Source organism: Plecotus auritus (genome assembly GCF_963455305.1).
Source record: "Plecotus auritus genome assembly, chromosome: 7".
NCBI lineage: Eukaryota > Metazoa > Chordata > Mammalia > Chiroptera > Vespertilionidae > Plecotus > Plecotus auritus.
Genome location: NC_137774.1, coordinates 56,084,150 through 56,227,329, shown reverse-complemented (window position 1 = coordinate 56,227,329; position 143,180 = coordinate 56,084,150). Strand labels below are relative to the sequence as shown.

The 143,180-nt window shown below is 47.4% G+C and overlaps 3 protein-coding genes and 1 pseudogene across 11 annotated transcripts in view; 3 read left to right on the top strand and 1 right to left on the bottom strand.

The window, feature by feature from the left end:
* Positions 1–11,005, top strand: part of NATD1 (N-acetyltransferase domain containing 1) — a 21,389-nt gene extending 10,384 nt beyond the window's left edge. Inside the window, exons 2-5 of one of the 3 annotated variants that reach the window (XR_013961196.1) lie at positions 5,089–5,207; positions 7,549–7,681; positions 9,648–9,794; positions 10,389–11,001. Coding sequence is in view for 2 of the 3 variants with exons in the window: in XM_080680017.1 (XP_080536143.1) it covers positions 5,089–5,207; positions 7,549–7,665 (236 nt within the window). In the remaining variant the exon portion in view is untranslated. Of the gene's footprint in view, positions 1–5,088; positions 5,208–7,548; positions 7,801–9,647; positions 9,795–10,388 lie in introns of those variants that run through there. The other 2 variants (XM_080680017.1, XM_080680016.1) reach the window with 2 other exon arrangements.
* Positions 11,006–41,442: 30,437 nt separating this feature from the next.
* On the top strand, positions 41,443–54,670 carry TMEM11 (transmembrane protein 11). Of its 4 annotated transcripts, XM_080682853.1 has the most exons (4): positions 41,453–41,544; positions 42,476–42,604; positions 44,542–44,833; positions 53,793–54,670. In XM_080682853.1, coding segments are annotated over exons 3-4 (519 nt in total). In that variant the 5' UTR covers positions 41,453–41,544; positions 42,476–42,604; positions 44,542–44,831; the 3' UTR covers positions 54,310–54,670. The 4 variants fall into 4 exon arrangements, with proteins under 4 accessions (XP_080538976.1, XP_080538978.1, XP_080538979.1 ...); XM_080682852.1 differs by lacking the exon at positions 42,476–42,604 and having other exon boundaries at positions 41,449–41,544; XM_080682850.1 differs by lacking the exons at positions 42,476–42,604; positions 44,542–44,833 and having other exon boundaries at positions 41,443–41,544.
* Positions 54,671–56,283: 1,613 nt separating this feature from the next.
* DHRS7B (dehydrogenase/reductase 7B) lies at positions 56,284–138,321 on the bottom strand. 3 transcript variants are annotated; one of them, XM_080682849.1, is made up of 8 exons: positions 138,248–138,300; positions 115,761–116,317; positions 97,499–97,680; positions 81,434–81,543; positions 68,069–68,285; positions 67,194–67,286; positions 60,978–61,130; positions 57,725–59,151 (listed from the first exon to the last, which is right to left on the bottom strand). In XM_080682849.1, exons 3-8 carry the CDS (start codon positions 97,653–97,655, stop codon positions 58,946–58,948), a joined length of 936 nt encoding a protein of 311 aa, XP_080538975.1. In that variant the 5' UTR covers positions 97,656–97,680; positions 115,761–116,317; positions 138,248–138,300; the 3' UTR covers positions 57,725–58,945. The 3 variants fall into 3 exon arrangements, with proteins under 3 accessions (XP_080538974.1, XP_080538975.1, XP_080538973.1); XM_080682847.1 differs by lacking the exon at positions 115,761–116,317 and adding an exon at positions 101,339–101,428; XM_080682848.1 differs by lacking the exon at positions 115,761–116,317 and having other exon boundaries at positions 56,284–59,151; positions 138,248–138,321.
* Positions 86,336–86,806, top strand: LOC308255439 (uncharacterized protein C9orf85 homolog; annotated as a pseudogene). Its single transcript has one exon. The product of its transcript is annotated as an uncharacterized protein C9orf85 homolog (transcript).
* Positions 138,322–143,180: the final 4,859 nt, after the last annotated feature.

Here is a 143,180-nt window from a genome sequence, read left to right as displayed (position 1 = left end):
GACTTGTTCCTGCGGCCTCCTTTGTTAGTCAGTGTTGATTGCTCACAGAACTCAGCCCTGCCCTGGGCTCTGCCCACGGTGCTGTCAGCAGAGAGAGTGGTGCCCTGGGCCCAGCTGCCCACACGCTGATGGCAGAGGGCGGGTACCCAGGCACACAGCCCTGTCCTGGCCTCTGCTGGGGGCAGGGGACCTCTGGGAGGGGACATTGGGCCACCTTGGGTCACAAGGAGGAGTCAGCCTTGGGAGGCGCTAGGCAGTGGTGGGAACGGCAGGCCCTGCGCCACTAAGGCCTCTGAAATCATGTGGCCTGGCCCTGCCAAGGCATTAGTGGTGAGTTAGTTAAATGTTTGACCAAATACAGCAGGCTAATTTTTTAAAATACATTTTTATTGATTTCACAGAGGGAGAGAGAGAGAAACATCAATGATGAGAGAGAATCATGGATCAGCTGCCTCGGGCATGCCCCACACTGGGGATCAAGCCTGCAACCTGGACATGTGCCCTGACCAGGAATCAAACCGTGACCTCCTGGTTCATAGGTCGTCATTCAATCACTGAGCCCTGCTGGCTGGGCTGGCAGGCTAATTTTTGGGCTGATAATTTTGTATGGCCCTCCAATGATGGTATAAATATCCCAATGGCCCTTGGCAGAAAGAAGGTTTCCCACTTCTGCTCTAGGAGGGGAGGCCAGGCAGAGGGAGCAACCTGCCAGGCTGGGCGTTGAGAGCTGGGTGTGTGTGAGGAGAGCGAGGAGGCTGGTGTGGCTGGACCAGAGCCCTGAGCAGAGGACAAATGGGATCTGACTCGGCTTCCCTGGTGGATGCAGAGGTGCCCAAGGAGATGTGAGTAGCAGTGGCCAGGTTCTAAGCATGTTTTGAAAGTTGTACCCGTGGACTTGTCTCAGGATCAGCTCAGAGTCAGAGAGGAAGACAAGGCAAGGAGGTCCCCGGGATCTTGACCTGAGCCACAGGGGTTCGCCATTTTCTGGGGCTCTCCAGGCAGGTTTGAGGGAAGAGGAGGGGCATTCTGGCCATGTTGGGTGTGGGTAGTTGGGACTCTAAGACACAGGTGCCAGGCCACAGACCAGAGGCTCTGGGACTGCCCACTAAGTGCCTGGCTCCTCCCCCAGCACGGTGTGGCCCAGCCTGTGTAGAGGGGCCTCCGTAGCACATGCTTCTCTCATGCACAGCCTGTGGCCCCTGGCGCTCCTTCTGTTTCTCTTTCAGACAGAAGAGCTTCCGCCTGTCTCCAGCCAAGTCCATGCACCGAGAGGTGTGTGACTGCCTCTCAGAGCCTTAGTGTTCCTGTCTGTAAGCAGGGCTCTGAGTCCTTCCTGCCCATTCTGCAAGGGTTTCATGAGGGTTAGTGTGTGGAAGGAGCTGAGCACGGCCTTGTCTCCTGCCAGGCCTTGCCATGTGTGCTGCAGCTATGGCACCTGCTATCTCTGAAGGCGCAGGGCCAGGCTCTGGGGAGGAGGCCACAGGTCACCCTCGAATCCCTATAGTGTGTCTGGCAGAGAGAGAACAGCAGTAGTTTATAGGACAAATCTCTCTTGAGTGTCTTCCCTGGGCTGGGCACTGGGGACACCATGGTGACCGAGCCCCTGTGACCATCAGGAGCTGATGAACCAGGGTAGGGAACAGCCCCAGCCATTTGGGGGTCTGTTCCATCCACGGCCCAGTGGCCACTTCAAGGATATTGTTGAGGGAACGGGCAGGCGAATGAACAGAGGGAAACTAGCAAGCTTCCAAGGTCTGAGGACCCGCCACCTCCCTCCGGAAATGGCCGTGTGAGAAGCCGGGATCTTCTCAGTGGCTTGCAAGGCCTTACGTGATTTGGCCCCAGAGCCTCCAGTGTGCCTCACCACCACACTCCCCCACTCATTCCAGCCACCTGCTGGTTCCCACTGCTGCTTGCACCGTGTGCCTCGGCCTTTGCACAGCTGTCCTCGGCACCTGGACTGCTCGTCCCCCACGTGTCCTTTCGTGTTCCTTGCCCCTCAGGTCTTTGCTCAGGAGAGGCCTACCCTGTGCACCCTCCCCTCCTCTGCTGCATTAATCTCTAGCTTGTCCCCTTCAGATCCGTTCTTGTTTATAATGATACCACTTCTTGTCTGCCTCCAGGAGGGAGCATCTGGTCGGTTTTCTTTACTGTTACACACCCAGTGCCTGAACCTGCCTGGCATGGAGGCCCTGATGAGATGGGGTAATTAGACGGCCAGGGTGGCACACAGGCAGCTCCCTCCGCTGGTCCCTGTGGTCCTCTTCTGGGCACGTTGAATTACCCAGCAGGTGTGGGAGCCAAGACCAGAGTCCCGCTGCATGGCCAGGGCAGGTGGCAGTGGGGCCAGAGCTGGGCCCGCCCACCAGAGCAGCCGTCAGGCCTGAGGAGGGGGTGCAGGGGCCCCTATGGCCACCCTCGGCTGGACCATTTCGGGGAAGGATATTCCAGGCAGAAGCAACTGCCTTGGGAAAGGCCTGGAGGCAGGAGGCAGAGGTCATGTCCAGGTGGAGCAAAGAGACTGGTCTGAGGCCTGGGTTCCGCTTCACCTGCCTCACTGTGGGATGTGGACCCCTGGGTCTGAGTCTCCCCATCTGCAAACAGGGAGGCCTGCAGTGTCACCCTGAGCATCGGGGAGAACCAGAAAGCCCCTAACGGGGTGGGCCATGTTCGCTTCTGTTGGTGACATCACAGGCCCCGGCCCAGGCAGCATGGAGCAAATTACACTGCTTTAAAGCGAGAACCACATGAAATACAATTTGCTTTTAATAATCACACTTGGCATTGACATGTTTTCTTTGAGGCACAGCAAATTGTGTGTTCTGGCCTCAGGGCCCTCACGCTGGCTGTGCCCTCTTTTTGTCCTTCCCTGACCACCTCCAGCGACATGGCCCTCTGTCCCCCGATCCAGCTTAGTTCCTTCATACATCACAGCTCTCTGAAGGACAGATCTTGGAGCTGTCCTCAGCTACTCATTCTCTCCCCACACTTGAGCCATCAGCACCCCGCATTGCTCACCTGGACTATTGTGGCCACCACATCCCTCTTCTCATAGCAGCCAGAGGAGGATCACGAGACACAGTCACCTCCTATCCCTCCTCTGCCAAGGACCCTTGATGGCTCCCAGCTCACGGTGGTTACGAGGTTCTGCGGGACTCCTCCCCCCATCACCCTTGCCCTCCCCTCATCTCCTCCACCCCCTCGCTTGCCACTCCTGCCTCAGGGCCTTTGCACTGGCTGCTCCCAGCCTGTGACACTGCTCCCCAGACAGCACACAGCCGCTCCTCTTTCTCCTGCCACCTCTCCGTCCACCTGCCTGCTTCTCTGCTCTGTCTCCTCATGCGTCCACCAGCACAGGACTCTTGTCTGGCCTACTTACTGCTGTGTCCTCAGCATCTGAAACTGCCTGGGGCTCAGCAGTTGTTGAACGGGCCTGGTGGATGGATGTGTGCACAGATGGGTGGATGGGGGGGGGGCTGGGTCAGTAGATGGGCAGGCAGAGGGGAGATGGATGGATGGATGGATGGATGGATGAATGGATGGATGGATGATGGATGTGGTTGGATGGATGGTTGATGGATGGATGATGGATGTGGATGGATGGATGGATGATGGATGTAGATGGATGGATGATGGATGGATGAATGATGGATGGATGGCTATATGGATGATGGATGGATGGATGGATGGATGGATGGATGGATGGATGGATGTGGTTGGATGGAAGGATGTGGTTGGATGGATGAATGATGGATGGATGGATGGATGGATGGATGGATAGATGAATGGACAGATGGATGTGGTTGGATGGATGGATGTGGTTGGATGGATGGATGAATGGATGGATGTGGTTGGATGGATGGATGTGGTTGGATGGATGGATTGATGGATGGGTGGGTGGATGTGGTTGGATGGATGGATGATGGATGGATGTGGTTGGATGGATGGATGATGGATGGATGGATAGATGGATGGACAGATGGATGTGGTTGGATGGATGGATGTGGTTGGATGGATGGATGAATGGATGGATGTGGTTGGATGGATGGATGGATGGGTGGATGTGGTTGGATGGATGGATGATGGATGGATGGATGGATGATGGATGGATGTGGTTGGATGGATGGATGTGGTTGGATGGATGGATGATGGATGAATGGATGTGGTTGGATGGATGATGGATGGATGTGGTTGGATGGATGGATGATGGATGGATGATGGATGGATGTGGTTGGATGGATGGATGATGGATGGATGGATGTGGTTGGATGGATGGATGTGGTTGGATGGATGGATGATGGATGGATGTGGTTGGATGGATGGATGATGGATGAATGGATGTGGTTGGATGGATGATGGATGGATGTGGTTGGATGGATGGATGATGGATGGATGATGGATGGATGTGGTTGGATGGATGGATGATGGATGGATGGATGTGGTTGGATGGATGGGTGGATGGATACACAGAGAGACAGATGGGAATAGACTTTGGCTGGAGGAGCCCTGTTAAATGTTTCCCAATGGGACTCTGGGGTGGGCTGGTGAGCCCAGGCTTGGCAGGACTGCGAGGGCACAAAAGCTCATTTGTTCCTGTCTTATGTGCGGGCGTCACTTCCTTGTCGATGCCAGTGCCACACCTCCTGACCTTCCCTGGGCCTGGCAAGTGGTCCTGCTGCATGTCTCGTCTGCTCTCCTGTCTCTTGGGCTCTGGGTTAGTGGGGGCTTGGCAAGTTCTGCAGTGCACCCAGCGCTGGGCCTGGGCCTGTAGACCCTCTGGAGGGAGTGCAGATGGGGACATAGATGGCTGGGCTGGGGGGCTCTGGGGGTCCTGGGATGCTGAGACTGAGAATAACAACAACGACTCATGGTGGCCTAGAGTGTTCTGGGTGCTGTCCTAAGCATTTTACAGGGATGACTCTTTTAGTCTCCAAACAACCCTATGAGGGGTGTTTTATTATGTCCCCATTCTATGGATGGGGAGCTGAGGCACAGAGAGGTTATTGAGGTTCCAGCTCCAGCAGCCTGGCTTTGACGCCTTCTCTCCACTCCAGCTGCCCTGCTTCACATGTCTACCCTCCCCTGCAGGATGTCACGATCGGGCCGTCCTGCTCTACGAGTACGTGGGCAAGCGGATTGTGGACCTGCAGCACACCGAGGTCCCCGATGCCTACCGCGGGCGTGGCATCGCCAAGCACCTCGCCAAGGTAGGGGTGGGTGGAGGGCACGCTCCCGCCCCAAGGACACCAGGGCACTGCCAGCCTCAGCCTGTTTCCTGGCCAAAGTACAGATGGGTCCCACCCTGCTGCCAACCTGTAGCTGAGGCTGGCAAGGAGTGAGGGGAGGGGGCGAGCGGGAGGGGTGGCTTAGAGGGGGGTGGCTGTGGGGTGGGGGGGCGGCTGGAGGGGGCTGTGAGGCAGGGGGGCACTGTGGGGTGGCGAGAGGGGTTGTGGGTGGCAGGGGGCGCTGTGGGGTGGCGGGGGGCACTGGGGTGGCGAGAGGGGGTGTGGGTGGCGGGGGGCGCTGTGGGTGGCGGCAGGGGGTTTGGGCGGTGGGGGGGCTATGGGGTGGGGGGGCTGTGGGGCGGGGGGGGGTGGCTGGGCGGTGGGGTGGCTGTGGGGTGGTACGGAGGGCACTGTGGAGTGGCGAGCGGGGTGTGGGTGGCGGGGGGTGGGGGGTGTGGGCGGTGGGGGGCTTTGGGGCGGGGGGTTGGCTGTGGGGCGGGGGGGCTGTGGGGCTACGGCGGGGAGCTGTGGGGCAGGGAGGCACTGTGGGGTGGTGAGAGGGGGTGTGGGTGGCAGGGGGCGCTATGGGGGGTAGGGGGTGTGGGCGGTGGGGGGCTGTGTAGCACGAAGGTGGCTGGGGGGCGGGGGGTGGCTGGGGGGCACTGGGGTGGCGAGAGGGGATGTGGGTGGGGGGGCGCTGGGGGGTGGAAGGTGTGGTTTGTGGGGGGGTGGGGTAGCAGGGAGAGTGTGGGTGGCAGGGGGGCGCTGTGGGGTGGGGGTGTGGGTGGCAGGGGGTGTGGGTGGCAGGGGGGCGCTGTTGGGTGGGGGGTGTGGGTCACGGGGGCGCTGTGGGGTGGGGGGTGTGGGTCACAGGGGGGCACTGTGGGGTAGGGGGGTGTGGGTGGCAGGGGGTGTGGGTGGTGGGGGGGTGGGGCGGGCAGCGTGTCTGCTGGCGCCCTGCTCCTTGGGGCTGGGCTGGGGGCGGTGGTCCTGGGCCCAGGCCCAGGTTCTACTCAGCTGCGCGTCCAGGCCCTGATCCTGCTGTGCATCAGTAGCTCATGGCTGTGGCCCGTGTCCAGTGTGTCCTAGGTGCTCCGTCACTCTTGTTGGAATGAATGGGTGACGAATGTTCAAGTAAATTGGCTGGTGCCCCATTCCCTGCCCCACCCCCCTCCTCCCCAAAGCACCTCAAGCTCCAGCTGCTGGGAGAGCAGCCTGGATTGCCGAGGGGACTTGGGCCTAGAATGGCCTCAGTGTCCCTGAGGGCTGCTCCTGGGCCGTCCCCCCCCCTCCCACACACCCCCAGGCTTCTGTGCCTTTCCCACCCTCCCTGTGACCAAGGAAGAAACTGAGAGCCCTGGCCATTGTGCTCAGTGGTTAGAGTGTCAGCCCACCCACTCAAGGGTCGTGGGTTCGATTCCCTGCCAAGGGCATGCACCTGGGTTGCAGGCTCTATCCCTGGCCCTGGTTGGGGTGCTTACGGGAGGCAACCAACCAATGTGTCTCTCTCTCTCACTTGGATGTTTTCTCTCTCTCCCTCCCTTCCACTCTCTCTAAAAATCAATAGAAAAAGTATCCTTGGGTGAGGATTAACAAAAATAAATAAAATAAACAGATTTACTGACCTGGGTAATGGGGAGTGGAACCCCACGCTCCCCCTAGGAGTCCTGTCTGCCAGGGGGCACTTACTGTGTTGGGCACCTTCCTGGGCTTCCGTCTTTTTTATCTGCAAAATGAGAGGATAGCTGGGTTGCTGTCACCAGAGGCTGTATCCCTGTCAGGTGTGGGTGCCTGGAGGACACCCACCGCTCAGGCGGAAGGTCAAAGGGCTTCGGCTTCATAAGTGCTGCTTCCTTTGCCTCTGAACAGCCGCCCCCCGCTGTCCTCAGCTTTGTTTCAGCAAACATTTTCCTTGTTATGAACCCTTACCTGAGGGTATGTTTTCTACTAATTTTTAGAGAGAGTGGGGGAGGGGGTTAGGCAGGCTCCAGGTTAGCCCAAGGGGCCTAAAGTGGGAGGGCAGGCTGTGGACAGGAGCCCGGGGAGCGTGCAGGAGGGACAAGGCAGGCAGCAGGCGGGTTCTCCAGGTTCAGCCCCTGCCCACATGGCCCTGGCTGTGGGCTGCTGTGTCGGGCAAGAGCTCAGCATCCAGTCCTGGCTTTCTCTCTTCCATGGCATGTGCTCCAGGCAGTTTCCCGATAGTCCCGGCTCCCTAACGAAAATGTGGGGTGGTGACAGCACCGGGGTGGTGACAGCACCAGGGTGGGGCCGCTGTGCACCTGGTGCGGGCTCTGGGCACTGACCACTCTCTCTGCCCGTGCAGGCTGCCCTGGACTTCGTGGTGGAGGAGGACCTGAAGGCCCACCTCACGTGCTGGTACATCCAGAAGTACGTCAAGGAGAACCCGCTGCCGCAGTACCTGGAGCGCCTGCAGCCGTGACCCCGGCTGGGGGCAGGTGAGCCCTGCCAGGCCTCTCCTCGCCCTGGCCCTGCCTCTGTGTGCTCTCAGGAAACATGGATCCCATGGCGGTGGGCCACTCAGCTGTTTTGTAAGGACGCTCATCCGGGTCCCAGAGGCGGCTGGCTGAGGATGGGCAGTGGTCCGGTGACTGGCAAGGGGAGGCCAGGCAGCCGCATCCCAGCAGCTCCTGCCTGCAGATCTGGTGGCTTTTTGGAAGACCATACGGCCTGTGGGCAGGACTGGGACATGGATGGGCATCTCTGTGGCCCGCTGGGCCCCCCTGTGTTCCTTGCTCTGTGATTGGCAAGTGCTATCCTGGCACCCCCTCACCACCCTTGCCACTCGGTCCTGTTTGCAGAGGGGGTGTTCCCAGCGTTGAGAAGAGCAATAAGAAACTATCTGCCAGCTCCGAGGGCACAGCACCAGCTGCGGCTGCCCTTCTTCCTCCAGCTGCCCGCCTGGCAGGGGTGGCCGGGCAGTTCTCCCTGATGTGTGTGGCCGGGAACGGTGGCCTGGGCATTTGCTCGGGTTCACCTGTGCACACAGCACACCCAGCGTGGACGTTGAGTGCCAGGCGATGCTCCGGGCAAGAGGCTAGGGGAGCACAACTGTTCTCTCCCTCCCGCCTCCCGCCCCCCCCCCCCCCCCCCCCCCCCCCCCCGTGCCTGTGCCCTAACTCCTTGCCTCCTTGTCTGTCAGCTCTGTGGGAACCAAGGTCCCGCCCCCTGTGGCTGCCCTGCCCTCTCCATCTGCCTGTTGCCAGGGCAGCTCCAGGGGCTCCGAAACCTCCCAGGGACCCGCCCCACTGGCCCGGGCCCTGGGTTAGCTTCCTCAGAGGGACCCTTGGGAGCAGAGGTGGGAGGGAGAACTGTCCTCAAAGCTGTCCTCCTCGCCAGGAAAGACACTTTTCTGCAGAGGCTTCCCTTCGCAGCCACCAGCCTCAGGGCATCTTTCGGGTGAGCAGTGGTTGGGCATGGCCCCAGGAAACCTCGGGATGGTGGAGGGCACCTCCTTCCAACAGTGCTCCCTAACTCTGCAGTGTGCTATATGAGAGCCAGGGGAGCCCCTGGTCCCCCCTGTGCTGGGAGTCATGGGCCAGCAGGGGGTGGGCATAGCTTCTGGCCCTTTCCAAGGCTGGGGTAGCCCATCCTGGCACAGTTGAAGAAGGGGGGGTAGGCCTGAGAGTGGACAGACCGGCTGGCCCAGGGTCTGGGTCTTTTCCTCCCTCCCTCCCTCCCTCCCCACTCACACAAGTTTACATACAGATTTGTCATGGAAACTGTCCAGCGGCTCAGTGAGCTGGTGCTCTTGCTCTGCAGCCTGTGGGGTGAGGTGGCTCAGTGCTAGGAGGATGCCCAAGCGGGGTCCTAGGACAAGCAGGCTGTGGGGTGGGGCCAGGAGCACTGTGTCCCAGCCTGAGCCTGTGTTCTAACAGCAGGTGACACGCCATGCTGGGCCAGCAGGCAAACAGAACTCGTTAATTGAACCAGGAGCTGCTCAGGGTGGGGGGTCGGGGAGAGTGGGTAGCCTTGGCCCAGGGACAGCTTGTCCCAGTTCCTGCAGGTGTGGCTGCCTTGCCTCTGCTGCCTTAAAGTGCCGCTGACCGCTGCAGGCCGTGCTGCGTGGCCACCGGGGCTCCTGTAGAGCCCGGGCAGCAGCGAGAGCCTCACCGCTCTCCAGGCTGGGGACATGGCAGCCCTGGCCTAGAGCCCTCGGCTGGCACGCCGGCTGGTCACCTCTGGTGCTGCCCCATGTGTCTGGCATCCAGCCCCCCTCCCCTCCGCCTCCCCAGCCAGGAGGCCGGGGAGCCCTCGCTGTGGGCTGGGGCAGCACCAGCCCCTCCCAGCAGGTCGCTCACAGGCCCGGTTCCCTCACCTCGTAACTCACGTGCCTTCCCTCCCTCAGGACCCGCTCTGGGTGACCTCTGGCCAAGGCCCTGGGCCCCTTTGTTGTTTTTCAAGCTCCTGACCAGAACGCAGGACGTGCTTGCGTGTCAGCGGAAGCCGTGCTGGCCTCAGGCTGCCTGCGGGAGCTCATGGGCAGCCCGCCACCTGGCTGCTCCGCGGCAATCTGACTGTTGGCCCAGTGAATGAGCTGCGGCATGGGAGGTGCGGGAGCCCACTGGTGTGAAGCTGGGCGGAACTCCCGTCCTCCTTCCCTGCTGCTCTGACCTCACTGGCAGCCCTGCGGTTCCCGGCCCTGGGCACAGGGTGGCTAAGGTCTCACAGCCAGATAGCAGGGCACCAGGATTTGGGGGACACCTTGGCTCCTGTGCCTTCTCCCCTTCATGGCCAGCCAGGGCCCTGCGCTTTCCCTGCCTCCACCTGGGAAGGGCCATCGGAGGCCTGGCATGCCCTCACGCAGAGCAGAGCGGCTGCCAGGGCCTCACCTGGAAGAGGCGGTGATGTCATAGGGCCTCACATCAGCTTCTCTCTCCCCCTAAAAAGCCTTCTCTTGGGGCTTCTAGTCCAGGGGAGCGAAGTGGGGTGCCCAGGCAGGCCTGTGGGGGTAACATCACAAATGGCCTCAAAACAGGATTAAGGGGGCCCTGGCCGGTGTGGCTTGGTTGAGCACCGTCCCATGCACTGGAAGGTCACCAGTTCAGTTCCCAGTCAGGGCATGTACCCAGATTGCAGGTTTGATCCCCAGTTCGGTGTGCAGGGAGGGGGGACTCCTTTCTGAATGGGATGTTTTCCTCCTAGTTCCCACCCTGGGGGTCACAGTGCTGCCCCCAAACACAGGAGGAAGAAGAGGGCGTTGCATGGCCAGGCCCTCGCCATCTCGTCTGTGAGACCAGCCCTCAGGTCTGTCTGATAGATGAGGAGAACCCTATAGTTGCGAGGAGGCTGGGAGGCAGGGGCAGGGTCGGTGCCACCCCTTTCCTATAATACCATGTGCCCTCTGTGTCCTGAGGCCTCTGTCCACACGGCGAAGGATGGCCTGGGAGAGCAATACACTGCCCTGCCGCTGTCCCTGGTCACTTGGAAGGCTGGGCAGGGCTCTGTCTGGAGCCGCAAGGTACATGGCTGATTGGGATGCCTGGCTGATGCTGAGAAGGTGGCTGCGTGCAAGGCCGCTGTGATGGGGAGATTGATGGAGCGTCCACCCATCCCTTCACTTGGTCCTCAGCACAGAAGCCTCCAATTGGCTGATGTCTACCCAGATGTCCCTCTGCTGTTCTCAGGGCCCCACTTCCTCCAATCAGCACCCTAAGTTTTATACAAGGGCGTGGAGCTGTAGCCTGCAGGCCCTGTACTGGGTTTTCAGCTGTGTTGTTCTGATGGCTACAGGATATTAAACAGATTCTGTTCTGGCTTTCAGAGATGTGCTCTGGTTCTGTCCTTCCGCCGTGAGCTGAGTCTAGATTTTTTTCCACCAACTCCAGGGTGGTCCCAGCAGCCAGCCCCCACCAGGGCTTTGTGGCTTTATTTTCCCCACCGCAGTGACGCGGGGCAGCCCGGCAGACTTCCAGCTCCACCTTCAAGAAATGCCTCACTCAGGTGAGAGGCTAACATGTCGCCACCGAGTGCTCTGACCTTCCAGAGCTCCGTTTCCCTGGGCAACCGAATTGTTACTATGGCGCAGTCGGGTTGGATAATTGACCCCCGGTTTCCGTGTGGAAGAGATCGTGTCTCAGAGGCCACTCCTGCCTCGAAGGGCAGTCTGCATAGAGTTGGAAAGTGGAAACCACTTCAGACAGGGCCTAGTGTGGGGGCTGGCTGCGGAAGCTGCTGGAGCATGGGAAGAGCACGAGGAAGAAGGTGAGGTGACCCCAATACTAGCAAATGCATGAAGCTGCTAGGACACGGAGCTGGAGGAACAGGAGCATTACCAAAGCCATGTCCCTGGGCTGCTGCTGGGCCCTTGCCCCGAGTGGTGGGCGGGCCAGAGGGTGGAGATCCCAGCGGTGAGAGAACCTGCTACACTCAGTCTGTTCCCATTGTGGACACAGAGTGCACCCACCAGCCTCTCGTAGCAGGTGAGTCCGAGTCTACATTCCAGCCGATAGAATGTGCATGGAAGTGAGGTAGACTCCTCCAAGGCGCCACCTGTCTCATTCGATGCTGGGCGCTGTGATGCCCAGGCTTCAGGGATGGTGAATCCACCGGCTACAGAATACGGGTCCCTGAGTCACTACATGGAGAAACCAACCTGTCAATAAACTCTCCTTTTGGCTTGTTAGTGAGCAGGAACTAAATACCGATTGTGTTTTCAGCATTCTCCATGCTGGGTCTGTTGGTTATACCATGTAGGGGACTAACACCTTGAAGTATGGTACTTCCATAATTTAAAACCTGAACTACATAGAATTGGCTTAGTGATTAGGCAACAGGGAACATGAACATGGATATTGCAGAGTGGAAAGTGGGAGGCTCATGCAGAGGCAAAATGTTTGTAAAAGTCATAACCTGCAATAACTCGAAGGCCAGACCAGGGACTTAGGAGCCTGTGACTCCAGGGGAAAGAGGTTGGAATGAGCTAGACATACATGTGTGTTGGTTGTTCCTTCCATTTATAGTGAGGCATAAGGAAGAAATATATGCAAGCAAGACACTGTTTGCAAACAGAAAGGGGAATGAGAGTGTTTGAGGCCTTGTAGTGTTGGAAAAGGTAACAGCTACAAGACCCCAATTAATAGGAAATAAAACTGAAAAAAGGCTTTAAGCAACAAAGGCCCATTAAAACATCCTCAGTTTTATAGACTAAGGCAGCTGTGGGCAAACTACGGCCCGCGGGCCGGATCCGGCTGTGCTCACCCCTCCGCTCCTTTACTTTGAATTTATATTAGTTCACACAAACACTCCATCCATGCTTTTGTTCCGGCCCTCCGGTCCAGTTTAAGAACCCATTGTGGCCCTTGAGTCAAAAAGTTTGCCCACCCCTGGACTAAGGCCTCAGCCCCACGGCAAAGGTCAGAAGAAGTCTGTTGACTTGGTCCATTAGCTAATCGAGGCACACTGGAGGTATCAGTAAATTGAGACAGAAACGGTTGAGGAGACAAGGAAGCAAAGAAATAGAGCCCCCTGAAGTCATGTTAGAAAAGAACCTTGGGTGCAGTGGTTAGACAGAATAAACAGCTACTAGAGTAGTAAAGGCAAGAAGGGAGAAAGCAGAGGGAATTTATCTCGCCCACTGAACACAGAAGTCAGCTGCCTTAGGACTTGCCAAACAAGATGACCAGATGTATGTACAGACATTCTGAGGTCAGCCGCAGCAATGGAGAAGGGGACTTTAAAACCTACAGGGAGCCGAAACCGGTTTGGCTCAGTGGACAGAGCGTCGGCCTGCGGACTGAAGGGTCCCGGGTTCGATTCCGGTCAAGGGCATGTACCTTGGTTGCAGGCACATCCCCAGTAGGAAGTGTGCAGGAGGCAGCTGATCGATGTTTCTCTCTCATCGATGTTTCTAGCTCTCTATCCCTCTCCCTTCCTCTCTGTAAAAATATCAATAAAATATATATTTAAAAAAAAAAAAAAAACCTACAGGGAAAAGGGTACAAAGCCCCTTGGACCACCACCGGGCAGGGCACTCAGACTAGCTGAGTTGCCTGCCTGCTTGTGCTTTACACCAGGTGCATTCTTAATAAAGTCTTGCTTTGCTTCCTCCATAAATTCACTTGTTTTGCTTCAACACCGCTTCCTGTCACTCATCTGAATTCCTTCTCAGGAGACTAACAAGCCTTGAGGAGAGGAGAGCTGCCCTCCCACCACGTCTAACTCAGTGACTGTCCTGTAACATCTTTTCTGGAGCCATGACTCAGATTAGCAACTGGGATCTGGCTCTGATCACTGCCCGGTCATCTTTGATCCCTGACAATTGATTGTAGTGAGTTCAGTCCCTCTGGGATTTCTTTTTCTCCTTTGCTCTCGGTTTTAGGGGAGTTGCAGCATAACAAAGGTTAGCAAGACAGAATGGGCCTGGGCCTGTGCCCTGAGCAGAAAACTGAAAGTAAAACCAAATGAGTGCTCAGGCTCACCAGGACTCCAAATAAAATAGGTAATATGTTCTTACATGAATAAGGTCCTTGTGGAGATGTCTGGGGATTAACCCTAAGATGTGCAGGGGCCTCATAGGGACTTCCATGTCACTTGTAATTAACTGACCGGCTCATCCGAGGATGTGCACATCAGGGTTGGCACTCAGCTCTCCGAGCCCTTCCCTTGCTTTTGGCAGCGGGAGAGGAACCGAGACACATAAGAGGGAGCGGGGTGGCTGGGAGCCCTTCCCACAGGCAGCACATTAGGACACACTACACAAAATCCCCAGGTGTTCTGTCCCTGGAGCATGGCCCAGAGAAACTGGGTTTAAATCACCAGTCAGTTGTCAGTCTGCTGCACCTCTCTGCCCCATCTGCAGGGCATATAGGAGAGGAACTTACTATATATGCAAGCCAAACAGTACAGATCTAATTGGGGGCCCCACAAGTTTACAAGATATTTTCCCTAGGTCGGGGAGGAGGGCCTTTCCCTTGCTTGTTTATATGAACACTAGAGGCCCTCAGCCCGGCCTGCCCCCTCTCACAGTCTGGGAGCCTTCAGGGGTGGGAGGCGACCTGGCGATCAGGGGAAGGCGACGCCCCATCACACCTCTGCTACTGCCACTGCCAGCAGCGCAAACATCAGCCAGCCCTGATTACCTGAGCCTCAGGCGGCCCTGGGCAGCTGGGCAGCTGCCATCTGAGATTTGTGTGCACCTCAGGCTGGCCCTGGGGGGCTGAGGGGATTGGGGGACTCTGGAGGCAGGCACGTGGAGTGGCCAGGCCCGCCTGCCACCCTGGTGGGGTTGAGGGGACAGGGCGCCACCATCTTGTGGCTGTGGGTACCGCCATCTTTGAGGGCAGGGCAGTCAATTAGCATATTCCCTCCTTATTGGCTGTGGTTGCCACCATCTTTGCAACAGCATGAGGGTCAATTAGCATATTCCCTCTTTATTAGATAAGATTGTAAGGAACGATACTGGCCAGAAGCTATTAACCAACAACAATTATCATGTGAGCAGAGGCTCAGGCGAGACACCCTGGGTGAACAAATTGAAGCTGAGATCTTACAGTTATTAGCCCGGCAGGTCAGGGCCCTTTACTCCACCCCATTAATTCAGGTAATGGTTCTGCACCAATTCTGGAATGAATGGGATAAAGGGACCTTCTTCATGTACATACTCCAAGCTGTAATACCTAACATTGAGACACAAAGATTATTTGTTAAGTATCTTGAGAAGGGTGACAGGCACAGCAGGGAATGTTGGCTTTGTCCTACTGAACCTTACAAAAATTTACAGGCTAACAATAAATTACCTGCTTGGAATGTGCATTCTTCTCAAGTGCACATGGGTCATTCACACAGATAGACCACATGTTAGGACACAAAACAAGTCTCTACACATTCAAGAAAATTGAAATCATATCAAGCATCTTCTCAGATCACAGTGGAATGAAATTAGAAATCAACTACAGTAAGAACACCCAAAAATATTCCAACACATGGAGGCTAAATAGCATATTATTAAACAAAGAATGGGTTACCAACGAGATCAAGAAAGAAAGAAAAAAAACTTCCTGGAAACAAATGAAAATAAACACACAACAACACAAAATCTCTGGGACACAGAAAAAGCAGTCCTGTGAGGGAAATTCATAACACTACCTCAAAAAAATAAAAAACAAGAAAAATCAGCAATAAACTATTTAACCCTACAATTAAAATAACTAGAAAGAGAACAACAAGAAAAGCCCACAGGGAGTAGAAGGAAGGAAATAATAAAGATTAGAGCAGAAATAAATGGCAGAGATTTTAAAAAATACAAAAAAATCACTGGAACAAGAGCAGGTTCTGTGAAAGTATAAACAAAATTGATTCATTAGCAAGACTCATCAAGAAATAGTAATAGAGGACCCAAAGAAATAATATCAGAAATGAAAGCAGAAAAGTAACCACTGACACCACAGAAATAAAAAGGACTGTAAGGAAATACTATAACCAACTATAGGCCAACAAGATGAACCATATGGATGAAATGGACAAATTCCTAGAAAAAAACAGTCTCCCAAAACTGAACCAGGAAGAATCAGAAAACCTGAATAGGCCAATAACAACTAATGAAAGAGAAGCAGTAATCAAACAACTCCCAGCAAACAAAAGCCCAGGACTGGAGGGGTTCACAGGGGAGTTTTATCAAACATTAAAAGAAGACTTAACACCTATACTTCTCAAACTATTCCAAAAACTCCAAGAGGAAGGAACACTTCCAAGCTCTTTTTATGAGGCCCAAATTATCCTAATTCCAAAACCACATGAAGACATTACAAAGTAAGAAAAATACAGGGCAATATTCATGATAAACATAGATGCTAAAATCCTCCAAAAAATATTAGCAAATTGCATCCAGCAATATATTTTTTAAAAATTATACACCATGACCAAGTGGGATTTATTCCAGGGATGCAAGGCTGGTACAATGTTCGCAAATCAATAAATGTGATACATCACAAACAAATTGAAAGACAAAAATCACATGATCATATCAATAGATGCAGAAAAAGCATTTGACAAAATCCAACACCCATTTCTGATAAAAACTCTCAGCAAAGTGGGAATAGAGAGAGCATGTCTCAACATGATAAAGGCCATATATGACAACCATACAGCGAATATCATATTCAATGGGCAAAAACCAAAACCATTTTCCCTAAGAATAGGAAAAAGACAGGGATGTCCGCTTTCACCACTCTTATTCAACATAGTACTGGAAGTCCCAGCCACAGTGACAAGACAAGAAGAAGGAATAAAAGACATCCAAATTAGAAAGGAGGAAGTAAAACTCTCATTATTCTCAGATGATGTGATATTGTACATAGAAACCCCTAAAAACTCCACACAAAAAAAACTACTGGATTTAATAAATGAATTTGGCAATGTAGCAGGATACAAAATCAACACCCTAAAATCAATGGCTCTTTTATACACCAATAATAAACTCTCAGAAAAACTAAACAATCCCATTTACCATTGCAAAAACAAAATTAAGATACATAGGAATGAACTAAACCAAGGAGGTAAAAGATTTGTACTCGGAAAACTACAGGATGTTGAAAAAAGTGATAGAGGAAGATATAAACAAGTAGAAGAATGTGCCATGTTTATGGATTCGTAGAATCAACATCATTAAAATGTCCATATTACCCAAGGCAATCTACAGATTCAATGCAATCCCTATAAAAATACCAAAAGCATACTTCACAGAGTGAGAACAAATACTCCAAAAATTCATATGGAACGAAAAAAGACCCTGACAAGTTGCAGCAATTTTGAGGAAGAAGAACAAAGTTGGAGGAATCACAATACCAGATAACTTGATATCTGGTACTGGCACAAGAACAGGCTTATAGATCAATGGAACAGAACAGAGACCCCAGAAATTGACCGAAGCCATTATGCACAATTAATATTTGACACAGGAGGCAAGAGCATAAAGTGGAGTCAAGACAGTCTTTTCAATAAATGGTGTTGGGAAAATTGAACAGATACATGCAAAAAAATGAAACTAGACCATCAACTTACATCATACACAAGAATAAATTCAAAATGGATAAAAGACTAAAATGTAAGTTGATAAACCATAAAAATCCTAGAAGGTACCATAGGCAGCAAAATCTCAGACATCTCTCTCAGCAACATGTTTACGGATATAATCTCCTAGGGCAGTGGTCGGCAAACTCATTAGTCAACAGAGCCAAATATCAACAGTACAACGATTGAAATTTCTTTTGAGAGCCAAATTTTTTAAACTTAAACTTCTTCTAATGCCACTTCTTCAAAATAGACTCACCCAGGCTGTGGTATTTTGTGGAAGAGCCACACTCAAGGGGCCAAAGAGCCGCATGTGGCTCGCAAGCCGCAGTTTGCCGACCACTGTCCTAGAGCAAAGGAAATTCAGGAGAAAATAAACAAATGGGACTACATCAAAATAAAAGTTTCTGCACAGCAAAAGAAGCTATCAATAAAATGAAAGGGAGCCCACTGTACGGAAGGATATATTTGGCAATGATACATCTGATAAAGGGTTAATATCCAAAATATATAAGGAACTCATGCAACTTAACAAAAAGAAGACAAACAATCCAATTAAAAAATGGGCAAAGGATCTAAGCAAACACTTCTGCAAAGTGGACATACAGATGGCCAAGAGACATACGAAAAAATGCTCAGTCATTGATCATCAGAGAGATACAAATTAAAACAACAATGAGGTATCACCTCACACCTGTCAGAATGGCCACCATCAACAAATCAACAAATGACAAGTGAGCCGCGCCAGCACAGCCAAGGGTTCGGTGAGCCTGAGTGAGGGTCGGTGAAGGATGAAGAAAAGACAGACAAAGAGAATAAGCTGGGTCTCAGCCGTGGGCAAACTACGGCCCGTGGGCCGGATCCGTCCTGTTCGGCTGTTCTATCTGGCCTGCGGAGCTGAAAGAGCAGAGGGTTCTCTTGCTCTCCCCTCTGCTCCTTTACTTTGAATTTATATTAGTTCACACAAACACTCCATCCATGCTTTTGTTTTGGCCCTCCGGTCCAGTTTAAGAACCCATTGTGGCCCTCGAGTCAAAAAGTTTGCCCACCCCTGGACTAGACTCTAGGTGGATCTTCTGTGCCTTGCTGAGGCCACAGAACAGATCCAGACTGCAAGCTGATGGTTTATTTTATAGTCAGAGGTAAACAAGGTAATTTACAATGTTCTTGTAAGTTTCACTTGTTTTGGCTGCACTTGCTGCCCCTCCCACAGCCCATTAGCTACCCAAGAAAGATCTAGGGAGCAGTCACAAGATCAAGCTTAATTATGCTTAGAGGACTGTGCCCTCCAAGCTGGGACTTGTTTGCGACTTTGCGAGCAGGTCAGTCTGAGGCTTAACCCTATAACCGCTCCCTACAGACAAGTGCTAGCGAGGATGTGGAGAAAAGGGAACCCTCGTGCACTGCTGGTGGGAATGCAGACTGGTGCAGCCATTATGGAAAACAGTATGGAGTTTCCTCAAAAAATTAAATATGGAACTGCCAATTCACCCAGTGATCCCACTTCTAGGAATATATCCTGAGAGACCCAAAATACCAATCAGAAAGAATGTATGCACCCCTGTGTTCATAGCAGCACAATTTACAATAACTAAGACCTGGAAATAGCCCAAGTGCCCATCAGCAGACGAGTGGATAAAACAGCTGTGGTACATTTACACCATGGGATACTGTGCAGCAGTAAAAAAGAAGGATCTTGGATCTAAGATGGTGACTGACAGGACAGCAGTGAGGGAGAGAGTGTGGGTGAATGAGGGAGCACAAGGAGAGTGCATGGACGCTTGGGGCATGTACGTATGTGTGAGTGAGGGACAATTTTCTCCTGAAGTCAGCAGGACTGTTGGGGACTGTCGGACCAGGCTCCCCTAGCCGGGAAGCCTCTACTACCACTGCAATCTCTTCTGGGGTGGCTGGCTCTGCCACAGAGACCACGCCATCTTGAAGGGGAGAGTGGCTGTGACTGGGAGCCCAGCCTCACCTTCACCTGGGGATACCTTGGACACCACCCAAGACCCTACAGCCACACTAGCCAGGAACCAGCTGCCTTGGCTGAGAACCCACAAACACCGAGATTCCAACCTCCCTGGCCATGAGCTCCTAAAAAGTTTGTCCAGGGGGAGACAAGGTGGTGGCTGAATATGTGGATGGGTCCTGTGCCTTCTCACAGAGTAGACAGAAGAAACAGATGAATCAACTAACATCCACCTGGAATTGGCAAATTAAACACAGATGGTGAGGCAATCGGTGGACAGAAAGGTCAGAGGTCAACTGGAGAGCGGTGGGATCTGGGTTCTGGCCTGGAGGGAGAAACACATGCAGCCAGGAATAGTGTCAGAGGGAGATTGAGCTGCACCAACTATGTATCCCTTGGGACATGTGTAGCGCTCGACTGTGGAATGGGGTCCACAGGGCTGCTGGCAGTGGGGGACTCTAGATCTAAGCCCACGGCCATGGGAGACTGTGCCCAGAAAGGCAGCCTGAAGCTCTGCACCGGCTGCGCAGTGCCAGGGGGAGAGAGATACGCAGTGACGTGGTCACTCTGAATTTATCTTCATATTTTCCTGGCTTTTATTCTCTAAACCCAGTGCACAGGAGTGTTTCCATTACAAACACTCACCAAGGCTGCGTTGCAGGGGAAGGTGGTTTGGGAAGCTGTGAAGCAAAATAGGGAGAGACGACCAGGAAGCCAGCTCTGGGACAGTCCGGTCCCTCCAACCCTGAACAGACATTTTTCTCCTGAAGACCAGGCCCCTCCTAGCAGCACAGCCACACCCAACCTTGAGCTCTGCAGGGAAACAGATTTGAAATACATCCAGGGAGCCCGCAGGGACTGGGTTGAGGGGCCATTTGGTCCCAGAAACTGATACAGAAACACTGCCACCTAGAGGCCATGTCAGAAATAGATGCTGGTGTAAATACAACTGAAAGCAGGCAGATAAACAAAGCTGGCAGATTGGTCCCACCTGGCTGACACCAAGGCTGTGGAGACAGACACAGAGGAGCAGTGGATTGCTGGGAACTTCAACACGGTGCTGACTAACAGGAAACTGAGACGAGGCAGGCAGAACAGTAGAGAGGGGTCTTAAACCAGCCCCATGGGACATTAAAACTCAGCTGAAGTGAACGAACTTCACTACTTCACTTGTTTATTTTTTATCTTTTACTTAAGAAACTTACATTTTTTCTCTTTTCTTTATTTTTTAATTTTTTATTATTTTTTAACCTTTCTCTTTTTGATTAGTGTTCTATATTCTATTTTTATTTTTTATTATTTTACTTTATCTCACTTTTTCCTTTATGCCAACCCTTTCGTCCTCACTTCCCCCTTTTTCATCCTGTTTCGTTTCTCTTCTGTTCCTGCTTTAGTCTTTCTCTCTCCTTTCTTTTTACTCCTTGTTAAACATTGATCTTCTTTATCTGCTTTATCGATGCATTACTATTATAGTAGTCTCTCATGGTTTACTCATATATCTAATTTTCTCCCCTGCATCAAGTCCATGCACCCTTCTCTTTTCTCTTTCTTCACTAGCCAATTTTTGTCTTGTTTGTTTGTATGTTTTTGTTTTTTATGTTATGCTTTTGTTTTTCCTCTCCTCACTTGTTCTCTTCTTCTACTAATAGCTTAGTTTCACTCACCAAATTCAGGCCTATCTGCTTTCTACTCTATTCTCCTTTTCCAAAAATAGATGAAGAGATAGATAGATAGATAGATAGATAGATAGATAGATAGATAGATAAAAGAAAGGGGAAATTTACATATATATTATTGTTAATTATTTATTATGTTTTTATTGAGTGTTTTGTTTTTTACTTTTCATCTTATACACTCATTCTCTTTTTACCTCCTCTATACTGAATCATGGCCATTCCCCCATGCATTCAATTCCTTTACTTTACCTTCTGGAAATAAGCTCTGCCTCTTCAGATTCAGCTCCCCTCCTTTTTTTCTGGGTGTTTGTTGTTTGCATTTTTTGGTTTAGTTGTTGTTTTTGTGGAGTTTTCTCCCCATATACATATATTTTTCCCCTTCTTTTTTCTTTTCTTTTTCTCTCTTACCTTTATTTCTTTTCTCAATATCATTTTTGCGCTCTCTTCTCTCCCCTAATTGTCTTTTCTCTGGTGGTCACCTTTATTTTGGGTTATTGGTATCATGAATACATTCGTGTTTTGTTCCTTCTGTGTTGTGTCTTGTCAACTTGTATTTTGTGCCTTTTGGTCAAGGTGGTAGAGCCACATAACCAGACACCCTGAGAGGAGCAATAATGGGGAGACAAAGAAACAGCCCCATACGAAAGAAAATGATGAATCATAGGAAAAGGAAGTAAACAAAATGGAGGCAAGCAATTTATCAGAAAATGAATTCAGAGCAATGGTCATAAGGATGCTGAAAAGGCTGGAAGACAAATTCAGCAACGTGTAAGAATCAAGAGGAAATGAAGAAGAAATGAAGAATGACATTGCTGTAATAAAGAACACAATAGAAAGCATCAACAGTAGACTAGAAGAAGCTGAAGACCACATCAGTGAGCTAGAAGACAAGGTAGGAAAAAACACCCAAGCAGAGCAGCAACTGGAAAAAAAAAAACTTTAAAAAACAGGAGGAGAGCCTAAGGGAACTGTGGGACAACATGAAATGAAACAACATCCACATAATAGGGGTGCTAGAAAGAGAGGAAACTGAGCAAGAACTAGAAAACCTGTTTGAAGAAATAATGACAGGAAACTTCCCTGATATTGGGAAGAAAAAACTCACAAAAGTCCAAGAACCTCCAGAATCCCATACAAGATGATCCCAAAAAGACCAACACCAAGACACATCATAATTAAATTGGCAAACACCAACAACAAAGTAAGAATCTTAAAGGCTGCCAGAGAGAGACAGAAAGTTACCTATAAGGGATCTACCATTAGACTATCAACTGAATTCTCAACACAAAAACATCAGGCAAGAAGGGAATGGGATGAAATATACAAAGTGATGGAAAGCAAGGGCCTGAATCCAAGAATACTATACTCAGCAAGGCTATCATTCAAAATTGAAGGTGAAATCAGGAGCTTCACAGAAAAAAGAGAGCTAAGGAATTTTATTACTACCAAACTAGCAATGTAAGAAATGCTAAAGAGAATGCTGTAAAGAGAAGAAATAGGAAGGAAGAAGGAACACAGGCATAAAGAATAAAAATGGTAGCAAACAAGTACCTATCAATAATAACTTTAAGTGTAAATGGATTAAATGCTCCAATCAAAACACATAGGGTAGCTGAATGGATAAGAAAACATGACCCATACATCTGCTGTCTACAAGAGACCCATCTCAGAACAAAGGACTCACATAGACTGATAGTGAAGTGATGGGGGGGGGGGAATTTTCAGGCGAATGGAAATGAAAAAAAATCTGGGGTAGCAATACTTATATCTGACAAATTAGGCCTCAAAATGAAGGCCATAACAAGAGATAAGGAAGGTCACTTCATAATACTAAAGGAAGCAATTCAACAAGAATATATAACTTTGGTAAACATATGCACCCAATGCAGGAGCACCCAAATACATAAAAAAAATTCTAAAGATACCAAGAGAGAGATCGACAGCAATACAGTTATAGTAGGGGACTTTAATATCCCATTGACACCACTGGATGAGTCCTCTAAACAAAAAAATCAGCAAAGAAACATCAATCCTAAATGACTCATTAGATCAGATGGAATTAATTGACATATTAAAGACATTTCACCCCAAAGCTACAGAATATACATTCTTCTCAAATGCACTTGGGACATTTTCAATGATAGACCACATATTGGGACACAGGCAAAGTCTCTCCAAATTCAAGAAGGTAGAAATCATATCAAGCATCTTCTCAGATCACAATCGCATAAAATTAGAAATCAAAACCAATAAAAACAATGAAAAAAATAAAATACTTGGAGGCTAAATAGCATGGTATTACACAATGATAGGGTTACCAAAGAGATCAAAGAAGAAATAAAAAGCATTCTGGTAATAAACAACAATGAAAACATAACAATCCAAAATCTATGGGACACAGTGAAAGCAGTCTTGAAAGGGACATTCATAGCATTACAGGCTTACCTCAGAAAACAAGAAAAATTGGTAATAAATTATCTACAACTAAAGAATTAGAAAGAGAGCAACAAGAAAAGCCCAGAGTAAGCAGAAGGAAAGAAATAATAAAGATCAGAGCAGAAATAAATAACATAGAGAATATAGATAGATAGATAGATAGATAGATAGATAGATAGATAGATAGATATATGATCAATGAAACCAAAAGCTGGTTCTTTGAAAGGATAAACAAGATTGATGAACCTCTAGCCAGGCTCACCAAGAAGCAAAGAGAGAGGACCCAAATAAACAAAATCGGAAATGAAAGAGGTGAAGTAACAACTGATCCCACAGAAATACAAAGGATTATGAAAAAACACTATGAACAACTCTATTCCAACAAATTGGACAACCTAGAAGAAATGGACATATTCTTAGAAAAATACAACCTTCCAAAATTCAATCAGGAAGAATAAAAAAACCTGAATAGGCTGATCGATAACTACTGAAGAAATTGAAGCAGTAATAAAAATCTTCCAGCAAACAAAAGCCCTGCTTTGGATGTCTTTACGGGGAAGTTCTATCAAGCTTTCAAAGAAGAACTAAAACCTATCCTTCTCAGACTACTCCAAAAAATTCAAGAGGAAGGCACACTTCCAAGCTCTTTCTATGAAGCCAGCATTGGCCTAATTCCAAAACCAGATAAAGACACCACAAAGAAAGAGTACTACAGGCCAATATCCCTCATGAACATAGATGTTAAAATCCTCAACAAAATTCTAGGAAATTGGATCCAGCATTACATTAGAAAGATCATACACTATGAACAAGTGGGATTTATTCTGGGGATGCAAGGATGGTACAATATCCACAAATCAATAAATGTTATACATCACATAAACAAATTGAGAGCAAAAATCACATAATCATATCAATTGACACAGAAAAAGCATTTAACAAAATCCAACACCCTATCTTGATAAAAACTCTCAGCAAAGTGGGAATAGAGGGATCATACTCAACATAATAAAAGCCTTATATGACAAACCTACAGCCAACATCATACTCAATGGACAAAAACTAAATCCATATTCCCTACAAACAGAAACAAGACAGGGATGCCCACTTTCACCACTCCTGTTCAATGTAGTACTGGAAGTGCTAGCCATAGCTATCAGACAAGAAGAAGAAATAAAAGGCATCCAAATTGGAAAAGAAATAAAACTATCATTATTCACAGATGACATGATATTGTACATAGAAAACCCCAAAGACTCCATCAAAAAAATACTAGACTTAATAAATGAATTTGGCAATGTAGCAGGATACAAAACTAACACCAGAAATCTATGGCTTTTTTTCTACACCAATAATGAACTCGCAGAAAGAGAAACTAAAAAAAAAAATCGCACCAAAAAAATTAAGATACCTTGGAATAAACTTAACTAAGGAGATGAAAGACCTGTACTCAGAAAACTACAAGAGGTTGAAAAAAGAGATAGAGGAAGACATAAACAAATGGAAGAACATACCATGTTCATGGATTGGTAGAATCAACATCATTAAAATAGTACCCAAAACAATTTATAGATTCAATGCAATCCCCATTAAAATACCAACGGCATATTTCACAGACGTAGAACGAACTCTCCAAAAATTCATCTAGAATAAAAAAGTACCCCGAATAGCCACAGCAATCTTGAGAAAGAAGAACAAAGTTGGAGGGATCACAATACCAGATATCAAGCTATACTACAAAGCCACAGTTCTCAAAACTGCCTGGTACTGGCAGAAGAACATAAATATAGACCAATGGAACAGAACAGAGACCCCAGAAATCAGCCCAAGCCATTATGCTCAATTAATATTTGACAGAGGAAGCAAGAACATACAATAAATTCAAGACAGTCTCTTTAATAAATAGTGTTGGGAAAAATTGGACAGATACATGCAAAAAAATGAAACTTGACCACCAACTTACACCATACACAAAAATAAACTCAAAATGGATATAGGACTTAAACGTAAGACGGGAATCCATAAAAATCTTAGAAGAAGCCATAGGCAGCAAAATAGCAGACATTTGTCGTAGCAATATCTTTATTGATACAGCTCCTAGGGCAATGGAAACTAAGGAGAAAATAAACAAATGGGACTACATCAAAATAAAAAGCTTCTGCACAGCAAAAGAAACCATCAACAAAACAACAAGAAAGCCCACTGCATGGGAGAACAGATTTGCCAATGTTATCTCTGATAAGGGTTTAATTCCAACATTTACAGGGAACTCATACAACTTAATAAAAGGAACAAAACAACCCAATCAAAAAATGGGCAATGGACCTAAATAGATAATTTTTGAAAGAAGACAGAAGGAAGGCCAAGAGACATATGAAAACATGCTCAAAGTTACTAATCATGCAAATCAAAATGACAATGCAGTACCATCTCACACCTGTCAGAATGGCTATCATCAACAAATCAACAAATGACAAGTGCTGGCAAGGATGCGGAGAAAAAGGAACCCTCTTGCACTGCTGGTGGGAATGTAGACTGGTGCAGCCCCTGTGGAGAACAGTATGGAGTTTCCTCAAAAAGTTAAAAATGGAATTGCCATTTGACCCAGTAATCCCACTTCTAGGAATATATCCCAGGAAAACAAAACACCAATCAGAAAGGACATATGCACCCCTATGTTCACAGCAGCACCATTTACAATAGCTAGGATTTGGAAACAGCCTAAATGCCTATCAGCAGATAAGTGGATTAGAAAACTGTGGTACATCTACACAATGGAATACTACGCTGCTGTTAAAAAGAAGGAACTTTTACCATTTGCAACAGCATGGATGGAACTGGAGAGCATTATGCTAAGTGAAATAAGCCATTTGGAGAAAGGTAAATATCACATGATCTCACTCATTTGTGAGATATAATGATCTACATAAACTGATGAACAAAAATAGATCCAGAGACAAGGTAGCACTGAACAAACCATACAACAGATGAGGGAAGGCAGGGGAGGTGGGCGGGGGATTAGAGATCAACCAAAGGACTTGTATGCATGCATATAAGCCTAACCAATGGACACAGACACTGGGGCGGTGGGGGATTGCTGTCAGGGGTGGAGTGGCCGTGGGGGGGGGGGTCAATCGGGGGAAAAGGAGACCTATGTAATACTTTAAACAATAAAAAATAAAAAGAAGAAGGATCTCGTACCCTTTGCAGCAGCATGGAGGGACCTGGAGAGTATCATGCTAAGTGAAATAAGCCAGTCAGAGAAAGACAAGTATCACATGATCTCACTTATATGTGGAATCTAAGTAACAAAGTAAACTGCTGAACAGAGTGGATCCAGTGACATGGAAGCATGGAACAGAGTGCAGAATCTTGGAGGGAAGGAGGGGGAGCGTGGGTGGGTGGGAGGTAATCAACCAAAAATCTTGTGTGTATATATATGCATGGCCCATGGACACATACAATAGGGTGGCGAAGGCCTGGGGTGGGGGCGGGATGGAGGGGGTCAATGGGGAAAGACAGGGGACATATGTAATACTTTCAATAAAGAATTATTTTAAAAAATAATAAGATGAAATAGATTCACCTAGGGGCTGCAAGGAAAGGGAGAGGCTGGAGTAGCCCCCGGATTCCCCATGTGAGCCCTCAAGCCCTCTTTACCCTCCTTGCCAGGAGCCCTTTCAGAACATGAGGCCTCTCCAAAGGCTGGGCCAGATCCAACCCAGCCACAGGCATTGACCCCCTCATGGAACAGGCGGGTGAGTACTTGGCCTCCCCATGGTCCAGGTCCCTTCTCTTTGCAAGATCTAAGGGAGATCAAGAGGGACCTGGGACATTTTCAGATGATCCCTTTAAATACCTAGAAGTCTTCCAGAGTCTTCCCAAATGTTCGAATTGCCTTACAGGGATCTCATGGTGCTCTTGGGATAGACTGTCTGCCTCTGAAAAGCAAAATGTATTGCAGAAAGCCATGGAATTGGAGATCAGGTCTACCTTACTGTGGCCCACGGGTACCCTGATCCAGAGGAGCAAAAGAAAAAATTGTTTTAACGGGAGAAGAGGCAGTGCCCCAATGGACCCCAGCTGGGAGGCTGACCGAGAAATGTGGAAAATAAGACCTTGCCAGGTTTGCATAAGCGAGGGCCTGTGCGTAGTAAAGCCAAACCCATCAATCACTCTGAGTGGCCGCGGTTCCACAGGGGCAGACAAGAGCCCCTCAGCCTCTGGAGAGACTCAGGGAGGCGCTGGTTACACACGCTAACATGGCCCGGATAGGTCGGAGGGACACTGATTTTGAAGGATAAATTTATTATTCAATCGGCCCCAGATGTCAGGAGAAACCTCTGTATTCTACGACCGGGACCAGGAAGAAGCCACTAAAATGGAAAAGGTTACGGTGGCTGCTCTCCAGGAGGCCAACAAGGGTCTCTGCTCAGGACCCGGAGGGGCGCGGTCAGTCCTGGTCACTTGTTACAACTGTGGCTAAACTGGACATCTGCGCTGGAGTTGCCCCAAGGGACAAGGGAAATGGCCCCTCAGCCCTGTCCTGTCTGTGAGGGATACCACTGGCGGTCAGACTGCCCCCAGGGACGAAGGTCCTAGGGGGACGGGGCTGATGAACCAGGTGGTCCACCAAGATGGACGGCCCGGGGCCTTCCTACCCAGCTCCCAGCAGGACTGTCATCTCCCCCGGGTCAGGAAGGTAACTTCCTCCTCAATACCGGAGCCGCTTTCTCAGTCCTCCTCTCCGAGGCTGGTGAGCTGTCAGCAGACGCTGCAGCCATTAGAGGAGTGGCATATGTCATTAGAGGAGTGTCATGTGCTGTGCCTTTCACTGATTGAGACTGAAATTAACTCCGAGGTCTGGGCCATTCAGGGCAAAATTGGGCAAGCTCTAACCTCTCCCCTGGCCCCGTACCCCTTAAAGATTCCGCACCTTATCCTCATCAGAGACCTGAAGCCCGCGAGGGACTCGGTAATTATTGATAATGTGAAGGCGTAGGATTACTTAACCCTGCCACAGCTCTTGCAATACACCTATACTAGGGGTACAGACACCTATTGGGGACTGGCGGTTAGTACAGGATCTGAGGCTAGTGAACAAGGCTGTCATCCTTTGCACCCAGTGGTTCCAAATCCTCATGCTCTGTTAGCCCAGGTCCCGGAGGATACTGAATGGCTTACAGCACTGGATTGCAAAGATGCCTTCGTCTGCGTCCCCCACACCAGCCTCTCAATGTCTGTTTGCCTTTGAAGGCCCTGGACACCAGGCTACCCAATTGGCCTGGACAGTCTCCCCAAGGCTCCCGGGACAGCCCTCATTTGTCGGGCGGGCTGTGTCCTGGGACCTCGGCCAATATGAGCATCCCCAGGTCAACATCATCCCATACGTGGATGACACCCTGTTGTGGGCCCCTTCAGAGGGCACAGCACAGGAGTGGACTTGGGCCTATTGAGCTTCCTGGCAGAAAGAAGGCACAGTCTCAAAGGCTGAGGCACAACCGTGTCACAAGGAAGCAGTGCCTGGGTCTGACTTTGTCAACGGGCAGGAGAACTCTGGGGGAGGGAAGGAGGAGGCCTGTCCTTGTGACCCTCTGCCCTGAACCCTGAGACAGCCAGGGGCTTCCTGGCATCACTGGGCCTGCAGGCTGTGGGTTCCCGATTTGGGGAGATAGCTCGCCCATCCCCTACACCATTGCTTAGGAAGCCCGGAGGGACAATCCTCTGCCCTCATCTGGGAACCTGAGCTCAAACGAGCCTTCAAACAACCAAAGGAAGCTCCCCTGAAGGCCCTGCACACAGCTTACCGCAGGACAGGTGTTCACCCTGTATGTGTAGGGAGGGAGGGATGGCACTGGGAGTGCTGACTCAGCTAAAGCGACCCTCTCCACAGCCAGCAGGACACCTTAGTAGGGAGGTTGATATTGTGGCCAAGGGCTGCCTTCCTGCCTGAGGGTGTTTGCTGCCATTGCCCTTTTGATACCTGAAGCCTCCAAGCATGCACTAGGCCAAGATCTAACTGTGTAGATGCCACATAATGCAGCCTCCCTTCTTAACCCAACAGATGTTCTTGTAGATACAAGAGAGGCCTAGAGGGTCCACGTGGAAGTGGAGACTGCGTGGCCAGAGACAGAGATGGAGCGATGCGGCCACGAGCAAGGACAGCTTCCCCTTGAGCGCTAGGACGGCTGGGGACTTCTCCCCTGAGCCTTGTCCTCAGACCCTGTATCCGTGTCTGCTGCTTTCAGCCACACAGGTGTGGCCGTCTGTTCCAGTGGCCATGGGACCTGAGGACCAGTGTGTGTCCCTGGTCCTGGTTCCAGCCCATGAGGCCCCACGAAATGAGTCTTACCCCCTAAAACCAGATCAGATGAGACACAGGCTCAATGGGGACTTCTGTCCCCATTCAGCTGCGCGTCCACGTGCCCAGTGCACAGCGGTGGGTGTGGCAGGGACTGGAGGGGGCCCTGGCGCCTCTCTGGCTCTGAGAACTGGCTTCCTGCTGCCAAGCCCCATGGCTTTGGGAGGCCCCTCTGTGTGCACCCCTGGGGGGTATGGGGCTCAGCGGGTACCCAGCACATGCTGACCCTGGAAGGCATGATCCTGCTTCTCCTTCTTCCAGCTCCTTTCCTTTCACAGGGACTGGGGGCTGCAGAGACAGGAGCGAGTGAGAGCGGGGCTCACAGGGCTCCCAGACCTCGGCCACAAACCTTTCCTCTCTGCATCCATCCGTCCCTGCCCTGCGGGTGTTTGTCCTACCTTCAGCACCCAGATAGAGACTTCCCTGCCTGTTGTCAAACACCCCAGCACCCCAGCTTTCCTGCTCCTTCACCCAGCAGGGGTGGAAGTCACCAAGCCGCTGCCTCAGCCATAGAGACAGACACAGTGACCAGGTGGCGGAATTCTCCATTTTAATCCACTTATTTAAATGCAAACGTTAAAACCAATATGCAACTAACTTATTGGAAACTTCGTGAGTATGTTTGAAACAATTTGGACCCTACTTTTCAACTGTAACTTTAACCCACAGATCAGGGTTCCTGATGAAGATGGGCTCTAGTGTGAAAGTACACACTTATGGGAGACTTAGTACAAAAAAGGAGAGTGTGAAATATCTTATTCACAGATTCTAAATGGATTACATATTGACATGTTGGATTTTGGGGATATTTTGGGATTTGGGGGATATTTAGGGATTTGGGGGTATTTTGGGATATTTTAAAGTATTGGGTTAAATAAACTATGTTATTAAAATTAATTTCACCTGTCTTTTTTTTTCTATTTTCCATTATTTATTTATTTACTTTAAAAAATATTGTTGAAAGTATTACATATGTCCCCTTTATTCCCTCATTGACTCTCTCCAGCCCGCCCCCTGCCCCTCACCCCAGGCCATCACCACCCCAATGTCTGTGTCCATGGGCCATGCATATATACACACAAGGTATTTGATTGATTATCCCCCCACCCACCCACCCTCCCTCGATTTCCCTCTGAGATTCCCCACTCTGTCCCATGCTTCCATGTCACTGGATCCATTCCGTTCATCAGTTTATTTACTTATCATCTAAGTAAAGATTCCACATATGAGTGAGTTCGTGTGATACTTGTCTTTCCCTGACTAGCTATTTCACTTAGCATGATACTCTCTAGGTCCCTCCATGCTGTCTCAAAGGGTAAGAATTCCTTCTTTTTTACTGCTGCATAGTATTCCATGGTGTAAATGTACCACAGCCTTTCTATCCACTCATCTACTGATGGGCACTTGGGCTGTGTCCAGACCTTAGCTACTGTAAATTGTGCTGCTATGAACATAGGGGTGCATACATTCTTTCTGATTGGTGTTTTGGGTCTCTTATGATATATTTCTAGAAGTGGGATCACTGGGTGAAACGGCAGTTCCATTTTTAGTTTTTTGAGGAAACTTCGTACTATTCTCCATAATGACTACACCAGTCTGCATTCCCACCAGCAGTGCACGAGGGTTCCCTTTTCTCCACATCTTCGCCAGCACATGTCGTTTGTTGATTTGTTGATGGTAGCCATTCTGACAGGTGTGATGTGGTACCTCATTGTCGTTTTAATTTGCATCTCTTTGATGATCAGTGACTTTGAGCATTTTTTTCATATGTCTCCTGGTCATTTGTACGTCCACTTTGGAGAAGTGTCTGTTTAGGTCCTTTGCCCATATTTTAATTGGATTGTTTGTCTTCCTTCTGTCAAGTTGTATAAGTTCCTTATATATTTTGGATATTAACCCTTTATTAGATGTATCATTGCCAAATATGTTCTCCCATACTGTGGGCTCCCTTTTTTTGTTGTTGATGTTTTTTTGTTTGTGTTTTTTTTTGCTTTGTAGAAGATTTTTATTTTGATGTAGTCCCATTTGTTTATTTTCTCTTAGTTTCCTTTGCCCTAGGAGAAGTATCTAAAAACATTGTTATGAGCTATGTCTGAGATGTTGCTGCCTATGGAATCTTCTAGGATTTTTATGGTTTACCGACTTATATTTAAGTCTTTCATCCACTTTGAATTTATTCCTGTGTATGGTGTAAGTTGGTGATCTAGTTTCAATTTTCCCAGCACCACTGATTGAAGAGACTGTCTTGACTCCATTGTATGCTCTTGCCTCCTTTGTCAAATATTAATTGAGCGTGATGAGTTGGGTTGATTTCTGGGGTCTCTGTTCTGTTCCTTTGATCTATATGCCTGTTCTTATGCCAGTACCAGGCTGTTTTGATTACAGTGGCTTTGCAGTATAACTTGAGATCTGGTATTATGATTCCTCCAACTTTGTTCTTTTTCTCAAGATTGCTGCAGCTATTCGGGGTCTTTTTTGGTTCCATATAAATATTTGGAGTATTTGTTCTAGGTCTGTGAAATATGATGTTGGTATTTTAATATGGATTGCATTGAATCTATAGATTGCCTTGGGTAGTATGGACATTTTAATGATGTTGATTCTACCAATCCATGAACACAGTATATTCTTCCATTTGCTTATATCTTCTTCTATCTCTTTTTCCAACATCCTGTAGTTTTCCGAGTACAGGTCTTTTGCCTTCTTGGTTAAGTTTATTCCTAAGTAGCTTAATTTTGTTTTTGCAGTGGTAAATGGGATTGTTTGTTTAGTTTTTCTTTCTGAGAGTTCATTATTGTTATATATAAAAAAGCGATCGATTTTAGGGTGTTGATTTTGTATCCTGCTACTTGCCAAATTCATTTATTAAATCTAGTAGTTTTTTTGTGGAGTCATAAGGGGTTTCTATGTACAATATTATGTCACATGCGAATAATGAGAGTTTTATTTTCTCCTTTCCAATTTGGATTCCTTTTATTCCTTCTTCTTGTCTGATTGCTGTGGCGAGGACTTCCAATACTATGTTGAATAAGAGTGGTGAAAGCGACATCCCTGTCTTGTTCCTGTTCTTAGGGGAAATGGTTTTAGTTTTTGCTCATTGAGTATGATGTTGGCTGTAGGTTTGCCATATAAGGCTTTATCATGTTGAAAAATGCTTGCTCTATTCCCACTTTCCTGTGAGTTTTTATCAAAAATAGGTACTGGAATTTATCGAATGCTTTTTCTGTGTCTACTGATATGATCATGTGATGTTTGTCTTTCAATTTGTTTATGTGATGTATCACATTTATTGATTTGCGAATATTGTACCAGCCTTGCATCCCTGGAATAAATCCACTTGGTCATGATATATAATCTTTTTAATATATTGCTGGATCTGATTTGCTAATAATTGTTTGAGGATTTTAGCATCTATGTTCATCAAGGATATTGGCCTGTAATTCTCTTTCTTTGTAGTGTCGTCATCTGGTTTTGAAATTAGGATAATGCTAGCCTCAGAAAAAGACTTTGGGCCCTGGGTGGTTTGGCTCAGTGAATAGAGTGTTAGCCTGCAGATTGAAGGGTCCCAGGTTCCATTCCAGGAACACATGCAACAAGGGCATATGGCCGTGTTGCAGGCTCAATCCCCAATAGGGGGCATGCAGGAAGCAGCCGATCTATGATTCTCTCTTATCATTGGTGTTTCCATCTCTCTCTCCCTTTCTCTCTGAAATCAACTTGTTTTTAAAGACCTTGGGAGTGTTTCTTTCTTTTGGAGTTTTTTTTTAAATAGTTTGAGGAGGATAGGTGTTAGTTCTTCTTTGAATGGTTGGTAAAACTTCCCTGTGAAGCCATTGGGACCTGGGTTTTTGTTTGCTGGGAGTTTCTTTTTTATTACTGCTTCTATTTCATTAGTTATTGTTGGCTTTTTCAGGTTTTCTGATTCTTCCTGGTTCCGTTTTGGGAGATTGTTTTTTTTTTTCTAGGAATTTTTTCATTTCATCCACATTGTCCAGCTTGTTGGCCTATAGTTGTTCATAGTATTTCCTTACAATCCTTTGTATTTCTGTGGTGTCAATGATTACTTCTCCGCTTTCATTTCTGATTTTATTTATTTGGGTTCTCTCTCTTTGTTTCTTGATGAATCTGGCTAATGGTGTATCAATATTGTTTATCCTTTCAAAGAATCAGCTCTTGGTTTCATTGCTTTTTTTATTTTTATTTTTATTTTTAGTCTCTATGTCATTTATGTCTGCTCTAATTTTTATTATTATTTCCTTCCTTGTACTTACTGTGGGCTTTTCTTGTTCTCTTTCTAGTTCTTTAAGTTGTACAGTTAAATAGATTATTATTCATTTTTCTTGTGTGTGTGTGTGTGTGTGTGTGTGTGTGTGTGTGTGTGTGTTTGAGGTAGGTCTATAGTGCTATGATCTTCCCTTTCAGAACTGCTTTTGCTGTGTCCCAGAGATTTTTGGGTTGTTGTGTGTTCATATTCATTTGTTTCCAGAAGTTTTTGATTTCTTTCTTGATCTCATTGGTAACTCATTCATTGTTTAATAACATGCTATTTAGTTTTCATGTGTTTGAATGTTTTGGGGTATTTTTACTGTAGTTGACTTCTAATTTGATTTCACTGTGATCTGAGAAGATGCTTGATATGAGTTCAATTTTCTTGAACTCATAGAGACTTGTTTTGTGTCCTAACATGTGGTCTATCTGTGTGAATGATCCATGTGCACTTGAGAAGAATGTAGCTTTGTGGTGAAACATTCTATAAATGTCAATTAAATCCATCTGATCCATTGTGTTCTCCAGAGTCACTGTTTCCTTGTTAATTTTTTGTCTGGAAGTTCTATACAGTGAAGTTAGTGGGGTGTTAAAGTCCCCAACTATGACTATATTGTTATCGATCTCTCCCTTAAATTCCTCTAAAAGTATTTTTATATATTTAGGTGCTCCTATATTGGGTGCATATATGTTTACCAGGGTTATATCCTCTTGTTGGATCAATCCCTTTAGTATTATGGAGTGACCTCTGTTGTTTCATGTGATGGCCTTCGTTTTGAAGTCTATTTTGTCAGATATGAGTATTGCTACACCAGCTTTTTTTTCTTTTCCATTTGCATGGAAAATTTTTCTCCATCCCTTCACTCTCATTCTGTGTGAGTCTTTTGTTCTGAGGTGGATCTCTCATAGACAGCATACAGTTGGGTCATGTTTTTGTATCCATTCAGCTACCCTATGCCTTTTGATTGGAGCATTTAATCCATTTATATCTAACGTTATTATTGAAAGGTAGTTATTTATTGCTATTTTAATTCTGTATGCCTAGGTTTTTCTCTCTCTCTTTCTTCTTCCTAATATAGCAGTCCCTTTAGCATTTCTTGTAATGCTGGCTTGGTGGTGATGTACTCCTTTAGCCTTTTTTTTTTTTTTTTTTTTTTTTTTTTTGCGGGGGGTGGTCTGGGAAGCTCTTTATTTGACCGTCTATTTTGAATGATAGCCTTGCTGGATATAGTAATCTTGGTCTCAGATCCTTGCTTTCCATTACCTTGAATACTTCATGCCATTCCCTTCTGGCCTGTAGAGTTTCTATGAGAAATCAGGTGTCAGCCTTATGGGAACTCCTTTGTAGGCAACAGTTTGCTTTTCTCTTGCTGCCTTTAAGATTCTCTCTCTGTCTTTAATTTTTGGCATTTTAATTATTATATGTCTGTGCATGGGCCTGTTTGGGTTCTTTTTGCTTGGAACAGTCTGTGCCCCTTGAACTTGTGTGACTTCTTCCTTCACCAGGTTAGAGAAATTTTCTGCTATTATTTCTTCAAACACATTCTCTATCCCTTTCTCCCTTTCTGCCTCTTCTGGCACACCTGCTTTTAGAATATTGTTATGTTTCATGTTGTCCCACAGCTCCCTTAAGTTGTCCTCCCGTTTTTTGTTTTTTCTTTTTGGTTCTCTGATTGATTTTTTTCTACCTTGTCTTCTAAATCACTGATTCAATCCTCAGCTTCCCCTGCTATGTATTCCTTCCAGTGTGTTCTTTGTGTCATGTCATTCTTTATTTCTGTTTTCATTGTTACTATATCATTTCTCATGCTGTTGAGCATCTTTACCATGATTATTCTGAACTCTATATCAGATAAATTTCTTATCTCCATTTTATTTATCTCTTCCTCTGGAGAGTTCTCTTGTTCTTTCATTTGGGGGGTTGTTTGTCTCCTCATTTTGGCTGCCTATTTGGTTTTGAGACTATGTATTAGGTAGATCTGCTAACCTCTCATTCTCTAGTGCAGGATCCTGTCAATCACTGTTTCCGACTAATTAGATTAGGCAAAGACTCAGAACTTCCAGAGACTGCCTCTACCTGCAGACTGATTGGATTTAGTCTTAAATAGCCCTCAGGCAATCATCCACAGTTTCGATGAGAGTTTTTCTTCTCAATGGGGGGGTGCGGGGGAGAGGCAATTGCTTCTGCCTGGAGGCTAATTGTTATTCTCAGTCTCTTAATGGGCCTCAGAAATTCCACACTGTGGGCAAGGTGTTTTCCAATAGGGTGGATCAACTGTCTTCTTCCCAGGCAAAACCACCTAGATAGTGATTGTCTGCGTGAGAAAGATGACCTCCACAGCATGAAAGAATGACTCACCACAGAAAACCAGAGTGTCTACCTTCTGAGCTCAAACCCCAGAGCCCCCAACCTGGCTTTTGCTCACACAGCCCCAGTCCACTCTGCCCTCCCTCTGCTGGAGCACAAGGTGAGTGGATACACAGAGAATTTTGTGCATTGGCCCTTTAAAAGGCTGCCTGAATTTCCAGCTGTCTCTTCTTGGCAGATAGCAACCCTGCTGCATTTTACAGATGTTATGTGGGTACCCTTCTCAGTTCTGGTGCTCTCTGCTGGGCAGTCCAGCTTGGGAATTAGACCTCAGAGTTCTCAGTGGCAACCCCCCACAGCTGAGATATTTCTTCAAAACTTCAGTTGCTGTCTGTGAGAGCATGGTCAGCCCTTTTGCATCTCACCCCTCCTACCAGTCTCTATGCGGTCTCTACTTTCCATCCTTGATTATCAGGGTTCTCTCCAGTGAGTCTTATATTGATTATTCAGGATGGTTTTCTGTATTTTATTTGTAATTCCAATTTGGTCCAACATCCACTTACTCCGCTGCCGTTTTTAATCTCTTGCCACTTTTTTTTATTTTTTTTTTACAAATCCATGGATTTTTTTTAAAATTTATTTTTATTTTTCAATTACAGATGACTCACCTGTTTCTTTTTAGTTTTTAAAATGTGGCTACTGCCCTAACCGGCTTGGCTCAGTGGATAGAGCGTCAGCCTGCAGACTGAAGGGTCCCAGGTTCGATTCCGGTCAAGGGCATGTACCTTGGTTGTGGGCACATCCCCAGTAGGGGGTGTGCAGGAGGCAGCTGATCTATGTTTCTAACTCTCTATCCCTCTCCTTTCCTCTCTGTAAATAATCAATAAAATATATTTAAAAAAAATAATAAAATAAAATGTGGCTACTGGAAAACTTACAAGAACATATGTGGGCTGTACAATGTCTTTATTGCCAGTGCTAAGCTAGACTGGAGCCCTCAGAGATGGTGTCTCCTTCATCTCCGGACCCATCCTAGTGGGAAAATTGTACTGGTTACTGAATGAGTGAGCGAGCGAGTGAGTGTGCGAGTGAACGAGTAAGCGAGTGAGCAAGTGAGTGAATGAGTGAGTGAGCGAGCAAGTGAGGTGTGGCACCCCATAGTCCTACACAGCCTGGCATTTTGGTGGACAGGGTGGGAGGGAGATGAGGGGCCAGAGCTCCCCCTGAGCCCTCAGTGGTCTCCTTGGCAAAGCAGATGTTTAAAGCTGAATTTCACTCCCATGGTAACTTTTTTTTTTTTAATTGAGGTGAAATTCACATAACAAAATTAACCATTTTAAGACTGCTGTACAGTGGCTTATCGTGCATAAACGATGTTGTGCAGCCACCCATTCTCTCTAGTTTCAAACATTTTCTTCATTCCCAAAGAAACCTGGTTCCCATCAGCAGCCACTCCGCATGCCCCTCCCAGCCCCAGCCCCACTAACCTCCTTTCTATTTCTATGGATCTGCCTATTGTGGGCATGTCCCATATGTAAAATCTCACACTATTTTCTATTGTGACTGCCTTCTTTCACTCAGCAAAATATTTTTCAGATTTATTCATGCAGCAACATGTGTCAGTACTTCATTCCTTTTTATTCCATTTTGTTGGCTCAATACCCATGGATGACATTTGGGTTGTCCCACCTTTCGGCGATCACACACAGTGCTGCTGAGGACAGAGTGGACAGGCATCATTGTGAACACTGTGCTACGAACATGGTGCTGAATGGTTGCTGCCCTGCCTTTGCAGAGGTCCCACCCCAAAGCTCTTCCTGCCACTTCCTGTGATGGCCAGCCTTTTGGTTCTTCTTTCTAGCCCTCAGAATCTGTGGCCATCTTCCCAGTGGGGGCCCTTATCCCTCAGGTGTCCCCTGTGGCAGGACAGAATTTGAAACAGTGTCAGATTCTCATGCCCATCTCCCTCTGCCCAGCTGGGGAATAGCAAAGGATCCACCTTTCCACAGCTGCCTCTCTGCCAGGTCAGGGGTCTCACCAGGAGACGCCACTGCACAGGAGCCCATGGGAGCCCAGTGTCCACGGTCCAGATCCTGTCCTTGTGGGTGCTGTTATTACATGCTGAGAACCTGCCTGTAAACCTTCCAGAATGTGAGCCCTAACAGTGATCAAGAGGCAACATTCTGGGGGGTCTCAGCTCATGTCAGGAGACCGGAAGCAGATGGCATGTTAGCAGTTAAGTGCAAGAGCACAGGCAATGGGAAAACCATTCCAGGCCCACTGTTGTTTGAGGACTTATATTTCTGCAGTGTGCTAGACATTGGCCTGGGACCCGTCCTCTTTAACAGAACAATGGCATTTCCCGGCTCTTCCTGAGAGGCACTGTAGCATATTGGAATCTCTAGAACCAGACGGCTTGGGTTCAAATCCTGGTGCTGTTCCTGACTGGCATCTGACCTTGGCAAGGCACTTGTGTCCCCTGGAACTTGGTTTCCTTATTTGCAAAATGAGAATGTTGGTAATAACAGCATCGCCTTCAGAGGGTTGTTGTGAAGATCCAGGTAAATAACTTAAACTATTTAGAACAGGGTTTGGCATTGACAAGTTCTCACTGCTGCCTTGTGTGCTGCTCTGAGTCCCAGACATGTATCACCATCCAGGTTATACTCAGAGCAGTCCCTGAAGAGAGGTACTGATACCAGCCTCCTGCTACCAACAAGGAAGCTGGGGAACCAAGCTTATGTGAAAGCAGCCCCAGATCAGAGTGTGGAGTCAAACTTCCAACCCAGCTGTTCTTGAATCCCTAGAAACACTCTTCATCACACTGGTCAAGCAAAAACCAGACCTGCAGGGAGTGACATGCAGCATGGTAACTGTCCAGCGTCCTCTAGAACACCCTGCAGGAGAACAGGTGTGTTCTCTGAGACAGGCCTGAGATCTAGCAACAGCGATAGACCGTCTTCTTCATCTCATGGCACATAATCACTAAAATTCTGCAGCACACCAAAATTTTTTTTACCCAATCTGACCAAAAAAAGGTGTACTTTTGATTTACAAAATCCTTTTTGCTCCAAAGTGATTTTTTAAAAAACTCAGGTGTCTATACTTGTATATAAGGACTTCAGTACCAAAAATTAACTAATCAGATGCAACCTTATTACACAATGTGATCAATAGGGTGCAATTCTATTATATGACCTATATATTTAGACAAGGCATTCACACAGAGGGCTATTGTTGTGTTGGATGTTGATATTTTCTTATTTGACAATCTGAGGGAAAAGAGGTCAGTGTCCCTGACTCAACTGTCGGGTATTGGTTTAACTCAGTGCATAGAACAGGGGTCCTCAAACTACGGCCTGCGGGCCACATGCGGCCCACCGAGGACATTTATCCGGCCCGCCGGGTGCCGCTGCCTGTCCTGCTTAGCAGCTGACTCATCCCAGGCCCACAGTGCGCATAGGAATTTGTTCATAGTTTTTTTTAAACTATAGTCCAGCCCTCCAACGGTTTGAGGGACAGTGAACTGGCCCCGTTTAAAAAGTTTGAGGACCCCTGGCATAGAGCGTCAGCCTGCAGACTAAAGGGTCCTGGGTTCGATTGCAGTTAACAGCACATCCCTTGGTTACAGGGTCCTCCCCAGCCCAGGCCCTGGTTAGGGCGCATACAGGAGGCAACCTATCTATATGTTTCTCTCACATCGATATTTCTGTCTTTCCCTCTCTCTAAATATCAATGGAAAAATATCCCTGGGTGAGGATTAAAAAGAAAATGCTGCAGCACACAGGCTGAAAATCGCTGGTCAAGCATAGTTGACAGAGGTATTTAGGCAAAGCACAGGTTCCCATTATTACAGTAGGAGAGGGACTTGTCTCCCCCGTTGCTCGTGGAAGTGGGGTTCTTGGGGTACCACTGGATAAGAATTTCCAGAGGCCCCCATGGGAGGTTTGTGATATGGTAGAAAGCTTTATTTCTGTGGAATGACACCCCTCGGTTTCCCTCAGTCCAGTCTTAGAAGTGTAGCTGGGGTTTCAGTAGAGCTGAAATCAGAGCGTGTCCAGTTTCCGGTCCATATTCACATAGTCCAATACAGTATCAGGCCGCTGCAGTCCTTCAGTCCATTGTGCGTGGGGTCCGCGCGGCTGTGGGCCATGCAGGCAAATGCAGGAGAACACACCTGGAGCAACAAGAGCCCAAGAGGGAAGAGCAATAAGAGAGCGAACTTCGCTGTTTAAGCCACTGAGCTAGCAGTGGCCACGCCCATTTTGGCCAACCATTCCCATCCCCAGGTATGATTGACAGACAAGTACCTTCTCCAGTCACCCCAACTTTACTGGGCATGCGCCCATCTTCCCTTTGTTGGCTCCCTTCCCTTCCTGGGAGCGTGAAGTTGCAGCTTCCTGATGAAGTTGCAATGTCTGGCCTTCCCTTTGCTCCTTTCCTGTGATTAATAACCAGCTCATTACAACATATCGCCATCAGGTGGGATGATCCGCTCAGCATATACTTTCAAAGACACCAAAATATGAGATTACGTCCATGGGGTGTGTGGCGGGCTGAGGGTCCCTGTGGCCCTAAATGGGCTTTTCTCCACGGCAGAGCCGTTTCCTCCACCGCATGGACCACAGGCGTAGCTCTTCCTTTGCTTTCAGTCTCTTCCAACACCCTGCGAGCAGGCACCTCCGTGCAGCAGGGACCCCGCCTGTCTGGTCTCCAAAGGATTCCCCGAACCCAGGTAATTTGGGGGATGAAGCAGGAGGAGCAGCGCCTCCCGCCCGGTGACCTTAACGGTGAGGCAGCCGAGAAGGGCAGGAGGGCCGCTCGCGGAGGGAGCATAGGCGCCGGGCCCGCCAGGAAGCAGTGGGCAGAGAAGCCGGGCGCCGAAAGCCCTCCCACAGCTCCCGCTCCCGAAACCCCGGGACATCGGAGCGGGTGGGGCCTGATTCCCAGGCAGCGAACTTGGGAGAACGATCTCTAAGGAGGCGCCGAACCGCACTCTGCGGAGGCCGACGCTTCACCCACCGGCAGCAACTACCACCTTTCCCAAGCGACGCGGGGCGGGAGCTGCCGGCCCGGTGCATTGTGGGCATTGTAGTCCGGGGCGGCTCGGCCCCGCCTCCCTCGCCGTCCCGGGCTGCGGTCCGGACTACACCTCCCGTCGGCCCGCGCGCTGCCTTGGTCGCCGCGCGAGGCGTCCGCGAGCCGAGAGTCTGCAAGATGGCCGCGTGGGGACGGAGGCGCCTGGGCCCGGGCAGCGGAGGCGCCCGAGAGAGGTGAGCCTGGCGCTGGCGGGTGCCCCGGCTTGAGGCGCAGGGCGCGTGGCCAGCGAGGCCGCCTGTGGCTGCAGCGCCGTCCCTGCCCTCGTCCCCGGGCGCCCCCTTCGCTCCCACCTCCCTCCCGTTGCTCCGCCGGGCACGCGGGGCTCCGGTGCAGGCCGACCCGCAGCCGCGTGGGAGCCGTGCCGAAGCGGCCTCCGCGGGGGCTCGGGATCTGGAGCGAGGCCGGACCGGGCCGCGCAGGTCCTAGGAGCCCGCCTGCTGCCCGCGGGCCGAGCGGCGTTCGGATCCCGTCCCGCCGGCCACGCTCGCCTCCCGGCTGCGGCCCTGACGTGGCGGGGACGGACTCCGAGGGAGGGGCGCAGCGGGGGGGGGGGGGGACGCGGTCCGCTCTGTGGCCGGCGGCCACCGCCCTCCCCAGGGGCCTCAGGCCTCGATCCGCCGCCGCCTCGGGAGGGGACTCGGACTACTTTCGGGTGGTTTCCGCGAGCGCCCCGGCTGTGGAAGTCCTTTACAGTGACCTTTCCTAATGAATGGCGTTGGAGAGGGAGCTGGGAGCTTTCCTTCCTCTGAGGACCTCCATTTGGAGAAATGGTTTCTGGAAGGTGGGGCTGGAGTAGGTGCCGTGCTGAACGTGCAGTTTCTGCTTCTGGAAAGCGGCCGCAGCAGGAGCCGCGGGAAGTTGGGAGGATGTGCACCGGGGCATCGGCGGGGTCGCCTGGGTTAACCGGCCTGGCCCCGCTAGGGCGTGATGGGCACCGTGCTGGTCAGCCGGGAAGGAAAGTTGTTTTGTTTACTAGTTTTGTCTTTTTGGTGAGGATTGTCAAAAAGAAGAGTTCTCTCCCTCACCGCTTTCTCTCAATTACCCCATTTTGTGATTCCTTTTCTCTGGGCGATTCCATCAAATATTCATCGCTGGCGCCTGCAGACGGTGTGCCCAGCCTAGACGATCCCTGAGTGGTAGACGGACCCCTTTAGCTTGCCTTTTATTCCCGAGCTCAGAGATATCCAGTGTTATCGGTTCTGCGTTTCCTGTGTCTTGGAAAAGCAGAGAATGGTAAGCAGATATATTTTTGTTTTTCCCCAACTCCGACCTTGTATTTCTTAGATCAGACATAGAAAGAAATGAAAGAAATGACCTCGAGGATTTTTCCAATGGTCTTAAAAACTAGGAAACATTTTCAAGGTCTTTAATGCAAACATTAATCCTTTAGTAATAGGAAATAACCTGTTTAGAAAACTTTTAAGAGTATCAGAGAGAAAGGCATTTCTCCTTACTGGATAAAAACAGCTGAAAGGGCCATATTGGGATGCCCCAGGCAGGGGCTGTTAAGCTTTAACTGAGCTAAGAAATTAGATATTGGGGCCCAGCCGGTGTGGCTGTGGTTGAGCATGGATCCAGGAACCAGGAGGATTCCCAGTCAGGGCACATGCTGGGGTTGTGGCTTGATCCCCAGTGTGAGGCATGCAGGAGGCAGCCGATCAGTGATTCTCTCTCATCTTTGATGTTTCTAACTCTCCCTCTCCTTCTCTCTGAAATCAATTAAAAAAAAAAAAAAGACACTAAAAGAAAATAAATGAGATATTGGGGATTTTTTTTCTCCTTGGTTTGAGACAATCATTAATTCAAAACTGAGTTTGCAAACCAACAGCCCATAGACTGAATCCATTCCTTGATTATAGGCCCTCCATCTTTAAGAGAATTTAGGTTAGTTGCCAGCACTTTCAGATTGAGGGATTTCATACACACACACACACACACACCCACCCACCCACCCACCCACCCACCCACCCACCCACCCCTCCACTTGAAAAGCTGAGTAGTGGCCGACTTTTTTGGTCAGGTCCAGTGCTTTCTAGTTCATCCATCATTCTTCACCTGACACTTTGACTCATTGCTGTTACCTGCCTGGTCTCCTTAGGTGTCAGATTGCAACCTTTGACCTGGAACTGAAGGCTCTGCTCGCACATGCAGATGGGCATCTGGTTTGGTGGTTTGGGTGACACCAGCTCTCCTTGTATATTATGCACTATTGAAGGGGGACCCCTCTATTTGCGCCATCTGCCTTCCAGGTGGAGATGCGGGTGGGAGGACATGGGGACTTCATTTGCCTTGGCTGTGAGGCCTCGCTGGGGACCTGGTTTCCCTCAGTGTCCCATGTGAGCAAGGAATGGAAACATAATCTTCCCACACACCGTCGCCCCTGCCAGCTAGCTGACTCCTGGGCATACCTCCATTCCTGCGCTGTGTGGGTGGGCAGACTGGGTGGGGCAGGCTGGATTAATGGATTGGCAGGCACCATAGATTATGAGGCCCACGTGTATTATTGGCTCTTATAACTGAAATGTGGCTGTTTACTGCTCTCTTAAATGACGTTGCTCCATGTCACATTTGTGCTGATTCAAATCTCAGTTCCACATTGTAAGAACACTTCCCTGAGTTGCTGCACAAACCTGGTTGGAATTTGCTTTATGCTGAAACTGAAGGAAACTGTCTTGTTTGGTGCAGGGGTTGGAGCAGAGCAATGCTTTGGGCAAACTTTCTAGAATTGCCAGTGGCTGCAGAGTCCACAGCATGCCTTGTATTTAAAGGCATCAGTGCCAGATTGTCCATGAGAATTTCTGTAGTCAGCTGTGTGTTAATGATGGTCGAGTTTAGGATACACAGTATATGGATTCTTGCTTTACCTGGTTCTTGAGTCTAGAACTGTGTTACTTCAGGAGCCACTAGTCACATGTGGCAGTTACATTTAAATTAATTAAAATTAAGTAAAATGAAAATTTCAGCTCCCCAGTCACACTAGTCACATTTCAGGTGCTGGTAGCCACCTGTGGCTGTGACTGTGTCGTTGATAGAGATACAGAACGTAGGCATCAGTGCAGGAAGTCCTAGCGACAGGAACCTGCTGGTCTAGACTGAACTAGGAGAGGGTGAAAATAGCAAAATGAAAGCTGCTTGCATGTTGATTTTTCTCTCCACTCCATTAAATCTAGGAAATCAACAATGTTTGTAATGAAGAACATCAGACTCTGAGCTGTAACCTGAATTCTTGTCCAAAATTCAGCACACTGGCAGCGAGCACACGAAACAGACTGCCACTTGGCCTATCGACGTCTTTGAGACACACTTGCCTACCTAGGAAGGCACAGTGCATGTACCTGTGTGTTCTGCCACTTGGGCACCAGCCCGGATCAGCTCACAGACGGCCCCACCTGTCCCCTTGGGCTCCTTGTCTTCATTCTCTCGGGGCCCTGCGCACCCTGAGTTCTCCGTGCTTGTTGGAATGTGAGTACAGCTAGCTATATGCTCTCAGTTCCTGCGTTTATCCTGAAGGTGTGTTTGATCTGATTCCGATCATGATTTGAGGCAGCAGCGCTGTTTGCAGGCCTGTGGCGTCCCGAGGGCCAGGCACGCTGAAGCAAATGCTCGGGTTTTAGGGTGAAATCACTTTTTGCTTCATGGCCCTCCCCTGGTTGTGCAGCATTTTCAGGCAGCCCGTTCGGGGGGATTCCTTGCATGTCTTTCACGCTCTATTCCTTGGTACTTGATCTTTTGACAGCTCTGCTTTAATCTGTGAATCAGATGGATATGGCTCTGGATGGCTGTGGAGGGTGTAGTTCCCAGTCCAGCTGCATAGAAGGCCCATGTGCCACATGGCAGGGGCACACTCCCCTCATTCTGATCGGATCCTTTCCTTTTAGCACTGAAGAACCTTAGGGGTTTGTGGTATTTTATTTCTCCTGAAAGACTCCCATTATGGCTCTGGTGTGTGGTTGAAATGTTTGTTTCCTCCTGGTCCAGATGAGCCGTGCACACAGCATCTGCACCCATGTCTGTACATGTGCAGCCAGGAGGGTGGTGGGTCCCGTCCAGCTGGCCACCAGAGGTGGAGTTGTGCATAGCTGGCCATACTTTCTGATTCCAGAAGTTGGGCATTGTGGGTTGGGTCTGCTGGGGTGCATCCTCTTATACATAAATTTGTTTCACTTGATTCATTTGAGCAACCTGGATTTCCAGCTATAGTAACTTGTTAGGCTGCATTCCAATTCAGGCCCAACTTTCTGAAGAAGAGGAATGATCTTATGTCCAGGGAGGTGAGAAGAAGGCTGAGTTTGGCTTCTCTGCCCCAAGCCTCTGTGTGCGTGCATGCATGCGTGTGTTTGCATCTGCATGCACCTCTGTGAGTGAGGATAGTGGGAGGGAAGGGGAAGGACTCCACAGAATGAACACACAGGACCCTCCAGCTGCCACGGTGTTCTGTCCCTGGTGCCAGCAGCAACCATACAGGCCCAGAGTTCTTGGGAAAGCCCAGAATCACTTAGTAGTCCTAACAGTTCTTTACTCAGGGCTGTTCGTTAGGGTAGCCATTAGCCACTTGTGACTTTAAAGCATTTGAAGTGTGGCTCGTGTATCTGAGGAACTGAATGCTTTAATTTTACTTAATGTAAACACTGGGTGGTGCTTCTCAGCGGTCACTGGTTTGGACACCCAGCCTCTCCCCTTTGCTGCAGCACCTGGGAGAGCTAGGCCTTTACCCACTTGACCCCGCAAAGCTGGCTCTGAGTAGCCAGGGGGTTGCCTTTGGACGCAAAGCCAGGGAGCGACTGTGAGGGAACTTGAATGCAGGCCTCTCGATTCCCACACTTGATGCACTGTGTTCTTGTTCTCAAAGCAGAGAGCTGCTCAGTTACCAGAGCACAGAGGGGGAAGGTGTTCTCTTGCACGTGGGCCCTGTGAGAGGAAGTTCCTTGTCCGATTTGGAACTGTCCTCAATATTGGGGCTGCATGTCTGTGCCTTTTTGTCCCGTCTGGCCCTTAAATCCACAGCATAGAATTGTCTGCTTTCTTTGGCTCTGGAGGAAGCAATTTTTGGTTAGCCAACAGTGGGTTTTTCTAGACTTGGGGGGTAGAGGTAGAATCCAGCACCTCATGTATCATGGGTGACCGAGTGACCACGTGCTTCTTAAGGAGAAAGCAACATGACATATGGACCTGGTTTAATTTTCAGCCACCCGTTCTCTTAATGACTGTAGTTTTTCTCCCGTCACTCATTTCAAACGTACTTCTGCTCATGTCTGTCACATTCAGGCCCAGGGCTGGGATGCTGGGGTGAAGATACTTCCTCTGCTTTCAGGGAACTCAGAATCAACAGCCTTTTGTAGTTCGGATGGGAGCTCACACCTCAGTCCTGCCTGTGAGGCCAGGGCCCGCTAGGAAATGGGTCTACAGCAAGTGCTTCCACTCTGGTTATATTTGGTTCTGGTTCTAGCATTACCAGGAAAGGGCAGCATGGCAGTGCTTGCTTGCGTGAAATAGGGAGCTGGGATCTCCTCCTCTTCGCTGAGGACTGGGGAGTGAGGCCCGCACACACCTCAGCACCGAAGCTGCTGTGCTCAGCCTCACCGAGCGGACTGCTCCCGCATGCAGGCTTCTCGCAGGCACTCCGCTGCCCGAGTGAAGGGCTGCTCCTGTTCCCCTGCATTTTGGGGGCCCTGTGGCTCTCTGGTCTCTTCACCCCAAGGATACAGGGCTGTTGAACAATATTTTTCCCTGAAAATGTTTATAATAATGTTCCCATTATAAAAGAAGCACATATTTATATTTTTTAATACAGAATTCTAAGCATGAGGAAAAAATTAAGAATCACCTGCTAGGTCACTATTCAAACAAAACCATTATTGACCATTTTGTATATAGCACCTTTGATGCCCCCCATATCATTTGTCTTGGATTTTTTTAAATGATATTAAACACTTCAGAAGTATATTTCTGACAAGTCTTAAACTAGCCACCATATGTATGATCCTTGAAACCGTGATGCTGAATGATAGAAGCTGGTCACAGAAGCAGGGCACGGGGTGCGTGCAGGTCCATGGAGGGCCCAGAACAGGCAGCCCACAGAGTCAAGCAGCAGATGGATGTTGCCAGGGGCTGGGAGGTGGGGAATGAGGATTGACGGGTCTTCAGGATGATGAAATGTCCTAAAATTGATTGTGGTCATTGCACAATTGGGTGAAAGTGCTGAGCTGTTGAATTGTACACTTAAGTGGGTGAATCCCATAGTGTGTGAATTTTGTCTCAATAAAGCCATTATCTTTTTTTTTAATATATTTTATTGATATTTTACAGAGAGGAAGGGAGAGGGATAGAGAGCTAGAAACATCGATGAGAGAGAAACATCGATCAGCTGCCTCCTGCACACCTCCCACTGGGGATGTGCCTGCAACCAAGGTACATGCCCTTGACCGGAATCGAACCCGGGACCCTTCAGTCCGCAGGACGACGCTCTATCCACTGAGCCAAACCGGTTTCGGCAATAAAGCCATTATCTTAAAAAGTACAAATCAAATCCACAATGAGCTCCCACCTCACACCATCAGGATGGCTACTATGAAACTCACCGTGAGGGTGAGGCTGTGGGGAGGGGCCCCTCTTGCACTGGTTCTGAAAATGTCAAGTGGTGCGCCGCTGTGGAGAGCAGGATGGTGGTTCCTCAGAAAAGGAAAATAGAACTACCATCCAGCAATTCCATTTCGAGGTATATATCCACAGAGATTGAAAGCAGAGACTCAAACATAGTTTTACGTCCACATTCACAGCATTATTCACAATAGCTGGAAGGTGGAAATAAAAGTGTCCATTGATGGACAAAGATAAACAAAATGTGGTTTATACATACATTGGAATATTATTCACCCTTAAAGGAAGGAAACTCTGACACGTGCTGTATAACAGAGGAACCTTGAAAACATTGTGCCAAGTGAAGTAAGCTAGTCACAAGAGGACAAATACGTATGACTCCACTTACACATGGTGCCTAGAACAGTCACATTCATAAAGACAGAAGTGGAATGGCGGTGTGGGTGGGAGTTGTTTGATGGGGACAGAGTTTCCGTTTTGCAAGATGAAAAGGTTCTGGAGGCAGGTTGCACAACAATATGAACATACCTTCTAATACTGAACTGCACATTAAAAGTGGTTAAGATAGTACTTTTTTGTGTATTTTACCATATTTTTAAAAGTTAATAAACCTGTGTACTCACCACTAAGCTTAAGAAATAGAAAACTAGCATCACCCTGGCCCATGTGTCTCCGCCCAGGCAGAGGCACCTTGCTCTCCTGAGTTGTCTGTCCTCTCCTTGCTTCTCTTCGCAGGCAGCACACATAGAAACATCCTGATCGCACACCCTTTAGTCCGTGTGCTTTCGGATTGAATGTGAAATGTCCCCTGCGTGGTCCTGCACCTGCTCCGCTCCGCCTCTTCCCCTCCTCCGCCCCCACCCCGGAACTCCTCCACCTTTGCTCTGGGGGACGTCACATCGATGGGGGCCAAGTAGTGCTGTTCTAAGCATTCCTGTGCAGCTCTGACTGTGGTGAGGTGTTTCTAGATTTGGGGACCCCATGTTGGTGACTACTTCAGTAACCGCAGATTCCTTTGAGATTGGCTTTGCAGTGGGTCAGGGGACCAGGAAGGGCCTAGACCCGTGGTTGGCAAACTGCGGCTCGCGAGCCACATGCGGCTCGTTGGCCTCTTGAGTGTGGCTCTTCCACAAAATACCATGGCCTGGGCAAGTCTATTTTGAAGAAGTGGCGTTAGAAGTTTAAGTTTAAAAAATTGGGCTCTCAAAAGAAATTTCAATTGTTGTACTGTTGATATTTGGCTGTTGACTAATGAGTTTACCGACCACTGGCCTAGACCCAGGGGAAGCGGAGTCTGTCTTGCGGTCCTCCTCGTGGCCGATCCTTGTGGCTGCCTTGTCATGGGAAGGCAGTGTCTGTGGGCTCCTTTGATGAGTGTTTCCCAGCATTGCCCGAGCTGGAGCAGGTTCCGAGGAGGAGGGAGGTCTCGGGTCTCGGCTGACTGGTTGAAGGTGGAGGAGGAGCAAGTTCAAGAGCCCGTCCTGGTGCCAGTGTCTGCAGCCACCGCTCGAGCTCAGATAGGTGGGAGCTGCTCCACAGGCTGTTGGCCAGGCCGTGAGGCCAGCCTGGGAGAGGTGTCTGGGAGAGCAGCCCTACTCTGTAAGTACTAACTGAAGCGCTTCTGTCCCCTCCCCAGTGACATAGTCCTCCGGTATTTGTATATCTGTCCAGGAGGGTCCTGTGCATATAAAAGCAAATGTATACGGTTTAAAAAATACACTAAAGGCAGTATACCATAAACACTGCTCTGTAACTGACGCTTAACTTTATTTCTTAGAGACTTTTCCATTATCAGTGCTTTCTCTCTTTTTAGAACACTCTTTTTATTACGCTCTCTTAGTGATAATTTCACAACTGCAATAAAAAGCTAAAATATAGTCTCATAGGAAGCCCCAGGATCACATAAGCTTTTCTGCAATCTACTCTCGTGTGCTAGGTTCATGGGGGTTGGCTGAAATGGTTCAAGGCAACCTTCTGATTGGGTGCTTTCCTTGAAACAACCAAGCCGCGTGTGTGGCGGGGGGGTGGGGGGGTCGGGGTGGGCAGGGGACGCTGGATAGCTGGGCTGTTATGGACATGACTCCTGGGCATCCTTCGCCACCAGGTTTCTGAAGTGCCCACCATGCAGAATGGAATCTGGTGATTGGGGACGTTTTTAAAACCTACATTTGCAGGGTCTGATGGTGTCCCAGCTGCCACAGCCCAGGTAGAAGGGGCAGGTGCTGACTGCTTGGTGGGTGGCCTCTGCAAAGGGTTGTACATGCTGGTTTGTTTTGAGCCTTGCTGTTTTCTTTTTGTACATCGGGGTTCTAGGAATCTTTTCTAGGCTCCAGATTCCATGCTTTCCAGTGGACACATCCCTCGCTGCTTTGGGTGTGGTGGCTCTGCTTTATGAAGGAACTGGTGCGTCTCTGGCCATGTGTGGGCACCGCCCACTGGGCTGGCCGCGGGCCTGCCTGGTGTGAAGGTGCTGGGAGGTTACTTCAGTGTGGCTGTGCTCTAGTCTACACACTGTGGAGAGCTGGTTTGCGATGACGGTAGGAGTGCGGATGCTTTGGCAGGGTGTGTGCACGAGGTGAGTGCACCGTGCCCACACATGCTCCTCAGAGCCGTGGTGTTCGGGACTGCCCACAGCTGAAGGCCTGTGTGCTTGCCGCTGCTCCTATGCTGTTGGGCTGACAGTAGGCGTGCCTCACATACTCCAGGCTCCGTGGGACCCAGGGACACACACTAATCTGTGTTGACAAATGACAGGGGATGGCCTTGCCTACCACTCCTACCCGAGGAACCCGAGAGAACCCACCAGGATGGCTGGGAAGGTGGGCCTGGGAGGGTGTGGGTGCCAGCTGGGCTTACAGAGGCCAGGGCAGCGGGGAAGGAACTGGAGAGGACTCAGCATGGGGTGGGGTGGGGTGGGATCTGCCCACTATGTGTTTCCAAATGAAGTAGTATATCGAGGTGCTGTGGTTCCAACTAGCATTCTCTTGTACGTCCAACAGTATTTTTTTTTCATAACAGGATAGCTGTAATCTGCTGGGTACAGAAGGGTACTACGTGACTAAAGTAGCTTTGGGGTTTGTCAAGAACATTCTGTAATCTCAGCCTTGATACCTGCATTTTGCTTTGAGTGTCCCAGAGGACTCTGTGGCCAGAAAGCTCGCCTTGGATACCAGCAGCAGCCGCTGTCCCTGGCCTCACTGTGGTAGTTAGCAGGACACACAGCTGACTTTGCAGTGTTGCCTCTTCATGAGTGAGTTGACCACCCCTCCCCCCCTCCCCCCCCCCCCCATTCCCTTGTTCTTGTCTCTCCCCTCTGTCTCTCTTGGCTAATGAACTTGAAACATCTCTGGGCCAGGAATGATCCGCCTGGAAACCAGTCTCCTCCACCTGAGGAACTTGGGGACAGGCAGCCTATTCCAGGTGGTCCGAGTAGGTTTTCTTCTTTTCCACCTTCAGTGCTGAACCCTGCCTGGGAGTAATAATTGAAATGGCCTCTTGTTTATCTCTCTGAATTAAAATCAAATGGAAAAACTCCATAAAGGCTTTCCCAAGGAAAACCCGACATTTCCCGTTTCATAAACTTCCGGTGGGTTCTTACAGAAACGTTCGTCACCTCACCGGAAAGGCAGCCCTGGCCACGGGCACACGCAGCAGGCGCTTTGGGAGCATCCCATGTTTAGGAGGCTTGTCCAACCCCAGGGAAGGACTTCTCCCCAGGGCACAGTTTAATGAGGCTGGTGACTTAATTAAGGAGGAGGCTTCCCTGAGCCTAGCTGAATGACAGATACCTTTTCAGGATAAGAGCTCCCTGGTCCTGAGCCCCAGGCATGCAGGGCCCACTCAGCAGAGCTCCTCCCACTGCACTTGGTGGCACTGCCAGCCCAGCACCAGTGCCTCCTCATTTCTGACGTGACCACAGGAGAGTGAGACATCCAGCCAAAGGGAGAGCCTGCCTCTGCAGATGACGCGCGCGAGTGTGTGTGTGTGTGTGTGTGTGTCTGTCTGTCTGTGTGTGCTGAGTCCCACCTGGGAGCAGTGACGGGTGGCGTCACTGTAGTCTCGCTCTCTGATCTCGTCCTTGTTCCTTAGCGTCTGCCCCTAACAATCCCGTTCCCACCAGCTGTACCATGTAATTGCTTTCATCTTTGAAGGAGGCCTGAGACTCCCTTCATGCTGAACTCTGGTTCTAGGGGTTGATCATTTATTATTATTTTATTGTTGTTTATCCTCACCCGAGGATATTTTTTTCCATTGAATTTTTTTTTCCTTTTTTCAGAGAGTGGAGCAGGCGGGGCCAGGGGCATGCAGAGAGAAACATTGATGTGAGAGAGGTACATCAATTGGTTGCCTCCTGCACATGCCCCAACCGGGGCCGGGAATCAAACCTGCAACTGAGGTACATGACCAGAATCAAACCCGAGTCTGTGGGCCGACACTTATAACCACTGCGCCAAACCAGCTAGGGCTGTTATTTTGTTTTAAGATTTTTTACTGATTTTTAGAGAGAGAGGGAGAGAAACATTTATGTGAGAGTAAAACATTGATGAGCTGCTTCCTGCACACCCCCCACCAGGGATTGAGCCCGAAAACCCAGGCATGTGCCCTGACTGGGAATAGAACCAGCAACCCTTCGGTGCCTGGGACGATGCCCAACCGACTGGCCAGGGCAAAGGGCTGCTTTTCACTGAGGCATGTGACGAGGTGGCTCTGCACAGCCTGGTAATAATATGGATTAAACAACTTGATCCGGCCTCACGAGCTGTGTCTAAGCAGTGTCCTGTCAGAGGCTGGGCTAAAGAAGGCCTCTGAGCAGATGAACAGATAACACAGAGCTAGGAGAAAAGTAGCTGTACTGGACAGCTGTGTGGAGATTCAGAAAGATCAGGACAGGCCGCAACAAGCCAAACGAAAATGCCAGGTGTGTACAGGTCTGTAATGAGGTTTGCCCGTCATGGGTGTGGGAAGAGTGCTCTGGGTGGGAAGTTTGCATTAGAGAGGCCCTCAGGCTGAGAATCTGGAAACTGCCTCACTGCTGCTGTTGGGCCTTGATGCATAAGGCTCCACTTTGAGGATCCTGTGACCCATCCCTGGTCCGAGGGGGGGGAGTCAGATTAGCTCAGCCCTTGGGAGTGGGTCTCTGTGAGAGTAAGTTCAGTCCTGGGCTTACAGGTCAGCATGGGTTCCCAGGTCCACTAAGTGTCAGTCACTGTTGTTCTTTTCCTGATTAAATCAAAGGGCTTGTTTCGCTAAGCAGTGTGCTGGGGTGCTTGGGGGTGCTGGCCTGGGGAGGGCCAGGGGGCTTTGTGCAGCATGTCCTTCCACAAGGGCCAGAGGCGTTTGGTTCTCAGTCGCCCAGGGCAAAAGTGTTCTGCGGACCAGAGGTGACTGGTTTTGAGCCATGCATGGGCAGAGTGTTTGGTGGTATCTGCCTCAGGTCCTGCAGTCGCCCTGACTTCACCCTGCTGACCTTGGGCTTCTGTGTTGGGTGTGTTAATGCGATTCAGGGCTGACCTCATCCTTGTTTCCTTGGAGCTCAGCTAACTCAGACCTGTCCATCCACTGCAGTGAGGTTAGGGTACTCCTGCACCTTTTTATATTCCATTATTTTATTCTTTCAGAAAAACAATTCTTTACTGATGATCTTGAATGTTGGGTTCTAAGGGTGATAGAAACTTAAGTGAGACGTGGTGTTTTCAAGAGTGCAGGCTCTCGGCTGAGCTGAGGCCAGACTCCGCCTCAGTGCCTTCCCCTCAGTGTCTCAGCAAAGAAACCTAGTAAGTGCTCCCAGCTAACTCTTGTCTTTTTCTTGCCTCTCCCTCCTAAGGGTGAGCTTGTCGGCCACAGACTGTTACATTGTGCATGAGATCTACAATGGGGAGAACGCCCAAGACCAGTTTGAGTATGAGCTGGAGCAGGCCCTGGAAGCCCAGTACAAGTACATCGTGATCGAGCCCACCCGCATCGGAGATGAGACCGCTCGCTGGATCACTGTGGGCAACTGTCTGCACAAGACCACCGTGCTGGCGGGCACCGCTTGCCTCTTCACCCCACTGGCACTGCCCCTAGATTACTCCCACTACATCTCCCTGCCCGCGGGCGTGCTGAGCCTGGCCTGCTGCACCCTCTACGGCATCTCCTGGCAGTTTGACCCCTGCTGCAAGTACCAAGTGGAGTACGACGCTTATAAACTGTCCCGCCTGCCCCTGCACACACTCACCTCCTCCACCCCCGTGGTGCTGGTCCGGAAGGACGACTTGCACAGAAAAAGACTGCACAACACGATAGCGCTCGCCGCCCTGGTGTACTGTGTAAAGAAGGTGTATGAGCTCTACGCCGTATGATCGCACGCACCTGAGCAGGCAGCCGGCCCACAGGAGACAGCCGAGTATGCAGGTCGCACAGGAACATTTTTTTGCTCCATGAGGCAACAGAGCCCAGGAAGGTGTTTGGTTTAATAGTTGTTATTTTTCAAAAATAACACAGATCACAAATGTACCAAGGGTTTTTTCAACTCGCCACACTAAGCTGTGGATTTCCGCAACCCACAGGGAGTCTGAGGCCGTGAGATTCTGACTGGGCATGAAATGTTGATGGAAGCTGAGGGGTGTGAGTGTGCTGGGTGGGGGGTCTTGAAGTTGATTGTTTAACTACCTTCCAGAGCCAACCAGAAGCAATTGACCATTAAAATGATGAGAATTTCAACTCCAGGTGTCTTTGCTTTTCATGACTGTGCCAGTAGCTGCTGTCGTCGGCCCGCGGATGGGCACCAGAGGCCTCACTGCGTCTGGCTGCAGCCTATGTCAGCATGTGAATAGAGCAGGCCTGTTCGGCGGCGCCGAGTCCTGTGCTGCTCCCACACCAAAAGGCCTGTGTGCCATTTTCCACATTCCCTCTAAGCCTTTGCGTAGATGGAAATTATCCCTCCAAGAAGTTGGGCCCCTGCCTTAATGGCAGCTTTCCTAAGACCTGCTCTCAGCCATCCTTGAAGAGCTATGAAGCACTTCTTCCAAAGAGTAAGGCCCATCTGGAAGGTCATACTGGAGAGCAATGACGATCTGTACGAAGGCCTCGGTGATGGACATTTTTCTAGAGGAGACCCAAGCTTTAAAGATGAAAGGGACCCATGGCGGGGCAAGCATTTGAGATCTTGCTCTTGGGCAGTGTTGTCAGTCTGGTTCAGATAAACTCTTATTAAAAATTGAAAAACAAAATAAAAGGAACCCATGGCCCACCAAGCTTGAGAAACCACTTTAATTCTAAGGGCCCTAGAGACACTAATTACTCATTTGAGTGCTAGGGGCCAGAAATGGTGTTGGGTAAACACTACTGTTTCCATGGTGGTCTGGTCACTGGAACCAGGTAAATTGGCAGTGATCCCAGACAGACCTCAGCTCAACTGTGTGATGCCCACAATGACTGGGCTGCCTGACTGCTGGCCCCTGAGCCTGCTGGGCGGGAATGGTAGGTGCTTTTGTAATAGCCCAGATTTGGACAGGGAGCCCCATGCCCTGCCTGCAAATCAGATTTCATGCAGGAGGCAGATAGACGCAGACAAGCAGTGCCATCCCAGGCCTGCTGAGCAGAAGCCCTCACCAGAAATGGAGGCCAGGTGCATGGAACAAAGTGATTGCTGTCGGGTGTCCATGCTGGAGTGAGCACACAGACTCTAGCTGAGCGGTGCCCCAGGCAGGGAAGGAGCCGTAGAGCCACCTCACATGTCAGGGTGTCCGGCCCTCTGCTGGTGCGGACGTACCTATTCTGCCACCTTCCCCCTAGACACAGCTGACACGGGTAATGCTCACGTTCCAGGCCACAGCACTCTTGAAGAAACGAAATCGCTGCCACCTGAGAGAAAGTAGAGGCCAGGTGAGGTGGGCTGCCTCTGCCAAGTCCACAGGAATGAGTCCATGTGTATGTTTGTGACTAGGACATGCAGTTGACCTAGTACCTGAGTCTGGTTTTAACTACCTGCCTCACTCCAATTTCAGGGAAGAGCAAACCCCGGCAAACTTGGACGGTCTCTCTCCTTGGTCCCATCTGTCAGCTCCCTCCAGAGCAGTGTGCACATCTGGTTCGGCAGCTGGTCCCTGAGGGGGAGAAGGGAAACTCTCTTCTCAGTGCTGCTGGGAGCCAGGCCGAGTGCCCGGCAGCTGCGCCCTCAGTGCACCTCACACGAGCTGCTGTCCCTCGGCACAGGTGTGCACAGCCTCTGTCAGGAAAAACTCAATCCGTTTTGTTTTCAGACTCTGGTTTTGGCAAAAAGCACAGGACAGCTTGCTTTTACCCTCGGACCAGTGAAACACCAAGAATCTTGTAAAGTGGAACATGTCTTTGAACTTTATCTGAAGGCAGAACTAAGTCAGAATTGTGCTTTTCCAACCTACCCATCAGAAGTCAAGAATAAAAGATGGGAAAACAACCTTCAAGGACACAAGAGATAAACTGGACACCACTACCCCTGGTGGCAGACATTCAAATGTGGGTTTGAGCCAAAGGCCAGGCCTGGCCCAGCTCCCCTCTTTGGGGTGCTCTTGTGCGGGGTGCACTCACCCTCAGGCAAGTGCTTGCTGCCATCCATGTCACAGCTCCACAAGCCCGACCTTTACCACACCTGCTCTCTCCAGGGAGGGACACCCAGGAGGGCTTAGGTGCAACCTGGGCATCAGAGAGCCCTGAGCCACTGGCCCTTTAGTCCTCTTCCTAGTTGCTGAGGCCAGAGCATCTGTGGTGCGAGCACACCTGTGGTACCTCGGACCCTGCCAACTCGAGAGCCCGGCAGACAGACCTAGCTAGTTTTAATGGATTTGTTTGTATTCTATTACTTTCTATTTATACGGTAGAATACAAAGTTTCTATAGTAGGCCTTAAACAGTGAGCTGCGTATGTAAAAAAAAAAAAATGTTAGGCAGTTCAACCCATGTGGTTCAGTGGTTGAGCATCGACCTGTGAGCCAGGAGGTTTGATTCCTGGTCAGGGCACATGCCCGGTTTGCAGGTTCCATCCCCAGGGTGAGGCGTGCAGGAGGCAGCTCATCAATAATTCTCATTGATGTTTCTCCCTCTCCCTCTCCCTCTCTGAAATCAGTAAAAACATATTTTAAAAATAATAAAAGAATGTTAGGCAAGTAAACATTCAGTGATATTTCAATATGATTCCCGTGTCATATCTAGGTTGAGACCCTTTTTGTCTGCTCCAAGCTGTTTCCCAGCCTACACCTGAGGCCACTGTCACAGCTGCTCCCAAACCAACCACTTCCACACACAGCTGCCGCTGCTGAGGGCGCCTGCACTTGCTAACGAGCAGCCCCTGGAGGGCAGTGCACCCCATTGGCCCCAGCTGCTGGCCGTTTACTTAATGGAGAGGAAAGGACAGCACCCAGACAGGGCCCTTTAGAAAGTACCAGCCAAGGAATGTCCAGGGAGAGCTGTTCTCATCCCTTCTACAGAGACAGCGTCCTGGCTGCCTCCCTGAGGGATGCTGGCATTGGTATGTCTGACCAGCCAGGCGTCAGCATGGCCGCCACTGCTGTCTCTAGCCCACTCTTTCCTCATGCGAACGTTCAGGAAGGAGCCTTTTCCCGATGTCAGGAGGCAGGGAGATGGTTTCTGAGGAAATGAGAAGCCATGTGTTGCATCTATATCCATCCATGGTCCAGCCATGGGTCCTGGGATGGATGTTTGGGCATGTGGGAACTGGGATAGGTCACCACGTCTATCCACTCCTCGTCCTCCAACTTTCAGGAAACTTGAGAGCCTTGAACACCCAAATCACAGGCTGCTCTGGCCATTTTTATTTGGGGAATAGCTGCTTAAATTGCAAGCTCCATAGGTCCACAGTTAGGACGGAGTGTAAGGTAACAGTGTAACGTGCTAGGGGACTTATTCCAAGGCAGGGAAGCCTATACAATGGACCCACCATTTCTGCTGTCAGCTTCAATATGGGGAAAACTTTCGTTCTCAACTCGAGGTATGAAGCTGACCTAAGGAACCTCAACCATGTATTGTTAGTAAGTCTAACACAGGCACCCACCCTCTCTGGCTCCTCTCAACCATCACAGGCAACAAACGGGCTGCTTCCACCAGGGAGCAGACGCTGCTGTAGAGAGAGCCCCCAGCCCAGTGGCGTCAACCTATGAACCAGGAGGTCACGGTTCGATTCCTGGTCAGGGCACATGCCTGGGTTGCGGGCTTGATCCCCAGTGGGGAAAGTACAGGACGTAGCCGATCATCATTGGTATTTCTATCTCTCTCCCTCCTTTCTCTCTCAAATCAAAATTCTTTTTTTTTTTTTTTTTTTTAAAGAAAGAGCCCCTACCCGCGACCGGATTCCGAACTCACACCAGAGGACACGCGGACCACGTGTCCTCTTCCCACAGATGGTGGTCTCCTTAGTGCATCTCCTTGGAGTGGTGCCTGGTTCTGCAGGGCTGGGGGTGGGGGAAGGTCAGCAGGGAAATGGGAATCCTTTTCTGGTCCTAGAGCTGGTGCCATCTGGGAGGTCAGTGACAGTCATGTTAGCCCCTGGCTGGGCTGAAGGGGGACACTACAGGCCCTGGGATGGGTGTGAAGGATGGCATCTGATACACAGGCTTCTCCCTTGGGGACGGGAAGTGGACTCTGCCAAAACCATTAGGCGAGTGGTCCTGGGCAAGTCAGATGTGGACAGAGAAGCCGAGGCAACGTCAGGATGTCTGCTGATTTCCAGATGGAAACCCATTCTGGGAGCCGGCGGAGGCTGGGATCCAAAGGAGGCGCAGTTATCTAGCCCTCAAGGACTAGGGCTCGTGTGTCCACTCATTTATTTCATGTTCTCAGCATTAAAACCCAGCTCGCTACTCCTCAGGGCTGGCCTCGTGGCAAGAGGCCTGTGGCTGCTGTGTTCCCGTCTCGCCCAGCAGGCCGGCCAGGGCTCTGCAGGGGAAGTGTGCCTCCAGCCTCCACCCGAACAAGCACCTAGGACAGCAGCCCTGCGTTGGCACTAGGAGTCCTTGGACTTCTGCTCCTTCCGGGCCCGGGAGGCCATGAGGCGGAAGAAGAGCGCAGGGGCCAGCGTTCGCAGATAGATGGCCAAGGAAGGCACCAGGCTGGCCAGGACTACGTCCTTCTTCTTCTTTCCCACAGCAGCCAGGACGTCTCGGGCCACGTCCGCAGGCACTCGGCCCTGGGCTATGGTCTCATCCATAACTAAAGTAGACAAAAGAAACCCGTGAACTTGGAAACACAAGTCCCTCCCAGCTGAGCTGGCATGGGCCAGACCGTGGTGCGGTCAGCTCTCCAGCTTTCCCATCGTGCAGCGCCTACCATCTGTCAGGAGGCAGTGTCACCCACCATCCTAACTCTCCTGCACCCAGGACAGGAGGACCCTTCCATGGCTCAGGGTGTGAGCCAGGTCAGAGACCTGTGGCAGGACATGGGAACAGGGAGGTGGAGCCTGCTAGTGCTTAGGACCAGCCCAGATGGAGTAAGAGTCAGGCCCTCACCACAGCCAAGGATGGGCTTCCCGACCTTAAGAATCTGCGCCTTTGAAAGCACCAATAACTCTGGAAGGTGAGCCATCAGTCAGCATGGGCAGCTGCTGAGGTCAGCCAGTGGGGGAAGGCCCTGGCCCACATGCACTCCCACTACTAAAGGGTCAGGTGCTCCCTGCACATGGAGCAGGAAGAAATCTGGGTTAGGGTTAGGGTTAGTGACAGCTGTGGGAGTTTAGGTGTTAGGCTGGTTAACAGAAACTGGTTCCTTCTTCCCTAAGTCATCTGACAATTTTGCCAAAAAAGTAGGACCTGTGGGCAGGCACTGAGGAGGCCACTGTCACAGACCATTAGAAACTGCTTGTTCGTTGTCCAAACCGCCTGCACTTCCCACCAGCATCTGTTCTCATTGTGTTTTTGTTAACAGAATAGTAGGTTTCTGATTGTTGCTTATTTTAAATTTCCAGAGGGAGTTTTTAAAAAAAGATTCTTCTAAGTAGAAGTAATATAAAGATGAATCTCTCTGGGTCTATGCCTCTGTCTTGCCTCATGAGTGAGAGCCACTGCCCCCAGGGCACAGGCAGTCTTGGCTCAGGCCAACTGGGGAGCGTGCAAGGCCAGGAGGCCCCGGTGAGCGCACATCCAGGGAGGCAGCACACGGAGGGCACTCAGGACCAGCAGGCCTGTCGCGCTTGGGGAAGCAGAGCTGGCTCCCACAGCAGCACACCCCATGGGCCAGCCTACTTGAGAGGCACAACCACTGGTCTCTGCTGCCTGAGCCTGCATCCTGGGCCGCAGCTGGGCCACTGGGGGTGACAGGTCAGCTCAGCTTTCTTCGGCTGAAGCCAGAGGGAGGTTCTGAGGGATGCGCCATCCTCACCCCAGAAGCTCACTGCTTTGAGTGCCCTGAAATCAGTTACTTCTCAAGCATTGTGGGTAGGGAACCTCTTGGGTCAAGCAACCCATCGTTTGCTTAAGGTTTGTTCACTTTAGATTCACGTCAATGCACTGAGATGGGTTCACTGGAAGATTGCAGCATCTCAGCTCGGGGGCTTCCCTCCAGACGGCAAGTCCTGCCCCGATGACTGCAGTGGGTGGTTTGGGGTAAAAGATTACCTGGTCGGTAGTGCATATGACCAACACCCAGTGTGTTTTCATTTTTTAAATTATATTCAAACTAGAGGCCTGGTGCACGAAATTGGTGCACTGGGGGGCGGGGGGCGGGGAGGTGTCCCTCAGCCCAGCCTGCACCCTCTCCAATCTGGGACCTCTTGGGGGATGTCTGACTGCTTCTCCCAGCCTCACCAGCAGCCACTGCCACTGCTGATCAGCCCCGCCTCTCTCCCCCCTCCCCCCCCCCCCCCTCTCTCCAAGAGGTCAGCAGTTCATCCGGCTCGCCTGCTGCGCGCGCAGCCTGGCAAATGGTCAAGCCTCCAGGTCATTGCAGATGTGATGGACCCAGGGTTTTTATATATTAAGATGAGTGAGCAAACAATCATCAGATAAGAGCTTTTTATAAAAGAAGAGGAACTGGAGCGTCACCTCCATATCTGGAGCCGTCGGCGGCGATGGCGTTGAGGGAGAGGTTGGTGCGGATGTAGCCAGGGCTGAGCACGGTCACCGCGACCCCGTGCTGCTCCAGCTCTGCGCGCAGACAATCACAGAAGGCCTGGGTTGCATGTTTGGAGGCTGCATCTGCAAAGGTGGTGGCCAAAGGTTGGGTGTGAGTTGGGGTGGGGCATGGCCTGGGGTGAGACCACATATTCATGCTCTCTTATTTAGGAAACTGGCCCTATAATTTATGCTTAGACAATTACAGTATCACAACAACACCCATCTCCTTAGAGAAGCACATGGCATCCTCACCATTAGGATTTGTACCTGAAGTATTTCAGAGGAAAGGAGAGGCATGTCTCCAACTCTCTCCAAATGGTTCAGGAAAGAAAAAGTATAAACTTCATATACACACATATGCGCATGCAGAGCACATGAAGCAAACATGTAAATGTTAACAACTGTGGATCTGCATGAAGGGCACAATGGGGGCTTTTCTGTTCCTGCAACTTTTCTAAGTCAGAAATTATTCCACTTTAAAAGGAAAAACCCCAGAGAAACCAAGATTATGGCATAGGTAAACACCTGAAATTGCTGCCTCGCACAACAACTTCAAAACTACAACCAAAAGACAAAATGAACATCATCCAGAAACACAGGAAGGCTGGCTGAGTGGAAATTCTACAACTAGAAGGGAAGCGAAAAGCACACAGACTCAGAGGAGCTGCGGAAGTAAAGGTGGAGGTACGGAGGCGCGAGCATGGAGAGGGCTGGCAACTGAGTACGCGGCTGGCTTTTTCAATCTGGAGGGAGACACAAGCTCCCAACTGCTCTGAACTCCTGTCCCGTGTGAGACTCTGGGGACCCAGACTCATACCAGGAGAAATTGGACTGTCTGGCATCAGGCGGAACTCAAGGGCGGCTTTCTCTCAGAGGTGCTTGCAGCGATTACCGCAGGACACTGAGACCCGGGGGCCTCTTAGGGCAGGGCTGATGGGAAGCCATTGCTGTTTGCTCTGCCCTGAGACTCCGCCCCATCCAATCTGTGTGCAGAGGCTTTTGCATATGAATGGCCTGGTTTTTTGAAATCTAAACTTACCTAACAAACTGCAGCTGAGTCAGACCCAGAATCCAAAAGAAGGCCCAAGGTCCCGCAGCAGCTTGCATTGCTTCACAGCTGGGCCTCATCTGGGCACCTCCAAAACCCAAACAAAGAAGAGGAATCTGCAGATCTCTCCGTAGCTCCTGCTGGGTGGCCTCAGGCAGAGGCTAAATTAGCACCTCCTTGGAGATCCAAGAGCCAGTGTACCCAGGGGTCAGAGTAGGACCATCCAGATTAAAACTCCTCAGATCCATAAGAAACACACTCAGGGGGCAGACTCAGTGAGCACCAAAGCCCTACTGAAGAAAGTCCTGCCTCATAAGGGTGTCTCCAGCACAGAAGTTCTCCCATTGTAGACACAGCTGATCCTCACAGCCAATTGGCCTGGAGGTCAATTTCTCCCAGTGATACCAACAACAATCAAGGCTTAACTACAACAAGACTGTGCACACAGCCCACAAAGAGGTGCACCAAGAGTGTCCACCTCAGGTAACTGGGGAGGCTGAGCCACTGGGCCCTATAGGACACCTAGCACACAAAGCCACTCTACCAACTCAGGGAAGCAGCGAAAATGCGGAGACAAAGAAACAGGTCACAAATGAAAGAAATGGATGAAAGCAAACGACTGGATATAGAGTTCAAAACCATGGTTATAAGGTTTTTCAAGAATTTTCTAGAAAAGGCTGAGAAATTTAGTGAGACCCTCGAGGATATGAAAAAGGACCAACTAGAAATTAAGCATACACTGACTGAAATAAAGAATAATATACAGAGATCCAACAGCAGACTAGAGCAGTGGTCGGCAAACTCATTAGTCAACAGAGCCAAATATCAACAGTACAATGACTGAAATTTCTTTTGAGAGCCAAATTTTTTAAACTTAAACTTCTTCTAACGCCACTTCTTAAAAATAGACTTGCCCAGGCCATGGTATTTTGTGGAAGAGCCACACTCAAGGGGCCAAAGAGCCGCATGTGGCTCGCGAGCCACAGTTTGCCGACCACGGGACTAAAGGATCGCAAGAATCAAGTCAAAGATTTGAAATACAAAGAAGCAAAAAACACCCAACCGGAAAAGCAAAAAGAATCCAAAAATATGAAGATAGTGTAAGGAGCCTCTGGGACAACTTCAAGCATACCAACATCCCAATTATGGGGGTGCCAGAAGAAGAGAGAGAGCAAGATACTGAAAACCTATTTGAAGAAATAATGACCGAAAACTTCCCCCACCTGGTGAAAGAAATAGACTTACAAGTCCAGGAAGTGCAGAGAACCCCAAACAAAAGGAATCCGAAGAGGACCACACCAAGACACATCATAATTAAAATGCCAAAAGCAAAAGACAAAGAGAGAATATTAAAAGCAGCAAGAGAAAAACATTTACTACAAGGGAGCACCCATATGACTATCAGCTGATTCCTCAACAGAAACTATGCAGGCCAGATGGGAGTGGCAAGAAATATTCAAAGTGATGAACACGCCGAAACCAGTTTGGCTCAGTGGATAGAGCGTCGGCCTGTGGACTGAAGGGTCCCGGGTTCGATTCCGGTCAAGGGCATGTACCTTGGCTGCGGGCACATCCCCGGTGGGGGGTGTGCAGGAGGCAGCTGATTGATGTTTCTCTCTCATCGATGTTTCTAGCTTTCTATCCCTCTCCCTTCCTCTCTGTAAAAATATCAATAAAAAATATATTAAAAAACAAAAAAAACAAAAAAAAAACACAAAGTGATGAACAGCAAGAACCTACAACCAAGATTACTCTGCGCAGCAAAGCTATCATTCAGAATTGAAGGGAAGATAAAGAGCTTCACAGATAAGAAAAAGCTAAAGGAGTTCATCACCGCCAAACCAGTATTATATGAAATGCTGAAAGGTATTCTTTAAGAGGAAGAAGAAAAAGGTAAAGATAAAAATTATGAACAACAAATACATATCTATCAACAAGTGAATCTAAAAATCAAGTGAATAAAAAATCTGATGAACAGAATAAATTGGTGGATATAATAAAATCAGGGGCATAGAAAGGGAGTGGACTGACAATTCTCGGGGGGAAAGGGATGTGGGGGTGCGGGAAGAGACTGGACAAAAATTGTACACCTATGGATGAGGACAGTGGGGGGGGGTAAGGGCAGAGGGTGGGGTGGGAACCTGGTGGAGGGGAGCTATGGGGGGGAAAAAGAGGAACAATTGTAATAATCTGAACAATAAAGATTTATTTAAAAAGGAAAACCACCCAAACAAACAAACAAACAAAAAAACCTCACTTCATGCCTAATGGGTACAATATTCAAATAGGACAGAGGATATGAAGTCGAGAAGTTAAAGTCTTGCCTTCCAATTTCACTCTCCAGAGGTAGCTGATGTGAATGGTCTGCCTTATTTTTTATATCCTATGTACACACATGTGACTTTGCATGTAATTTTTTTACAGAATGAGCTCATACTATTCATGTTATTCCTGCTAAAGTAGCTTTTTGCACCTGGTGGCAGCAGACTGGTCAGACGGCCTCCATGCTGCCACGCAGACCTGCCCCACGCCCCACAAGTCACTGGGTAAGGCACCAGCCCGGAGGGAACCATCACGGGCTGCCCCCCAAGTTTGTCATGGAGGCTGGCTCCAGTGAGCACATGGCATGTGCTCATGAAAGCCGCAGCCGGCTCTCCCATGTATCTTGATTGATGAGCTTCCACGCAGTGCGTTCACCTGGAAGAGCTACCCAGCTGGCTCCACCTCTACCACGGAGCTACCTCTGCTCCTCCAGCTGGCTTACAGCCTGAGGACAGGTCCTCCACAGGGGACAGAGAACCTACAGGACAGTGTCAGGAAACGCGCATCTCCACTGAAAACCAGTTTCCTCCAACTCAGACTTCCATGTGCTTTCGCCCTAGGAAAGGGGGGGTCCATCAGCCAATAAAATGAGCCCCATGAGAAACTCTGACCTTCCACCCGGCCTGGGGGCCAGCTTTTTCGGGGCAGGCCAGGATGCTTGGGCTGCCTGAGTAGCTGGTGAACAGGTGTGGAGAGAACTGCTCACCAGCGTGGTTCCAGGAGTGCTGCCAGGCCCTGGGACTGAGAAGAGTGGGTCCTCCTGGGGGCCCCACATAGAAGGCTGCACCTGGCAAGGAGTCTCCTGAGCCTCCACTGCATCTTCAGCCAGGCCACCAACTCATCAAAACCAGGGACAGCCGCGTTCAGCCCTGCTGCTCGCCAGGTACCTGCTCAGCACACTGTGGCTCCTCTCACCTCGTCCCCATGACAGCAGCTCAGAGCGGGGGAGACTGCTACTCATCAGGGTTCACTGATGGGCCAAGCCCCCACATTTAGTCTAGTCATTACACAGTGCCCAGACCAACCACTATGCCCTCCTTTAGTCACAGGCCAAGTGGAGAACAAAACTCAGATTACATCAAAGTAAAGTTTGGAAATAATTTTGTACCAGGAACATGGAACATCCTTTATTCTGATGTACCTATGATTAACAGTTTATCATGTGCTTTACCATCTGCGATTTACGTCGTCACCCCCGGGCCATCGGGCAACCTTAGATGGCTGTCCGATGCCACTGGCCCTGAACCAGACCACCACCCAGAAGCAAGTGTGGGCCAGGGCTCTGCAATTCACAGGGGCTTTTCACCTCCAAGTCTCGTTTCCCTGCAAACAGCTTTGCAGGCACGTCATGGCTGTAAGTCTCGTTTTACAAGAAGGGAAATGAGGGTCAAACAACTTGCCTGAGGACATACAACTAGAACCAAGCAGCAAGCTGGGTGCAGAAGGATAGTGAGGTGCTCACTTCGGCAGCACATATACTAAAATTGGAACGATACAGAGATTAGCATGGCCCCTGCACAAGGATGACACGCAAATTTGTGAAGCATTCCATATTAAAAAAAAAAAAAAAAAAAAAGGACAGTGAGCCTCCGCCCAGCCATGCTCCTGGGCTCGTGGGGGGCAGGCGCAGCCCAGCACGGGAGGTGGTGAGAGCAGAGGGGTCGGTTATAAGTATTTACTTCCAGAGGGTGGAGCAAAGGAAGGAGTTACTGGGACAGAAATTCCTCTGAAATCTTTTAAGAAAACTAGACTCTGTCCGAGCCAGTTTGGCTCAGTGAATAGAGCAGACTGAAGGGTCCCAGGTTCAATTCCCAGTCAGGGCACATGCGGGGATGGGGGATCCATCCCCAGTGGGGGGGCGTGCAGGAGGCAGCCAATCAATGATTCTCATCATTGATATTTCTATCTCTCTCTCCCTCTCCCTTCCTTTCTGAAATCAATAAAAATATTTTTTAGAGAAATTTAAAAACCCAGATTCAGTTTGCTTGCTGGTGGTACATGATGGCAGACAGATTAATGAAATGATATCTCAAATTTCTGGCATAGTCACTCGCATCCATGGAGGTGGAAGTGTGAACTGGAAGTCAATTTGGTAGTTTTAATCATTTGGTCCTAACCTGTTTCTACTTTTGGGAATTCATCTTACCAAACCCTCCCTGCGTGCCTAGAGATACAAGTATTTACGATGTTCAATGCAGTGCATCACTGTAAATGGTCAGACTGAAGGGGAAAATGAAGTACCCAGGAAAATGGCTCAATTATGTCATATATCTATTCAATGAATCACTATATATCCACTGAAAAGCATTCGGTAAATCCCTGTATGCTACTGTAGAAAGATATATTGTCAAGTGAAATGAGCAAACCACAAAACAGTATGCGTAGTGGGACTCCATTTTTGGGCGTTAGTAAATCTGGAGGCATAAACCCCAGGGACGTGAGGCGACAGGACCTGGAGGACGTGGGATTGACGACCCTGGGGAACGCTGCGTGGCTGCCCCCGACTTCACTAAGCAGCTCACAGGCCAGCGCCCTTCCTGGAGCTTTTGCAGGGCTGACGGCAACCGCCCCCACGTTGCAGATGGAGACTGGGGTGCAGAGCGGACAAGGAGCAGAGCTGGGCCTGCGTGAACCCAGGCATCCACTCAGGAGGGCACTGAGGAGGCTGCTCACTCTGCACCAAGCACTTCCCAAGGCTGAGTCCTGGTGGAAGCAGTTTCCCAGCCTCAGGAAAAAACAACAGAAAGCCACCCGGAGGGGGAGGGGAGACTCACATGCAGACCGGAAGGGGATGCTGATCTTGCCCTGCACGCTGCTGATGGCGACCACGTGGCCCCGCCGCCGCTGGACCATGGAGGGCAGGAGCGCTGGGGGGAGAGTCGGGGCTTCAGGAGAGGACTTCCTCTGGTAGCAGCCCCCCCGACCCCCCGCGAGAGGAGGCGACCTTGCATTAGATTTCATGGCACCAGGAGGTGCACGGTGAAGCCCTCAGTGGGGAGGGTGGCGAGGACCATGTTCTGGGAACTTCTGGGCCTCCTGCACCCACAGACCCCACAGAGGGAGGCAGAGACAGAGCTCGCACACGGAGCTTCTCTGGGCAGCAGGCCCTCCTTTTCCAGGGGGCCCAGGCCAGGCACAAGGACATCTCCACTCTGCAGGCTTCACAGCGCCCCCAAGAGGAAAGGGGACGATGCTCTACAAATGAAGTGCCACTGAGGAGACCATCTTGACTTAAGACCAGAAAGCAGATAAAGGAAATGCAGATAAAAGTCTGAAAAAGCTGCCCTGGCCAGTTTGCCTCAGTGGATAAAGTGCTGGCCTGCAGACCAAAGGGTCCAGGGTTCAATTCTGGTCAAGGGCACATACTCAGGGGTGTGGGCTTGATCCTCAGTGGGGAGTGTGTAGGAGGCAGCCGATCAATGATTCTCTATCATCATTGATGTTTCTCTCTCTCCCTCTCCCTTCCTCTCTGAAATCAATAAAGATGTTTTTTAAAAGTCTGGGAAAGCAAGCATCCAAGCTGTAAATGACAGCACATTTCCAGGGTGAAATAGAGGAGGAGGTCAGGCAACGTTTGGCTAACAAGGAACCAAGTGAAGTAAAAACACAAAAACCAACATGTCCTTTTCTCTTTCATCTAAGACGTTACCTTTCGTCAGAGCAATGGGGCCAAAGTAGTTCGTCTCCATGACTCTCTTGTCCACGTCCACGGGGGTGTCCAGGATGGTGCCACGATAGCTAACCCCCGCGTTGTTGATGAGCACGTCCACATGGCCGAAGCACTGCAGGATCTCAGCTGCGGCCGCGACTGTGGCCCCGGTGTCTGCCAGGTCGAAGGTCACCATGGAAGGCGTGTGTGTCTGCACCTGGTCAGACATGACAGAAACGAAATGCACCTCAGAGTGACAGGCATGTGGGCACGTGTCCCTCCAGTCAGAGCACAGGCCGCAGTGCCCGCTCCGCCAGAGCTGGGCTCGGAGTACCCCGCCACAGAGCTGATGCCTGACCGGGTGAAAGGAGAATGAGAGGAGGAGTCCACACAGACATGAGAAGCTTATGGATCCAGTGGACCGCTGATGATCGGAGCATTGAAGACCGATAGGACGGAGTCACCGACCCTGTGGCTGCCAGCTTCTAGGAGGCTTCCACAGTGCCTCATCTGACCCGCCAGAGGACAAGACTGTCACCACTGCATGCTGCTGGTCCATTCCTGCGACAGACCTCAGAAGTCATCCCAACCCTTTTGGATATCCGGACGATGGCCATGGTGCAGACAGCAGTTTGCCACAAGGCAGGCTGCCGCAGTGGCTGCAGGGCAGTCCTTTAAGCTGATGGTCAATGGCTGTCACCACGACGTGCCATGGGGAAGGTCCCAGGCAGCCCAAGGAAAAGGAAAAGACAGAACCACAGAGTCTGGCATCAAGCAGAGCCTGGCCCAGGCTGCCAGGAGCTCTCCTCCTCCTGCTGCAGAAGCAGCCTCCGCAGCTACTTTACCCTGCCCCAGGCCCCCTGGCTGTGGGGAACATCGCCTGCTGCCACCTCTGGAATTGCCCCGCCCTACCCCCAGGTTTTGGGCCACCTGTGTTCCACCCAATGAGACCCCCGCCCCTTTCCTGAGGGCTCCAGGACCAATGCACTCTGCTTCTCAGGTCCCTTGGAGAACAGGGCTCTGGCTGGGAAACAGCAGCCCTGGCATAGCCACATTCTGGGGATCCACAGAAGACAGGGTGCTTAAAAACCCCAGCACACGAATCTCGGGATAAGTATATTTTTCCTTCCTTTGTAGTTCCCATAGTAGCTGAATGCGTTCAGAGGAGGGCAGCCAGAAAACACCAGGCATGCGCCGATGGACAGGCCTCAAATAAGCGGCCATGACCCACCTGGTGACGACTCACATTACTAACACACCTTAGTGCCTGCTCCCCACTTCTTTCTGTGGGGAGCCAGCCATGGCTGCACTGACACATCCAGTGGAGCCACCTCCCCATTACATGTTCATTTTGTATTATTTCTTTGGAGGGGAGCATTAACCTGCAGAAAGAATCTTTTGACCATTTTTATGTCCTTACGTATTTCCTTTTTATCATCTAAGAAAAGATTACTAGCACTAGTCGCTGTAGTGGCCTATGTGGGCTTTAACACTCTGAAAGCACACCCTCAGGAAGACGCCCATCTCCTCTTCCCTCTCCTTCCCGCACTGATGACTAAAGGATCTGGCTGAGCAGTAGCTTCTCTGCGCTACCAAGAGACAAAAGTAAAACCACTTCGTATGCCTGCTGGACGGAACCACACCATGGCGCTGTGTGTCCCTGAAGACACCTGGTGTCTGAAGGAGAGGATCTTAAAGAACTCCCTGTAAAACCCTTTAACAAACTGTGAAATGAAAAGCACTGGGTGTTGTTTTGTTTTGTTTTAAATATATTTTTATTGATTTCAGAGAGTAAGGGAGAAGAGAGAGAGAAACATCAATGATGAGAGGGAATCATTGATTGGCTGCCTCCTGCACGTTGGACTGAGCCCACAACCCAGGCATGTGCCCCTGACCGGAATCGAACCTGGTACCCTTCAGTCTGCAGACCAACACTATCCACTGAGCCGAACTAGCTAGGGCAGCACTGGGTGTTTGAATAGAAGACTGTGACTCACAGCTGGTGCTTTGGTCTTCAGCATTTGCCTTTGTGCATCTCATTTTAATTGCCCGCTCTGGGCAGGAAACTGTGTGTGGGCTTACAATGTCTGAATATAACTGACGTGTAGACATAAAACATACTTTGATGTCATGTTGTGTTTTTTGTTTTTAAAAAATTAAAACAAATCAATTTTCCAAAAAAAAAAAAAAGGGAAGAAAGCAATCCCATTCACAGTTGCTTGAAAAAATATATACTCCAGAATAAATATAACCAAGGATGTAAAAGACCTATACTTAGAAAATAATAAGACATGGATGAAAGAAACTGAAGAATCCTATATAATAAAGAGCGAATATGCAAATTGACCATCATGCCGTAACAAAGATGGATGCACCCACAGCAGACGCAGGGATCCCGTAACACAAGATGGCTGCACCCACAGTGGAGGCCGAGTTACTGTAAAGAGCCTCAAGGAGCAATCAGCAGGGACCTGAGGCTGCGTGGCGCTGGGCCAGGGCAGGGGATCTCAGGCTGTGCCACTGTCCCAACGCCAGGTTGGGGGACGTCAGGCTGTGCCCCCCGCCCGGCAGGGCTTGACGGGGGACTTCAGGCCGCATCCCCCGCCCAGCAGGGCTTGACAGGGGACCTCAGGGTGCACACCCCACCCAGCGGGGCTTGACGGGAGACCTCAGGCAGCGCCCCCGCCCCGGTGCCGAGCTGGGGGACCTTAGGCCACGCCCCCCCAGCGCTGGGCCAGAGGACCTGAGGCCGCGCACCCCACCCTGGTGCCAGGCTGGGGGACCTGAGGCCATGCCCCCTGCCATGTGGGGCTTGATGGGGGACCTCAGGCCACGCCCCCCACCCATGGGGCTTGACAGGGACCTCAAGGCGTGCCCCCCGCCCCAGTGCCGGGCTAGGTGACTTGAGGCCGTGTCCCCCCACCCAGCAGGGCTTGATGGGGGTGGGGCCGGCCAGGTCCGGATCTAGACCAATGGGGGTGGGGCTGGCCAGGTCTGGGTCTCGTGTGATTTCGAGGCACACATGGGTGAGCGGAGACTTGACTCTGGTTCCTATGGCACACCCCAGACTGACAGGAGGAAGATTTTCATATACATTTTACTAATTTTCTTTCATCTCTAATACTTCTATTATAGAGAAAAGGGCAAATAGCAATATTAAAATATTTCCTCTAATTAATTCCCTTTTAATGTGCATGAATTTCATGCACTGGGTCACTAGTCTATATATAAAATGGCTAATATGCTAAGTGTCCGTCTGACCAGTCGCTATGACACACACTGACCACCAGGGGGCAAATGCTCAACGCAGGAGCTGCCGTGACGCGCAATGGCCATTTACAGAGAAATGGCACTGCAGACTTGGCGCCCACAATGCAACACTCGGCTTCCCTCAAGTAGGACACAGGTCCCGCCACCTACCCTGGAGCGACAGCCCACCAAATCACAGCTGACACTGTCTAGACCCCATGGCGCAAAATACAACCCACAGCCCAGCCCAGCCCGGAAATGGTCACTATGGGCACCAGGTAATGATGTCACATAGCAACGCCCGGCTTCCTCTCCCTAGTGACTAGCCTCCTTGGAGTTTCTTCAGCCCAGGAACACGACTTGCTTTATAGCCAGGTGGAAACATTTTACACTGTAACTAAATGTCTGTGAAGCATTTTCCCATGCCTCATCTCATTTAATCCTCACAGAAGTCCTGGAGTAGGTAGATAGGAGACTCGATGGAATCCTATTTTCTTTTCATTAGCCGGAAAATGGAGATTTAGAAAGCTTAGAAACTTTCTAAAGTTTCTGACCTGACTGAAAAGAAGTAAGAAATGATGGACCTTGAAAATGACTTCAGGTTTTCTCACTGCACAGAATATAGTCAAACACTGCTGCAGTTAAATATTTTACCCTTTGTTCTCCCTGTGTGATCTACAATAATAATCTGCTCGTGTTGATATTTACTGCTGTGTTGCTGACAATTATGTGAAAGAGAAGTTGGGGTGCTTCTGGGCTGGAAAAAGTGTAGCTACATCAGAAAGAAGGTCTAATTAAGCAAGTTTATCTATATATATAAAGCTCTTGTTAGCGCCAATCACACAGTGTTTCCATCTGTCATTGTCGATCCTGAATTTGGCTGACCACCTTATTACACCATACACAAATTCAAAATGGATTAAAGACTTAAATGCTATTTTTATATGTGTTTTTATTAAATGTATTGGGGTGACATTGGGTAGTAGGATCATACAGGTTTCAGGTGATACAAGATACTCTGTGCCCACCACCTACAGTCAAATCCTTCACCCTCCAACGCCCCACCCCTTCCCTCTGCCAACCACCACACTGCTGTTTGTGTTCATAAGTTTCAGTTTTATATCCCACATATGAATGAGATCATATGGTTCTTAGCTTGTTCTGACTGACTTGTTTCGCTCAGCATAATGTTCTCAAGGTCCATCCATGTTGCTGCAAATGGCAGTATTTTGTCTTTTCTTATGGCTGAGTAGTACTCCATTGTGTATATGGACCACAGCTTCTTTATCCAGCCCTCCACCAAAGGACACTGGTTGTCTCCGGGTCTTGGCCACTATGACTAATGCTGCAATGAACCTAGGGGTGCCTATATCTTTGCCAACAAATGTTTCCGTTTTTCAGGTATATACCCAGGAGAAGGATTGCTGGGTCGTATGGTAGCTCTATTCTTAATTATTTGAGGAATCTCCAGACTGCTTTCCATATTGGTACCATCTACATTCCCACCAGCAGTGAATGAGGGTTCCCTTTTTTTCCACAGCCTCTCCAACACTTGTTATTGCTTGTCTTGTTGATAAGGGCACTCTAGCAGGTGTGAGGTGGCATCTCACTGTAGTTTTGATTTGCATTTCCCTAATTGCCAGTGAGGTTGAACATCTTTTCATATATCTATTGGCTGTTTGTATGTCTTCTTGGGAGAGATGTATTTTCAGGTCATCTGCCAATTTTTGATTGGGCTGTCTGTTTGTTTGGTGTTGAGTTTTATGAGTTCTTTATGTATTTTGGAAATGAAACCCTTGTTGGAGCTACTGTTTGCAAATATCTCCCATTCGGTCAGCTGGCTCTTTGTTTTGCTGTTGGTTTCTTTAGCTGTGCAGAAGCTTTTTAAAAAATATATATATTTTTTATTGATTTCAGAAAGGAAGGAGAGGGAGAGAGAAATAGAAACATCAATGATGAGAGAGAATCATTGATCGACTGCCTCTTGCACTCCCCCTATTGGGGATCAAGCCCACAACCTAGGCATGTGCCCTTGACCAGGAATCCAACTGTGACCTCCTTAGTTCATAGTTGACACTCAACCACTGAGCCATACCAGCTGGGCTGCAGAAACTTTTTAGTTTGATGTAGTCCCATTCTTTTATTTTTGCCTTTACTTCCCTTGCCTTTGGGGTCAAGTTCATAAAATATTCTTTACAAACAAGGTCTATAAGTTTAATACCTATGTTTTCACCTATGTAATGTATTGTTTCATATCTTACTAGTATATTTAGGTCTTTGATCCATTTTGAATTAATTTTTGTACATGAGACAAACTGTAATGTAGTTTCATTCTTTTGCATGTGGCTTTCCAAAAAAGACTATCTTTACTCCATTGTGTATTTCTGACTCCTTTTGTCAAAGATTATCTGTCCGTATACATGTGGTTTATAGCCGGGCTCTCTATTCTGTTACATTGATCCGTATGTCTATTTCTCTGCCATTACCAAGCTATTTTAATTATTATAGCTCTGTAGTATAATTTCAAGTCAGGTAGTGTGATACCGCTGGTTTTGTTCTTTTTTTTCCCCCCCCCTTAGGATTGCTTTGTCTATTCAGGGTCTTTTGTAGTTCCATACAAATCTGATTTTTTTTTGTTGTATTTCTTTTAAAAATGACATTGGGATTTTGCTGGGGTTTGCATTAAATCTATATATTGCTTTGGGTAATAGGGCCATTTTAACTATGTTGATTCTTCCAATCCATAAACATGGGATAGTTTTCCATTTTGTTGTGTCTTTTTCAATTTCTCTTAATAATGCTTTGTAATTTTCAGTATATAGGTCTTTTACATCCTTTGTTAAGTTTATTCCTAGGTATTTTATTCTTTTGGTTGCAACTGAAAAATGAATTTTTTTTTCATTTCTTTTTCTGAAGTTTCATTGTTAGTATACAGGAAAGCAATGGATTTTTGTACATTGATTTTGTATCCTGTAACTTGACTATATTTGTTTATTGTCTCTGATAGTTTTTTGGTGGAGTCTTTAGAGTTTTCTATATACAGAATCATGTCATCTGCAAAAAGTGTTACTTTTATTTCTTCGAATGCTTTTTATTACTTTTTCTTGCCTTTTTGCTCTGGCTAGGACTTCCAGCACTACACTGAATAATAGTGGTGAGAGTGGGCATCCTTGTCTTGTTCCTGATCTTAGAGGGAAAGTTTTCAGTTTTTCACCACTGAGTATAATATTGGCTGAGGGTCTGTCATATATGGACTTTATTAAGTTGAGGTACTTTCCTTCTATTCCTATTTTATTGTTTTATTCACAAATGGATGTTGTATCTTATCAAATGCTTTTCTGCTTCTATTGATAAGATCATATGATTTTTATCCTTTCTTTCGTTAATGTGGTGTAATTCACTAATTGATTTGCATATGTTGAATCATCCTTGTGCCCCTGGGATGAACCTCACTTGATCGTGATGTATTTTTGTATTCAATTTGCTACTATTTTATTCAGGATTTTTGCATCTGTATTCATCAGAGATAGTGGTCTGTAGTTTTCTTTTTTGTGTTTAAATGTTAGATTCAAAACTATAAAAATCCTAGAAGAAAACATAGGCAGCAAAATCTGAGACATTTCTTGTACAATATTTTTTCTGATATGTCTCCTCAGGCAAGGGAAACAAAAACAAGTAAATAAACAAATGGGACAACATCAAACTAAAAAGTTCTGGCACAGGAAAAGAAACTATGAACAAAATGAAAAGACATGCCACTGAATGGGAGAACTTATTCGCCAATGATACATCTGATAAGGGGTTAATATCCAAAGTTTATAAAGAACTTATAAAACTCAACACCATAAAAACAATTAATAAATTGACAAAGGACCTGAATAGACACTTCTCCAAAAAAGACATACAGACGGCCTATCCTATCCTATCTAATAAGTGCCTAATATGCTAATTGTCCATCTACTGGTTGGCCATTCAACAAATCAAAGTGTAATATGCTAATGATATGCTAAGGCTGTTCAACAGCTCGCTATGACATGCACTGACCACCAGGGGGCAGACAGTCAACCGGTTGACCAGTTGCTATGATGTGCACTGACCACCAGGAGGCAGATACTCCAACTGGCAGGTTAGCTTGCTGCTGGGGTCCAGCCAATTGGGACCAAGCGAGATGGGCCAGACACGCGCTGGCGCCCTCCCGCGGTCCCTCCATGGCTGGCCAACCTCCCATGTCCCTCCCCGGCCCTGATCGTGCACCAGTGGGGTCCCTTGGCCTGGCCTGTGCCCTCCTGCAATCCAGGACCCCTCAAGGGATGTCGAGAGCCTGTTTCGACTTGATCCCGCAGGCCAGGCCCAGGGACCCCACTGGTGCACAAGTTCATGCACCAGGCCTCTAGTAAGATGCTCAACATCACTGATCAGAGAGATGCAAACTAAAACCACAACGAGATATCACCTCACACATGTCAGAATGGCTATCATCAATGAAACAACAAACAAGTATTGGTGAGGATGTGGAGAAAAGGGAACCCTAGTGTACTGCTGGTGGGAATGCAGGCTGGTGCAGCTACTGTGGAAAACAGTATGAAGTTTCCTCAGAAAATTAAAACTGGAACTGCCTTATGACCCAGTGATTTCTTCACTTCTAGGAATATATCCTAAGGATCCCAAAACACCAATCAGAAAGAATGTATGCACCCCTATGTTCATAGCAGCACTATTTACAATAGCCAAGATTTAGAAGTAGCCCAAGTGCCCATCAGTAGATGAGTGGATAAAACAGCTGTGGTACATTTACACAAAGGAATACTATCCTAACTAATAAAAGAGTAATATGGTAATTGACCATCACTCTGCAACGCCCACAGCCAATCAGGAGGGAAAATGCAAATTAGTGGGACAAAGATGGCGGCGGCCATGGAGCCAGCTGGAAAGGGCAGGAGGCTTGGGTTGCCATCAGCAATGGAGGAAGCCAAGCTTCCCGCCCACCTGGGCCGGCCACCGAAGGAGAGGCCTTTGGACGGCAGCCATGGAGCAGGCCGGAGAGCGCAGGAGGCTTGGGTCGCCCGGGCTGGCCGCTGAGGGAGGGGCCTGCAAATGGCCCTCAGCCCCTCACCCAAGCTGGCTACGCCACCATCTGGGTGAGGGTCCCCGCTGGGGGAGCGTGGCCAGCCTGCAAACAGCCATCAGCACCTCAACCAGGCTGTCCAGGCCCCCCAGCAGGGACCCTCACCCTGAAGGGGGTGTGGTCAGCCTGAAAATGGCCCTCAGTCCCTTACCCAGGCTGGCCACACACCCCCCGTGGGGACCCTCACCCCATGGGGACGTGGCTGGCCTGCAAACTGTCCCAGCCCCTTGCCCAGGCTGCCCCGCCCCCCAAGGGAACCCCCACCCTGATCCGGGACACCCTTCAGGACAAACCAGCCGGCCCCCATCCGTGCACCAGGCCTCTATCTATACTAATAAAAGGGTAATATGCTAATTAGACTGGGAGACCTTCAAGGAGACCTTCCAGACGTTCTTCTGGACAAAGCCATGGTGGCGGGGCCGAGGTAGAGGCAGTTAGGGGCCAAGAGGGGAGGGCAGTTGTGGGTGATCAGGCCAGGATGGGATGGCAGTTGTGGGTGATCAGGCCAGTGGGGGGGGGGGGCCGTTGGGGGTGATCAGGCTGGGGGGGGCAGTTGGGGGCGAGCAGGCCGGCAGGCAGAGTGGTTAGGGCCAATCAGGCAGGCAGGCGAGCGGTTAGGAGCCAGCAGTCCCGGATTATGAGAGGGATGTCCGCCTGCCAGGATTGCGCCAAAACTGTCATTCGGACATCCCCCGAGGGGTCCCAGATTGGAAAGGGTGCAGGCCAGGCTGAGGGATCCCCCGCCCCACCGTGTACGAATTTCGTGCACCGGGCCACAAGTGTGGCTATAAAAAAAGAAGGAAATGTTATCTTTTGTGACTGCATGGAGGGACCTGGAGAGCATTATGCTAAGTGAAATAAGCCAGTGAAAGAAAGACAAATACCATATGATTTCATTCATATGTGGAATCTAATGAACAAAATAAACTAACAAGCGAAATAGAAACAGACTCAGAGATAGAGAACAGACTGAAAGCTGTCAGAGGGACAAGGGGGAAAAAGGTAAGGGATTAAGCAAAAAAACCCACAAAACTCAAGACACAGACAACAGTATAGTGATTACCAGAAGGGAACTGGGTTGGGGAGGTAGAAGAAGGTATACATGATGATGGAAGCAGACTTGACTTGGGGCTTTAAACACACAATACAATATACAGATGATGGATATAGAATTGCACATCTGAAACTTAAATAATTTTATTAACCAATGTCACCCCAATAAATTAAATAAAAATTAAAATTAAAAAATTATGAATATAAAAAATAAAGTATGCCCACCCTGTGTATTTACAATAGCCAAGATATGGAAATAACCCAAGTGCCCACCAATAGATGGTGAATAAATACGCTGTGGCACTGCCCTGGCTGGTGTGGCTCGCTGAGTGAGCATTGGCCCTATACCGCAAGGTCGAAGGTCAATTCCCAGTCAGGGCACATGCCTCAGTGTGGGTTCCATCCCTGGTATATCCCCAGTAGGGGCATGTATGGAAGGCAACCAATCAATGTTTGAAATCTTACCATTTGCAACACTATGGATGGATCTAGAGCAGTGGTTCTCAACCTTTCTAATGCCGCGACCCTCTAATACAGTTCCTCATGTTGTGGTGACCCCCAACCATAAAATTATTTTCGTTGCTACTTCATAACTGTAATTTTGCTACTGTTATGAATCGTAATGTAAATATCTGTGTTTTCCGATGGTCTTAGGTGACCCTGCTAGCGGTTCTCAACCTGTGGGTCGCGACCCACAGGTTGAGAACTGCTGCTGTAGAGCCTAAGACCATCGGAAAACACAGATATTTACATTACGATTCATAACAGTAGCAAAATTACAGTTATGAAGTAGCAACGAAAATAATTTTATGGTTGGGGGTCACCACAACATGAGGAACTGTATTAAAGGGTCGCGGCATTAGGAAGGTTGAGAACCACTGATCTAGAGGATTAAGTAAAATAAGTCAATCAGAGAAAGGCAAATACCATATGAGTTCACTTATATATAGAATCTAAAAATAAAATAAACAAAATTGAAACAGACTGAGACAGGTTACCAGTAAGGAGGTGGGTTGGGGGACTGGGTGTAAAAGAAGTACAAATTGGTAGTTACATGACTGTCATCATGGGTTGTAAAGCACAGCATGGGAAATATAGTCAATAACACTGTACTAAGTGTGTGGTGCCAGGTGGGCCCTGGAAATATTGGGGGACACTTTGTAAAGTATATGATTGTCTATCCACTATGTTGTACACCTGAAATTAATACAAAATAATACTGAATGTAAACTGTAATTGAAAAATAAAATTTAAAAGAGTACCAAAAAAATTAAGTTGGTCATACCTCTTGGATAAGTATAATTTTAAAAAACAACAGAAAATAACAAGTGTTGGCAAGTATGTGAAGAAATTTGGAACTTGTGCATTGCTGGTAGGAATATAAAATGGTATAGCCGCCAAAACCGGTTTGGCTCGGTGGATGGAGCGTCGGCCTGCGGACTGAAGGGTCCCAGGTTCGATTCCGGTCAGGGGCGTGTACCTTGGTTGCGGGCACGTCCCCAGTGGGGGGTGTGCAGGAGGCAGCTGATCGATGTTTCTCTCTCATCGATGTTTCTGGCTCTCTGTCCCTCTCCCTTCCTCTCTGTAAAAAATCAATAAAATATATTTAAAAAAAAATGGTATAGCCGCTGTGGAAATAGTTTGGCAGTTCCTCAAAAGATTAAATAGAAAACTACTATATCCACACATTCCCACTCTTAGGTATACCAGGTGTACCGGTTAATAATGCGGATTGACCTTTTACCAGTTAATAATGTGGATTTTATAATCAAAGAAAACACGATAATTTCAAGAGAAACATCAAAAGTGCTTTATTCAAAGTAATGTCCATCGCTAGCTACACATTTCCCCCATCTTTCAGGTAATTTGTGGATACTGTCCCAATAGAACTTTTCTTGTTTTGAGGTAAACCATTCAAAAACCCCATTTTCCACTTCTTTGGACATTTTGAAGGGCTGCTCAGAAAGTGCATGTGCCATCGATCGGAACAAGTGGTAATCTGAAGGAGCAAGGTCTGGTGAATATGGCGGGTGGGTTAATACTTCCCAGGCAAGATCTTTTAACGTGCCTTTAACTGGTTTTGAAGTGTGTGATGGTGCATCATCATGAAGCAAAATTACTTTGCCATGTCTTCTGGCACATTCTGGTCGTTTCACGATCAAAGCATGGTTCAAATTGATTATTTGTTGTCAGGAGCGATCAGTATTAACAGTTTCACCTGGCTTTAGAAGCTCATAATATACCACACCTTCCTGATCCCACCAACGCAGAGCATTGTCTTCTTTCCGAAGCGATTTGGCCTTGCAGTAGATGTTGATGGTTGACCTGGATCAACCCATGATTTTGTGCATTTGGGATTCTCAAGATAAATCCACTTTTCATCTCCAGTCACAATTTGATGCAAAAAAGACTTTCTTTCATGCCACTGAAGCAACATTTTGCTGATGACTTTTCGGTTTTCCATTTGAGTTTTGTTCAGTTGATGTAGTACCCATTTTCCTTCCTTTAAAATCTTTCCCATTGCTTGTAAATGATCGGAAATTGTTTGCTGAGCAACGTTTAATCTTTCTGAAAGTTGTTTTTGAGTTTAACATGCATCTTCATCCAATAATGCTTGTAATTGTTGGTCTTCAAACTTTTTCGGTTGACCTGGACACTCTTTGTCTTTCACATCGAAATCATCACTTTTAAAGCGTTTAAACCAGCGTTCACAAGTATCTTGAGATGGAGCATGTTCACCACAAGCTTCCCGAAGTATACGGTAACTTTTTCTTCAAAATAAAGTAATGAATTAAAACTTCCCGCAAACGCTCTTTTTTTGGCACGAACTTCAACATTTTTAAGCGTAAAAAATATCTATGATGCTAATACCTTCAGCAAATTTGACATATGAAGTTTTGAAGCTTGCTGTCAATACAACAAAACAGCATACATATCAAATCGCATATATAACAACATATGTGTAACTCCATCTATTGAAAAAAATCGGCATTATTAACCGGTACACCTGGTATATCCAAAAAAAATCGAAAGCGGGACTCAAACAGATAGATGCACACCAATGTTCACAGTAGCATTCACAATAGCCAACAAGTAAACAACTATAGTGTCCATCAACAAATAAATGGATAAACAAAATGTGGTGTACACATAAAATAGAATATTTTTCTGCCATAAAAAGTGATGAAATTTTTAAAAATATTTTAATTGATTTTTAGAGACAGAGGAAGGGAAAGGGAGAGAGAGAAACATCAATGTGAGAATGAAACTGATCGGCTGCCTCCCCTCTATCAGGGACTGAGCCCGCAACCCAGGTATGTGCCCTGACTGGGAAGCAAACAGGCAACCTTATGGTGCATGGGACAATGTCCAACCAACTGAGCCACACAGACCAGGGCAAAAGGATGAAGTTTTGATACATGCTACAATATGGATGAACTTTTAAAACATTATGCTTAGTACTTACATGAGGTATCTAGAACAGGCAGATTCAGAGACAGAAAGTAGAATAGAGGTTTCCAGGGGCTGGGGAGAGGGGTAAGAATGAATTCATGTTTAATGGGTACAAATTTTGTCAGGGATGATGCAACGGGTTTGGGTAGAGACAGTGGTGATAATTACATACATTGTGAGTGTATTTAATGCCATCGAGTGGTACAAATGGGTAAACTGATAAACACTGTGTTATATCTATTTTTCCATAATTAAAATTTTAAAAGTCATCACTAACCTGCCCTTGTCCCGCCCAACAGAAGAGCCGGGCAGGTGCCAGCCGGGTGAAGGGGAGGGAGCAGTGCTAATAGGCGGTAGTGGGTCTGACCATGGCAGCCCTGACTCGCCGGCTGCGGAGCAGCTGCTGTGGCGGCCTGTACAGGGGCCACTATCTCAGCAGAGGACGGACTGAGCCTTCGCCCCAGAAGACGCGACCGTGGGCTCACCTCGGAGGCCTGAGAAGCGGCGAGTTCTTTGGCGAGCTGCTCCAGGGCCTCTCTGTTCCGGCCGCAGAGCACCAGCTTCGAGCCCACGGCATGGAAGACCTTGGCGCATTCTGGAAGGAGAAGAGAACCTGATGTCTGAGACAATTCAGTGCCTGCCTCCCCAGTTACCCCATGTTCCATAATCTGTATCGTTTCTACATGCATAGAACATATATGTACTAGCCCCAGTCACAGGCCCGGCATGGAGCCAGGAACAGGGGTCCAGTGATGAAGGAGTCCCAGAGAGCTCGCATCTGGGGCTGGACAGGCATCTCAGGGCGAGGGGAGGCCAGCCTGGCTGACAGACTTGATAGGTGCTGTGCTCAGAACTTCGCATCATGTCTTTAGCTCTGAATAACCTGTGAGCTCACCCCCATGTTCACAACCGAGGAAGCTCAGCAAGGTCAATCAGGCAGTGCAAGCTACTGTGCTGTGCTGGTCTAGGCCTACGTTCTAGCACAACCCAAGTGCTGCCTAAGTCATTTTAATGCAACAGATACATATCTACCAGGGGCACTCACGAGGGTCTGTGGAAACACAGGGACACAGGGCTCTGTTGAGAGGGGCTGGGGGGCCTGAGGGGCTCTTTTCTGGATAAGGCAGAGGGGACAAGGGGAGCAGATGGGGCAGGGGGAGCAAAGGGGGCAGCGAGAACAGAGAGGGCAGGGGGTGAAGGGGAATATAAGACAATAGGGGGACTGGCAATCTGAATCTGTGCCAGTAACCAGTATTCTGACGCATATTCTTGCTAGTAGATAATTAGTTCCATTCTTATCTGTGATGCCTGTCCTGCCTCGAAGAACCTGTTTCCCAGAATACTCCCATTTTAGAGGCCATAAACCATGAACCATATACAACTCCCAGAGGGGGTTGTCAGCACTGTCACCAGCCAGGCCAGGCCTTAGGGTGTAACCTCACTTTCCCCATCCCAACCCAAGGCAGGCTGCAAAGCTCGCAAAAAGTATGGAAGCCTAGTCCATATTTGGGGGACAAAGAAACTAAGGGGATAAAAGGAAGGCTTCCTCCATATTCATCACTCAGGCTTTGGAGGCTGATTCCCGAGTCACCACACCAGTGCACCTGCAATTCTGCATTAAAGGCTCCTCCTCTGACTCCTCTAAGTGCCCGGCTGATTATTTTCCCGTGCTGCCTGGCAGCTTATTTACAACAGGGGCAGGGAGAGCAGAGGGGGCAGGGGGAACAGAGGGAGCAGGGGGAGCAGAGTGGGTTGGGGGAGCAGCGGGCATGGGGCGAGCAGAGGGGGCAGGGAGAGCAGAGGGGACAGAGGGAGCAGGGGGAGAAGAGGGAGCAAGGGCAGCAGAGGGGACGGGGAGCAGGGGAGCAGAGTGGGTTGGGGGAGCAGAGGGGACAGGGGAGCAGGGGAGCAGAGTGGGTTGGGGGAGCAGAGGGGACAGGGGGAGCAGGGGAGCAGAGTGGGTTGGGGGAGCAGAGGGGACAGGGGGAGCAGGGGAGCAGAGTGGGTTGGGGGAGCAGCGGGCGTGGGGCGAGCAGAGGGGGCAGGGAGAGCAGGGGGAGCAGAGGGGACAGGGGGAGCAGAGGGGGCAGGGAGAGCAGAGGGGACAGTGGGGAGAAGAGGGAGCAAGGGGAGCAGAGGGGACAGGGGGAACAGGGGAGCAGAGTGGGTTGGGGGAGCAGAGGGGACAGGGGGAGCAGGGGAGCAGAGTGGGTTGGGGGAGCAGCGGGCGTGGGGCGAGCAGAGGGGGCAGGGGGAGCAGGGGAGCAGAGTGGGTTGGGGGAGCAGCAGGCGTGGGGCGAGCAGAGGGGGCAGGGAGAGCAGAGGGGGCAGGGGGAGCAGAGGGGGCAAGGGGAGCAAAGGGGGCAGGGGGAGCAAAGGGAGAATCTCTCCTGAGTTGCTGACCCTCCATCCCACACCAGCTAATCTTCTCTAGGTGAGTGACGTTCCACAATTTCCCTCGTCTGGAGTCCTCTGCCCAATCCCTCTCACTGACTTCTGGAAAGTCTCTCATCTCAAAAGTCCTAGTGCTAGGTCACAAGACTCCTCAGCCGTTTGGCTTTGGGTCCTTCTGGATGGGGGACGTCCAGTCCGGAGGGTCACCTCTCATTTCTTGTGGCGATTTGTTTAGCAGTGGGGACACCTGCCCTAAACAGTCCCCTTTGGATTTGTGGTCTGTCACTCACCCTTCCTCTCTTGTGGACCACGCCACACTCCTTCTGCTCACTCACAGGGGAGATCATGCCCAAGCACCTCACTTCGTTTTGTAACACTGTCTGGCCACAACATAAACTAGATTATAAGTCTCAATGGCCTGAAAACAGGACTTGCAATTTTAACACATTGTACAATTTGGATAATTGCTGTCACCGCAATAGAAAATGGTCAGAGATTCCCCACGTCCAGGACTTTTTCACCCTTCAATCCCAATCCTCTCTCAGTCCTGCTCTACCCATCAGATCTCTCTCCACACAAAACATCTTACCCCTAACACTTCTGATTCTAAATCTACTTTTTACCCCATAGACCACCAACCTCCACCCCCTTACACATCCCCTCCCTCACTTGCAGTAGATCTCAAAACCCAGACCTTCCTAACCAGCAGCCACCTTCTCCCCAGCCCCTGAGAGCCCAAATCCCAAGAACTCAAGCTCCAAAGCAGCCTTTTCCCACCTAACACTCGCTCTCGGGCCACCCAAAGACCACCCTCAACAGCCTCTTCTATTCCCACGCCCATTCTAACCAAGGGAGGCAGCAGGAACTGAGGGCTTTGTGGTCAATTATGACAAACTTAATGAAATCACTCAGGGCCCTGACGAAAACCCAGCTCTCCTCCTCTCCTGCCTCACGGAGGCCTTGCACAAATTTACCACCTTAGACCCCACTTCCCAGAGGGAACCCGGCCGGCAATCGAAGCGCAAGCGTCTGGCATGGAAGGGCAGGTCCCAGCTGGCCTCTGGGCCCTGGGCAGCACCTGGGCCCCCGGGCCTCCACATATGCCCCCTCCGCCTGAGTCATCGGGCCCTGCCACCACTGCCTCTGGCCCCACTCGCCCCTGCCTTGGCCTGGAGCCGCCCACTCACCTGCTCCACCATCCCACTGTGGCCCCGCTCTTGTCAGGGCCCATCGGGGCCAGCAGCACCTCCACTGCCACCTGCTGCCAGCACCACGTGGCCAATGCCCACCATGTTCTGCGCTGCCCCCTGGTGATCAGCACACATCATAGTGAGTGGTCCAACTCCCGGTAGAGGGGACAATTTGCGTATTAGGCTTTTATTATATAGGATCAGCTCCTGATATATGCCAAAAACTTCAAAAAATAGACACAAGTCCACAAACCCCTCAAAAAGACCTCATTAACCTGGCCTTTAAGGTCTTTAATAATAGAGACAAAGAGACCCAAGTCCAAAAACTCAACTGAGATCAGGCCAAGGCTGAGACCCAGAAGGAGGCCTTCCAGCTCCTACCCACCACTCTCATGAACCCCAAACGAAGTGCCAGTCCTCCAACTGTGGTTAAGTCAGGGGCTAAGCTTCCTCCGGGCCCATGCTTCAAATGCAGCAAGGAAGGACACTGAGCCAAGTCCTGCTCAAACCCGAGACCCCTGCATGGGCCCTGCCCAAGGTGCGGAAGGGAAGGCCACTGGAAATTAGACTGTAGTTTGGCCCCTCCGTGTCAGACCTCAGCCAATGCAGCGAGGCCAACCTCTGGATCCAGTTTGGAGCTTCCAGACCCCCTGGGACTTAGCCACCTCACCTCTACACTGCATCTTACTAGACACCCCCTTTATTTATTTATTTTAAAATATATTTTATTGGTATTTCACAGAGAGGAAGGGAGAGGGATAGAGAGCTAGAAACATCAATGAGAGAGAAACATCGATCAGCTGCCTCCTGCACACCCCCCACTGAGGTTGTGCCCACAACCAAGGTACATGCCCTTGACCGGAATCGAACCCGGGACCTTTCAGTCCGCAGGCCGACGCTCTATCCACTGAGCCAAACCGGTTTCGGCTAGACATCCCCTTTATGCACTCCTTTCTTGTTCTACCTCAGTGCCTGACCAGGGCTACCACGCACCCCCTCATAGAGCCCAGTGTCCCAAACCTCAGTCACCCACCTCAGTTCACTCTCTGACCCCACAAGGCGGAGCCATTCCTTGGACTGTAAACACCTTATCTCCTTATCTCCTCCATGACTGTCCCCTTCTCTGAACAAGAAATTTTCTCCTTTCTCAGGCTCACTGGGTACTCTCACCTCTGGGTTCACAATTTTAGTCTTCTCATAAAGCTCCTCTATGTCATGACATGCCGAAGGTACCCCTCATTGAGCCTTCAGATCCCAAGGCCAACATTCTCATCCCTTTAATGCTCTGAAAACTGCTCTCACCTCAGCGCCTTCTCACCCCATCACTCCACCCTTCCCAAAGAACAACTTTCTTTACTGCACATGCTTACTGAACAGTCCAGCTATTATCAGAAGCTGAACTCATTATCACCCAAACCTTATCATGTTCTCTCTAAGGAAAAATGTGGCAGTTTTAAATCTAAGCTGCTAGAGGCCTGGGAACAGGCTGCTGGGCCTGCTCTCTCCTCCCCCAGTTCTTTTCTCCAGCCTCATATGCCTATACATAATTTTCCAAAGTCTTTATTAACTTAAAGACTTGGGAGTATTGCTGGGTTAAATGATAAACATCTAAATAATTTACAGTAGCATAAAATACTGAAACATTGATTGCTAGACACGTTTTAATTTGCCCGCTCTTAGTTTTTATTACAGAAGGTCTCTTGTACTTTGTTGAATGTATATTTTCTTGAAAGTAAGATTGTATTTAAAGTGTGTTCATAGGAATCTTCCTTATCCCAGCGTTTGGTGATTGTGGTTTCGGTGATGAGCTCCCAGAGAGGGAACATGACCCATTCCAGGCCTCAGAGACATCAAAATATGTTTAGCTTCAAAAATGACAAGTTTGATAAGTGTTCAGACCAAGAAAATTTATACAAAACTTCATGATGGAGTATGTCAGCGTTGTAAAGAAGTTTTTGAACGGCGTGTAAAATACAGCAAATACAAACTATTGTCAAAGCCTAAAAAAGGTGTTAAATGTTTACAAAAGACCGTGAAAGATTCTTTTCACATAATGTGTAGACCATGTGCCTGTGAACTTGAAGTTTGCGCAAAATGTGGAAAGAAAGAAGACATTGTTACTTAGTTTAATTAAGAACCAGAAAAGACAGAAAACTTTTCAATAATCCACATTCCAGTTGTAGAAGAAACTGCAGAAGAAATAAAGAAGAAAGTGATGATTTAGATTTTGATATTGATTTAGATGACTCAGAAGATGACAATCAAATAGATTAATATATTAAAAGTCAGTGTGAAAACATAAAATTCTGAACAACTTTAGACTTTGAGGGTTTTACAGAAAAATACTGTGAAATCCTAATAAGAATTTAGAATAACCTATAGAAAACAATAACATTTATACATGGACAATATAAATTGTGTATGGTATTTGAACAATTATAAAACTTATGCAGTTTTCTTAAAATAAATTTCCAAATAGCATATGCTAGAACAGTGGTCAGCAAACTCATTAGTCAACAGAGCCAAATATCAAGAGTACAACGATTGAAATTTCTTTTGAGAGCCAAATTTTTTAAACTTAAACTTCTTCTAACGCCACTTCTTCAAAATAGACTCGCCCAGGCCGTGGTATTTTGTGGAAGAGCCACACTCAAGGGGCCATAGAGCCGCATGTGGCCCATGAGCCGCAGTTTGCTGACCACGGTGCTAGAAGATCTGCCAAATGAGCATTTAGAAGAATATCAAAGTAAACAAGATTCAGAATTGATGGTTTTGTAAGAACTATCTCATGGGAAAAAAAATCATATGACATTACTGCTAGCCTCAAAAATTGGTCCTCAGATATGTATGTACCTTTTGATAAATTTATCTCAAGTAAATGACTCATAAACAAAAGCCCCCTTACTTAATGTTTGGTTGCTTTATAAAACAAAAAGTTAATTTTTTTAAATAATAATGTTTAACAAGTATGTAGCAGTTTTTAAAAATATATCATCACATTTTAACCTTCTTTCTTTTATAAAATATACATATAAAAAACTGCATAAAATATATATGTATAGTTTAGTTAATACTTATAAAGAAAACTCATACATCCCAGATGAAGAACTACTCCTAAACGATATAAATTAGCTTTATCCGATATTTGAACTTTTTTTCTTTTTATTATGAAAAATATCAAACCTAAAGAAAAGTAGCAAAATAATACAATGAACTTTAGTATACTCCTACCTAGATTCATATTTGTTAACAGTTTGCCACGTTTGTTTGTATCTGAATAGGTGGATATGGATATATTTTTTATTTGCTGAACCATTTAAAAATAAGTGGCAGGCATTAATTTTAAATACACGTATGCACGTTATTTTGTACCTCTTCTTTATTTTATTATTATGTTTATTATTATGAAATTTGTGAGATTGATTCAGGTTGTTTCAAAAGCTGTTACTAGTATATTTTACATGTCTGTTTTATTTTATTGTATTTATATACCATGATTTATTTTATACTCTCTAATGTTGAGGGACATTTGAGTTATCTCAATTTTTCCCTATTGAAAATACTGCTGTGGAAAAAAAAAGTGTGTTCATAAATGTAAATGCTGGTTGTGTAGTTTTGGACTACAGCTGGTTATTTGGTGAATGGGTAGAAGTTTTGTGTTGTCCAGTGAGTCAGGACAACACAACCTGATCACCCCTGACTTCCGAAGGGACCCCTTCTCTCCTAGCAAGCTAACGTAGCCCCACGCAGGCTCTCTCTTGTTGCTTAAGTCCTTATATCTGAGCCTAGACTTTCTTTATTTGCACCGGTCATTCACAGTCCTTACCACTAGCATTGAAAGCCTCACAGGTGTTCCTGCTTGGTATTTAGGAACTTCTCTCCCCTTTTCTAGCCTTCTTTAAAGTCATACACTGCAAAGGACTCCGAGTCAGGAATTATCTCATAGTAAAGGGAAAAAACAAAGCAGACCAGGAGGCCAAGACAGTGGCTCAGAGGAAGCCTCAGTCTCCCCAATTCTTAGCTCTACCCCATATAACGCCCTAATACACTCCAGAGGAACTTCAGTCCCTAGTAGCTCTTGGGGTCACTCAGGAAGATCCATGGTTAAAATTTCAGGGAAAATATATCCTTCCCCAGGGACAGGCCTGCGATATCTTACAGCCTATTCATAATTCCCTACGTATAGGATACATTTACAACTCCAAAACCCCTCATCACATGTCCTAGCGTAGCCTCCCTACTGCAAGATATTACCAAAACCTGTTCTACTTGTTACTCAGTATGTCCCCAAGGACAGGTGAGATTAGACCTCCTTCTTTCCCCACTCATCAGGCAAGGGGCCAAGTCCCTGGACAAGACTGGCAGATTGACCTCACTCACATGCCCCCTATTAAAAAAACACACAAATATCTCTTAACCCTCACAGATACTGTCTCAGGCTGGTAGAGGCCATTCCCCACTACGTCTGACCCACCTCATTACAATCAGAAAATGGACCTGCTTTCAGATCTCAAATGACTCAACAGGTCTCCTCCACTCTCAACATCCAGTGGGACTTACATCCCCCACCAGCTCCAATCTTCAGGCAAGGTAGAAAAGGCAAATTCTTAATTAAGTCTCACCTAACTAAATTAACTCTCAAAACTAAGAACCTTAAACTACTCTCCTACCTCTAGCCCTTATGCACATCAGGGCAATCCCCCATGTATCCTCCCTTCTTAGTCCCTTTGAACTCATGTATGGAAGACCCTTCTTATTAGGAAACTTCCCTTCCACAGAGACCCCTCCAGAAGACTGTGTCCCCATCTTAAACCTCATCATTCAATTACTGAAGAACATGCTGATCAGGTCCTCCCTCGACCTTTTACAGGAGACGTCCCCCTACTCCTCCTAAAGGAAATCCACCAATAATTTACAGCCCTGAAGGCAAGGCCCTTATCAGGTACTCTTAACCGCCCCAATTGCAGCTAAACTATCAGGGCATACCCCATGGTTCCACCTTTCCAGGTTAAAACCCATCTCAGGAACACCCCCATTACATGAGCTGGAGTCCCCTAAGATTACAGCCACCAGATTGGGGCCCCCCAGACTCCGCCTTACCCACATCCCAGAAGAGGGTGAATGAGTGAGCACTCCTGCAGGTGCTCCCTATGTACCCTAATAACCCTGACTTCCCTGAAAGCCCACCTCCTCTCCTGGTACAAATCCTCCCAGTCCTAGCTACTGCCCCCTCTCCCTTTGCATCAGGATTCTCACCTTTTCATGGGACTGCCTTCTACAAAGGGACTTGGATTACCCATGGGGCGAGATTTCCTTCTTTCTAGATCCTGAACATACTCTTTCCCCTCCTTGGGACCATCCCTGCCTGGAAGTGGGGATTAGCTCTCTTTCTCATCCTATCCTAGCCCTCCTCTCCTATTCCCATAAGGAACTTTCCCACCTCCGCTCATCTCAAACATTTATCCTTGCTCATTCCTTCCTTAGCCAGGGACTGCTGGCTCTGCCTTTCCCTCTCCTCTTCAGCGTATACCACCATCCCTATACCAATCAAGAGATGGAATCAGAAAAAAAAAACACTCCGGCTTATAAAAAGGGAAAGGAAACTATAATTCTCAAAAAGGCAGACACATTTCTAGTTAATTATCCCACAGCCCAGGCTAATCAAGCCTCCCTTCTTTTCTGTTATTATATTCAATCTCATACTAAGGTAGCTCCTTCTTCCCTCCCGTCACAGGTCCTAACACGCTACACACCCCACTAATCATCCAAGCTCCTTTATGCTTTACAAGGTCACAGGGCAGTATAACAGGCCACCTCCCATCATCAGCTGGCAACACCACAGTTAACCTAGAACTACCAAACGGCCATTGGTCCCAGTGGGTTGACTACCAGGTCTCCCCGGAAGCCAGTGGTTATTTCCTACAGCCGGTCTGTTTTACTTCTTATCCAACCATCCAGGCCCAAGACTTCAACTGCTCCTTTCCTTCCCTTTCGCTTTTCCCTTGGAAAACAGCCCATCCTAGCGTTCCCTCCCACTTTCACTGCAATGGAATCTCAACCACTCATCTGTCACCCTTATTGGTAGCGCCATGGCGACGACCCTCTCGGTTTGAAGCGTAGAACTAGGAAAGGGAACCTCATACCCTTTAGTCACCTCTTCTCCCTACCCCTTATAGCTCGTTGGCATGATCAGGGATTCTTCTTCCTCTGTGGGGAGAACACATACATCTGCCTCCCCACCAACTGGACAGGAACCTGTACTCTCGTCTCTCACCCAATGTAGATGTGGCCCCCAATAATCAGTCTTTACCTGCCCCCGTAACCCATCATAGCCGACACAAAAGAGGAGTCCAGATAATCCCTCTCCTCATAACCCTCGGCATCACAGCAGGGGTTGGAACTGCCATAGGGAGCTTAACCACTGCTCTACCTATTTTGAAACCCTGTCACAGGACCTGCAAGAAACCTGAGGATGCCCAGCAAGGGGCAAAACTGGGAAAACAAGAACCTCACTCCCAGGGTAACCTATCCTCCCCTTTCATATCACTAGTGAGGCATCTTAGACCCCTGATCTTTTCCTCCCTAAAGACAACATCTAGGCCTCAGTTGTATTTCAGCTCCAGGCCCAGAAAAGCAGCAAAACCAGACAAGTGACACTGCGGCAGCCTCAGGACCAGCTTTTACCTCCCAAGTCACTCAACAGGATGCTCTCAAGCCTTCACCAACCAGTCTCTTGGGGAAATCATGCTGCTGCAACCCTCCCTCGTCCAGCCTACTACTATCAAAGTCCATTCCCCTGGGATCTCCACGTCCCCGCCTCAGCAGAAAGTAAATACAGAAGACACGACCTTCGTCCCTATTCCATAAAACAAAAAGGCTGGAGTGTTAAGTCTGATCAAATAACTGAATCAAAACCCTCTCCCCCGGGAACTGACCTTCAGGCCATTTCACTATGGACATTCCCTTTTGCTGAGACCACACTTCACTTGCTGAGAACACATTCCATTCCATCTGGTGTGCGGACTATCGAATAAATTTGTAATCCCTCATCATTCTGGCCTCCTGCTTTCCTCCTTGGTCACCCAACAGGGGGCAGAGGGAGCAGGGAGAACAGAGAGGGCAGGGGGAGCAGAGGGGGCAGGGGGAGTAGAGGGGACATGGGGGCAGAGGGGCAGGACCAGCAGAGGGGGCCGGGGGAGCAAGGGGCCAGGGGAGCAGAGGGCGCAGGGGGAGCAAAGTTGGCAGGGGGCAGGGTGGCAGAGGGGGCTGGGGGAGCAGAGGGGCCGGGGTGGGGAGAGGATGGGGGGCAGGGGTGCTGGGGTGCAGAGCACACGGAGCCCCTGAGGGGCAGGATGGAGGCAGACAGTGGGGAGTCCCTCCACTGCTAGGTGGGAAAGGGTACAGCTGGAGAGAGCTGAAGCCTGGAGAGCCTACAGTAGCCATGGCAGGAAGGGGCTGCATGTTAAAGGCTCCTCCTCGGGGAAGGAAGGAGACTGGACAGGCCCGGACTGCACCGCGCCCACTACTCTTCCAGGTGACAATGGTGAGGACACCCCTAAGATGATGGAGGCACAGCCAGAGCGAAGTGGGCACCTCTGCTAGTCACATCCTTTTGGTGCAAGAGGCATGGCTCCCACGGGGGCAAAGCCAAGGGGGTTCATCAGGAGGCTCAGGACAGCTCACGAGCTGAATGGCCAGGACGTGGGAGGGCGGGTTGTGGGTGCCAGGGCCGTGGCAGCAGGAAGCAGCTCCCTCAGGCTGGCGTCCTTCTCGCCCTCTGCAGCCAGGCTCCTCACCAGCTGTGCGGGCTCCAGGCAGCTATGCCATGTCCACACAGCTCCCTGCCAGGCAGGAGCTTCGACTTGTCTCCTCCGAGCTCTGGTGTGGACTGGCCCAGCAGGGGTCCCACATACTCCCCTGAGTCAAAGAGGAGGGCAGGCCCCCCCAGGCCACCTGCAGAGGAGGAGGGAGGCAGAGGGTGAGGCCTGCCCCAAACACACTCTAACTACCTGCTCAGGGCCCTGAAGACGAGCAGCTTATAGAAACTAGTACCAGCCAGGGCTCCAGAGGACGGGTTTGACCTCCTGTGTTCACCTGACTTCCAACACTGGTTCTGTGGCCCTGGATTAGCTATAAGCTCTGTGTGTCTCACTTTCCTCACATGGAAGACACAGACAGAAACAGCCCTGGAACTGAGTGAGTTGAAGTAGATTGGGTACAAACACTCCTTAGAAAGTACTGCATGAGTATTGCTTTGTATTCCTCAGCCACCTTTTTCTTTTTTTAATATATTTTATTGATTTTTCACAGAGAGGAAAAGAGAGGGATGGAGAGTTAGAAACATCAATGAGAAACACTGATCAACTGCCTCCCGCATGCCCCCTACTGGGGATGTGCCTGCAACCAAGGTACATGCCCCTGACAGGAATCGAACCTGGGACCAACCCTTCAGTCCACAGGCCGACGCTCTATCCACTGAGCCAAACCAGTTAGGACCGCAGCTGCCTTTTTAAACGCTCTACTAGTAAACCAGACTGCTGGTGAAGCCTGCAAGGCCAGGGTTTAGGAGGCACCTCTGCCTGTCCTCACGGCATCCTAAGTCTGCCTCCCTCAGCACCCGCCCGCCCGCCTGTGCAGTTTGCACAGGCCCTCCCTCCGCCCTGGCTGAGTGCGGTCAGGGAGAGCTCAGAGGTGGGCAGCCCAGTGGTGTCCTCTGCCCTCTGCTCACAGCCGGGGACGGGGGCGCTCAGAGAGGGTGAGGGTCAGGCTGTCACTTCTTCTCCGAGTGAAGCAGGGTCACTGGTCTGACAGCCCTTCTCTTAATCCCAAAGAGAAGCCCTGCTGACAGCTAAAAGGCTTCAAACCCTGGAAAAGAAATGCCAAGACCCTTGGGAAGAGGAAGGCTGACCTCTGGACCGCCCTGGAGCAAAGCCTTCCTTTATGCCCTGCAGCACCTCCTGTCACTTCTTCAGCGTTTACTTTGCCAAACCCAGGCCTGCACCTCCTGCACAGCCCAGGTGGAGTAGCAGGGATGGAGGTGCTAAGTGACTAAATCAGTATATTCTCAGGCGAAGCTCCAGCTGGTTGTTCACTGGCTCATCCTGACAAAGGGCACAGATCCAGAGCCCTCTCAGCCTGCCCCACCTGGCCTGCCCGGCCCAGCCTGCCCCTGCCCAGCCTGCCCCTGCCCGGCCTGCCCCTGCCCGGCCTGCAGCTCTCTCGGCCTGCCCTGCCCAGCCTGCCCCTGGGAGGTCTGGCCAGAGCCACAGCCCATCTCACATTGCTGTTCTCACCAGGCAGCAAGGCCAAGGGGGTGGAGAGGCAGCATTCCTGAGGCCAGGACTGCTCCCCAGTTTAGCAAACCATTCCCAAGATGAGGAACTTCCAGTCCTGCTGGCTTCCTCACCCCCTCTGGCCCTGCCCTGGCCCACACAGTGGGCACTAGGGCACAGGCATGGGAACGGCCAGGACTGCTCCCCAGTTTAGCAAACCATTCCCAAGATGAGGAACTTCCAGTCCTGCTGGCTTCCTCACCCCCTCTGGCCCTGCCCTGGCCCACACAGTGGGCACTAGGGCACAGGCACGGGAACGGACACGCAGAGCCAGAGGGGGAGGGAGGCACCTGCTGGGTGAGGATCCGGACAATGGCCCCTGGCGCTCTCGTAAGCTTTGCTTCCTAGCAGAGCAGGAAGACATTAAAACCGCATAGGGAGTGATAGGGAGGCAGATACAGCCGGAAGGGCTCCATCTTCATGTTTGAAAGAGCTGCCCCAGGAAGGAGGGGGGGGGGGGTCGAGGGGAAAAGGAGTCTCAGGTCTATGTATCTAGGCTACAGGCGCCCTCCTGGCTTGCAGATCGAGAAGGCAGCTCGCTGCTTCAGGGCTCAGGCTGGCAGAGTGGCCTCCAGAACATGCTGCTCCTCTGGACAGCAGCCCTGCTATGGTACAAGGACACCTGTGTAACTTCACTACACAAATGGGAGAGATGCAGAGCTAAAGACTGCCCAGCCGTAGCGCAGCCCGCAGAGCGGCTAACACGGGCAGAGCCACTGGCAGGGCTGCAGCCCTCCTCACAGCGGCTGCAATGCCTGGTTAAGACTTTGTTCCTATTTTGTTGTTGTTAATCCTCACCCGAGGATATTTTTCCCGTTGATTTTAAGAGAGTGGCAAGGGGGTGCGGGGGAGAGAAACACTGATGTGAGAGAGACACATCAATTGGTTGCCTCCTGCACTGACCCCACCAGGGATGGGGATGAACCCGCAACCCAGGCACGCGCTCTTGACTGAATCAAACCCGCAACCCTTCGGTGTGTGAGCCAATGCCCTAACCACTTAGTGACACCGGCCAGGCCTGACCCGGGCCTATTTCCCCTGGCTGGAGGGACAGAGATACAGGGAGTCCTGTCCCTACCATGTTAAAGGGGCAGAATGCCAGCAGCATTTTCTACTCCCTTCACGGTGTGGTGTCCGGAAGAGGAAGTGTAGAACAATGAGAACTGGAGCACCTGCAACTCCACACCTCCCCCGCCACCCGACTCTCACATGCTCGAGGACTCTCGGAAGGAGGGCTTCTCTCTGGGATTAAGAGAAGCAGCTGCTGACTGGCCTATATATAGTGCTGAGGGAGGTCAGAGGACCGGCTGGCCCAGGGGCTGGAGGCAACTGGCCCTGTGCAGGTCTGCGGATCTAAGGACAGGCCAGGGTCCCCAGGAGAGACTTGCCCGCACCACAGGCACCTGGAGGGATCTCACCCACAGCTTCCCCCTCCTCTGGCCCCACAGCCACTCACCCTTCAGATGGGCCCACCTGCTCCCCTGTTCCTGCAGCACCAGAGCTCACAGCCCCACACACTGTGCTGCCCAGCTTCGGGCCTGGCCTGCAGTGCCCTCCCCGCTGCCCTCCCTCCCTTTTCCTGAGCCATGTCCCCCTCAGGTCAGACAAGACTGAGTTCTGAAGTCATAGATGTGGTTTAAATCTCGGCTTCACCCTTTCAGGCTAGAAGTGCTAGGGCTGGTCAGACCTCCCTGACTCGGCTGCACGGATCCAGGACAGAAAGCACAGCCAGCGCTCTCGCACATACCCTCCCGCTCCCAGGCCTGGCTGCGATTATCCCCGCCTGGAATGGCAATGTCCTGAGCAAGTCCCTGCCTCTCTCCCTCCTGAGGGACAGGATCCTCTCCCATCTGTCTGTTCAGCACCTGCCAGAGCCTTGCCCGGGGAAGATGCCCATCAGTGCCGGCTGTACTATCGCCAACTGAAGAGGCAGCAATGGTGAGCCTGCATGGACCTGAGCGCGAGTGTGGCCGACGTGCTGTGTGATGCGATGTGTGTGAGGTGCTGAGAACGAGGGCCAGGCTCACGCACGAGCTGGGGGCCCTTTGTACACTCTCTGCAAGGAGTGCTTCCCTCCTGCCCCTCCCGGCTCTATGGCTGGTCTTGTAATTAACTTGAAGTAAGACAGGGTACAGGGAAAAAATGTAATGTATGTACGGGAGCCTCCCCCAAATATGAAGCTCTAAGATGTGAACAATGCAGGCAGCTTTTATATCTTTTAGACAAAAACAAACACAATAAATCTGTGAAGAACTGACAAGACCAAGGAGTTTGTGCTGTGAGTAGTAAATCAGTGAAGAATTCACAGGTTTGCTCAGAAAGCCTTCTCGTCCTTGAACTCACCACCTCTGGTGACAAGAAGGCCTCTGCCTCCTGGTGCAGGGAGGATGCCTTTCTGAAACTTTTTCAGTTTCAGCCTACACTCCATAATGTTTGCATTGGTTTCAGTGCACAGCCCAGTGGTTAGACCATCATATACTTTACAAAGTGTCCCCAATATTTCCAGTGCCCACCTGGCCCCAAACACAGTTTCACATCACCTGGGAGATGCAGTTCCTGCTTTCAAGGGAATGAAGGAGGGTCGGAGTGGCCTGTCATTCTTGCCCCAGCTGTTTCTAAAGTAACTTTAATTCAAAATGATCTGGGCCTATTTCCCTGGCTGGAGGGACAGAGATACGTGGAATCCTGTCCCTACCGTGTCAAAGGGGCAGAATGCGAGCAGCGTGAGCTGGGACTCAGGAAAGGCTGTCTCACTATCTCTACATGAATATATGCAGGGTGGGCATGAATTAGGGGTGACATATATTGCCCCCTTCACATGTTTGGAAGGGAACTAATGACAGCTCTACAAACTCATCTGCTGGGAGGTGAGGCAGCGACTGATGGACCCAGCAGCTCAGGTGCTCACTGAACTAGAAGGGACTAGAAGAAACTGGGGAGCTGAGGCATCACGCATCCTGGTTCCAGCCCTGCCAAGCTGTGTCCGGGTACAGCTGCAGCACGGCCCAGGCAAGAAAAGATGCAGAGTCCTGGCCAGCGTGCTCAGTGGTTATAGAGTTGGCCTGAGCACCAAAGGGTCATGGGTTCAATTCCCAGTCAAGGGCACATACCTGGGTTGCAGGTTCAATCCCTGGCCCCAGTGTGGGACGCAACCAACCGATGTGTCTCTCTCATATCGACGTTTCACTATTTCTCTCTCCCTTCTACTCTCTCTAAAATCAATGGAAAAAAATACCCTCAGATGAGGATTCACAACAACAAAAAGGCTATAAACCAGGGGTGCTCTGTGTGGCCCTCACAGAGGGCCTGAATTGTCCATATTTGAAAATCGGGAGCCTTTACATAAAAAGCCCTATTTCAACCACCATGGAACTGAGCAAGGCTGCCCGCTGGGTGGACATGCGCTTCCAGGGGGCCACGGTCTTCCTCCTGAGCCTTTGCCCCCATGCAGAGGCTGAAGTCTCTTGCACTTAAGCTCTTGCTTTTAGGAACTGGACTGAGCACAGGGACAGACCTTGTTCCCAAGTCTCCAGTGGCTCCACCTACTGACATCAGCGCTGTGTCCCCATGGCACTGAGCGGCTCCTCCAGCCAGGCCACCTTCCACGCCTGACAGCACTGCCCCCGGGACCCACCTCGCCCCAGGCCCGAGGTCGCGCCCGTGATGACCACCACGGCGTCCTGGAGGTAGGCCTTCATCCGCATGCACTGCAGCAGCTTGAAGAAGAGGCTGAAGATGCCCACGCAGCCAAACAGCAGGGACAGGGCGGCCATAGAGGTGACCAAGTCCATGGCCCTCACTGTCAGCGAGCTCTTCCTGGAAGAACCAAAACCAAGTAAACTAGTGGCAACATGGGAAACGGGAAACTTGCCACCCTCCTGCCCGGGTCAGACTAGAGCCCAGAGCTCTCCTGGGAGGACTTGGGCTCTGCGTCCAGCAGACACCTGTCTGAGCCTGTGGTCCTGCCTCGTGTCCAGCCCCGGAGCGTGATGCTCTCTCAGAGGTGACAGGACCTCTGCCTGGTGGTGCCCCGGAGGCACCAGCACACCAGTCCTCACCGATTCTCCTTCTCAGCCTGTTTTGGGAGACAGTGTGCTGTCAATCCTGAGGAGCCATATCTGTTTCTCCCACAACTGCCTCCAACTTCCTTACTCCTCAGGCTCCCCCATCACTCACCTACGCCCCTATGCCCAAAGCAACAGCTAAGAGGGGAGACATAAGGTATTTAAAGGTCAAGGGTGAGTGAGTGAGCACCAACACTGTGTTGGTCACTTTGAAAGAAATGCCCTGTCGGGCCACCTGTCAGGTGGACCAGCATCTGCCACACAGAGGCCCCCCACAGCCCACCTCCAGGACTGCGGCATTGGGAGCACCGGGAGCCTCCCCAGGAAAGAGGCTGGAACCCTGGGGGAGCTCCTGTGACAGCCTGGAGCTTCCAATCACTCATCAAACTGGGAGTAACCATGTAACACCCTCACCCCTCTCAAATGCTCACCGCGCAGCTCCTCAGATTTAAAACTACTTCTGCTCCCTTCCCCAGACACCACCAGCCCTGTGAAGCCACAGCTGGCCACTGAGCACGCACAGACCCACTCCCACTGAGTTGCTCGGGTCCAGGTCGGGGTGGGCCGTCCTGTCAGAACGAACCTGCTCTTCGGCAAAGGGTTCCACTCCAACTTCAGCTGTGAACCCAGCTAGTTTAGTGTTTATTTTTCACTTGCTTTCCAAATGCACTTAAATTCGCAGTTATCATAAAAAAGCACTGACATTCTTGGATAAGTACCTGTAAAAATGACTGCCATCCACCCCCACTTAATCTACTTCTGAAAGACCCCCAGCCACTGTCCGCTAAGTGGCTGCATTTCGCTCTCACCCTACATTGTGCCAAGCCTCAAGTTGATAACTGAAGTGGTTTCTAAGGTGTCAAACTCTTTACCTGGGCACTGATGGCAGCCCCGCCCCAACAGGAGGCACAGGCCAGGAGTTCTGGCCCATGACGCAGCTGAATCCCAGGATAGTGCTGGGCCCCAACGACCCTCTCGCACCTGGGAGCAGGGAAGTGACTGCTGGGCCAGATTTTTGGTGTCACTTTACCAGAAAATGATAGCAATTGACATAAAACACAGGTAGGCCCTGAGGTAATTATAGCTCAGAAGTTTTAGGTAATAAACTTGGGGAGAGGGGATGGGACAGGATTTCAACCCAGCGGGATAGCTGTGTGGGAAGAGCTTTTTCCCCACTGCAACCCCAGCTCCTTAAGTGAGGCAGGTCCCAACGTGAACTACCCTGCCTGGCCCAGAAGCCGCAGGGGCTAGCTGGGGCCTAGAATAGCCAGGGAGGGGTGGGGACACCACTCACAAGAGGAACCAGAGCTCCACTACGTCAGTGGGTGCAAACAAACTACACACTGCTCCCTACCACAGGCCCAGGTCCGCCTGCTCCCACCTGCAGCCTGGGGCTGAGCAAGCTCCACGGAGGGGGAGGGGTGTGTGTGTGTGTGTGTGTGTGTGTGTGTGTTAGCCTGGGGCTGAGCAAGCTCCACGGAAGGGTGTGTGTGTGTGTATGTGTGTGTGTGTGTGTGATAGCCTGGGGCTGAGCAAGCTCCACGGAAGGGGGTGTGTCTGTGTGTGTGTGTGTGTGTGTGTGTGTGTGTGTGTGTGTTATAGCCTGGGGCTGAGCAAGCTCCACGGAAGGGTGTGTGTGTGTGTATGTGCACGCGCACGCCCTACACTGAAGGGTATGGGGGGAGGGTAATAAGCCTGTTGCCTCTGGAAACTCAGAGGTGTCAGAGACCAACTGGAAGATGCACTCTAACTGTGTGAGGAAAGGCAGTGCAGGGTCACAGGAGGAGCCCTGGCGCCAGCCTGTCTGGACTCGGCCACTTCCCAGCCAGGTGAGGGACTTCACGGCTGAGCCTGAGAACCCTCACCTGTGAATGAGGGTGCAAGTCCCACTCACAGGTTTGCTGTGAGTCCGATGAGGTGGCTCACGACAAGGTGTGCCCAGACCTGGTGTAGGTGAGTGCCAGTAAGCGGAGCTGCCGTCACATCATCCCACCGCCTCGCTCACTCCTGGCCCAGGCACCGGTTTCAGAGCAGTCCATCTGAAGCTTGTCCAAGAGTACCTAGTTTATGAAAACTGGTTTCTTCTCAATAAAGAGAACTCATATACTTCTCTGTGTTTTTGTTTATTTATTTATTTATTTACTATCTAAAATTTTTTTATTACATTTCTGATATATACATTTAAATAATGTTAATTAGCATACTTAGACATAATTGTTGAATAACTTTTCCTTAGATGATATTTTCTTTTTTTAAAATAAATCTTTATTGCTCAGATTATTACAGGTGTTCCTCTTTTTTTCCCCCCATAACTCCCCTCCACCTGATTCCCCACCCCACCCCATGCCCTTACCCCCCGCCACTGTCTTCATCCATAGGTGTAAGATTTTTGTCCAATCTCTTCCCACACCCCTCATACCCCCTTCCCCCTGAAAATTGTCAGTCCACTCCCTTTCTAGGTCCCTGATTCTATTATATTCACCAGTCCATTCTGTTCTTCAGATTTTTTATTCACTTGATGGAGTGGCTTTGTGTGGTAGGTGACCTATAGGGGCCAGTAGCTCAGCCTCCCCAATCACCTGAGGTGGACGCTCTTGGTACACCCCTTTGTGGGCTGAGTGCAAACTCTTGGTGTAGTTAAGCCTTGATTGCTGTTGGTACACTGGGAGGAATTGACCTCCAGGCCAATTGGCTGTGAGGACCCACTGTGTCTATAATGGAAGAACTGCTGCGCTGGAGACACGCTTATGATGCAGGACTTGTTTCAGTGGGGCTTTGGTGCTCACTGAGTCTGCCTCTTGAATGTGTCACTTATGGATGTGAGGAGTTGAAATCTGATGTCGTCTCACACTGACCACTAGGTACACTGGCTTCTGGATCTCCAGTGGGGTGCAGGTCAGCTACTGTCTGAGGCCACCCAGCAGGAGCTACAGCGAGAACTACAGTTTTCTCTTCTTTGCTTGGGGTTTGGAGGTTTTGGAGCTGTCTGACCCGGGCTGCAAGTTTGCTAGGTTAAGCTGCGATAGGGCAGGCCATTCATATGCTAATACCGCTGCTTGGAGCTTGGGTGGGTTTGTAGGTTGTGCCGGGTGGGGTCTCAGTGCGTCACTATGCTAGGGCGTGGCAAACAGCGATGGCTGCCAGTAAGCTGGCTCTGTGTCTCCGACTGTGTCCTCATGTCCCGCACCCCAGCGCAGTAAACAATTATTCCTGCGCGCAGCCCTGCAAGCAAGCCACCCTCACTTTCCGACCCGATGGCAGACAGTCCAGCTTCTCCCCGTAGAAGTTTGGGTCCCCCGTGTCTCCCCAGAAACTGGAGTTTGGAGTAATTGGGAGCTTGTCTCCCTTTGGGTTGAAAAAAGCAGCACTCCCAGTTGCCCACCGCCAGCTCGATTCGCACGCTTCCATACCTCAGCTTTTCAGCACTTGTGCACATCTCAATGCTCTTTTCTCTTTCCTTCTAGTTGTAGAACTTCCACTCAGCCAGCTTTCCCATGGTTCTGGGTGATAGACGTTTTGTTTTTTAGTTGTAGTTTTGAAATTGTTGTGTGAGGCAGCAGTTTAGGTGTTTACCTATGCCGCCATCTTGGATCCTCCTCTTCTCTGTGTTTTAAATTAAATTTCATACCTTTACACCTTTAATTATAATCAACAAATAGGGAAAAACACAACTTTGTCAAACGTCAGGATCCTGTATCCCAAGGTTTGTTTCAGAAACTGGGCTGCTGTGAAGCCATTAAGGCCAACACAGCCAGGAGAGCAGACAAGTTGTGATCTGTCCCTGCTACTTTTTCCTCGCCCAGGGAGGAGCGGGATGAAGACAAACCCATCGGCAAGGCTCCTGCTGGAGCAGCAGCAAAGCTAGCAAACGGCACATGCATGCACCTGCCGTGTCTACACCCAAGCCAACCATCTCCAACACGAGGGAAAGAGAAGCTACACACAGTGTGTACACTTCCAGGTTCCCTGGGCACCTGCCCACAGCACCCAGCCAGGACCTCCTGGCACCAGCCAACGTGGCACCCAGGCCGAGTAGGATCCGCCTCACCCACAGGCCAGCTTCCTATGGGGACAGCACACATCTGCCTTCAGGCTGACCAAGGGCCACAGAATCAGAAGGCAAAGAAGTTAGAAATCAGCATGACGTGCCCAGCCCGCTCCAGATGAGGGTGCATGATGGGAAGACACTCCAGAGCAAGCCATTCATTTGAGAGAACCATGTTCAGTTTCAGGGTAACCTTCCTGACCAGGTGCAGCTGGTCATGTTAGCAATGTCAACTCTTTCTGAAAGTTTTTCAAACTCTTATGGACCCACTTTTTTCCCCTCCGCAGTGCTTGTGGTCACCCCAATGTGCCCAGGGCCACTGGGCCACCCTGGGCAATTAGAGACAGCTGAGCCAACCCTTCCTGTCTCACCCTTGGCAGTCAACACGGCCAGGAGAGCGAGACACAGAGCCGGCTCAGCCTACTGCAGGCTGTGGTCCTTGGGGGCCTTCTCCAAGCAAAGGGACAGCTCCAAGATGGATGAAGCACTGTGTCCTTGTTGGCTACAATCCAGGTGAGGAAATAAACCTCCTATGTGAAGCAAGTTCAAAGGGGGCCTGTTTTCTCTGAAAATGGCATACAAGAAGGACTTTAATATGTTTGTAAATGTTGCATTTTATACCAGAAGGCTTCTTAACTGTTGGTTTCAGGTATAACTGGGAAGGTAAGATGATGATATAAAAAGGGAGTTGGGGGGGAATCTCACGCATGACGCCCAGCATTTGGAGATCAGCTTGCAGAAAGAGGGGAAAAGTTGGCACAGCACTCTATGAACCACACCGTAAGCAGGACAAGTATGTGGGGAGGGGGAGAGAGACCAAAAAGGATAGAAGGTGGGATCACCCCCTCAAACAGGAACACAGGTCACACATGGTCTGGAAGTAGAGCACACTGTCTGATGGACACACTGGTGGCCAGGCCCTCTCTTCATTGATAGGAAGTGGCCTGAAGCATGACCTTACACTATGAGCTGCATCAGCTGGCGTTCGCACACGAAGCCCATCTGCTGGGATTTTCATGTATGAAGACTACGGAGCTATAGACTTAAAAGAGTGTAAAGGTAGAAAGTTCCTTCTCAGGTGAGCTCCTTGGGCTGGGCAGCCAGAAAGCTCATGGGCTCTCACTGTGACCAGAACTCAGCTGCCCTCTTATTTTCCACTGAGAGCTTCTTTTGTTGTTGTTAATCCTCACCCGAGGGTATTTTTAGGGAGAATGGAAGAGAGAGGGAAAGACAGAGAGACACCATGTGAGAGAGACACATCGATTGGATGCCTCCTGCATGAGCCTGACCAGGACCAGGGCTGGGAGGAGACTGCAACCGAGGTACATGCCTTTGACTGGAATCGAACCTGGGACCCCTTGGTCCACAGACCGACTCTATGCACTGAGAGGTTCTTTAAAAGGGCTTTCAGAACCTCAAACCAGAAACAAGGCTATCATCAAGAAATCAACTGAGCAGAAATGTCACCTTTATGCCATTTGCTCCATTTCTCATACTTGATCAAAATTCTACATTTCACAGATGGAATCAGTTCCTAATATTCCTTCTTTCCTCAAGCAATTATAAAAAAATTAAATTTGTACTATTAATAAAAACGGATTGTTGGCGTCTACTCTGAAACCACAAAGAAATCAAACCCTGAGACACATCTGAAAATCAAAGGAGGGAATCTGAAAACCCTTCAAGGTTAAGAACAATAATTTCAGGTCTATAAAAAGGATTAGTTATGAAGTAATTTTTCACGTAATGCAGAAGAAAATCAGGCTCAAGGGCAGGATGCTGAAATCATGTGGCAAGAAGTAGCTTAGTATCACAAAGAGCAGCTAGGGTCTCATCCCCACACACCGCCACCCATTCTCATACTTCATAACTGCAAACAGCTTGAAACAGCTCTTCTATTAAAGGTGACATAAGCTAAGGACCATGCTTATGACCCATTTCTGAAAATAGGTGTCTATTTTCAGAAAGTAAAACCAGAGTAAAGCTGCTCTTTTTTGGTGTGAAACAAATGAGAAGCAGCTGCTAGGCTGTCTTCGGCTGAACAGAAAGACTGTCCGACCTCAGACGGCAGTTCGTGTGACAGGGTGGGTCCTGGTGCTGTGTCCTCTCCGGTTTTTCTTACCTGGGCAGAGTGACGGAGACTAGAGGCCAGAGGACACTTTCTGGTCAGCCAGCCCTCTATGGAATGCGGGACTGAGCTACAGACGAGTGGCCTGCAGGCTGTACTTTGGGATGCCAACCTTAGAGCCCCTGGTTTAAAGGAGTCAGGCTGGCATTAGTAAAAATAAAAGCCAAAGAAAGGCTGGAGAGTATTTCAGACCAGCTCCTGAATGTCCAGTCCTGGGAAGAGAAACACGGAGAGCGAGCTCTGCTCTCCAGCCAGACGCTGGTCACACACTGCCCCGCAGCCCCCACCAGAAGAGCAGAGGCAGGGCCAGGCCCCTCCTGACCCTGCCACGCAGGCTGCCTACAGGGAACAGGGGACCAGAGGCTAACATTGACTATGAGCCAAAATATTAGTTCAGTTTTTTAAAAAACAGCACTTTATCACTGGAAACTGGAAGTCTCTTAAACACACACACACACAACAGCACTTGTGCTGGCTACCTAGACATCTTGACTCAAAAACAATTCTGATTTCTAATGTGCTTTACAAAATGAACTTAGTATGACTGGAAGATGCCGGAGTGACCTCAACCTTTTTCCTAGAATACACACAAACCCAACAAGGCTCATTGTGGGGGCAAAGCAGAAAAAGCAACAATTTATAACCCCACCAACAACGCCCAAAATACTTTGTGTATGTCTTTCAATCTAAAGTGGGTCTCTTGCCCTAACCAATGAGTTTGGATCAGTGACTAGAGGACTGAAGGGTCATAGTTTTGATTCTGGTCAAGGGCATATATACATCGGTTGCAGGCTCGATCCCTGGCCTTGGTCAAGGCACCTGTGGGAGGCAACCAATCGATATGTCTCTCTCACATTGATGTCTGTCTGTCTGTCCGTCTCTTTCTCTTCTTTCTACTCTCTCTAAAAAAGCAATGGAAAAATATCCTCAGGTGAGGAGTAACATGATAGATGATAGACAGACAGAGTGGGTGTCTTGTAGACAGCATATGTATGGATGTTGTTATCCATTTAGCCACCTTATGTCTTTTGATTGGAGCATTTAAACCATTTACATTTAAAGTGATTATTATTTTTTAAATTTATTTTTATTGTTGAAAACATTACCGATGTCCCTATTTTTTCCCCATTGACCCTATCCAACCCCACCCCACCCCCAAGGCCTTCACCACAAAGTGATTATTGATAGATATGTAATTATTGTCATTTTGTTATTCAGATATCATTTTGTCCTGCTCTTAATTTTCTTAAAAAAGTATCTTTAACATTCCTTGTAATACTCAATTGGTGGTGATGAATTTCTCTAGTTTTTCCTTATCTGAGAAGTACCTTATATATTTTGTTGTTATTGTTAATCCTCACCCAAGGATATTTTGCCATTGATTTTTAGAAATTGTAAGGGAGGGGAAGAGACAGAGAGAGCAACATCGATGTGAAAGAGACAAATTGATTGGTTGCCTCCCTCACGAGCCCCGATCAGGCTAGGGATTGAGCCTGCAACTGAGGTATCTGCCCTTGACCAGAATTGAACCTGGGACCCTTCAATCCAAGGGCCAATGTTCTAATCACCGAGCAAAACCAGCTAGGACTCCTATATCTCTTTTGATTTTAAATGATAACCTTGCTGAGTAGACTAATCTTGGTTGCAGGTACTTGCTTTTCGTCACTGTAGAGCACCTGGGAAAGGCCCCTGAGCTGATTGTCATCTGAATCCAGCGGTGTCCGGCAGAGCCATGCCCTGGAAACATACCTTGCCAGAGGCAGGTGTGTTGTTAGCCTGACCTTCAGCTCAGGCGCCAGGGGGTAGGTTTCATTATCTAAATCCAGCCAAGGACCAGGAACAAACACGATAATCCAGGCCCACCCAGAAGTAACGATTACAAAGAAGCCACAAGAATGCACATAATCTCCTTTGTCTTAGGCTTAGTAAAACTTCCTGGTATTTTGCTGTATAAAACTCGTTATATCGGCTCCGGGTCACTGTGTCTCCATCAGAGGACAGCTTTCCCAGCCGGCCCCAGATTTTTCCTTCTATCTCTGTGTCTGTCTCTTTCTTTCATTTTCTCAATCCCCAGCCGCCCCTACTCAGGAACCTCTAGCCACGCTGGACGTGGAAAAGAGAGAAATATTTATACATCACTTTGAATATTACCTGCCAATCCCTTCTGGCCTGCAAAGTTTCTGTTGAGAAATCAGCTGACTAACAGTCTTATGCGAGCCTTCCTGTAGATAACTGCTTTTCTCTTGCTGCTTTTAAAATTCTCTTTGTCTTTAACTGTTGCCATTTTAATTATGATGTATCTTGGTGTGGGCTTCTTTTGGTTCATCTTGTATGGGACTCTCTGCACTTCCTGGACATGTATGTCTATTTGCTTCTCCAGGTAAGGAAAGTTTTCAGTAATTATCTCATCATATAGGTTTTCAATCACTTGCTGTCTCTCTTCTCCTTCAGGTACTCCTATGATACAAATGGTGGGACACTTGATGTTGTCCCAGAGGTCCGTTAAACTGTCCTCTTTTGGGGTGGAACTCTTTCTTTTTCCTGCTGTTCTGACAGGGTGTTTTCTGCTACTTTGTCTTCCAAATCACTGGTTTGATTCCTTTACTGTATCCCTCATTTTTGTTATTGATTTTAAATTTCTGCCTGGTTCTTTTTGACAGCTTCTATGATTTATTATTTATTATTATTTTTTTACTATCTATATGTTGATGTTCTCCGAGTTGATCTAATCTTCCTCTAAGTTCGATGACCACCATTTATTTTATTTTTAATCTTTATTGGGATTTTTGTTTTTTAATTGTATTGTTGGAAGTATTGCATATGTCCCCTTTTTGTCCCCATTGAACTCTTCCAGCCCCCTCCCCCAGGTCCTCACCACCCTATATATGCATGGCCTCATGGGTGTCCATGGGCCATGTATATATGCATAAAAACTCCTTGGTTGATTACCTCTCTGCCCCATTCTTCCCTTGCCTTCCCTCTGAGATTCTGCACTCTCTTCCATGCTTTCATTTCTCTGGATCCACTCCATTCATCAGTATCATATGAGTGATATCATGTGATACTTGTCTTTCTCTGACTGACTTATTTCACTTAGCATGATACTTTCCAGGTCCCTCCATGCTGTATCAAAGGATAAGAGATTCTTCTTTTTTACTGCTGCATAGTATCCCATGGTGTAAATGTACCACAGACTCTTTATCCACTCATCTGCTGATGGGCACTTGGGCTGCTTCCAGGTCTTAGCTATTGTAAATTGTGCTGCTATGAACATAGGGGTGCATACGTTCTTTCTGATTGGTGTTTTGGGTTTCTCAGGGAATGTTTCTACAAGTGGGATCACTGGGTGAAATGGCAGTTCCATATTTAATTTTTTGAGGAAACTCCATACTGTTTTCCATAATGGCTGCACCAGTCTGCATTCCCACCAGCAGTGCACAAGGGTTCCCTTTTGTCCACATCCTCGCCAGCACTGTCATTTGTTGATGGAAGCCATTATGACAGGTGTGAGGTGATACCTCATTTTTGTTTTAATTTGCATCTCTCTGATGATCAGTGACTTTGAGGATTTTTTCATGTCTCTTGGCCATCTGTATATCCTCTTTGGAGAAGTGTCTATTTAGGTTCTTTGCCCATTTTTCATTGGATTGTTTGTCTTCCTTTTGTTAAGTTGTATGAGTTCCCTAGGTATTTTAGATATTAACCCTTTATCAGATGGATCATTGCCAAATATGTTCTCCCATATGGTGTGCTCCCTTTTGGCTGTTAATGGTTTCTTTTACTTTGCAGAAGCTTTTTATTTTGATGTAGTCCCATTTGTTTATTTTCTCCTTAGTTTCCTTTGCCCTATGAGATGTATCTATAAACATATTGCTACGAGAGATGTCTGAGATTTTGTTGTGTATGTTTTCTTATAGGATTTTTATGGTTTCACAACTTACATTTATCCATTTTTAGTTTATTCTTGTGGATGGTGTAAGTTGTCAGTCTATTTTCATTTTTTGGCATATATCTGTCCAATTTTCCCAACAACATTTATTAAAGAGACTGTCTTGACTCCATTGTATGCTCTTGCCTCGTTTGTCAAATATTAATTGAGCAGTAATGGCTTGGGTCAATTTCTGGGGTCTCTGTTCTGTTCCTTTGATTTATATGTCTCTTTGGATTATGGTGGCTTTGTAGTATAACTTGAAATCTGGTACTGTCATTCCTCCAACTTCTTTCTTCTTTTTCAAGATTGCTGCAGATATTCGGAGTCTTTTGTGTTTCCATATAAATTTCTGGAGTATTTGTTCTAGATTTGTGAAATATGCTTTTAGTATTTTAATAGGGATTGCACTGAATCTTTAGAATGCATTAGGTAGTATGGACATTTTAATGATGTTGATTCTACCAATCCATGAACACGGTATATTCTTCTACTTGTTTATAACTTCTTCTATCTCTTTTTTCAATGTCCTGTAGTTTTCTGAGTACAGGTCCTTTGCATCCTTGGTTAAGTTTATGGCTAAGTATCTTAACTTCTTTTTGTTGCAATGATAAATGGGATTTCTTGTCAAGTTTCTCTTTCTGAGAATTTATTATTGGTGTATAAAAAAGCCACTGATTTTTTTTATTGATTTTTTATCCTGCTATATTGCCAAATTTGTTTATTAAATCTAGTTTCTTTGGTGGGGTCTTTAGGATTTTCTTTATTTTATTTTTTTATTAAGGTATTATATGTGTACATATCTTACCATTGCCCCCCTCCACTCCACTCCATACATGCCCTCACCCCCCAATGTTTTGCATCCGTTGGTTACTCTTATATGCATGCATATAAGTCCTTCAGTTGATCTCTTATTTCCCCCACCTCTCCCTAACCTTACCGCTGTAATTTGACATTCTGTTTGATGCTTTACTGCCTCTGTATCTATCTTTATGATCATCAGTTTATAATGTTTTTCATTATCCCCAAATGAGTGAGATCATGTGGTATTTTTCTTTCATTGACTGGCTTATTTTACTTAGCATAATGTTCTCTAATTCCATCCAGGTGCCTAAAAATGGTAGTAATTCCTTCTTTTTTATGGCAGCATAGTATTCATTGTGTAGATGTACCATAGTTTTCTGATCCAGTCATCTGCTGACGGGCACCTAGGCTGTTTCCAAATCTTAGCTATTGTAAATTGTGCTGCTATGAACATAGGGGTGCATATATCCTTTCTGATTGGTGTTTCTAGTTTCTTAGGATATATTCCTAGGAATGGGATTACTGGGTCAAATGGGAGTTCCACTTTCAGTTTTTTGAGGAAACTCCATACTGTTCTCCACAGTGGCTGCACCAGTCTGCATTCCCACCAGCAGTGCATGAGGGTTCCTTTTTCTCCGCATCCTCGCCAACACTTGTCATTTGTTGATTTGTTGATTATAGCCATTCTGACAGGTGTGAGATGGTATCGCATTGTCGTTTTGATTTGCATCTCTCGGATAATTAGTGACTTTGAGCATGTTTTCATGTGTCTCTTGGCCTTCCTTCTGTCTTCTTTCAAAAAGATCCTATTTAGGTCCGTTGCCAATTTTTTTATTGGATCATTTATCTTCCTTTCATTACGTTGTATAAGCTGCCTGTAGATGTTTGAGATTAAACCTTTATCAGTGATAACATTTGCAAATATGTTCTCCCATACAGTGGGGTTTCTTGTTTTGTTGATGGTTTCTTTTGCTGTGCAAAAGCTTTTTATTTTGATGTAGTCCTATTTGTTTATTTTCTCTTTGGCTTCCATTGCCCTAGGGGCAGTATCAGTGAAAAAGTTCTTTTGGCATATGTCTGAGAATTTGCTGCCTGTGGATTCCTCTAGTATTTTTATGGTTTCCCGTCTTATATTTAAGTCCTGTATCCATTTTGAGTTTATTTTTGTGTATGGTGTAAGTTGGTGATCTACTTTCATTTTTTTGCATGTATCTGTCCAATTTTCCCAACACCATTTATTAAAGAGACTGTCTTGACTCCATTGTATGCTCATGCCTCCTTTGTCAAATAATAATTGCGCATATTGGTTTGGGTCGATATCTGGATTCTCTATTCTATTCCATTGATCTATATGTCTGTTCTTGTGCCAGTACCAGGCTGTTTTGAGGACAGTGGCTTAGTAATACAGCTTGAAATCTGGTATTGAGATCCCTCCTACTTTATTCTTCTTTCTCAGGATTGCTGTGGCTATTCGGGGTCTTTTTTTATTCCAGATGAATTTTTGGAGAGTTCTTTCTAGGTCTGTGAAATATGCCGTTGGTATTTTAATGGAGAGTGCATTGAATCTATAGATTGCTTTGGGTAGTATGAACATTTTAATGATGTTGATTCTACCAATCCATGAACATGGTATGTTCTTCCATCTGTTTACATCTTCCTCTATCTCTTTTTTCAGTGTCCTGTAGTTTTCCGCATATAGGTTTTTTACCTCCTTGGTTATGTTTATTCCTAAGTATGTTAATGTTTTTGGTGCGATGGAAAATGGGATTGCTTTTTTAGTCTTTCTGTAAGTTCACTGTTGGTGTATAGAAATGCCATAGATTTCTTGGCGTTAATTTTGTATCCTGCTACATTGCCGAATTCATTTATTAAGTCTGTTAGTTTTTTGATGGAGTCTTTTGGCTTTTTTATGTACAATATCATGTCATCTGCAAATAAGGACAGCTTTACTTCTTCTTTTCCAATTTGGATGCCTTTTATTTTTTCTTCTTGTCTAATTGCAATGGCTAATACTTCCAGTACTATGTCAAACAGGAGTGGTGAGAGTGGGCATCCCTGCCTTCTTGCTGTTCTTAGGGGAAATGGTTTTAGTTTTTGCCCATTGAGTATGATGTTAGCTGTGGGTTTATCATATATAGCTTTTATTATGTTGAGGTATGATCCTTCTATTCCCACCTTGTTGAGAGTTTTTATCAAGAAAGGGTGTTGGATTTTGTCAAATGCATTTTCTGCATCAATTGATATGACTATGTGATTTTTATCTCTCAATTTGTTTATGTGATGTATCACGTTTATTGATTTGCGGATATTGTACCATCCTTGCATCTCTGGGATAAACCCTACTTGGTCATGGTGTATGATCTTTCTGATGTACTGCTGGATCCGATTTGCTAGAATTTTGTTGAGGATTTTGGCATCTACATTCATGAGGGATATTGGCCTGTAATTCTCCTTCATTGTGTTGTCTTTATCTGGTTTTGGTATTAGGGTGATGCTGGCTTCATAGAAGGAGCTTGGAAGTGTTCCTTCCTCTTGAATTTTTTGGAATAGTATGAGGAGGATAGGTTTTAGTTATTCCTTAAAAGTTTGGTAAAACTCTCCTGTGAAGTCATCTGGCTCTGGGCTTTTGTTTGCTGGAAGCTCTTTGATGACTGCTTCCATTTCTTCCATAGTTAGTGGCATGTTGAGCTGTTTAGATTCTTTTTGATTGAGTTTTGGAAGGTTATATTTTTCTAGGAATATTTCCATTTCCTCCAGGTTGTCCAGTTTGTTGGAATAGAGTTGTTCGTAGTATTTTTTAACAATCCTTTGTATTTCAGCGGGATCTGTTGTCATTTCACCTCTTTCATTTCTGATTTTGTTTATTTGGGTCCTCTCTCTTTGCTTCATGGTGAGCCTGGCTAGAGGTTCATCAATCTTGTTTATCCTTTCAAAGAATCAGCTCTTGGTTTTGTTGATCTTTTGTATTGTTTCTTTGGTCTCTATGTCGTTTATCTCCGTTCTGATCTTTATTATTTCCTTCCTTCTGCTTACACTGGGCTTTTCTTGTTGCTCTTTTTCTAACTCTTTGAGTTGTAAGGTTAGGTAATTTGTTACGATTGTTTCTTGTTATTTGCAGTAGGCTTGTAGAGCTATGAACTTCCCTCTCAAGACTGCTTTCACTGTGTCCCATAGATTTTGGATTGTAGTGTTTTCATTGTCATTTGTTGCCATGATGTTTTTTATATCTTCTTTGATCTCTCTGGTAACCCAGTCATGGTTTAATAGCATGCTGTTTAGTCTCCATGTGTTGGATTTCTTTCTTTTTTTTTTTTAAATATATTTTATTGATTTTTTACAGAGAGGAAGGAAGAGTGATAGATAGTCAGAAACATCGATGAGAGAGAAACATCGACCAGCTGCCTCCTGCACACCTCCCACTGGGGATGTGCCTGCAACCAAGTTACATGCCCTTGACCGGAATCGAACCTGGGACCTTTCAGTCTGCAGGCTGACGCTCTATCCACTGAGCCAAACCGGTTTTGGCCATGTGTTGGATTTCTTTGAGTTGTTTTTTATTGTAGTTGATTTCCAGTTTTATGCCACTGTGGTCTGAGAAGATGCTTGATATGATTTCTATCTTCTTCAATTTGAAGAGACTTTGCCTATGTCCCAACATATGGTCTATCTTTGAAAATGACCCATGTGCACTTGAGAAGAATGTATATTCTGTGGCTTTGGGGTAAAATGTTCTGAAGATGTCAATTCCATCTGGTCTAGTGAGTCATTTAGGATTGATGTTTCTTTGCTGATTTTTTGTTTAGAGGATTTGTCCAATGTTGATAGTGGGGTATTAAAGTCTCCTACTATGATCGTATTGCTGTCAATCTCTCCCTTGATATCCTCCAGGAGTTTTTTTATGTATTGGGGTGCTCCTGTATTGGGTGCATATATGTTTACCAGAGTTATTTCTTCTTGTTGGATTGCTCCCTTTAGTATTATGAAGTGGCCTTCCTTATCTCTTGTTATGTCCTTCACTTTGAGATCTAATTTGTCAGATATAAGTATTGCTACCCCAGCTTTTTTTTCAGTTCCATTTGCCTGGAAAACATTTTTCCATCCCTTCACCCTCAGTCTGTGTGCATCTTTTTTTTTGAGGTGGGTTTCTTGTAGACAGCAGATATATGGGTCGTGTTTTCTTATCCAATCCGTTACCCTATGTCTTTTGATTGGGGCATTTAATCCATTTACATTTAAAGTTATTATTGATAGGTACTTATTTGTCGCCATTCCTATTCTTTACCCCTGTGTTCCTTCTTTGCTTCCTATTTCTTTTTTTTTTTTTTTTTACAGCAGACCCTTTAGCATTTCTTGCATTGCTGGTTTGGTGGTAAAAAATCCCTTAGTCCTTTTTTGTCTGTGAAGCTCCTGATTTCACCTTCAATTTGATTGACAGCCTTGCTGGGTACAGTATTCTTGGATTCAGACCCTTCCTTTGCATGACTTTGTATATTTCATTCCATTCCCTTCTGGCCTGATGAGTTTCTGTTGAGAAATCAGTTGCTAGTCTGATGGGGGTTCCTTTGTATGTTACTTTCTGTCTCTCTCTTGCCGCTTTTAAGATTCTTACTTTGTCGTTCGTGTTTGCCATTTTAATTATAATGTGCCTTGGCGTCGGTCTTTTGGGGTTCATTTTGCTTGGGACTCTGTGAGCTTCTTGGATTTGTGTGGGTTTTTTCTTCCCTATATCAGGGAAATTTTCTGTCATTATTTCTTCAAAGGGGTTTTCTATTCCTTGCTCAGCTTTCTTTCCTTCTGGAACCCTATTATGCGGATGCTGTTTTGTTTCGTGTTGTCCCAAAGTTCCCTTAGATTCTCCTCCTGCCTTTTAATTTTTTTTTCTAGAAGTTGCTCTACTTGGGTATTTTTTCCCATCTTGTCTTCTAGCTCACTGATGCGGTCCTCTGCTTCTTCTAGTCTATTCTTGATGCTTTCTATTGAGTTCTTTACAGCAGCGATGTCATTTTTAATTTCTTCTTCGTTCTTCTTCATTTCCTCTTGTTTCTTGCTCATATTGTCGAATTTATCTTCCATTCTTTTCAGCCACCTTACGACCATTTCTCTGAATTCTTTTTCTGGAAGGTTGCTTGCCTCCATTTCGTTTACTTCCTTTTCTGGTGATGCCTGCTTTTCTTTCATATGCGGGCTGTTTCTTTGTCTCCCCATGGTCTCTCTTCTCTGGGTGTCTGGTTATGTAGTTCTCTCTCTCCTGCGTTGATTTAAAGGCACAAAATACAGCACTACCAGGTACAACACACAAGGCACTGAACAGAAATGTATTCACGATATTAATAACCTCCAATAAAGGTGCCCACCAGAGAAAGGCAAATTAGGGGACAGGAGAGAAAGAAGAAGAGGAAAAAGAAAGAAATAAGAAGAAGAAAAAAAGGAGTGTCAAAATGAAATTGGGAAAAGGGAAAGAAAAAAAAAGTAAGAGAGACAAGAAAGAGACTAAGAGAGAAAGAGGAACAGACTATATATATTGGGGAGAAAACTCCAATAGAACAATCACTAATGCCAGCAACAAGTACCTGGGGATTAATACAAAGTACAACACCAACTAATATTGAGTGAGGCAAGGGAAAGCAGAAGCACAAAACCAACAAAAAAATAAACAAAAGTAGAATAAGCAAAACAATCTCACAAAAAAGCATAAAAATTCGATGTAATCTACATTCAAGCGAACAACAACAAAAGGACAGAGAGAAAAACAATTTTTTGGATAGTTAAGACAGCGAAGAGAGAGGTGTGTATGGACTTGGAGCAGGGGATTGGAGATTAGATATGTAAGTAGGGTGAAATTTTAACAAGGGGTAAACAGAAAGAATAGGGAAAATCTAAAGCAGGAAAGGCGTAAGATAAACAGGACACCGAAAAGGGGAAGGTTAGGAAGAGAGTGATGGCATAAAGGTAGAGTTGAGATAGAGTAAAACGATGCTAAAGGAAAGATAAAAATAGAATGTAGAACACTAATCCCAAAATAAAATGAAAATAAAATGACACTAAAAAAAAAAGATAAAATAGCAGTAGTAATAATACGGATTGAAAATTAAAAATGTAATAATTAAAAAGGTAAAATCAAGTGAGGAAAAAAGAAAAAAAATAGTTTCTTGAGTAAAAGATGCAAAAAATGAAAATAAAAAAATAAAAAAATAAAAATAAAATGTGGAGTAGTGAAGGTCATTCACTTCCTCTTTTGTTCTGTTTGGCACGCCTGTTTCTCAGTCCGGACAGTATTGCAGTTCCCTGCGTTCCACTGCTCTTCAGTGTTGTAAGCCAGTCCTGATTTTAAGCAGGCGGTGTGTCTTAATTTCTCGTATTCCTTTATTTTTGATTACACAAGAGTCAATTTGTGATTCAGCCCCTGGGTGGCAGTGTTTCTCGATTGACTTCCGGGACTATCTATGGCCTCTCTAGGCAGTGTTAGAGCCTTCTTTCCCTGTGGCACTCACTACCGGTTTGTGGGAGTGGGCTGCCCCAGAGCTGGCTCTCCAATGGTCACTCCCCGCTCCGATCCCCAGGATCCAGAAAAACAACTTTCCCCTGCAGTCTCCCAGGGTGTCCCCAACTGGGTGATCCTATGTATTGGGCTTAGTAATCAGAAGCAAGGATGTGAGGAGGAAAAAGCCCAAGTGTGCGAACTTCGGGGCTGCGCGTAAGTCTAGGCAGCCGGCACACCCCTGAAATTCTTAGGGTGTCCCTGCACGTCAGATCAAAACAGGTTGCTTTTTAGAGAGCCCTTCTGTTAGCAGCTCTGAGGACCCCCTTCCACATTCACAGATCACGCCAGCCCCAACAGCCATGGATTTTTCTAGGCACAGACTTCCCTGGTACTCCAGCTCCCGCAAAACGCGCGTTCCTCTCCCCCGCCGGGACCAGAGACCTCACCTTATCCCAGGCGAAATCTGACCTTTCCGTGGTGGAGTGTAGAGCTCTTCTGAACCCGTGTGTTTGCGCCAATTGGGGAGCGTTGTTCTGGGGCTCGCAGCTGTTCCGTTGGTGCCGCAGTTGTGGATTCTCAGGCTTCCGATAAGCTCCACTTTCCGGTTCAAGATGGCGCAGACTCCGCGTCCAAGCCCGCAGCTCCGGGAGGGGACCCAGCCGCAGTGGGGGCTGCCCGGTCAGGGGAACCCCATATAGCAGTCCCCCACATTCTTCTGGAGTTCAGCTGTCCCCCAACTTGCCAACAAACACTCCTCATGTGACCCTCAGCTGTTCTTTCTTTCTACTCCGGGACAAGGCTCGGAACACGTCTGTCTATTCTGCCGCCATTTTTTTCAGGATTTTCTATGTACAATATCATGTCATCTGAGAATAATGAGAGCTTTACTTCTTCCTTTCCAATTTGGATGCTTTTATTTCTTCTTTTTGTCTGGTCACTGTGGCTAGGACTTCCAATACTATGTTGAATAAGAGTGGTAAAAACGGATATCACTGTCTTGTTCCTGTTTGTAGGAGAAATGGTTTTAGTTTCTGACCATTGAGTATGTTTGCTGTAGGTTTGTCATATATGGCCTTTATCATGTTGAGATATGCTACCTCTATTCCCACTTTGTTGAGAGTTTTTACCAAAAATTGGTGTTGGCCCTAGCTGGTTGGCTCAGTGGATAGAGTGTCAGCCTCTGTACTAAAGGGACCTGGTTCAATTCTGGTCAAAGGCACATGCCCAGATTGGGGGCTTGGATGCAGGAGGCAGCCAATCAAAGATTCTCTCTCATCGCTGATGTCTTTTATCTCTCTCTTTCTCTCTCTCTCTCTCTCTCCCCCTCCTTCTCTGAAATCAATAAAAATATTTTTTTCTTAAAAACGGGGGTGTTGGATTTTGTCAAATGCTTTTTCTGTGTCTATTGCTATGATGTGATTTTGTCCTTCAATTTGTTTATATGATGTATCACTTTTATTGATTTGCAAATATTGTACTAGCCTTGCATCCCTGGAATAAATCCCACTTGGTCACGGTGTATGATCTTTTTAATATATTGCTGGATCCAATTTGCTAATATTTTGTTAAAAATTTTAGCATCTATGTTCATCAGGGATATTGGTGTTTATATCTCTTTCTCTGTAGTGTCGTTATCTGGTTTTGGAATTAGGATAATGTGGGTCTCATAAAAAGAGCTTGGAAGTGTTCCTTCCCCTTGGATTTTTTTGAATAATTTGAGGAGTATAGACGTCAGTTCTTCTTTGAATGTTTGGTAAAACTCCCTGGTGAGGCCGTCCGGACCAGGGCTTTTGTTTCTGGAAATTCTTTGATTACTGCTTCTATTTCATCAGTTGTTATAGGCCTATTCAGGATTTCTGATTCCTCCTGATTCAGTTTTGGAAGATTGTATTTTTCTAGGAATTTTCCCATTTCATCCACATTGTCCAGCTTTTTGACCTATAGTTTTCATAGTACTTCCTTGCAACCCTTTGTATTTCTGTGGGGTCAGTGGATACTTATCCACTTTCATTTCTGATTTTATTTATTTAGATCCTCTTTATTTCTTTTTTTTTAAATATATTTTATTGATTTTTCACAGAAAGGAAGGGAGAATGATAGAGAGTTAGAAACATCAATGAGAGAGAAACATCGATCAGCTGCCTCCTGCACACCTCCCACTGGGGATGTGCCCGCAACCAAGGTACATGCCCTTGACCGGAATCGAACCTGGGACCCTTCAGTCCGTAGGCCGACGCTCTATCCACTGAGCCAAACCAGTCAGGGCGATCCTCTTTATTTCTTGATGAATCTTGCTAATGGATCATCAATTTTGTTTATCCTTTCAAAGAACCAACTCTTGGTTTCATTGATTTTTTTGTATTGTCTTTTTAGTCCCTATGTCATTTATTTCTGCTCTTAGCTTTATTATTTCCCTCCTTCCACTACTCTGGGCTTTTCTTGTTATTCTCTTTCTAGTTCTTTAAGTTGTAGGGTTAAATAGTTTATTGTTGACTTTTCTTGTTTTTGTTTTTGTTGTTGTTGTTGTTGTTTGTTTTTTGTTTTTTTGAGGTAGGCCTGTAGTGCTATGAACTTCCCTCTTAGGACTGCTTTTGTTGTGTCTCAGAGATTTTGGGTTGTTGTTCTGTGTTCATTTTCATTTGTTTCAAGGAAGTTTTTATTTCTTTCCTTAACTGATTCATTGGGAACTGATTCATTGTTTAATAAAATGCTATTTAGCCTCCATGTGTTTGAAATTTTTTTGTTTTTACTGTAGTTGATTTCTAATTTCATTCCACTGTGATCTGAGAAGATGATTTATATTATTTCAATCTTCTTGAACTTGTAGAGACTTTTTTTGTGTCCTAACATGTGGTCTATCCTTGTGAATGACCATGTGCACTTGAGAAGAATGTATATTCTGCAGCTTTGAGGTGGAAGTTCTATAAATATCAATTAAATTCATCTAATCCATTGTGTCCTTTAGAGTCACTGTTTCCTTGTTAATTTTTTTGTCTGGAAGTTTTATCCAGTGCTGTCAGCAGGGTGTTAAAGTCCCCTACTATGACTGTATTGTTGTTAATTTCTCCCTTAAAGTCCTCTAGAAGTTTTTTTATATATTTAGGTGCTCCTATATTGGGTGCATATATGTTTACCAGGGTTCTATCCTCTTGTTGGATCGACCCTTTGGAATTATGTAGTGACCGTTGTTGTGATGGCCTTCATTCTGAAGTTTATTTTGTTGGATACGAGTATTGCTACCACAGCTTTTTTTTTTTCTTTTCCATTTGCTTGGAAATTTTTTTTCATCCCTTCACTCTCATCCTGTGTATCTTCCGTTCTGAGGTGGGTCTCCTGTAGACAGCATATAATTGGGTCATGTTTTTTTTTATCCATTCAGCTACCCTATGTCTTTTTATTGGAGCATTTAATCTATTTACATTTAAAATTATTATTGATAACGACTTATTTATTGCCATTTTAAATTTCTTATCTCCATTTCATTTATTTCTTTTTCTGAAAAATTCTCTTGTTCTTTCATTTGGAGGTTGTTCCTTTGTCTCCTCATTTTGGCTACCTGTTTGGGTTTGTGACTATGTATTAGGCTGATCTGCTACCCCTTTCGATCTCTAGTGCAGGACAGTGTCAAATGTTGTTTCTGGTTAATTAGATCAGGCAAGGACTCAAAGCCTCCAGAGACCGCCTCTGCCTATAGACTGATGGGACTTTGTCTTGAATAGCCCTCAGGCAATCATCCACAGGTGTGAGAGTTTTTTTTCTATAGAGTGGAGCAATTGCTTCTGCCTGGAGGATAATTGTTATTTTCACTCTCTTAATGGGCCTCAAAATCTCCATACCATGGGGCAACATGTTTTCCAATAGGGTGGCTCAACTGTCTTCCAACCAGGAAAAGATGCCTGTACCTGTATAGCAAATGTCTGCGTGAAAAAGATGACCTCCACAGTATGAGGGAATGACTCAGCACAGAAAACCAGGGTGTCTGCCTTCTGAGCTCTAACCCCAGAGCCCCCAACCCTGGCTTCTGCTCACACAGCTCCACTCCTCTCTGCCCTCCCTCTGCCAGAGCACACAGTGGGTGGCTCCACAAAGAATTTTGTGCTTTGGCCTTTAAGAGATTGCTGTCCATGGCAGACAGCAACCCTGCTGCTTTTCACAGCCAGATGTTATGTGGATACCATTTTCAGTTCTGGTGGTCCCTGCTGGGGGGCCCCGCTTGGGAATTAGACCCCAGAGTTCTCAATGGCAAGCCCCCAGAACTGAGATATCTCTCTAAAACTTCAGTTGCAGTCTGTGGGAGCCCTGCCAACCTTGTCCTGCCTCCACCCCTCCTACCAGTCTCTATGTGGCCTCCACTTTCAGTCCTTGGATATAAGGGTTCTCTCCAGTGAGTCTTCAGTTGATTATTCAGAAAGTTTTCCTATACTTTATTTTTACTTATTTATTTTTATTGATTCAGAGAGGAAGGGAGAGGGAGAGATAGAAACATCAATGATGAGAGAGAACCATCGATTGGCCACCTCCTGCACAACCCCAACTGGGGATCAAGCCCACAACCTGGGCACGAGCCATTGACCGGAATTGAACCTGGGATCCTTCAGTCCACAGTCCAACACTATCCACTGAGCCAAACCAGCTAGGGCAAGTTTTCCTATATTTTAGTTGTAATTCCAGTTTTGTCCTGGAAGCATGTCCATGCAACATCCACTTACTCTGCCCCATTTTTAACCTTCCTGTAGCAGCATTATACACAATCGCTAACATTTGGGAACAATCTAAATGTCAATCAATCAATAAGTGGATAAAGAAAATTTGGTATATACAATAAAACATTTTGACCTTAAAAAGGAAGTTCAGCCCTGGTGTTGTGGCTTTCTTTCTTGGGCATCGTACCATGCACCAAAAGAGTGCTGATTCAATTCCCGGTTAGGGCACAGGCCCAGGTTGCAGGCTTGATCGATCCCTGTTAGGAAGATGCAGGAGGCAGCCAATTGATCAATGTTCTGCTCTCACATCAAAGTTTCTTCTTTTCTTTCCCTCTCCCTTCCTCTCTCTCTAAAAATCAATAAAAATATTTTGAAAAGGAAAAAAAAAAAAGGAAGGAAGTACTATCGTATACTACAACATGGATGAACACTGAAGACATGCTAAGGGAAATAAGCCAAAATTTGTCACAAAAGGACTAATACTGTAGGAAATCACTTCTACATTCTTTAATGTCATAGAGACAGAAAGTAGAATGAGGTCACCAGGTACTGGGGTATGGGAGAATGAAGAGTTATTTTTTAAGTTTTAAAGATGAAGCGTTTGCCAAAACCGGTTTGGCTCAGTGGATGGAGCGTCGGCCTGCGGACTGAAGGGTCCTGGGTTCGATTCCGGTCAAGGGCATGTACCTTGGTTGCGGGCACATCCCCGGTGGGGCGTGTGCAGGAGGCAGCTGATCGATGTTTCTCTCTCATCGATGTTTCTAGCTCTCTATCCCTCTTCCTTCCTCTCTGTAAAATATCAATAAAATATATTTAAAAAAAAAGATGAAGCGTTTAAGTTTTAAAAGATAAAAAGTTCTAGAGACAGGCAGTGATGATAGTGGCAAGTTATGACTGTATTTAATACCACCAAACTATATGCTTAAAAATAGTTAAGACAGTAATTTTATGTTCTATTTTATCACAATGAAAAATAGAAAAAATTATTTCATTCACATAGGATTAAATATTAAATGCTATCTAATATCAAGTAGGCCAATGGTTGAAATCAGATAATTTTGAATTCTAACAAATTGTTTGGTTTCCTTCATGAACTTGATTAACCAGCCTCTCTCTCAGACAATCTGCCTCAATGTAATTACTTGGGATGATGGGGAACCCTAAATTCCAAGCTATTTTTAGACCTGGAAAACATTATTTTGAAATTTAACTAGAAATGGCCTTTATTCTGAAACAGGTTTCATAACGCTCCTACTTAGAAATTTTAGTACACTGACTTTAATGCCAGAAACCATAAAAGAAGAAAAGAATTTCACATACTGGAAGGACTAAAGGAAAAAGACAGCATAACAACCTGAGAGGGTTTTTCCATTGCCAATCTCTAAGCTTTCATTTAAAAACTAGAGGTTCCCGGTGCATAAAATTCGTGAACGGGGGTGGGGGGGAGGTGCCCTCAGCCCAGCCTGCACCCTCTCCAATCCGGGATCCCTCTCACAATCCTGGACCGCTGGCTCCTAATTGCTCACCTGCCTGCCTACCTGGTTGCCCCTAACTGCCCCCCTACACCAGCCTAGTAGCCCCCAACTGCCCCCCCACCGGCCTGGTCGCACCCAACAGCCCCCCGCTGGTCTGGTCATCCCCAACTCTCCCCCCACTGCCAGCCTGGTTGCCCCCAACAGCCCCCCACCCCCCACCCCCCTGCCGGCCTGGTCACTCCATGCAGCCTGCTGTTCAGTCGTTTGGTCGTACCTCACTAACCTCCCTGCCAGCCTGGTTGCCCCACGCAGCATGCTTGTTCAGTTGTTTGGTGGTCCCTCACTAACCCCCTGCAAGCCTGGTCGCCCCACACAGACTGCTTGTTCAGTCATTTGGTCACCCCTCACTAATGCCCCTGCTGGCCTGGTCGCCCCATGCAGCCTACTTGTTCAGTCATTTGGTCATCCCTTGGGCTGGCCCTGGGCGGCTGGGGGGCTGAGGGGCTCTGGAGGCAGGTGCACGGAGCGGCTGGACCTGCCTGGGGGCAGGCCCAGCCATGCCATACACCTGCAGCCCCGGTGGGACTGAGGGGACTGGGCACCACCATCTTGTGGCTGTGGGTGCTGCCATCTTTGAGGGTGTGGCAGTCAATTAGCATATTCCCTCCTTATTGGCTGTGGGCGCCACCATCTTTGAGGGCATGGCAATTAGCATATTCCCTCCTTACTGGCTGTGGTGCTGCCATCTTTGCAACAGTGTGAGGGTCAATTAGCATATTCCCTCTTTATTAGATAGGATAGCCTGGTTAGTGCCCTATCTCTTTATTTTCCCAGCATCCTAGCAAATACCTCCTTGAGGACATAACTACACCTTGTAAGGATAGGTCCACAGTAAGTACTTGATCAATCTATTTATTTCACCCAATGTTAGCAGATTTCCAACTTTTCCCCATGCATAATTTTCCACCTATTTCTCTCTCAAAGCCTTTTTTAAAAATTATTTTTTATTGATTTTTTACAGAGAGGAAGGGAGAGGGATAGAGAGTTAGAAACATCGATGAGAGAGAAACATCGATCAGCTGCCTCCTGCCTCCTACTGGGGATGTGCCCGAAACCAAGGTACATGCCCTTGACTGGAATTGAACCTGAGACCCTTCAGTCCGCAGGGTGGCTCAAAGCCTTTCAATTAAAAAAGATTTGACAAATTTTAGTCTATATTAAAAGAAAAAAATCCTTAAATTGGAAATATATTTTATACATTCACAATATTATTGTCACAGTGTAATAGCATAAGGACTACCTTTTAAATTGCATTTATACTAGAAAGCCAATATACACTGTTATATAACAAAGCTTTCCCCGCCCCCCCCCAATCATATAAGCATTAATAAGCTCAGCCACAGAATGAGATGAAAGCAAACAATTTAAAAATCAAATATAAGTCAGAAAATGAAAGATTTAAGTTTCCTTCTAGTATGGCAAAACACTAATGGTTGTTGATGTTGGGTAATAAGGGTTCACTGTATTACTTTACATTTGTACATCTTTGCACATGTCTATCATTTCTCCTTCATGCTCTACTTTGCCAAAATAAAGTAGGAAAAGTGATTAATTAGCTACATTAGAAGTACCAACCTTGTAAAATAAAATTAGCTAATAAATACCCCAAGCAGAACACCAAGAGAAACAAACTGACTAATGTCAAGTTACAGTGGCATCTACATGGGGCAGCATGGTGGGTGGGGTCTTAATCTGGGCCCTTCATGGGACCTGAGACCTGGTGACTGACTTGGAGAGTTATGTGACAAGGCTTTTTCAGGCCTCACTTTCTGATATATTTTACTAGAGGCCCAATGCACAGAGTCTCCCTTCCCCGGCTGCTGGCTGGAGCCTTCCTTTGTTCCGAGCCGTCCCCTGGTGCTCAGCACATGTCATAGCGAGCAATCAAACTCCTGGTCAGTCGAACTCCCGAGGGGACATTTTGCATAATAGGCTTTTATATAGAGAGAAGATGAAAATGGTTCAGAGCCACATTACTCTTTGTAATCCAATCACTACCTGCATTAGAAGCACCTGTTAAAACGTAAATCAAGGGCCTCACCCAGTGCAGACCTTTGAAATTGATAATATCACAAAGGATGAGACCTGGGACTCTGGACTCTTAATACCCTCCTCTAGTAATTTTAATGGGTACTAAGATTGAAACCCCTGAAGATCTCCATAGTTGTCTACCAAGAGAGAATGAGCCACCCTGGGGATGACAAAGCTACCTGAAAACTTCTATCCACATGATAGAGTAACTACTTTCATCAACAGGAGGTCAGTGGAAGCTCCCAGCAAGGCCCTCCATCCCCACTCCTATTGCAGTGCCCAACCTACCACCCCTATCTGCCTGGAAATGACTTGGGCCAATCTCATCATACCCTTTATCCCTGTCAGTCGCCACAGGAAGTCCATATCTCCTGAGACATCCCCTGGCTCCCAAACCCTAAATCATTCTGTGCACTCCCAGTTCTGACCCAATCTCCAACCCCTCCCCATATTCTGAAACCTTGTGGTCCTCTTGGTCTGTCATCAGCAAAATCCCTGCATCTTCAATCTGTACTCTGAATGGTCCCTTCACCTCTTATTCTGACATCTACTTCCTCCTGAGAAAATGGATTTCACTGCAGACCGCTGCAGTGTTGGCCTTTTTCTCTCCCACAGCTCTCATATACTGGCTCAAGGATGCAGTGGAATCATCTGTGCTTCTCACTACTATTCTCCACTCCTTCCTCTCATCCATCCCTTAAACCACCCAGCTGTGACTCCTGTCAGACTGTCACCTATGGCCCTTCCTTATAATAATCTGCTTTCCTCTTTGTCCTTACTGATTTTCTGCTAGAGAGGTGTTAAAGTCTCCAATTATAATACTAGGTTCATCATCTATTTCTCTTGGTAGTTCTATCAATTTTTGTATCCGGTATCTTGACACTCTATTAGGTGCATATGTGTAAAGAAATGCTGTGCCTTCATGGATCATTGACCCTTTACCTTTATTCTAGTGGCCTGGTGCACAAATTCGTGCACATTGAAAGGAAATTAATTGGAAGAAATATTTTAATATCGCTATTCGCCCTTTCTCTATAATAGAAGTGTCAACCAACTTCATGATCAACAATGACAGATCGAAACACACATGTGCAATTGGCACCAGTGAGAGCTTTATATGTATTGTACATGCACCAGTCAACTTAGCCTTTTATAGATATAGAATAAACTTGCTTAATTAGACCTGCTTTCTGATGTAGCTAAACTTTTTCTAGCACAGTAAAGCTCCCCAACTTCTCTTTCACATAGTTGTCAGCAACACAACAGTAAATATCAACACGAAGCAAATTATTTTTGTAGATCATGCAGGGAGAACAAAGGGTAAAATATTTAACTGCAGCAGTGTTTGACTATATTCTGCACAGTGAGAAAACCCGAAGTCATTTTCAAGGTCCACCATTTCTTACTTCTTTTCAGTCAGGTCAAGTTTCTAAATCTCTGTTTTCCGGCTAATGAAAAGAAAATAGGATTCCACCGAGTCTCCTATCTACCTACTCTAGGACTTCTATAAGGATTAAATGATATGAGGCATGGTAAAATGCTTCACAGACATTTGGTTAAAGTGTGAAATGTTTGCCCCTGGCTATAAATATAAAGCCAGTTGTGTTCCTGGGCTGAAGAAACTCCAAGGAGGCTAGTTGCTAGGGAGAGGAAGCCAGGCGTTGCTACATGATGTCATTACCCTGCGCCCACAGCCACCATTTTCTGGGCTGGGCTGGGCTGTGGGCCGCATTTTGCACCATGGGGTCTCGGCAGCGTCTGCTATGATTTGGTGGGCTGTCACTCCAGGGTGGTGGTGGGGCCTGTGTCCCACTTGGGGGAAGCCGAGTGTTGCTTTGTGGGCTCAAGTTCCGCAGTGCTGTTCATTGTTAAATGGCCTGTGGCTAGGGAGAGGAAGCCCGGCATTGCTACATGATGTCATTACCTTGTGCCCACAGCCACCATTTCTGGACTGGGCTGGGCTGGACTGTGGGTCGCATTTTGCACCATGTGGTCTTGGCAGCACTGGCTGCGATTTGGTGGGCTGTTGCTCCAGGGTGGGGGCAGGGCCTGTGTTCCACTTGGGGGAAGCCAAGTGTTGCTTTGTCGGCACCAGATCCAAGGTGCTGTTTCTCTGTAAATGGCCAGTGCATGTCATGGCAGCTCCTGCGTTGAGCATCTGCCCCCTGGTGGTCAGTGCGCATCATACTGACCGGTCGGACAGTTGGACACTTAGCATATTAGCATTTTATATACAGAGATATATAGAGATAATGCCCTCTTATTCCTGATCACTTTCCTCACTCAGAACTCTGTCCTGTCTGGAATTAATATAGCTACTCTTGCTTTCCTTTAATTAGTATATCTTTCTCCGTTCCTTTAATCTATGTCTTTACACTCAAAGAGGATTTGTTATAGACAACATATAGGTATGTCTTATTTTGTGATTCATCCTGACAATCTCTGTCTTAACTGATGTGCTTAGGCCATTGATGTTTATGTGATTATAGATAAGAGTTGAATTAATATCTACCATATTTATTACTATTTTGTTTGTTGTCCTTGTTCTTTTTCATATTTTTGTCTTCTAGTTTTTCCACCTTTTGTGGATTCAAATGAACATTTATGTGGTTTCATTTTCTCGCCTTCCTTAGCATAGCAATTATACTTTTTAAAGTGGTTGCAAAGGAGAATGGAATCCAAGCCCACTTTCAAACAATACTATACCACTTCACAGGTAATACAAGTCATAAAATATTCCCATTTCCTCTCATCCATCTCTTAAAACATTGCTGTCATTCATTTCACTTATATATAAACACTAGTAGCCCATTGCGCAATATTGCATGCAGTAGGCCACCCGCCGCTTCCACAGGAGCTGGCGGGAACCACAGCGCGCCACTGGGAGCCGCGCTGCTCCCATGGGAGCCGTGCTGCTCCCACGGGAGCCATGCAGCTTCTGTGGGAGGTAGAAGCAAGCTGCCAGTGCCCATGGGAACTGGAAGGGAGCCGCGCTGCTTCCGCAGGAGGCGGGCCCGCCGTCTCCTCTCCCAGCCTGCGCTCGGCTGCAGAGGCTGCAGGCCTGCCCCCGTCCCTGTCCATGTCCACTCTGGCTCCAGGGAGCCGGCCCAAGCCAGGCGCAGCAACGAAGCAAGCATTCTGCCAGGCCGCTCATGCTGCCCACACTCAGTGGCTGCCTGCCCCCCCAGGACTGGGGGACTCCGGCAGGGCTGAGAGGTCTGGGCACCACCATCTTGTGGCTATGGGCACCACCATCTTTGTGATGAAGTGATGGTTAATTTGCATATTACCCTTTTATTAGATAGGATATATATGCATATGTATACACACACACACATATATACATATTTTTAAATTGAACACATTTTCTATTATTATTTTGAGTAAACTATTATGTTAGGTCAATTAATAGGAAAAATGTTTTTATTTTACTTTCATTTGTTCCTTCACCAATGTGCTTCCTTTCTTTATGTAGATCTGAATTTCTGTCCTGTATCAACTTCCCTCTGAAGAACTTTTTTAAAAAAATTATGTTTTTAGCCCTAGCCAGTTTGGCTCAGTGAATAGAGTTTTGACCTAGGGAATGAAGGGTCTCAGGTTCTATTCCAGTCAAAGGCACATGCCCAGATTGTGGGCTCAATCCCCAGTAGTGGGTATGCAGGAGGCAGCTGATCAATAATTCTCTCTCATCATTCATGTTTTTATCTCTCTCTCTCTCCCTTCCTCTCTGAAATCAATAAGAACATTTTAAAAATATATACATATATATGTTTTCATTGATTTTTAGAGAGGAAGGGAGAGGGACAGAGAGACAAATATTGATGAAAAACATCATCCATCGGCTGCCTCCTGCACACCCTCTACCGGGGATCAGGGATCAAGCCTGAAGCCCAGGCATATGCCCTAACTGAGAAACAAACCAGCAACCTTTTGGTTCATGGATCAATGCTCAACCACTGAGACAAATGGGCTGAATGAGAATTTGTAAGTTCTTTTAAGGCAGGTCTACTGGCAACAAATTCCTTCCATTTTTGTCTGAGAAGTCTTTATTGCTCCTTCAATTTTGAAGGATAATTTTTCTGGGCACAGAATTCTAGGCTGGTAGGCTTGTTTTCCCCTCTCAAAGCTGTAAATATTTCACTCCACTATGTTGTCAGATGTAGTTCTTACCTATAGGTAAGTTGTTTTCTTCTTTTGGCTTCAATATTTTTTTTTCCCCTCTGATTTTCTGAAGTTTAAGTATGGTATTCCTAGGTATCATGTGTTTGTGGGGTTCTTTTGTGGGGGTTACATTACCTTACTTGGTGTTCTCTGAGATTCCTGGATCTGTGAGTTGGTGTCTCAGATTAATTTGGAAACATTCTCAATCATTACTGCTTCACATATTGCTTCTGGGGTTTTTTCCCCTTCTGGTATTCCCATTACACATGTGACACACTTTGTAGTTGTTCCACAGTTCTTGGATATTCTGCTCTATCTTTCTGCTTTTCAGTTTTGGACATTTCTATTACCGTATTTTCAAGCTCAAAGATTCCTCCTTCAGCCATGCCAAGTTGACTAATGAGCCCATCAAAGGTATTTTTCTTTTCTCATAGAGTGTTTTTTAAATCTCTATAATTTTGTTTTTATTCTTTCCCAGATTTTCCATCTCTGCTTACATTATCCATCTGTTCTTGCATGTTATGTATTCTTTCCCTAAAGTCCTTAGCATATTAATCATAGTTTTTAAAAATTACTGGTCTGCCTGCCGGCATGGCTCAGTGGTTGAGCATCAACTATGAACCAGGAGGTCACATTTTGATTCCTGGTCAGGGCACATGCCCAGGTTGTGGGCTCAATCCCCAGTGTGGGGCATGCAGGAGGCAGCCAATCAATGACTCTCTTATCATTGGTGTTTCTATCTCTCTCTTCCTCTCCCTTCCTCTCTGAGATCAATGGAAATATATATTTTTAAATCAAAGTTACTAGTCTGATAATTCCAACTTCCCTGACATATCTGACTCTGGTTTTGATGCTTGTTCAGTCTTTTCAAACTGTATTACTTTTTTGCCTTTCAATATGCCTGCTAATGTTTTGTTGAAGGCAGACATGATATACTAGTTCAAAAGAACTGCAGCCCTAACCGGTTTGGCTCAGCAGATAGAGCGTCGGCCTGCAGACTGAAGGGTCCCAGGTTCAATCCGGTCAAGGCATATACCTTGGTTGTGGGCACATCCCCACTAGGGGGTGTGCAGGAGGCAGCTGATAGATGTTTCTGACTCTCTATCCCTCTCCCTTCCTCTCTGTAAAAAATCAATAAAATATATATATTTTTAAAAACCTGCAGTAGAGGCCTTTAGTTATTTAGGGCAAGGGAAGCATTATATACTTCTATGATTAGGTCTTAAGTCTTTTGGTGAGACTATACCCCTGGACTGTGAACTTCACCAGTGCTTCTCAGTTTTTGTTTGTTTGTTTGTTTGTTTGTTTGTTTGTTTTTCCTCCTCTTCTTAGGTGGGCCAGGATGGCTAGAAAGAGGTGGAGTTAGGCATTTCCCTGTCCCTAGGTAGGTTAGGCTCTGGTAACATAGTTTCTCCTGAGGGGAGGCCTCAGTAAGAACAGGATGCTCTGACATATTTCAAAATCATTACTTTCCCACACCCCCTGCCAGGAACACAAGGGGATTTTTCTCCAACATTCACTATGAGGGCCTCATAGAGCTCCTGGAGGTAAAACGCACAACAGTGTGGGCCCCCTTTTGATTGGGTTCCTCTGGCATTTTTAACTCTCAGACTGTCCACACTCAGCCTCCAGCAGTTTGTCAATTACAGTCCAGGTTTTCCTACCCCAGGCTTCTGCTCCAGTAAATTGTGATTCTGTGCATCCGCCTGTCTCTCCAATTTGGGGGAGTGGGACAGTAGATTTCCTTTTGACCTCAACTGATGGATCTACCAAGAGTTGATTTTTGTTGTTGTTAATCCTCACCTGAGGATATTTTTTTTCCATCCATTTTTTTAGAGAGAGTGGAAAGGAAGGAGCGAAGGAGGGGAGAAAGAGAGCGAGCAAGCGAGAGAGAAACATAGCTGTGAGAGAGACACATTGGTGGTTGCCGCCCACAGGCACTCCAACCTGCAATCCAGGTACATGCCCTTGATCAGGAATCGAACCCGCGACCCTTGGATGCACAGGCCAATGCTCTAACCACTGAGAACACTGGCCAGGGCAAGAGTTGGTTGATTTTTCAGTTTGTTCAGCTTTTTACTTATGATGATGAAAGGGCAACTTCTAAGCTCCTTACATGCTAAGGACTTTAAGGAAAGAGTACGTACATACCGTTCTTTATGATAAGAAGTTAGCCATTAGTCATATGGTTGTTTCCCTATATGTAAGGAGTAAATTTTCTCTTGTTGGTTTTAAGTTTTTATCTTTTTCTGTCAATAATTTTTTTTAATATATTTTATTGATTTTTTACAGAGAGGAAGAGAGAGGGATAGAGAGTTAGAAACATCGATGAGAGAGAAACATCGACCAGCTGCCTCCTGCACACCCCCCACTGGGGATGCGCCCGCAACCAAGGCACATGCCCCCGACCGGAATCGAACCCGGGACCCTCCAGTCCGCAGGCCGACGCTCCATCCACTGAGCCAAACCGGTTTCGGCTGTCTGTCAATAATTTTACTCTGATGTATCTAGGTTTGTGTTTATCCTACTAGGGAGTTCACTGAGTTTCTTGGATCTGTATATTAATGTTTGTGTTATACCCTGAATAATATACCCCAAAGATGTCCACAATCCTCAGAACCTATTAGTAGTGTATATTATCTTACTTACACGGTAAAAGGGACATTGCAGATTTGAATAAAGATCTGGAGGTGGGGAGCTTATCCTACCTCATTCAGATCACAGGAGTCCTCCTAACAGAGAGGCAGGAGATTAAGTCATAGAGTAGATGTGACAACAGCAGTAGAGGCTGGAGTCATGTGAGAAGGAGGCCCTGAGCCAATGAATGCTGGTGGCCTGTAGAAGCTGGAAAAGGCAAGTAAACCGATTTTTCTCTAGAGCCTGCTAAAGAAATACAGCTCTGCTGAAACCGGTTTGGCTCAGTGGATAGAGCGTCGGCCTGCCGACTGTAAGGTCCCAGGTTCGATTCCAGTCAAGGGCATGTACCTTGGTTGCGGGCACATCCCCAGTAGGATACGTGCTGATCCATGTATCTCTCTCATCGATGTTTCTAACTCTCTCTCTCCCTTCCTCTCTGTAAAAAATCAATAAAATATATTAAAAAAAAAAAAAAAGAAGAAGAAGAAGAAGAAATACAGCTCTGCTGACACCTTGATTTTAGGACTTCTGATCTCCAGAACTATAAGATAATAATTTTGTGAGGTTTTAAACTATTATAGTTTGTGGTATCTTATTACAGCAGCAACAGGAAACTAATACAATGTTTTCCATCATACTTGGAAATTTTTAGACATTATTTCAAGTATTTTTTTCTGCCTCATTCCTTCGCTACTCTTCTTCTGGGACTCCCAAATGTTAGTTCACTCCATGTCCCACTGATTTTTGAGGCTGTTAATTTATCTTCAACTTTGTTCTGTTCTTCATATTGAATTTCTACTGATATTTTTCATGTTTCTCGATCCTTTCTTCTGCCATCTCAAACCTGCTAATGAGCTCCTCTAAAGAATTTTTCATCCCACTGCCATTTTGTTTGACTACCTCCACCTCAAGTATTTACTCCAGGATGCTTCCAAGATTCCCAAACCTCATTTGGACCCTGAAGACCTTGTGCTTTGGTAATTCCTTAAGTGTTCTTCTAACAAAGCAATCTCTCCCCTGGGTTTACTTGTCTGTCTCCCTCTCACTGCCTTCTATGTGGTATAGTGTCACGAAAAATTTGTTGGATAAATAAATTAATGACTCTAGTTACAGAGCATACAGGGGAAGGTGACTGATTTTGATTAGAGAGACTGGGGAAATTTTCACAAAGGGTGTAGCAATTAAGCTGGGACAGCACTGCTTGAAATGTGTAAAGCTCCTCAATGCTCCCTGGATGAGGCCCACACTGACCTTCAAGACTGGGTCTCAGGTTCTCTCCTACTCTCTGCTGGAGTCATCAACTAACACTCACCAGCCCTCTGAGATTCCTACCTTTATCTCGCTTCCTGTTGTTTGCAAACATTCTCTCTGTAGGAAAATGCACCCAACCATCTTCCCCCAAAGCCTCAGACACTGGGAACACCTTGCCAGCTCTACATCTGCACCTTTGACTTGTGGCCAGTTTGACACAGGACCTGAAGCTAAAGGTCAAAGTTCCAGAAGGAGCTCTTCTTCTGAGGTTGGCTTTTCAGTTCTCAAACTCCTTGCCTTCTCCTGAACCAACACTAGGCTACAAGGCAACAGGAGTTGATGCCCACTTCTCAGCCACATACCCAAAAGATACACTTGTGGTTTGGGAGTTTTGTTTCATTTTCATTTTGTCAACGACTTTATAATCTTGCTGAAACATAATATACTTCAATTTGTCCAGTTTAATCTTTCTCCTCCAAAGTCATTCCAACTCAATACCACTGCAACTCACCACTCAAATTGCAATTTGTCAGTTTCAAAACATTTTATGTTCCTTTATTGCATAACCCCATGTTTCTTATTACCAGAAATTTCAACATATGATTTATCACCTATAGGTTATAATGGGGTTAAACATGTTAACTCAGAACAGTTCAAAACTAACTATGAACATGGTAAATAAACATGGACTCAGATTGATGGAGATAAGAATGCCAATCACAGCCATGGCCCCATCCTTTGTCTACAGCACTTGTGTGGGTGTACCTGGCTCTGCAGCATAGCTTGATCAGAATTTGGAAAAGCTCACTAGGTCAAAAGCTCATTCTAGTAACAATTGATTACATATCTCAAAGTTTGTGCCCAAACACCTCAAAAAAAAACAAAAAACAAAAAACCAGCTTCCAGCTTTTGCAGGTGGATCTGTGTGTGGCAAGGAAAGCAGAGCTCAGACAATTTTCAAGTCTTCCTCAGCTTTTACTTTCCATTAGGCCCTCTCACATTTCTTCTGTATGTGCATCTAGGGATCTGTGGGAGTTTATCAAGCCTGTCTACAGCTGTCTCACTACAGGACCTCTGTGAAATTTCCAGCTAGTCTACGGGTCCACTAATTGCCCAATTAGGGCCACAGCCTCAAACTAGCAAAGCTGTTAGCCTTCACCACTCACTTGCCACCAATGTTGCTACACTTAATGACAAAGCTTCTGGCATGATGCCATTTTCTGTTCCAAATACTTGGCCTCCTCCAACAGTGAGATTGCTGGTTTTCACAACTTGCCCTGCCTTGGTTAAACTACTGCATTGACCGGTTGGTGTGGCTCAGTGGTTGAGCATCGTCCTATTTACCAGGAAGTCACAGGTTCGATTACTGGTCAGGGCGCATGTAGGGGGTGTGCAGGATTGATGTTTCTCTTTCACTGATGTTTCTCTCTCTCCCTCTCCCTTCCTCTCTCTGAAATCAATAAAAAACATTTTTTAAAAATCTACATTTAAGAAAAAAACACAGAAACAAAACTACTGCATTGACTGATGAGCTAGGATTATGGGATAGAAGCCATCACCCCAGATAATAATACTAGATTCTCACTGGTCTTACCTAATGTTCAGTGGTTTTTCATTTAAAAAAAAAAAAATGTTTCCCAATTTGTTGTATGTCTTTGGTCGATTTCCAGACCTCTGATATGATTGTTTTTGACAATTTTATCCTGCTTTATAGTTGTTGTTTTTTTGAGATTTGCCAATTTCCTCACTCTGCCATACCAGAAGTCTTCTCCCCTATTGCAAGGACTTTTAAGTAGAATTTTTTCTACTGCTAAAAACAAATACTCTGACAATAGTACAAACCTAATCAAAGAGAAATGTGTCTCTCAAATATTCCTATTTAAATGTCTTCTCTGTGCCAAATTAAATTAAAAACATTGAGAGTGCATGGGTTTGGATTAATGGCAGGCCTGTCCCCCTGGGTCTCTCATATGCCCCATGCCAGAGCAAGCTGCAGCCTTGAACCATTGCCCAGCCTCTGCCCCTACGCTGCAGGCACTGAAGCAGGTTGCACAGGGGAAAAAATGTTGAGAGGAAAAAAAGCAATTATCCTTCATTTAAAGTTGGGGGTGGAGATACTAATCATTGCAAAACTTTCTTCTTCTTGTATAAATTCACATTTCCTCACTGAATCCAGTTCCCTTGGCCTGGTGTCAGTTGCTACAGATGTCCAACCACACCTTCCCTCTGACATAATTATTTATTACAATTCAGTGGGTTTTCCCCACTAACTAGTATCTCTTTAAATTTAAGTCTGTCTTGCTTTTTCACTAAGATCAAGTTGCCAGCTACCATTTTTCTATTAGAATATAAATGAGAGGTGTGAATAATAATTTCAACTATTTATCGATACAGTAAACTGTGTATGGAACCAGGCAGACCTTGGTTTGAATGCCAATAATCAGGCTAAGTGAGTGTCTCTGGATAAGCTATTTAATATTTCAACCAGTTTCCTCGCCTGCAAAATATATCTAATATCTGCCTTACACAGTTGCAGTAAGGATTAGGTAAGTATATGTATGTTAAGAAGTCCAGATAAATGAGAGCAATTATCACAACAATTGCTGGGTTTTCTATCTAGAAAGATGGCAGGTAATGTCAGAAAGAGTAAAGAGAAGAAACAAAGAAAATGAATATATCAATCTCATTCCTTGCTGTGCCTAGAACTAATGGATGGCCAAATCAATTCGTTTAAATTTCCTTCTCTCTCCTTATGTACCAATGAACAATGAAGTGACCTTCTCTTTTTTATCCCCCTTTTCATTAATTGATTTGCTTCTACACAGTGCAATATTCTATCACAAGATTGAGGAGGAAGCCCAGGATTGTCTGGTGCCTCCTGCCAGAACTTCCAGAAAACTCTGTTGCACTTGATCCATCAACATGTGGTCTCTCCCTGTGTTCTAAGAAGCAGTGCTTCATTCATGTTTCCTGTGCTGAGCACAAAGGGGATGTGTAGTAATGTTGCTGAACAAATGATGAACAAACAAGCAGCACATAAGAAATGAGCACACTAAACACTTGGGATCCCTCACAGTATGCCTATCTCCTAGTTTTCAGGAACTGGGACTTCAGGGCCCCACTGCTATTTCAAAGAATCAGTGGCCTGCAAAAACTACGACTCTTTTGTGCAAGCCGCTGGACTGAACCCTTAGCAGGTACACACACAGGTATGTAAGAACCATTGTTTTGTTGTCATAAATCTCCAGGCTAACATGAGAGAAAAAGCTCATCCTCTATAAAGACCTGGCAATTGACAGGAAAAGGGAATGTGCTGCGTTTAGGTGCTTTTTTATATATTACAGAGCGCCATGAGATCTAACGTCACAATCCTTCACTCCTTTGAATGCAGTAGAAAGAAATTTATAACAACTCCAAACCAAAAGTACATTTTTATTCCTAATATAATTAATTTTTTGTTTTGAAACAAAAAATACATGACAACTAAAAAAATATTACTACACAGATTCTAAAAAAAAAAAAAAAACTAAAAAAAAGTTAATTTTGCCCTGACTGGTTTGGCTCAGTGGATAGAGCACCGGCCTGCGGATTGGGGGGGCCCCGGGTTCGATTCGGTCAAGGGCATGTACCTTAGTTGTGGGCACATCCCCAGTGGGGGGTGTGCGGGAGGCGGCTGATCGATGTTTCTCTCTCATCGATGCTTCTAACTCTCTATCTCTCTCCCTTCCTCTCAGTAAAAAATCAATAAAATATATATTTTTTATAAAGTTAATTTTTAGCCTGTTATCATATATGGCTGTTGTGGAAAAAAATATTAATAGCAATTAGTAACTTTTTTAGTGTTTGCAATGTGCCAAGACTCTGGGCTATAAATAAACTTCATACCCATGATCTCATTTCATCCTCATGGCAATCCTAGGAGGTAGGTATGATAGTTATTTCCATTTGCTAAATGAGAAAACACCTTAAGTCACATAGCTAGAAAATGGCAACAAAAAGGCCTGGCTGGTGTGGTTCAATGGTTGAGCGTTAACATATGAACCAGGAGGTCTCAGTTCGATCCGGTCAGGGCACATGCCTGGGTTGTGGACTCAATCCCCAGTGTGGGGCATGCAGAAGGCAACCGATTAATGATATTCTCTCTCTCTCTCTCAAATCAATAAAAAAAATGTTTTAATGGCAAAAGAGAGATTTGAACCAGGTATTTACTCTAAAGCCCACTTTTTAACTCTTAAGTGCATCAAATAGGGGGTCATGTAAAAAAAATCCTTAGTTGAGCCAAAACCAGTTTGGCTCAGTGGATAGAGCGTCACTGAAAGGTCCCAGGTTCGATTCCGGTCAAGGGCACGTAACTTGGTTGCGGGCACATCCCCAGTAGGAGGTGTGCAAGAGGCAGCTGATCGATGTTTCTCTCTCATCGATGTTTCTAACTCTCTATCCCTCTTCCTTCCTCTCTGTAAAAAAAATCAATAAAATATATATTTTTTAAAAAATCCTTAGTTGAAGCCTTAAAGAGGAAGGATTCTAATACTGTCTATAAGGGGTGGGCAAACTTTTTGACTTGAGGGCCACAATGGGTTCTTAAACTGGACCGGAGAGCCGGAACAAAAGCATGGATGGAGTGTTTGTGTGAACTAATATAAATTCAAAGTAAAGGAGCGGAGGGGAGAGCAAGAGAACCGGATAGAACAGCCAGATCCAGCCCGCGGGCCGTAGTTTGCCCACGGCTGGCTAGGTGGTAAATAGATCCCTAAATTCAGTCTGATCACCCAAACAGAATACAAAGGCTTTTATGAGATAACTGACTGTAAATAAGCTCATTGCTTAACAGGAACTCAGTACAATTTCCTTGAGCTAGTTTACCTAATATGTTAAACCAATCTGGATTATAATACTATATGCATAGAGAATTTTGAAATAATAGTAGTTTACTAATATACCAGTAATTTCCAATTTAGCAACAGCTAAGCCCTACTCAGATAAACCTGGAAAAATTTACATTTCCATTCAAAACTTAATGTCCTTACTGAATAAAATAGGAGCTAACTGCAGTAAGAACCTCAAACTATCATAAGCAATGTTCAATTAATTCCGCGGCCATCAGCATGCCTCTCCCACCAATAAGCCAAGTCTTGGGCTATTGTGAATTTAAGAAGATGCAGAAGGTAGAATCCAAAGGAATTCGTTGAACTTCTTACATTGGTGGGTGGCAAGAAGCTTACAAACTAAATTTACAGGACATTCAATCTCAATTTTCATTCCCATGCTTATGGCCTTCCAGAACAGATTAATGGAGAGTTCATTTCCCCGTTAAAATCATAACATTATCAACCAAAGAAAGGCCTTGTATGTTATAACTGGGTGGGTGTGAGAAATGACATCATTAACATGAAAGAGGACAAGTCCTCAAAGGGTTAACTAACAGAGACAAAACTTTTGACTAGAATTCAGCAGGATCTGGAACCACAGATAACACTTTTCTTTAAATCAACGTAGGTATAAGAAATTATGGGCTAGATCTAACCACTGGAGGGCATCCTAGCCATGCACAACTGCAAAGCGCTCACTTGAAACTCATCTCCAGGATAGTCCCCAGGCTGTGCATTCCACACTCCAACACTTTCCTGCACTGTAAATAAACTTTAAAAAGTATGCATGGTAAAAGGAAATTATGCATGTTTGTGTCCTAGGTGGCTAACACAGGGCTTGGACCATAGTGGGGCTAAAACTATGTTTGTTAAATCGTTTTTGCAAACCAGAGACGAATATAATGAAATTCAATAATGGCACTCTGTGTCTATCGGCTGTGCAGTGCAAATTATCAATGCCGATTAAGTCTCACATTTAGGTATTTCTCTCTCCTCTAATCCCCAATTCCCATCCTGTGGACAACCAGAGGTCTAACCACATGTTTGAAGGAGGAGGCTGAACTCCAAGACAGAGCAGGGCTGTGTGCGCTTTTATAACGCCTCCTTTGTACAGTCGTGTTAGGACTACATATATTTCAGTCAACTGCTCATCCGGAAGGCTCACAAGGGGCCAGACACTAGCCGAGTACCTGCCGTGCGGACGCTCATTTGTGCCTGACAACCTTGTGAGTGGGCGTATTACTTCCAAGGTGACGGCCGAGGACGCCGGCGGTAAGAGGTTAAGTGGCACAGCCAGAAAGCGTCCGAGGAAGGAGGATCTGAGTGCGGCATCTGAAACCGCCATTCCCAGGGGTGCAGGCTCGCACTCTGTCCCACCTCCTCGCTAAACCTGCGAGACACCTGGCTAAAGGGCAACCCGCCTCCAGGGGCCGGCCCGGTTCCGCCGCCTGCACACGCCAGTGCGGGAAGGACGGTGCGAGCCGGGAGCAGACGCTCTTCGGGGCGTGAGCCGGGCCGCAGCCTCAATACGCGCAATTCCAGCCGCGCAACCCGAACACTACGAAGCCGCAGGCTCCCCAGAGAGGACGCCGAGCTCGACGCCCTCGAGACCGCGCCCCGCTCGCTCGGCACCCTCGCTCCTCCTCGCGCCCGGGAAGGGAACGCAGAGCCCAGAGACGCCCGCGCGCCGAGACATTGGGCGGGACTCAGGCCCCTGCCCCGGGGGTTCCTTCCCACCAGCCCCTACCTGGGAGCCGCAGAAACCATGAGTCAATCAACCGCGTCCTCCGCCTCGGAAGTGACGTCAACCGCCTTCCAAGCTCCATCCAATTACAGCCTTCAGGCTGCGCAAGCGCGTTGCTGTGCTGCCCTCCAGGCGCACGTAGGACTCGCCGGACGCAGGTGTCTACCCGGCCTCCTCCTGAGTGTCTCCCCTCTATCTTCCGGAGGGGAATTGGGAAGGTCTTGTTTTGGGCTCCGCAAATTTGGAGCAGAGAACGGACAAATTTGGACATGTGTACTTACCAAGACTTATTAGAAAGCCATAGTAATTAAAATATTATGACATTGGCGCAAAGATAAACCAAAAAAATCAATGAGGTAAAAAATAATTCAACAAGTAAATATGAAGATCTGATTGGGTTTATTAAGTGATTCATGATTGGGGAAGCATCCCACCCTGCTAATAGCTCTAAAGGACTACAGAAAGGGCCCTAACCGGTTTGGCTCAGTGGATAGAGCGTCGGCCTGCGGACTGAAGGGTCCCAGGTTTGATTCCCGTTAAGGGCATGTACCGGGTCCCAGGTTTGATTCCCGTTAAGGGCATGTACCGGGTCCCAGGTTTGATTCCCGTTAAGGGCATGTACCTTGGTTGTGGGCACATCCCCAGTGGGGGGCATGCAGGAGGCAGCTGATCGATGTTCCTCTCTCATCGATGTTTCTGACTCTCTCTCCCTCTCCCTTCCTCTCTGTAAAAAATCAATAAAATATATTTTTAAATAAATAAATAAAGGACTACAGAAAGGGAAAGTTTTTTGTTTTGTTTTTAAATCTTTTTTTCTGTTTTTCAATGCCAGTTGGCATACATTATTATGTTAGTTTCAGATATACACCCCAGTGATTAGACATTACATAATTTACTAAGTGATCACCCCAGTAAATCTCACACCATCTGACACCATACAGAGTTGTTAGGATGTTATTGACCATGATCCATATGCTGTACTTTACAGCCCATGACTCTAGTCACAAAAGTACCAATTTGTACTTCTTAATCCCTTCACCTTTTTCACCCATCCCCCCAACTACATCTAGCAACCGTCAAAGTGTTCTCTGTATCTATGATTCTGCCTCTGTTTTGCTTGTTCATTTTTTTAATCCTTACCTGAGGATATTTTTCCATAGATTTTAGAGAGAGGGAAAGACAGAGAGAAATATGGATGTGAGAGAAACTCATCAACTGGTTGCCTCCTGCACACGCTCCCACCAGGGCCTGGGCCAGGGAGGAGCTGAGGTACGTGCCCATGACCAGAATCAAACCAGGGACCTTGAGTCTGCAGGCCAATGCTCTATCCACTGAGCCAAACCGGCCAGGGCTGCTTGTTCATTTAATTTCCTTTTCAGATTCAATTGTTGGTATATGTGTACTTATTGCCATGTTATTATTCATATTTTCTTTTTTGTTGTTGTTCATTCTCACCTGAGGATATTTCTGCCCCTAACACAGGAGCCCACCTTATACAGCACGACTTACTTTAGCGGGACTCCAGTGCTCACAGAGTCCGCCTTTTGAGTGTGTCTTCTTGTGGAAGTGGTTGGGTGGTGGTGCTTCAAGGTGGTCTGAAGCTGTCCACTAGGTGCACTGGCTCTGGAGCCCCCAGGGAGGTACAGGCCCAGGTCAGCCACTGCCTGTGTTCTGCCCGAGGCCACTCAGCATGAGCTATAAAGCAGTCTGCAGATGGTTGCTACTTGTGCTGGGTTTGTAGATGCCCATGCAAGGCCAAGCTGTGAAGCAAGGCAGGCTGCTGCTAGCACTGGATCTGGGGCCACTTAGCAAGAGGTATGGGCCATGCTGAGACCAGCTGCTGCTTGTTTGAGAGATTTTAGGGAAATCTGAAGCATGAGCCAAGACAGGCCATTTGGATAGAAAAGCCAATGGAAACAGTATGGGTGCACCTGGCAGTTGGTTGGGGCAGAGTCTCAGGGAATCACCCAGATGGGGCAAACAGCATGAGCCAGTTGATGGAGTCTCAGATATGGGGCCGCCAGCCAATTCTGAGGTGTGGTGAGGGTCTCAGTAAAAGAACAATGTCCTCTGCCAGCACTGTTCTCTGACATGAAGCTTCACACACATCCACCCGCCCCCCCACCCGCCAGCTCTCATCCTGATGCCAGACCATTCAGTCTGTCAATGTGAGCAATGTTCAAGTTGTAGAGAATTTTTCTGATTTTATTTAAGCCAAACTGCCAACAGTTGCTAGGAAGCAAAACTTCAAAGGATTGAAAAAATGCTCCAGAAAATGGCAATTTTGCCCTAGCCGGTTTGGCTCAGTGGATAGAGTGCTAGCCTGTGGACTGAAGGGTCCCAGGTTCAATTCCAGTCGGGGGCACATGCCGGGTTTTGGGCTCAATTCCCAGTGGGGGGCATGCAGGAGGCAGCCAGTCAATGATTCTCTTTCATTGATGTTTCTGTCTCCCTCTCCCTCTCTCTTCCTCTCTAAAATCAATAAAAATAATTTAAAAGAAACTGGCAATTTTGCACCTTATTTTATGTATTACAATCAAAAGAGGAGGTGCGAGAGGGTTACATAAAATCCAATGGTGATAGCTTAGGGAGGCGGGAGAAAGCAAAGTGGGGAAATCTCTGGGATTGGCTAAAAAGTAAAATGATAGACACATACTTCTTTTACCTAGGTGGGTACAGGATAGTTAACAGTCAACAACTAACATGATAACAATTACAATGAGAAGATTTGTGGTCTCTGCCCTGTGGTTCTGAGGGGTGTAGAAAAAGGGAAAATTACCTTGACATTCCAAAGGTATGTTATCATAGATGCAAAAAGACAACAGACAGTCTCAATTAAGGTAAAGATTGACTTTTGTCAGGGATAGTTCTAGCCAGGACATGACTTCCTGCCATGACCTGCGTTTAGTTAGAAAATTTTCATTTCAGACCATCCTATGTGGTTACTTTAAGTCTCTGAGTTTGTAAGGTCACCATGAAGGCCTCCACTGAGCTTCTCAGGTTTAGTATGTGGCCCCTTTCATCCACAAGTTCCTCCCCATATGTCTCTTGTGCCTTTCAAGCTGCTGCCCAGCCACCCACTGGAGCTAAGAGGAAGTGAGTCCAAATAGGTCTGTGCACAAGCCCTTTAAGAGGAACTGCCTGGGACTCCAGCAGCACTCCAACTCCTTCAGCCTCAATTCCCACAGTGTTTCTTTTTATAATCCTCACTAGTGGCCCAGTGTATGGATTCATGCACATTGAAATTAATTAGAAGAAATATTTTAATATCGCTATTGGCCCCTTCTCTATAATAGAAGTGTCAGAGATGAAAGAAAATTAGTAAAATGTATATGAAAATCCTATATAATAAAAGAGTAATATGCAAATTGACCATCACTCCAACACACAAGATGGCTGCCCCCATGTGGTCAAAGATGGCCACCCCCATGTGGACACAAGATGGCCACCACAAGATGGCCAGCAGGGGAGGGCGGTTGGGAGGGACCAGGCCTGCAGGGGAGGGCAGTTATGCGTGACCAGGCCTGCAGGAGAGGGCAGTTAGGGGTGACCAGGCCTGCAGGGGAGGGCAGTTAGGGGTGACCAGGCCTGCAGGGGAGGGCAGTTAGGGGCAAACAGGCTGGCAGGGGAGCAGTTAGGCATCAATCAGGCTGGCAGGGGAGTGGTTAGGGGGTGATCAGGCTGGAAGGCAGAAGTGGTTAGGGGCAATCAGGAAAGCAGGCAGGCAAGCAGTTGGGAGCCAGCAGTCCTGGATTGTGAGAGGGATGGCTGACTACCCGTTTAGGCCCGATCCTACTGGGATCAGGCCTAAACGGGCAGTCGGACATCCCTCGAGGGGTCCAGATTGGAGAGGGTGCAGGCTGGGCTGAGGGACACTGCCCCCGCCCCCGTGCACAAATTTTGTGAACTGGGCCTTTAGTACTATATAAATTGATTAATAAATACACAATAACAACATGATATAACAACAACAGACATGAAATAAAAACAACAAAAACATGATATAAAAACAACATTGATAAAAACAATGACTGATAAATTGATTAAGCTTATTCTAACACTGAGGCCAGTGTCAGATGGGGACAAATCAATTCTTGGAATCAGAACAACCTCTCCTTCGCAGATCCTGTTAATACTTCAGCTTCGATTATGTTAGGTCCCAATCTTTTGATAATAAATCTAGTACCATTACAAAGACCCCATTTACTATTAAGATTTCTTAGTAGCATGATGATTGCACCTACTTTCAATTCTAATTTATGACACAGCATTCCCAAAGGAGTAATACTTTTAAGAAATTCGATGGGAAATTTTTCCTTTTCAGCATTATTGTCAATTACACTGTCGTCTCTGAGTCCTAATGCAATATCTGTTCCCCAGCCTTTTTCACCATGTGGGAAAAGAATAGGATACATCATTGCATCTAATGTAGGAAACAGGATACTGATTTGTTTCATTTTAGTGGCATTTGAATTATTGGGATCTGGTTTACAATGAATGAGCAAGTCCCTTTCAAAAGGAGGTCCTCCATCTTCGTTTCTGAATATGACGGCAACTTCAGTTACACAAGGATAATTATATCTACCCGATCACTATTATGACCATATTTAATCGTCATTGTTACTTCCATGCAACTCTGCCACTTTCTTTCAGCTTCAGAATGTCAATAAAAACAACCAAATTCATGATTGACAATGAGATTGAAACCCACACGTGCAATTGGTGACAGCGAGAGCTTTATATGTATCACGCATGTGTGAGTCAACTTGGCCTTTTATATATATAGAATAAACTTACTTAATTAGACCTGCTTTCTAATTTAGCTAAACTTTTTTCAGCCCAGGGAAGCACAACTTCTCTTCCAGGTAATTGTCAGCAACACAGCAGTAAATATCACCATGAAGCAGATTATTATTGTAGATCACACAGGGAGAAC

What these genes read in the sequence shown, in the direction of transcription:
- TMEM11 (XM_080682850.1), top strand. Translation starts at nt 41,489, where the DNA reads ATGGCCGCGTGGGGACGGAGGCGCCTGGGCCCGGGCAGCGGAGGCGCC. An exon ending in AGCGGAGGCGCCCGAGAGAG is followed by an intron (nt 41,545 to 53,792) that starts GTGAGCCTGGCG and finishes CTCCCTCCTAAG; the next exon opens with GGTGAGCTTGTCGGCCACAG.
- DHRS7B (XM_080682847.1), bottom strand. Translation starts at nt 101,364, where the DNA reads ATGTGCACAAGTGCTGAAAAGCTGAG. An exon ending in GACCTCGGGCCTGGGGCGAG is followed by an intron (nt 81,544 to 97,498) that starts GTGGGTCCCGGG and finishes TTCTCCTTCCAG; the next exon opens with AATGCGCCAAGGTCTTCCAT. An exon ending in CGACGGCTCCAGATATGGAG is followed by an intron (nt 59,152 to 60,977) that starts GTGACGCTCCAG and finishes TGTCTACTTTAG; the next exon opens with TTATGGATGAGACCATAGCC.